The sequence below is a fragment of the Malus sylvestris genome, chromosome 16 (genome assembly GCF_916048215.2).
Source record: "Malus sylvestris chromosome 16, drMalSylv7.2, whole genome shotgun sequence".
In the NCBI taxonomy this organism is placed as follows: domain Eukaryota; kingdom Viridiplantae; phylum Streptophyta; class Magnoliopsida; order Rosales; family Rosaceae; genus Malus; species Malus sylvestris.
This window is the reverse complement of record NC_062275.1, coordinates 29411217-29555395: the sequence shown is the minus strand read 5'-3', so window position 1 is coordinate 29555395 and position 144179 is coordinate 29411217. Positions and strand designations below refer to the sequence as shown.

The window sequence follows — 144179 nt, the reverse complement described above, 5'->3', positions numbered from 1 at the left end:
CACCCAAGCTTCGCAGCTTATCCAAGTGTCTGATTTGCCTAGTGTGCCATCTCCTTGATGTAGACATGATTGTACATATGACAGGTCTGGGTAGATTACGAGAAGCAGCTTGGTATTTTAGTTCCCTTTAGTGGTCCAAAATCTGAGATTCTTGGATTCCGTTGAGTGGTCCGGAATCCTTGCTCTTGCTCATGTCCATAAGGTTAGTCTAGAACCCTAGATTCGAGTGGATGAGAATTACCCCTAATAGGCCTTGTGAATATAAATTAGAATTACCATGTTTACTACTCATAATCCAAGTAGGGAGTTATATAAAGTTCCTTAGTTAAATTCGTGAAATGATAAGTTATCGCATTGATTGATTAACGTAAATAAATGCTAAGATCGTGCATTTTTTTTTATTCATGAATTGATTAATTGACGGGATTGCGGAATGACTTTGGGTATGGATGTTATTATTATGATTATTTTAGTTAATCAATGTGGCTTGAGAAGAATATTGAACTTCGTCATTGGTTCTTTGACATATTGCATGGTATGCATTGTGATATATTGTTGCGACATAGCAATTTATGTGATGGTTATTTGAGTGTAGTGAAATGATGAACTACGAATGGCTTGATCCCTATTGAGGGTACGTAGGCAGTCTAACGAGGAGGTTAGATGCAGTCATAAAGTATACAAAAATTTACTATGTGAATCGATTCTCGAGTTATGATTTGTCATATTCCGGAGGCAGGGTATGTTTGAGATACGGGTATTTGGTGACGTCACGTGTCGATCCTAGACGTATGTTGGGATTGGGGCGTGACAACTCCACTATCTCTAACCACTACAATGAAAAGAGGGTTTTATTTTATTAAATTTTTTTATGAAATATTTATTTGGGTTGTTTGGGGGTAAGGCTTATAATTTTGGGGGCTTAGTTCTTAATATTTTTCAAGGAAAATATATTTTCTTTCGAGGAGAGAAACCCCTAGTAAGCATATGCGGCAGTAGTGGAATTAAGTATTGTATATATTAGTAATGCCAAAGATGAGACGGGCTGGTTTGGTATTGCTGTGCTTTGAAAAAAAGCTGCTGTGAGAATAAGCGGCTGTGCTGTGAGAATAAGCGGCTGTGAAATAAAGCCAGTAGAGTGTTTGGTAAACTTTTTTGTGAAAGTGCTTTTGGAAAAAAAAAAGCAGGATGATAGTGTGTCTTTTCATTAAAGGAGCACTGTAGCTCCATGTGCTTTGAAAAAACTGGCTTTTTTTCAAAGCAGCAAATAGCAGCTTCAGCTTTTCCTTTGATTTTCAGCTTATTCTCACAGCAGCTTCCAAAATAAGCCCTTTTTTTTCAGTTTACCAAACACAAAAATGACCCTCAGCTTTTTTTCACAGTGGCTTTTTTTAAAATCACCTCAATCCCAAACGGGGCCTAAGACATAAAAGGGAAAGATTGCTCAAGTAGTTTGATGTCCAAGAGACAGGAAAGATGCACTTCCTCAAATTCCATAGACGTTCTTAAATCTTTTGACATCGAAACTAGTTAGGAAAGGGCGCCACTATCCCAGCCCGGATCCAGCCAGTTTCGCTTCGTGCTATAACATAAAGACTTGTCGGAAATCTGATTGCTCCAACCAAGAAAGGCATGGGAGTCTTTGGGCATTGCTTGTACAACTTGAGTCGAGGTAAGGGGGTCGGTAGTGGGAAGTAGATAACTAAATTAAGTCTCATGTCCCACATAACGGACTACAATCTTTCTTTTTTCTTTCGAATCGAACTTAAAGAAAATATGGTTTTCCTGATTGTAGTGTGTTCGCAAACTTGAGCGCATCACAGGTAGGAACATTTGATCAGCAACAGATAAACAAGAAGAAAATAGTGGGAGTGGCCTAGTGGGACGCCGCACCCCCCGAAACGAAAACTCTTCGTCGGACTGAGCGTTTTATTCTCTCACATTACGATTGCATTACAGTCTTTACAGCCTTTGTTTTGAGAATATTGGACCAAAAATTACATATATAAAGCAAAAGGTGACGCACGCACCCATGCTTTCCCCTTGTTCAGCTTTTGGTGGCTCACCCAATACATTTGTGTGCATGGAAAGCTAATGAATAATTTAAGACATGTAGCATCCCTATTCTTAAAGGCAAAGGGTTTGCCTTTTATATGCTTGCACGCGACTGATGCCAATCCCTTTGTGTTTTCTAAATTTTTCATGACGCTTGAATTATGATTCTACGTTTGATGGTTATTTTATTTATTTTTTAGATTTTAAGTTTAATTTTTTATTTATTTGTTTCGTAATTATTTTTAATTTTTCAATTTAAAAAAAATTAAAACTGAAAATTCAAATTAAAACCATTCAAAGTGTTGATGCACAAAATCGAGTGGATTTTGAGTCAACATAAAGATTGATGTGAGGACCTTCGTGATGGTGCTCCGGTCAAAGTGATGACCTGTGAGGAAGGTAAAGTAAATACCAAAGGGCACCGGTGTGGTATTGGCCTAAGCCTCCTATGCTTAAGTTAGCAAAGTATGTTAATGGTGCCATGTAGGGAAGTTTTAGTGGTAATATAGTATTGAATAGTAAATGTGATTAACCTTTTGAATGGAGTAGAAGTTACCATTTTATGAAGGCAAAGTTGGAAAAGGTTCTTTGACTTGGCCAATGCGGGATTGAGTACATTTAAGGGAATATTTGTACTCACTGCTCTCAAGTGATAGTGATGCTCACAACCCTATTTATCATCGTTAGATGAGTTTAAGTTTCGAGATCTCTGTTGGTGGATAGACACAAGTCTCAAATTTTAAACTCATGCAATGGTGGCAGATAGGGTGATGAGCAAAAATGCACCTTGTATGTAATGTGGCATTGCCACTTGTCGTGTTGTGATTAGCTGGAAAGAATTCTCCCATAAATTATGAGAAGTAGCCATGAGTTACGGTTCTCACTTGTTGTGAGGTTGATTCATGTGCTTCAGCATCCTTGCTGAAGCAGGGACCTTTTGGAGAGTTATCAAGGCTTCCTAGTTGATTGGCACTTGGTAGTTTCAAGTTCGATATTATACTATACAAACACAAAGAAAGTAAGTTTTAACTTCTAAAGAAAAAGATAAGTAGATCTCATATTTTTATTTTCAATTTAAAAAAGAAAAAGAAAACAAAAATTAAAAACGAAATGATTATCAAATATCCAACAAACAAATATAAGGGAAATTTTATTTGAACCCTAAAAACTTCTTTTCACACCCAACTTAAATATTTTTGCAAATAAACTCTCCACTTTACCCTTAAATTAATGTGAGAGAAGAAGAATATATTAAAGGGAGATGAACCCATATCAGCCCCACCAATGCCCGTTGCTTTCCGGCGTCTTCTTCATTGATGCGGGTAAAATTTTTTTTTTGTCAGTGTCTTCTCTTTTTAGGCTCTTTTTTCGTTCTCTCTGTTTCCATCCTATATTTTCCTCCTCCTCCTCCTCTTTATTGCTCACTTCCTTCAACTGACAAATGCCGAAAGCAAATCGGGGCCTACACAGTTTTTGAGTGTTACAGAGTCTGCAACGTGGAGAATCACAACCAAGGGTACCTCTGTGTTGTATGGAAGGCGTTAGATGTCAAAGCTTGTGAAAGGTAAATGGGCTGCCATGGAAGACAGAAGTTGCCATGAAAAATCACCAGCAAATCTCTGGTGGGGTTTGAGGTGGAAGTGCCAGTGGGTGTAAAAAAAACATTTTGATTTTATTTTTTGTTTTTCAGTTTTATAGAAGGGTGAATTAGGAATTTGAATAAAATATTTTTAGAATTAGGTGTAAAAAGAGGTTGAATGGGTTTTAATAAAATTTCCCCAAATATAATTGCCATTTGATTCTGATGTGAAGCCCGATAACTCAAGTGTATGATGATTGGTATGATTGCACAATGTAGTCAATGTGAGGGGACATGGATTAATTTAAATGATATAACATTCTAAGCCCAACCCAGCCCGGCCCTACCAAATTAATTTGAGTTGCAATCTTTTAGTTTGGACCTATGTACACGGCGGGTGTGAAACAACATCCTAAGAGGTTGTCCTAAAGCATAGGCGTGCTTATATACTAGTGTTAATTAGAGCTCACATTTTCTAAGGTGCAGACTAAACTTTACGGACCTTGCATGCAGACGAAATATGGGCCTTTGGATGAAGTCTGAACGGCTGAAAAAAAATCCATCAAAATGAGTTTAGGGTGAAATGGCCTGTCACTAATTGAAAATGGTACCCGGCAGCAATTCAAAATTGTTAAAATTTAAACTCCCCCTCGAAATCAACAGTTACCATCTTAAATTTATCTTCTTCCAAAACTTTCCATCTCCCGCCAGCCCTTAAATATCATTCCCGTAAAAAACTTGCTTACTGTTCGAAAATTTCTTTGCCATTAGAAACCTAGTCGCAGTTGTGTTGGGTTTGTCTTCGGCCTCACTACAATTCCACATAGAAGACATGGTGCTTGCTTGATTCGAGTTGGGTTCAGAGTTGTTTCCCCCAATAGTTGACGTCATACTTCATTCCCCAAAGTAAATTTGAAATTTGGTGATTTTGCAAATTTCGAACTTAGAAATAAATTCTTCTATTTATGTAAATTTGATTAATTTATTTAGTGTTTATGATTAATTATGGAAGTTGGTTGATGAAAGTAGTTGAAATTGGTGGATATTTGTGAAATTTTTGGGAAATTTGGGTAGGATGTGAGTTTATGAAACGTTGTTGATAGGTTGTGTATAAGGAATAGATCTTTAAGTTTTGTTTTGTTGAAGTTATATTGTTGAGTTGGGAATGATTTGTGTTGATGAAATCCTTGTTAATTTTATGAATTAACATGATATTGCTCAAGTCATGAAGCGTTGTTCATTGTAGATATATTGTTATGAAAACTTGTTGACGGGTTGTATTAATGTTAGACATTGTTGAATTTGGTTGTTATCCGAGTATATATTGTTGAATTTGGTTGTGTTGAATGCTTGTATTATTATGTGTATAGGAGATGGCAACCTAGGGGATTAACAAACTTTCTCAAGCAAGTCATGTACTAGGAGTCATGCGTCAAAAGTTTAATAACGCACAACTTGCTGGTTTTAGGGCATCATGCTTTGAACACTTAAAGAGTGTAAGTTGCCAATTAGTGCATGAATTGTCATTCCGTAGAGTGGCTAGACAAGGGGTGAAATATTTTGAAGAACTCATGTATTTAATAGGCGATGAAGTGACCCGGTTCACGAAGAAAGACTTTTGCCTCATTAGAAGGCTTCATTGTGACGAACCTTATGATATAGAGGTTGAGCCTTCCAACATTAGACTTTTGACTAAGTATTTTCTTAAGAAATTTGGTTTTGTTGGAGAGAGTAGCAAGGGGTAAGGGTAGGAAAGGCAAAGGTAAAACGACCCTCAAGAAAGGTAGTAAAAAAGTTTTGGTGACTTGTGTTGAGCTTGAAAGGGCTTTTAAAGAATGTAAAAATGAGGATGATCTGTGGAAGATAGTGTTGGTATACTTCACCGATGGTGTCTTGATAGTGGTGAAAAGTAATGTGGCTGTAAACTTATACTACTTTGATCTCACAGACGACATGGATAAGTTCAACAATTATTCATGGGGTGCAATATCCTTTGAACAACTATAGGACAACCTTTCTTTTGCTACTTCTAGGAGAGGGAAAAGAAGAGTGGATGGTGATGTGGAAGGAGATGAGGAGGAAGAGGAAGAAGGCAAACAAAGTAAGAAGAGGCAGAGATCCAGATGGGGTTGCATAGGGTTTAGTTATGCTTTTCAAGTACTATTTGTTACTTTGATTGAGTAGTAATAATGGTTAAATTATTGTGATTGAATACTAAATCAGTATACGTGCAGGTGTGGGCATACAAAATAATTCTCCAATTGGATAAGCCAGTATGCTATTGCAAGATGACTGATCTGGCAACTATCCTAAGAATTCTCCAATGGTCGACAATGAAGAAATAGCGATTCATGAGAAGTTGCAAATGTACATAGCTGAGAGCCGAGAAGTATGATTTCATTTGCAAATTTGTGAACATAATGAATGAATGTAAACATCTATTAATGTTGATGAATGTTTGTGAAAACTACATGTGTGAGAAATGTAATTCTCATATGTGTCGTTAAATGGCAAGTGGTGGGGATTTGGAAGATTGTACCGACTGAATTATAAAGGAACACAGGCTACTAGAAATGGGGCAATGATGCCGATGGAGTGATTAATTCTTGATACCTTCACTCCTGATACAAATAACGTCGGTGAATTGAAAATAAAAATAAAGGAGTTGAAGGTGGCTTTGGCATGCTTGGCACATGGGAATGATCTTTCAGAAATGAAGTTATTGAAGAAGGTGGAAGAGTTGAACTAGAAGGTAAATGAATTGAGGAGGGAAGTTAAGGAAAAACATGTGCTTGAGAAGAATGAGGAAGAAAATGATGGAAAAGAAGAAAAAGATGACGAGGGAATAAAAGAAGAAAAATAAAAAGAGATGATGGATGATGAAGAGGGAAAAGAAGAAGAATGAGGTAAAGAAGAAGAAGAGGGTGGTGAAAGTGGTGGTCATGTAGAACATGTTGTCCAAGAAGAAGAAGAAGAAGAGGGTGGCCAAAATAGGGTTGATGAAGGCAAAGTGGGGAAGCTGAGGGATCAAGAAGGGAGAAGGTTATCGGAGGTGTGGACGAAGAAGGTTTGAATGAGCTTCTAGGGACTGTTGAGTGGGATAGCTCGACAAATGTATCGAGAAGATGCTTGGATTGCTTAGAGAACGTGTACTAAAAGAGTACGAGGAAGTCCAAAGTTCTGATGATGAGGTTGTTACTTACATACCTGAGGGTGAGCTTGTGAGAATGAAGAGGAAATGCCAGTACACTAGGGGGATGTCAAAGACTGTGGGAACCAAACGGGGGCGAAGAAGAAGACGGAAGTGGTTCGCCATACGATGTTGATCTTTGACATCACAAAGTGTGAAAAACTCCAAGCCAGTGAGCTGAAGGAAATATTATGCAAAGGGAAGTGCTATTTAAATCAATGGACATAAACTTTGTGGTTGATACAATCGAGTATTTCTATTAATTCAAGAAGGTGAAGGAGAATCATAACAAGTAAGCAATAATTGACATTTGAATTTTATGCCTAGGAAACTATAGTGATTAAACGACTAGAATGATGAGCCTTAACATTTTTTTGTTACACTATTAGTACAGTTGCCCGGTTGGAGAATATGACAATTGGAAAGGTGGCTCCTTGCGTTGGTGACAAAGTTTAATTAAAATTTGTGTATTGCAGTACATTCATTTGTAGCTTTATCTCCAGCAAAAGCATGTCGATGAAGCTCGGAGGGTAGGGAAAATGTTGATCACTAGCACAACCGACTCGTTTCTAGTAAAATATCCAACAAAATTTTGTCTAATATTGTTAAGTTTTGAAATTGTGATGTTAAGTGTGTTTTCGAATGCTTGAAGCATTGTACATGTTTTTTGGTTTATTTTACACTTGTGGACAATCTTACTGTGAGCGCTGCCATAATGCGAAGACAACTCAAAGAGCAACCAGAGCCCGCAAAGTTGATGCGTCCAAAGAATCTTTACTGCTGCTATTAAAGATGGTGAAGGGGCAGGGGAGCCATTTTGTACATCATGATTGATCGATGCAGAGAGGATCTACATGCCCCTTAACCTTGCTCACCATTGGGTTGTCGTTGAGATCAATCTTACAAGTGGGAGAATAATTGTGTACGACTCAATGACACCTAAAACCCACATACATCATGTTGAAAAAATTAGTTCTAATTGCTATAATAAATTACATAGAAAATCGAGAAATAATTCATGCAATTATATGTCAAAGTAATGCATGCACATGAGTAACCAGTGTTAAATGAGCATGACATAATGGATTAGAAAAACCTGGAAATAAGGTTGAGGCAAGTGTTAGACACTTTGTTAGTCAGACAAGTTTACGCCCCACTACGGTGCTTATGGTTGATCGGCGCTTGTCTCCTAAGATACAACTACGATGTCCTTGTAATAGTAGTCCTCCAAATCAAAAGGCTCGATGAAGCACTATTGTGTTGAAAACTCTCTCATATGAACTCAATGAGAGTCTCTAATATTTAGTGCACTATATGTATGATTAAAAGTTGTTTAATGACTATAAGGGGCTTCCATATTTATAAAATTTGAGATACCTCTTTGGAAAGTATGTGACTATTCATGAAGAGTCAAAAGTTGTAACTTGTCATTTGAATAGATACATCTTTCTACCAAAAGGCATCACTTCTAATTTCCATTCAATTAATAAATTTAATATAATAGCAAATGGCCCTTTGCCACAGTGGTGAGGTGTTTAGCCCTTGTATGATGGCGTGGGTTAGAATCCTGTCGGTGGCTAATCTAACATATAATTTAACAAAATCTATTATTTGACAAGTTTTTTTTTAATATAATAATAATAATAAATTTTCCAACAATTCCCTACATGAATGAAAATTGACTCAACACTATGCAAATGACAATGCAGACACTAGAGAGAGAATTTAGTAGGAAAAGTACCGCATCGGGATATGTAGCTTTTGGCTTTGAACCTTCCGTAGTGAATTACTATCAGATTTACTTGGCTAATTAGTGAACGTGATGTCTTAAACTGCCCAGCCATTTGTGTAAACCAAGACAATAGTAATCACACAATACCCTTCCAAACACCCGGTTGCTCGGTTGTGTTCATTTTGGCCTAGAACAATTCTTGGCTTCGCATGAGTACTTTTAGAGAATAGAGCCCTTCAGAAAATTCTCATAGGAATGGCCCCATTCCTCACTCAAGATAGGCGACTTCCCATTAAGAGTATCCTGCAATACCCCACTTGTTATTTCCAAGTATAAGAATCATTAAAAGCAAAACTTATCCTAAACACGTTGTAGATAACACTGTTTCATCATAGGACATGGGTAGAAGATTATCTTCGCAGTTCTCCCATTGAATCATCCACAATTTGGTTGTCCCTTTGAACCTAGATCTTGGGATCTCCAGTCAGCTAGGTTAGGTTGCCATTATGGCGATTCTTAAGATGTAGGCTATTAACCCATTCCCCTCGATGATACAACTTACTCTCTAGTCAAACCTTTAATTAATTGGATCCACTAGGTTGATGACTATCTCTTATGATGCACAATTCCATTTATGAAATTATATTTCATTCAAGAGTTGTTTTCCAACGTAATTCCTCCAAATATGCATTCGAACTTGATAAGTAATTTGTTAACACTTGAGTAACTCCCCCACATTTAAGGTATTAGTAAGGTCTCCAACCTTGCCATACCTTAATTACTCATTACAAGAGATGCCATTTTAATTGTCTCATTCAATTAGCAAATTATATTTCCATTCTTCTTAAGTAAATCTCATATCTCACAAATAGATAAGCTACCCCCACAATTCTTTTTCTAATTGTGGTTAATTTAACGTCATTGTTAAATCGATCATGTTTTTTACTTTAAGAAGTAAGAAACAATTAAGGTAGACCTTATACATCTATCTTCTTAGGCCTTCGTGTCATTATAGGAAAAACACTTCTGGAAATTGTTGCCTTTAACCTCTAAACTTAGCGAGATTTAATAGTTAAGACTTCACTCTTTAACTAAAGACAACCACAACTTTCTTTGCAACATATGTGCACTATCAGTATGATTAGTTTGTAGTGCAATAGCAATGGTGATAGTGCAAATACCTTAATTGATAGTGCAACAGCAATGACGGCATGGTATAATAATCATGTCTCGTCCCAAATATATATACATATATGTATATGTGTGTGTGTGTGTATATATATATATATATATGTGTGTGTGTGTTTCATGTTACATACTATTGTAATGCATGATATCTCAAGACATTTAATATTAGTATATACCATATATACGATACCTCGAGCCTTCAGTCTTTCTGTATCAACGCACATCGGCACATAACCATGCGTAAACTTTCCAAGTGAAACGAAACATCCTTTCATGAAGAGGTATGTCACTTTTTCTCAGATTTTCTTATCACCTCTACATCATATGCCAAGAGGCAAGAGATATCCTTTTAATATATCAAATGCAACCAACTCATGTTCCTTCATAATACTCGCATACATATCCATACTAGTTAAAAGTCACGGCTTCATTCAAATCTAGCACTAACACTCACAAGGCATTTCATTATAATCCACCAATATTTCCTAAATTGGGCACAACTGAACATCGAATTGCTCTGCATTTGTCCATGAATATATATGGAAAAAATCGCGCTCAAGCTATCGTCAGTCTCAACTAATTGGTCAGAACAGAGACCATGTAATAGATTTCCAATTGAAACTTATCATGATTTACACCCCAACCTTATTTCTCTTCAAATAGAGTTGTAACTTCAGATAGCGGAATTTGAAAGAAACCTATATCAAAACTGCCATATGCCATTCTTTTATTACAGTGGTGGAAGTCATGATGTATTTCTAACGCTTAGCAAAGAGGGCAGCACTTTCCCTTCATTCATTTGGGGATTTGATTAAAGGATGACATTTCCAGAGATGAGGCAGACGGGAAAACACACCAAGCACATAAAAGACTCATGCATGTGTTTATGCAGTAAAGAGATTCTCTCATTCTCAGGTATTCATGTACCAGTTCCGTACAATACTCATGACCCCAATTGTGTCATTTGGTCAAACGATATAACCCTTACTGATGTGAAAATTATGTTGACACTCAAATTAACCCTCTTTTTATCAATTGTAGCAAAGTATGTAAGTAGGGATCGTTCTAAACCGGGGATTAGGAGGGATTGCAAAATCACTTGAAAACTGACTCAAATATGTAAAAACAAGTTTAAAACACTAAACTAGACTCAAAGAATGCAAAACTAAACTTTAAAACACCAAAACAAACCAAAAGACTCAAAACAGCACCAAAACACTCAAAACTGCCTTAAAAACACAATCTGGGCAGTTTTGGACACTAAGCACCAAATTGGACGAATTTGGGTTTTAACTTGAATCAAAACACTTAAAAACACAAAGTAAAACACTTACTAACTAATTTGACACTTTAAAACAAAGGGGGATTGGTTTTGGACGAATTTAAAAACAAAACAAACTTTGTAAATTAGAACAGATTATAAAAACGAATTTGATTTAAATGGGTGAATGGAAGGCTAGCTAAGGGGTTCATCTCCACACATGTTATACTTGCGTACAAAACGATTTCCAATTGCTTTTCAATAAACCATGAATTCTCAATGCCCCAAGTTAATTAGTTCCGCTTAAATTAACCCTCAGATTTTCCTAACGTTATTGAATTGGATGATTGCATACGACAACCCAAAACATTCCCCACGAGTCCCCTACATGATTGCATAATAGAGATACAAGCAAGAATCATTAAGTTCTATGAAAACCATAAGCATTGACGAAGCACTTGTTACTATGATTGCATGAAACTTATGCCAAGAATTTACTTAACGCGATTGAGATCATCAACCTTTACTACTTGTGAATATAATTCCATAACTATTAGGTGAAATTTCCTTATATCCTAGCATTCAATTTATGCATGATAATTAAGCGTGCACTCTCAACCAACACACACAAATCAATGTAATCCACATAGATAAGTAAATTGAATTCACAACTTATGAAACGCAATTAGAAGTAATCAAATCATAACGCAAGCATAAACATGTATTTCGAATCCCCCCCTAGCCAAGGGGGGTTTAGTTCCTCATATGCACAAAACAAAGAGAATTGAATTTAAACATTGAAATCAAAGGAAAAGAAACACCTAGAAATTCCAGCGACGCGAACTTGAATTGCATGAACTTCCGAGCTTCCTTCTCCTCCTCCTTGGTGCGGCAAAGGGTCTAGGGACTAGTTTAGGACCTTAGGTGTATGGATGCATGGTTATGGATGTATGTAGTAGTGTTTAGGGGAAGGGAATGGTGCGGCAAAGATGTGGAGAGAGTTTGGACGAATTTCTGGAGTGAATTCTGAATTGTGGTGAGTGGTAATCTGATTTAGGGGTTAATAGGAGTATATATAGGCACTTAAAACCCTAGGGTAATCAGATATGGACTTGGATAACCCAAATCCACAAGGAAATAGGTCTAACAATCAGATTTTGCAAGGAAAAAGGGCTCCTAGGTGCGGCAGGGATAGGATAAGGTGATAAGGTTTCTAGAATGCCTTGCAAGGCAAGGAACTAGGCATCTAGAAGCTAGGGTGCGGCACCAATGTAGGGATTTAAGGATAGGGCTTCTAGAAAGCCCCAAAACTGATAGGAATTGTATGAAACTCACGGCATTGATGTAAACTTTCTAGAAACTTCTCATTTGTGTCCTACAACACTTAGGAGTCCTTCTAGCATTAGGAAAACATGTCTCAATCCTCCCTTGACTTGGAATTCTTCTCCTTCTTCATCTTGGATTCCTTTTCCTTCTTGGACTTGGAAAACTTCTTTGTTGCTGAAACTTGATGCCATTTGGATTTAACTTTCCTACTTCAAGTAGGAAACCTTGTTTGAGTAGGAATCCTAATTCAACTAGGAAACCCATTTTGACTAGGAATCCTAATTCAACTAGGATTCCATCTTCACTTAGGCGCTTTCCTACTTCGACTAGGAAACCTTGTTCAAGTAGGAAACATTATCTTCAAATCTTCAATTTCGTCCATCCTCTTGGCTCCAAGCATATGACATCCATTCCAAGCTCAACTTTGCTCCAAAAGGCTCCAAAATGCATTCTTTTGCATACTTTGCCCTTAAAACCTGAAAACACATAAAACTAGCTTAAAAGACTACTTTACTAAGCAAAAACACTATAAATGCACAAGAACAAGCTAAACTAAGGCGCATAAATATGCTCCTATCAAATTCCCCCACACTTAGCTTTTGCTAGTCCTCGAGCAAAACGAAACGAAACAAAAGAACAAAACGAAATAAAACAAGTAAAACAACCTAAATCTTCCAACAATCGCCTCAGAGATTTCCAATGCACATGACATGTTAAAAATTATCATTCCCACAGATTTTAGCCATCTTTACACTCAAGCCCATACTTAATCTTAGTCACTACTTACTAGTTCACATTTAACCAATTAAAACAATGTTTTGAATGTAGTAACATGCCTTAGAGAATCCCTCAATTCCTTACTAGATATGCACTCTATTTTCACACAGATTTTCTGACTACACACCCTATACTAGTTATATGTGAGAAGATTGATGTAAATATGAAAACGAACGCTCACATATATGTATAACAAAGAAAGCAATTTCCGGAGTTAATAACATGTTTATAAATATGATCTCATGAATGGAATGCTACTACTTAGATGCGAGAATCAGTGACACCATATGCTCATACCAATTTTAAACTCCACAAATTGAAATACACAACACTCAAGATTAAAGTTAAGGGTTGTAACGGGGCTTAAGGTATTGGCTAACAAAAACGGATATGGAAAACAAACGTTCTTTAAAACAATAGTAAGCAAAGTATGGAAATCGAAACTTAGAATTCACTTTAGCATGCCGAAATCAAATTCAAAACAGAAGGGAAGACTCAAACAATCAATTAGGGCCGAATGCAACTCTTTGGACCCTTTCTTCAACAAACAACACTTTGAAACTCTTTTTCACATGCATTTCAACTATTTTGCATGTTTTTCACAACTTTTCTTTTTTCTTTCTATTTTTCACGAATTTGTTTTCTTTCTTTTCTCATTTTTTTCTCTTCTTTGCCGTGCCTCATTCAAGACTTTGGCACATCCCTATATCATTAATCCTTCCCCCACACTTGTTTCCCGCACACATTGATCAAAATGAATTCATCTTGCGTTATGCTTTACTACGTTTTAAGAACAAGGGTGTGGATGGTCCTAATCTAGGCTAGGTGAGGATAATGTGGTTAACAAAGAACATAGGCTAAACAAGGCTCAACGGGGTTAAAACCTACAAAACATAATGGAATAGGGATATACGGCTTTTGGGCTATGGTGGACACTACACAACTTAATCTTGAATATGTGTTATGCAAATCAATGACATGTTTTGAATGAAATGGGCATGAGTCCTAGTGTTTGGTTCTAAGTGATGAAACGCCTTCTAAGTAGCAACCAAGCAAAGAATAATGAGATCATGCAACGACTTTAGAAAACAAAGAATGCACAGATTTTAACTCTCCAAATAAACGTTTAGGCTCAAGTCTCACAAGGTTGTAGCGTTAGTTTGAGTTACTTCCTTCAAGCATGTTACAAAAATGGATTTTTACTTTATGATTACATGTGAATTCATAAGTTATAACCACAACCAAGCATAAACCAAAGAGTAAATCAAACTTTTATCCATGTTTATAACTCTCTTTAACCGTCATGCAATTACAAACCGAATCCTCATCATTGTGTTGGAAGATACCCTAAGACACAAACAAACACACAAAAACGACTCTTTTTGGGTTTTTTAAAACAAATTTTTCAAATTTTTATGGGATTTTCGGATTTTTGACTCAAAACACATTAAAACACACCAAAACAGCTTAAAAAGGCTTAAAAACAGCAAGAAACAACATTTGAAATTATGAGTGATAAACCCTACGAATTTGCATCAAAACACTTTGGTTACCCCCCCACACTTAAATCAAACATTGTCCTCAATGTTTCAAGCATAGACTCACACAAATAACAAACAAACAAACAAAACAACATCTAAACAACCTAACATAGCAGAAACGAATGTAACAACAAAGAGAAGAGTTTAGGAACGCAAATCTGGAATTGGAGTGCTCTCTATGTCCTCCTTTGTTGAATGCATGGGTTGCCTCCCAAGTAGCGCTTGCTTTAACGTCGTACAGCCGGACGTAGACCTCATTCACTCCTTACTAGGGCCCACGGCATCCAAGGGTATGTCATCCACGGCATGCTCCACAAAGGTGTCATAATAGGGCTTCAAACGATGCCCGTTCACCTTGAATTCGTGTCCCGTTTTCAAGCTTTGGATTTGGACTGCACCATGAACAAAAACATTAGTAATAACAAACGGTCCAATCCACTTAGAACGTAACTTACCGGGAAACAAACGTAAACGGGAATTGAACAATAGCACTTTCTGCCCAATTGAGAATGATTTCCCACGGATCATGTTGTCATGGAAAGCTTTGGTCGTTTGCTTGTAAATGCTTGCATTATCGTATGCCTCGTGCCGTATCTCATCAAGCTCATTCAATTGTAATCTCCTTTGACGTCCCGCTTCATCGAGGTTCATGTTAAACTTCTTGATGGCCCAAAGTGCTTTGTGCTCCAATTCAACGGGAAGATGGCACGCCTTGCCATAGACAAGTCGGAAGGGGGACATCCCAATGGGGGTTTTGTACGCCGTACGATACGCCCAAAGTGCATCATCTAACCGTAAGCTCCAATCCTTCCGTGTTGGCCCAACGGTCTTCTCAAGTATTTGCTTGATCTCTCGGTTGGAAACCTCGGCTTGGCCATTCGTTTGAGGATGGTAAGGTGTAGAAACCTTATGGGTGACACTGTATTTCCTCAATAACGCTTCAATGGTCCGATTGCAAAAATGTGACCCTCCATCACTAATGATCACCCGTGGCATTCCAAACCTTGCAAAAATGTTAGTTCTAATAAAATCTGCAACCACTTTAGAATCATTAGTCCGGGTGGCCTTGGCTTCCACCCATTTCGACACATAATCAACCGCAAGCAAAATATACATGAAACCATACGATGAAGGGAAGGGACCCATAAAATCAATACCCCAAACATCAAAAATTTCAACATTTAGGATAGAAACCTGTGGCATTTGGTCCCGAGCACTTATACCACCCATTCGTTGGCATTTATCACATGTTAAGCAAAAAGTTTTAGCATCTTTAAAAATACTCGGCCAATAGAATCCACATTGTAACACCTTGAGGGCTGTGCGTTGTGTGCCAAAGTGCCCTCCACATGCATAAGTGTGACAAAAACTCAAAATTGAATGACATTCAGAATCATGCACACAACGACGTATAATCTGATCGGGGCAAAATTTCCATAAGTACGGATCATCCCACACAAAAAACCGTGCATCATGCCTAAGTTTATCATGTTGGTGCCTAGTGAACTCAATTGGAAAACGTTTTGACACTAAAAAGTTTACTAAATCGGCATACCAAGGCTCACTAACCTGTAGGGACATCAATTGCTCATCCAGGAATGTCTCTGGAATAGGTATGACATCCTCTTCATGCACCAGACGGCTCAAGTGATCAGCCACAACATTCTCACTTCCTTTCTTGTCTCGGATTTCGATATCGAACTCTTGGAGAAGAAGCATCCATCGAATAAGCCTTGGTTTAGCCTCCTTCTTCGTGAGCAAGTACTTCAACGCTGCATGATCAGTGTAAATTATTACTTTAGTACCAAGTAAATAAGAACGAAACTTATCTAAAGCAAAAACAACGGCAAGGAGTTCTTTTTCCGTTGTGGAGTAGTTCAATTGAGCATCGTTCAAGGTCCGAGAGGCATAATATATGACGTGTGGCTGTTTGTCCTTCCTTTGTCCCAAAACAGCGCCTAGAGCATAATCGGATGCATCGCACATAAGCTCGAAGGGAATGCTCCAATCTGGTGGCCGAATGATGGGGGCCGAAGTTAGCATCTCTTTGAGGTGTTTGAACGCCTTTTCACATTCCTCGTTGAAGTCGAAGGTCACATCCTTTTGGAGAAGTCGGCATAGGGGTGTGGAAATTTTTGAAAAGTCCTTGATGAATCGCCTATAAAATCCTGCATGTCCCAAAAACGAACGAACCTCTCTAACCGAAGTCGGAGAGGGTAAGTAGCGTACAAGATCTATTTTCGATTTATCAACCTCAATTCCCCTTGCAGAAATAATATGCCCTAAAACTATGCCTTGTTTTACCATAAAGTGACACTTTTCCCAATTTAAAACAAGGTTAGTTTCCATGCATCGTTTTAAGATTAATGTGAGATTTTCCAAGCAACCATCAAACGAATCGCCAAAGACACTAAAATCATCCATGAATACCTCAATAATCTTCTCAATAAAATCTGAAAAAAATACTTACCATGCATCGTTGGAACGTGGCCGGTGCATTGCATAAACCGAATGGCATGCGGCGGTAAGCAAAAGTACCAAATGGGCACGTGAAGGTCGTCTTTTCTTGGTCTTCCGGAGCTATGACAATTTGATTATATCCCGAATAACCGTCAAGAAAACAATAAAAAGAATGACCGGCTAACCTTTCTAGCATTTGATCGATGAATGGTTGTGGAAAGTGGTCCTTCCTTGTGGTGTTGTTGAGCTTCCTATAGTCAATGCATACTCTCCAACCTGTTTGAATACGGGTTGGCACAAGCTCATCCTCGGCATTCTTCACCACAGTAACTCCGGACTTCTTTGGGACAACTTGAACCGGTGAGACCCAACGGCTATCCGAGATTGGATAGATCACTCCACAGTCGAGAAGCTTTATAATCTCATTTTTCATGACTTCCATCATCGGAGGGTTGAGCCGGCGTTGAGCCTCTCGAGTTGGTTTAGCCCCCTTCTCGAGAAATATGCGATGCATGCATGTTGTAGGGCTAATTCCCTTAATATCGGCCAATGTCCATCCAATGGCTGTTTTGTGCTCTTTCAACACCCGAATCAACTTTTCTTCCTCTAATGCCGTGAGTGATGAAGATACAATGATGGGCAACGTCTCTCCCTCTCCCAATAATGCATACTTTAAATGATCCGGCAACGGTTTAAGCTCAAGAACGGGGGCCTGAATCACAGAAGGTAACAACGTATTAGTGGAAACGGGAATTGGAATTGGGTTAGACGGCTTACCATGATGTTTTGGCAATGACTCCAAGGCAGCCACAAGCTCGGCATGTTCATCATTTGGTACGGCCATGTTGGGTTTTGTGCCAAATCCTTGTGCAATTGTCGTTTCGAGTGGATCGTCTTCCAACATATCAAGATAATCTTGCGCCAATTCATCCAATATATCAATAGAAAAACAAGAATGATCATCTTTAGGAAATTTCATAGCTTCAGAAATGTTAAAGTTAATAATCTCCCCATCAAATTCCATTGTCAACGTCCCTTTGAACACATCGATCTTGGTGCGTGCTGTTTTCATGAAAGGCCTCCCAAGTAGAATCGGCAATGGGGTGACATTTGGTGAGTCCTCCATCTCTAAAACGTAGAAATCCGCTGGAAATATCAAGTTATCCACCTGCACCAACACATCTTCCAAAACTCCTTTCGGATATGCATTAGAACGATCGGCTAATTGAATTATAACACCATCGTTTTTAAGCTCTCCTAAGTTCATGGATGCATATATTGAGTATGGCATGACATTAATTGAAGCTCCTAGATCTAACATAGCATGTTCAAATTTAGTATTGCCTATAACACATGGAATTGTAAAACTTCCCGGATCTTTGCATTTAGGAGGTAATTTTCTTTGCAAAACAGCGGAAACATTCTCACTTACCTGGACAACCTCTTTGTTTGAAATTCTCTTTCTTGTTGTACATAGTTCCTTCAAAAACTTGGCGTACCTAGGTACTTGCTTAATTGCGTCAAGGAGAGGTATATTGACTTGCACTTTCCGGAACGTCTCTAGAATGTCCTTTTCAGCTTCTTCTTTCTTTGTTTGCTTGAACCTACTAGGAAAGGGGACATTCAAAGGAAAATCATTAGTAGGAATGGAATTGGACACAATTGTACCTTTATTTGGCAGATTGGATGGCTTAGGAGCCATTGGGACTTGCGGCAAAGGAACATCTTTCCTTGCCGTGGCCAACCCTTGTTCCTCCTCTTCAATTATCACTTCCTCCACCTTGTTTGGGGCTGATTTGGATGGTGGTGGGGCTGTTCCTACTTGTTTCCCACTTCTTAACATGATTGCCTTGGCAGATTCAAAGCCTCCTTTCGGATTTGCAATGGTTGAGCTAGGCAATCTTCCTTGCTCTCAAAACTGCCCCATGAACTCGGCAATTTGTCCTACTTGTTTCTCCAACTCGTCCACCTTTTTGTCCCTATTTTGCATTCCCTGCGCCATAGAAGTTAGTAAATTAAAAATTTGATCATTATCAATAGACGAACCTGATTTTTGGGTGGGTTGTGCTTGGGGTTGAGTTGGTGCAAATGGCTTTTGATAGAAACCCGGGGGTTGTTGCCTAAATGTGCTTTGTTGTTGGCCTTGTTGGGATTCTCGCCATTTGAAATTTGGATGATCACGCCAACCGGGATTGTAGGTGTTAGAAAAGGGATCATTCCTTTGTTGGTATTGCTGCCCAAAACCCACGGCATTTAGGGTCTCCCACCCTCCGTTCTCAATCAGTTGTGGGCACTTGTCCGTAGGGTGTCCTTGCATGGAACATACGCCACACGCACTTACATTTTGAACTTTTGGCCCTTCCACAACCTGAGAAAGCAAAGTAGTAAGGTTAGCCATTTGATTTTGAAGTTCGGTTATGACACTTACCTCATTCACTTGGTGTTGCCGTGTGGTGCCTCTTTGTCCAACACCTTCGTATTGTTGAGCGTTCAACGCTCGATTGGCAATCAAAGTCTTTGCTGCCGTGGGGGTCTTATCTACCAATGCTCCTCCCGCCGAGGCATCTAGCATTTGTCGTTCGATTGGTAGAAGTCCCTCGTAGAAGTATTGCAGAAGAAGCTCCTCTTTCATTTGATGCTGTGGACAAGAAGCAACAAGAGATTTAAAACGTTCATAGTATGTAGGAAAAGACTCACCTTCTTCTTGTTGAATTCCACTTATCCTTTTTCGTAGGAGAATGACTCGAGAGGTTGGAAAAAACTTTTCTAAGAAAGCCCGTTTCATGCTCTCCCAAGATGTGACCGTTCCGGGAGCTAATTCATATAACCAATCCTTCGCCTTTTCCATAAGAGAAAAGGGGAAAGCCTTCATCTTCAATATACTCCCGTCCACGTTTACCGGAGTCATGCTTGAGCAAACGACTTCAAACTCCTTCAAGTGCTTGTTTGGATCTTCCATGGACAGCCCATGGTACTTCGGAATGTGATGTAACAAGCTTGACTTCAATTCAAACTCGGCAGTTTTGTCCTGGGCCGCCCTAGGGTATTGGATACATAGAGGTGCGGCATTATCCAATCCCGAAGCGGAAAGCTCCTTGATCGTTCGGTTGTCCACTGCCATGTCTTCCACTTCCTCTTCAAATTCAGAAACGGACTCGGAACTTGCACTTGATTCACTAGGTTCCGGGTTCTTCCTCTTTCGTCTCAACTCACGCTCAAAATCGTCGTCAAAGTCTAAAATATGTTCTTGAACCGGATTAGAACTCCGAGTCATAAACAAGTACCTAAAACAAGAAACAAAATAACATAAGAATCTGATCTAATAAGAAAAACGAAAATAACAATCCAAGGGATTAGCAAAGTTGCTAATCCCCGGCAACGGCGCCAAAATTTGATGTGAAAATTATGTTGACACTCAAATTAACCCTCTTTTTATCAATTGTAGCAAAGTATGTAAGTAGGGATCGTTCTAAACCGGGGATTAGGAGGGATTGCAAAATCACTTGAAAACTGACTCAAATATGTAAAAACAAGTTTAAAACACTAAACTAGACTCAAAGAATGCAAAACTAAACTTTAAAACACCAAAACAAACCAAAAGACTCAAAACAGCACCAAAACACTCAAAACTGCCTTAAAAACACAATCTGGGCAGTTTTGGACACTAAGCACCAAATTGGACGAATTTGGGTTTTAACTTGAATCAAAACACTTAAAAACACAAAGTAAAACACTTACTAACTAATTTGACACTTTAAAACAAAGGGGGATTGGTTTTGGACGAATTTAAAAACAAAACAAACTTTGTAAATTAGAACAGATTATAAAAACGAATTTGATTTAAATGGGTGAATGGAAGGCTAGCTAAGGGGTTCATCTCCACACATGTTATACTTGCGTACAAAACGATTTCCAATTGCTTTTCAATAAACCATGAATTCTCAATGCCCCAAGTTAATTAGTTCCGCTTAAATTAACCCTCAGATTTTCCTAACGTTATTGAATTGGATGATTGCATACGACAACCCAAAACATTCCCCACGAGTCCCCTACATGATTGCATAATAGAGATACAAGCAAGAATCATTAAGTTCTATGAAAACCATAAGCATTGACGAAGCACTTGTTACTATGATTGCATGAAACTTATGCCAAGAATTTACTTAACGCGATTGAGATCATCAACCTTTACTACTTGTGAATATAATTCCATAACTATTAGGTGAAATTTCCTTATATCCTAGCATTCAATTTATGCATGATAATTAAGCGTGCACTCTCAACCAACACACACAAATCAATGTAATCCACATAGATAAGTAAATTGAATTCACAACTTATGAAACGCAATTAGAAGTAATCAAATCATAACGCAAGCATAAACATGTATTTCGAATCCCCCCCTAGCCAAGGGGGGTTTAGTTCCTCATATGCACAAAACAAAGAGAATTGAATTTAAACATTGAAATCAAAGGAAAAGAAACACCTAGAAATTCCAGCGACGCGAACTTGAATTGCATGAACTTCCGAGCTTCCTTCTCCTCCTCCTTGGTGCGGCAAAGGGTCTAGGGACTAGTTTAGGACCTTAGGTGTATGGATGCATGGTTATGGATGTATGTAGTAGTGTTTAGGGGAAGGGAATGGTGCGGCAAAGATGTGGAGAGAGTTTGGACGAATTTCTGGAGTGAATTCTGAATTGTGGTGAGTGGTAATCTGATTTAGGGGTTAATAGGAGTATATATAGGCACTTAAAACCCTAGGGTAATCAGATATGGACTTGGATAACCCAAATCCACAAGGAAATAGGTCTAACAATCAGATTTTGCAAGGAAAAAGGGCTCCTAGGTGCGGCAGGGATAGGATAAGGTGATAAGGTTTCTAGAATGCCTTGCAAGGCAAGGAACTAGGCATCTAGAAGCTAGGGTGCGGCACCAATGTAGGGATTTAAGGATAGGGCTTCTAGAAAGCCCCAAAACTGATAGGAATTGTATGAAACTCACGGCATTGATGTAAACTTTCTAGAAACTTCTCATTTGTGTCCTACAACACTTAGGAGTCCTTCTAGCATTAGGAAAACATGTCTCAATCCTCCCTTGACTTGGAATTCTTCTCCTTCTTCATCTTGGATTCCTTTTCCTTCTTGGACTTGGAAAACTTCTTTGTTGCTGAAACTTGATGCCATTTGGATTTAACTTTCCTACTTCAAGTAGGAAACCTTGTTTGAGTAGGAATCCTAATTCAACTAGGAAACCCATTTTGACTAGGAATCCTAATTCAACTAGGATTCCATCTTCACTTAGGCGCTTTCCTACTTCGACTAGGAAACCTTGTTCAAGTAGGAAACATTATCTTCAAATCTTCAATTTCGTCCATCCTCTTGGCTCCAAGCATATGACATCCATTCCAAGCTCAACTTTGCTCCAAAAGGCTCCAAAATGCATTCTTTTGCATACTTTGCCCTTAACATCTGAAAACACATAAAACTAGCTTAAAAGTCTACTTTACTAAGCAAAAACACTATAAATGCACAAGAACAAGCTAAACTAAGGCGCATAAATATGCTCCTATCACTTACTAGGGTTGCATTAGTTTCAAATGACACTTTCAGACTTCAGTTAGTCAACTCTAACCAACTAATCTACTTCTCCAGGTAACCAACCAATGTAATTAGACAGAACTTAAATGCAAAGCATATATTTAAAAGGGTTCAAGCAGTCGAAGGGTCAAAGTGTCAAATATGATAAAGCATGATATATCCAAAGCATCCAACCGTAAACCAGAATTTGATATACATTGAGTCATGCTTTGTAATAAACATGCAAACCACAACCATATACTAATCATGCATTTGCTCTCATATAATCATATTATTCATATTTTCAATGACACACGAATATACTTACTAAAAAGACAAAAACATGTAATCGAACACCATATTTCATGTCCGTGATTTTCTCTCAAGCAAACTTTATTTGATCCACCTTCAATAGCAACTAAACCTAAACTTGTCTTAAGATTGATGGAAAATATAGGTCTAATTGCTATATTAAATTACATAGAAAATCAAGAAATAATTCATGTAATAATATATCAAAGTAGTGCATGCAAATGAGTAACCAATGTTAAATGAGTATGACATAATGGATTAGAAAAACCTGGAAATAGGGTCAAGGCAAGTGTTAGACACTTTATCCTTAAGACAAGTTTACGCTCCCCCTACAGTGCTTATGGTTGATCGGCGCTTGTCTCTCAAGATACAACAACCACGTCCTTGTAATAGTAGCACTGCAAATCAAAAGGCTCCATGAACTACGATCTCTCATATGGACTCAATGAGAGTCTTTAATATTTAGTGCACTATATGTATGAATATGTATGATTAAAAGTTGTTTAATGACTATAGGGGGCTTCTCCATTTATAGAATTTGAGATACCTCATTGGAAAACATATGACTATTCATGAAGAGTCGAAAGTTGCAACTCTTCATTTGAATAGATACATCTTTCAACCAAAAGGCATCACTTCTAATTTCCATTAAATTAATAAATTTAATATAATAGAAAGTGGCCCCCTTTACCATAGTGGTGAGGTGTTTAGCCCTTGTATGACAGCGTTGGTTCGAATCCCGTCTGTGACTAATCTAACAAGATCTATTGTTTGACAAAAAAAAAAAAATATTCACATAATAATATTAAATTTTCCAACACATCAAGCAACTGCGAAATTGGCTCCCGTCGCTTATGTGATGCCTGATATCCTTCGAAGCTTGTTCGAGGAGGTGAAAAAGGGACTTTGGCTCATCATGGTAAGTCCATGGTCCCCACAGCAAAACAACGGGTGAGTTCAAATTTTATTGAATTGTTAGTAAGTTTAGATAAATGATTGAATTGTCTTAGAATTGGTTTTGAAACTTGTTGAATTGTTGTATGGCATATGGAGATTGTGATATTTTCACTTCAAAAGTGAATGAGTTCTTGTCTGCTAGCCTTCCCTTGGATATAATTACATTCGGCAATGTCCCTACATTCCGACTTAGTATGGCAATCGACACAATGTATAGTGAATGGTGGATGAATGAGAATTTTGGTTTGGCAAGTGTTTAGTGTAGAATGACTGCTGAAGAACAATGGTAGTCAATAAACAAATATTATATTGTTGATAGGTGGTGTTGGATAAATTTGTCATTTGTTGAGACAGTTTCTAGTTTGTCGGTATGAATTTAATTTGTTGGCCAATTGGTTCATTGTGGATGTTTTTAAACTTATTTCTCCATATTTTTACTTGTTGTGGATGAATTTAATGTGTTTGGCTACTCTTTAAGAACATTTATCAAATACAGCCAAATATTAGCCCCTAATTTCAAAAAATGTCAATTTTTATTAAAAAAACTTTCAAATATATCCAAAATATCACTTATATTGACACAAATGCCCTTAAGGTTTAAACCTAATAAATTAAGAAATCAAAACCCTATTAGATGAAGAGTTATCACGGCTAAACCTAAAAATGGTGCTTTCTCTTATGCCAGTCTTTCGGCTACTAGTAACCGAATAAGTTTCCCTTTGGAAATCCAGTAGTTGACAGGGAATATGGAACAATACATCAAGCAGTGGTAAAGATAATTAGGAATAGATGAAGAATGGCAATATACTATTTTCATATAGCAGCAAGAGAACTACCAGAGTGAACAAATAAAAATGAATTAACTTTTACTTGTCTCAAATTTAAAGGATTGTACAACCAATATAAACAATAAAAAGATAGAAAGAAAATTGTACTCATTAAACTGTAAATTTAAAAAGGATCTACAAAAGAAGATGAAGTTGAACAGGATTCCTACAAGTTTGATTATAATGGCCATTTGAACCACATTTTGAACACTTTCGAGTCGATTTTTCTACTTCACGTGATGGGATCCTCTTTTCTTTGTGCTTGCCATATCATCTTCGTGTAATTAGTGGTAGGACAATTCTTTCACGCACATCATCAGTTACTATCCACTCGGTCTGATTACTAGCCAGCCATACATCTTTTGCATACGCAATGACCAAGGAGTTTGTAGTATAATAATGAGAACACATAGGATAGCCTGAAATTTGACGGTGTCTACATGTAGCACAAGCATGTGAGCAAGGTAGTTGGTCAAGATCAAATTGTCATCATGTGCAACTCTTTTCCTCTTAATTCACAACTTCAATACGAGATCCATTGTATATATGAAATGAGTAAGAATGTGCCAAAATTAAATAGACAAATTAAAATAAATTCTAGTTAAGTGAATGAAGTAAAATACCTGCAATGAAATCCTTGCTTGTTATTTTCTTGCACCAACTTGTATGCCCAATCTGGCAAATGTGTATTCATTTTGGCTACCTTGGTTCAATGCTCATAAAGCCACTTCTAAAGAATATTCATTCTTAAATACTAAAGAAATCGTGATATAGGTAGTTTTAGCATCTTTGGTGATTGCATTACGACATTCAACAATATTTGTTGTCATGAGGTTGTACCGCTTTCCATCAAAGTATGCACGAGTCCACATTTCATATCCAGCTGAATTAAGATAATCACCCACTTTAGAGTCGACTTTATATATTTCTGTCCTGAGACGATGAAATTCAAGAACTCTGTATGCCTTAGTAGTTGTAAAATACAGTTTGTGTGCTCTCATGCTTAAAATTGTGCCTAATGTTTTGACTTATATGAAATATGCATGCACCATGATGGGCATTGGGCAAAACAATTGAGAGAGCCTTCCGAATGCTTTCATGTCTATCAGAAACAAACACCAAGTCATTAATTTCCCCAATTGCTCCCCGTAATTTTGTCAAAAACCAATTCCATGATTCGTCATTTTATGAATCTCCAACTCCAAATACTAGAGGGTGTATTTGTTTATTATTGTCCATGCATGTAGCAACAAATAGAGTGCCAAGATATTTATCCTTTAAAAATGTCCTGTCGACCACTATTACCAGCCTAATAGCACTTCAAAAACCTCTTATGCAAGGTCAACGTGACATGAAACAGTACAAAAAAAATGATTATTCTCATATGTTTCAATATGTGTTATCGTACCATTTTGGCTTGTAACATAGCAAAATAAGATGGAAGTAACGCATGACATTCCTTTGGTGATCCCCTAACCAACTCCATTGCTTGTTCTTTAGCTTTCCAAGCATACTCACACCCATGTCATTTCGCATATCTTCTATGATGTCATGTTGTCTATGTACTCGTGATACATAAAGTCTAAGTAGGAGGGTGTATTACGAGTACATAGACCAATAAGGGTATTTGTGTCTATTTAAATGATATTTTGGATATATTTGAAAGTTTTTATTGAAACCGACATTTTTTATATTAGGGGCTAATATTTGGCTATGTTTGATAAATACTCATTCTTTCATTATCTCCTTCAAGATTGTTACTTGTTTTGGATGACTTAAGTGGCATCCCTCGCAATTTTATATATTGAATGAATGTTTGTGACAATATTTGAAACCATCCCTTATGTTTAATTAATGTGTGTGACATTTTCTGAAACCAACCCTTATGTCTTGTGAAATATGTGACAATTTATTAAACCAACCGTTAAATGTAAAGTAAATACCATCGAACCATTACTTCAAACAATACAAATATAAAGTAAACTATCTAAACCTTAAACTTAAACCATCTAAAACATTAATTAAAACATAATCTACCATGTCTCTTTTCTTTCTTTTTTCTTTTTCCTTCATTTTTTTTCTTGGGAGGAGATGCAACCAAATCAGTGGTTGTCATTTTGTCATCCTCCGGACTCACTCTTAACTCATCCATACACCTTCTCCCTTTCTACTTGTTGGTTGACGCAAGCAAATGATTAGATCATCCTTAATATCTGTCAAAGCCAGGCAATCATCCTTAACATCTTTTGGTAGCACGTTTGGCTCATCCCTAAACATCTTATTGACTATAAACAAATTGACATCCACTTCTTGCAGATCACATCCACATTTCTTTACTGTCATTCTCCCACAACAAAAGCAAACCTCAAACAGTTGTTCGTAACTTACGAAATTTGTCAACTGTTTATCCCCGTTCACCATTAGCACCCACTTGAGCAGTAACATAACATCCACTTCTCTTAACATCCTAATGGCCATTGCATTAAAGGAATTAATATACGCATCATCAAGCCTTAGATGTCGGCCAATGGGTTGAGTGATGTTATTCATGATTTCCACCTTCTTGAGCTGCATTGTTATTTGGGGGCTTTTAATCCACACCCTTAAGAAAGTTATTGGGTTTGATTCCCTAAAGTTTTCCATCCACCTTTCCAAGTGAAAAATTTGGCCCCTTACGTACTAAGGGCGTCCCTCAACCACGTAATCCAGTTCATCTTCGCTGGTGAACTCTAACGTAAACCAATTGTGGCCAAAATGGTCTACAAAGAAGATGTTTTAACACCTTCATTCCAATATAAAGCGAGTTCCCTGTAGATGACCTCAGTATTCTTGGGTTTCCCAAACAGTTTCCCCAACAACACCCTTCTCTTCATATCCTCGACGTTTGGACAATTGTGTCAACCCTTGTGAAGATTGATCTTCTAGGGCGGCAATGCATGCATGAGGAAGTTTGGGCATGGGGATTGATCTTCTAGGGCAGGAGAAAGTTACAGCAACTGGGAAGTTGTGAGGCATTGCAACCATGAAAAAGTAAGTTGTAGTTTGCAGTTTGCAGTTTAGGGTCTAAATGAAGAGAGACCAAAGGTGGTTATGTGATACACTAACGACACCACCAATGAATAGAGGATTAAGGTGACGTGTAGAAGAACACTAACAAGCAATTAATAAGTGCAAATGTTGCAGTTATCTGTGCATATTGCTGATATATGTGCATGAAAACTAAGAGGAAAAACCATAAGCATAAAAGAAATGAAAGGGCTCCCAAATATGTACTACATGCCCATTCGTGGCACATAGACGGTATAACCTCTTCATGAAAGGTTTCCATGCGAAGTGGGGGTAAGTGGTAGTTATTCCTAAGGGTGGTTTGGTATGGGATCCCATACCAAAACCCTTGTCCCGATTCCCAAACCGAAATTTTCTGGAATCCCAATTTCAATACAGATCCCAAACCAAAATTTCGGGAATCCCAATTTTCAGGAATCCTGAAATATTTTCGGGATTTTGGGACAAATCGGGAATCCCGAAATGGTGCCAATCTGACAATCTTTCCTGCAAGAAATTTCTGAAGGAAATTTTGTGAAAAACATGTTCATTTGAGCAACATCTTTGGCATGCAATTAACAATTAAAGGCGAAATCATGCTTGTATGCACTAAAAAACAGAACATTACCCATGAAATTCAAAGCCTAGTAGAAGGGTGAACCAAGACTCAACTCAAAACAAAGTGAGTTGAGAAACTTTATACCTTTGTTGATTCCTCTTTGCATAAGCAAAGGCTAATCACCCAAGGAGAGGGCCTTCATTCTTGCTTCTTAGCTCCATGGATTTCATGGATGAGGATGGTTGAAAGGATTCTCCAAGTTCCCAAAGTTGAGAACCTCTAAGTCTCCACACCAAGGTAGGACTTGAAGAAGAGATGAGTGACCTAGAGGAAGTAAGATATCTAGCTAAAATCCTCTAGGGTGGCCGGCCTCTTAGAGAGAAAAATGAAGCTTGTGTTCTCATCTTTTTCTCTAAAAGAAACCCTAAGGATGAAATGGCTATAAAGTTACCTTTATACCACCTCACAATGGAGTGGCAAACTTGCAATTAAGCCAAGTTCACTACCCCTGTCTATATGGCCTGTTTTCCCAAGCCTTTAGGCTATTTTGGACTTCTTGAATTTTGTTTGTTAAGTTGTCATACAACTTAAGCTAATGGGCTTGATGATTCGAAGCCCAATTTGGGCTTTAAGGCCCAAAACTAACTCAAGGTTTAAAACGAACTTATTCGTTTGATTAATTAACATATTAATTAATTCTTCCCATAAACAATTAAACCATTTAATTGTCCTTACTCATCTCCGTTGTTTCTTCAATCTCTACCTTACACGGTGTATGATCCATTAGGTTCCTTTTAGCAAGGCAGTGGGCGATTAGAACTCTTTCAAATCGATTGTGAATTGAAACTTACTTTCAATTCTCCCTTTAGTGATTATACACGTGTAGGGCTCCATAAACCATGAGTGACACCTAGCAGTATGTCATGGTTACTCAAGCTAATCAGAAGAGGTGGAGAACCTATTCAATTTAGGATTACAATGCAATACGGTCTTTCTCTAATACAATACTCTTGACCATATTGTTTGGTTTGATAGTTTATTCATGTCTACTATCCAATATGGTTCTCTTACTTATATGATTACCTTGAATGTGATTTGGAACAACTTCCTAAATCTTATTCATACTCTGGCCAGAGATTCTTAATCATATCATAGAGTACTCTCCCTCAAACAATTTGAAGGTTAGAGATCCCTTGTTCCGCATTCACTTGCCTTCATGGCTAAGTGGCTTAACCCTAACTATGTCGTGGACACCCTCTGACGGAGTGACTTTGACATAGTCAAAGATCAAGGACCTAACCACATGACAACTATGATGCCTCAGGTCAAAGGACTACTTTGCATTATCCCAACCATGAGTTCTCATGTGACATGAGTATGAGAACTCCTTGTTGATCGTGTTCAGTGGACTCATTCTCTATTGAGCACCTACATGCTTGTCTTGCTGTCAATCACATCAATGACTCGAGACCAATCACTCTCCCTAAGAGAAGACATAACACGTACTGATCTTAACGGACTGTCAATGCTCAATTTGCAATCCTATGATCAGGAACGTTTAGGATATGTACACGGAAGATAATGGTTTCATGAATCTAACTTCTTTAGATCGCATTCTCCCAATTACATATTCCTTGGACATATCGTTTAAGCGTATAACATTTATATGAGATGGCTTCAAACAATAATCTTTGCCCTTGACATTAGACTATATTAGTTTAACATGTGAAATGTTTGTAATGTATCATCATATGATTGGTTTTAAGGCACATTTCCAACAATCTCTCACTTACACTAGAGCCAATCAGCTTGGTCATCAATGATGATACCTCTTCTGTAGTCATTTCAAAAATGGCTGAGTAGTAGGCCTAGACAATGGATATCTATATGTTATCCATAGAAGCAACCTTGAGAATAACGACGTCACCATTATACATGATTCTTAATCATGTGGTTTAGTCTCTCATTTGAGTTCGGATCTTGATGAGACATTGATTCCCTGGCTTGAGCTATCGCCCCATTAGTGTCATAGTGTCGGTACACTGGAGACACTTTTTGGTTGGAACCGAATAGAGAGTTCATAAATGAACTTTCCCATCCAAACAACATTGTTGTAAGCTTCTATATGGCAATATATTTTGCATTCACAATGGAACACACTAAAGTCATTACTTTTAATGTTTCCATCCAAATATCTCTTTTGTCATAATAAAAAGATATATGATTATCTCTTCATTCATAATGAAGAAACATCCAATGATGGATTAGATTCATAATCTAATACATTTACGCTTCCATTACGTTACTCTAATTCTTCCTCATTCTTTGAGGACTATATCCTTTAGTATTTCTTAAATACTTAAGGACTCACTTGACAGTTGCCATGGTTCTGATCCTGGGCTTGCATTGATATCGTCTTGTACCGATCTTGGTATAACTCATATCAATGTTTTTCATACAATATGAAATACGTAAATCACCTTTCTGCGTATGCATAAAGGATTCTATTTATGCATTATGTTTCTTTAGGAGTCAAAAGGGTACGTTCCTTTTGAGAAGAGCAACTTCCTAGTCTCACTAGAGTTGTCCTTCTGATTGAAGTTTATCATCATATGAGAAACTTCCTAGCATCTTTTGTCTATCATTAGGGCTTGATATAATCCAATTATATCCTGAAATCTATCATTATAGATTTCCATCCCATGTTTATAGACTATGTCTCCCATATACATTCTATCGTTATAGAATGTTTAAAGTCATAACTTTAATGAAGGAGTATTCTTTTCATTTCCAAAATTAATATATCATATATGTACATATATATATATATATATATATATATATATTCAAATTTAGGAACATGATTAACTCCCACTAATCTTTTGTAAACCTAGTAAACAAAAGATTCATTTACATCTTTATGAGAAATCAAACGATTTGATCTTTCTCTCATAAGACGCTTATAGCTCCCACTAGCTTGCTAAGATTCATGATGGATGGATCTCTACAACTTACATGTCTTGTGATTCATAGTTTTAGACATATATTATCAAGACTATCTTAATAATGGTTTCAGAAACCCATATTATGTCCAAACATTGAATCACCATTTAGTTGTAGCTAGCAATCTTTGAATTAATTGAAACCAAGACTATGTCAAAGATGGTTTCTTCCAAGTCAACCATTCTCTTTGATTGTAGTCACCTTAAGCTACCAATTAGCTATGAATGTTTCATTATTTCGGGTCAAATGGTACTTTACCATTTCCTTGAGTATATGTCGTATTTACACTCAATGTAGTCATAAGGATTTTCATTCTTATTTCTTTCGAATTAAGAGGTGTAACTCTATGACATAGTCATAAATTTCAAACCATTCAACTGAGACAGTTTATAAATCCTTCTCGACTACCTTGGAGCTTGTGGTGTAGGAACTAGGTTGTCATATTTGTTTATTATCATCTTGTCTCTCAAAGAACCCATTCTTTGAGTTCTACCTCTCATTCATTTGCGCTTATGCAAATCATATTGTAGGATTACAATGAACTACCCAACAAAACAACATTTGTTAGTTGGTTTATAGAAGTGATATCCAAAGGTTAATTTAAGGATATCCACAAGATAATTCTCAAACAAATATTGCTTATTAGCACACAACCCCAAATCTTAACACGATTAAGACTTATCTTTCTTTCCAACTACATCCTATGGAGTCATGAAAATTTTAGAAGATCTTCTAATTGACAATCATATTGTCTTAGAAGTATATATCCTATATATGGGTAATTGATAACATCCAACAAACTAAATCTTATTCAAGTTCGTTCTTCTCCTAATGGAGAAATCCATTATCTTATGATGCTTCTTTCCTTGATATCTTTCAAGGAAACCGTTCCAAAGTGTTACCTTTCCTTGGATCAAATCTAAGGAGGCAAATACTTTAGACATCTTACTCATCAACTTACATTCTTGAATTCTTTGAAACCTTTTGCTAAGTATTCGGACTTGTGTGTATTCAAAATAAACGATAGTCCAACCGAGAGCGATCTTCGGTGAATGTCATACAACATGAGTAGTATTTTGTTGTGGACAAGTGTCACTAACATCTAAGTGATTTAACCTCAACAACTTTGTGATTCTTTCTTCCTTTCCAAAAGAATAAAGATTCAAACATTTTGCCTCTATACAATTTTAACAAGAAGGCATTGGATCTGGATCTAACGATCCAAAGCATCCATCTATGACCAACTCGTAATTTATGTTTTAGAGGTATCACAACTCAGTTGGGATTAGTCACTACCTTGCAACCTTTTGGGTTTTAAGCATCGTTATATTCTAAACAGTTAACACTACCATATGATCTCTACTATAGAGATAATTAATTAGATTACAATAATCTAATCATTCATTAATAAAGAACAATGTTTTGTCAAGCAAAACATTCATCCATTTCTCATACGGAATTAAGTTCCTTTATTCAAATTGGAATGTAAAGACAATCTTTTTTTTTCCATTTTCTTTGGTAGTTCATATGAGGAAGTAAGTACTACCTGCTTTCACAGAGATCTATATTTGATTCATGTTTCAAATGTGAAGTACTTTCTCTTCTCTCATTAAACTTCTACTTTTTATTAGCCACACTTTTACAACGATTGTAAAACATAGTTACTAATACGGAATCAAGCATTCAAGTAGAAGAACCAACTGTTTTGAACTTTTCAAGAACAATTTACAACACCTTCGAAAGGTGTGTTCTTGACACTTGCAAGACATTTCTTGAAACTTATTTGACTTCTCCTTTAACTACAATAGTCATGGTCCCTAAACTCCCATTATCTCTCTTGAAACTTATTTCAATTGTGTTATATACATCAAACAATTTGGAGAGCGTGTGGTTATTTGTTCACTATATAGTTTACAATAAACTTAGTGAACCATTTGGATAGGGACACAAAGGTGAAGTCCTTGCCTAGTTTCCGTCTCTAGAAGTGGTTTAGCACTTCAACACTCAATGATTCAAAATCATCATAAGTCCATGCTGATGGACTATTTTTGTCAACCAACCATTATGTTCTAAACACAATTACAAACTTTCAAGAGTTGTTCAAGGCAACTCTCATTTCTTCATACAACAATTTGTAAGTGAAGAATCATGGCACATAAAGTGTCCATGCCTTTGTGCTTACTTCTCAAGTTCCTTGTTCATGTAACAAAGAAACGAGCACTAATGTTTGCGTTAACTAAGGGTTGTTCAAAGCAACTCTTACTTCTTCATACAACAATTTGTAATTGAAGAATTATGACATTAAAAGTGTTGTCCTCTTTATGATAGACTTATCTAACATGTTCTTCCAATGATACATTATCAATAGGAAGATTGCGAGGATGAGACTACTTAGGTACATATACAAGCCATTATAGACAGTCTATGGGATTGTAATACCAAGTCCTGATACTAAAGCTTTCGGCTTTTTCTTTGTCAAGTTTTGGATAGCGTTTGCAAATATATTGGTAAATAAATACATAACAAATATAAATTGATTGATTTTAAGCCATTTGATTCGGGTCTTTAAATCAAATAGCACCACCCACTATTTTTGGCAAATTCCATATCCCTCATCGGAATTCGAGAGTTTTGGAGGAAACTCTTAGTAGGGTATGGGAGACTCATCATTACCAAGCCCACCTCACAATGATATGATGTTGGCTAGCATCAATAATAATGAGAGAGTACACTTACTCATTTGCATCTCTTGCAAGTACCCATCTTATTTGGCCTCTAGAGAATGAAGCCTCACAATGATATGATGTTGGCTCCATTGCACTTAGTTAAGTCATTCCCACCATGCAAGTTCGAGTAGGGGTTCAAGAACAACCTCACAATGATATGATGTTGATCATTCTCGTTGCCTACCTTCACAACATCATGTATGCATATAGAACTCCTCCTGAGTGTAAGCATGCACTTTGTACTCCCCCATGATAAGGTGAAGTCGGTGTACGAGTCACAAACGATCGGAGCCTACCACGGTGGAAGGCCACGAAAGAGTGTTCAAAGCACTCTCATGCTTATCAACTTAATAATGGTTTGGTTGAGGGTTTTAGGTCTCATCACATATAAGCATGCATTTTAATCTAATTAAAACAATTTGGTCCTATAACAACTATTGGTCCATGTGATTGATTTAGTAGTATATAATACTCCCACTAAGCTTGTAAAACGGTTTTAAAGTAAGAGTATAGGGTACTACTAACATAAGGTTTGCATTCATTGATGGACTATATAGTTGCCTTAGGGCCTTAGGATGACTATGAACCTTTAATTAGATCCAACACGAGCCTAGTGTTGGATCTCGGTCTAGGGATGGTGATTGATTTTAGTTACCCATTTAATCATATTAAGGCGTGTTTTTCCTATTGGGCGTTGGACCCAACTACTCCAATTTCATGCATATCAAATAAAACAAGAAAGCAGTACTTCAAAGTAAAGAAGAGCTTATGTTCTTTTACAACATTTGATCAAAACAAATTACTTTAAAGTAAAGAAGAGCTTATGCTCTTTTACAACATTTGATCATATCAAATTACAACCAAAATCTAATCTACTCATTGCCATGGTTCAAACAAATTTGAGACGGCTTTTCACATAGCTCAATTATCGTAGGCTTAGGTTCATAATCACCCTTTCTTTAATTAATTAACGCTTTAACTAATTAAACTTGAATGCAACATTTTCATTTGGTTTTGGTTTCCATAGAATTGATTTAAATGGAGCTAAATGAAATGAAAATCCAATTCTCATTTAAAGATACAAAACTGTTTTGTTCTTAACTAATTTGGGCCAAATGCAATAACCTCAACTTTTTGGGCTATGTTGCAAAACACAAACTTTTGAGGTCACTTTGTAAGAACACAAAAGTCCACTACTTCATGTAATTACAACTAGAACCCAAAAATTTCATCAAATACAAAAACTTCATTAAAGGAGCAAAACAATTTGTCCTTTAGTGATTGTGGGCCCTTACGTAAAAACATAAACTTTCGGGTCAAAGTACAAATACAAAAAAGTATCAAAACTTTATGTAATTGCATAAAGGCCCCAAAAGTACCCTAGATGTAGGGTGGGCGGTCATGGTGAGAGTTTTGTCATAAAACTTTTGAAATTTTTCAACAAAGTGAAAGGTGATGGGTTGGTTTGAAAAAGTGATTTCCAGAAAACATGGATCCTTGAAACAAGGAAAAGGTGTAAGTGATTGGTATGGTGTGAATGATAGAAAAGGATTGAAAATTCAAACCATCCATCACTAACAAAAATTTTATGTAATCAACCAAAACTTTAAATCAAAATACCCAACCTTTTTGTTCTTGCCAAAAACATAACAAGAACAATGAAGAACATCCATGAAAACCCATAAAAGCTCCATGAACATTTTTCACCCAAAGACACCCCAAAAAACTCTCAAACTTAAGGGAAAAAACATATTACCATACTAGGGTACTTAGGGGTTCATAATGTCACTCTAAAACACTTTTAATAAGACAAACATGAACCCAAAAATCCACCCTTTGGATTTGGCTGAATTTCCCCAAAAACATGGCACCAAATTTTAGCTTCAAAATTCATGCTCATATGAACTACATCTACAACATTTGAGATGGCAAATTTTCTAACAAAATTTACATTCAAAGAAGCAAGAATAAAGCTTGTAACAATTACAACATTCAAATCATAAACTATGAAAATACAAAACCCAAAAGGATTCACCAACTACTAGACCTAGGCTCTTGATACCACTTGAAGGAAATTTTGTGAAAAACATGTTAATTTGAGCAACATCTATGGCATGCAATTAACAATTAAAGGCGGAATCATGCTTGTATGCACTAAAAAACAAAACATTACCCATAAAATTCAAAGCCTAGTAGAAGGGTGAACCAAGACTCAACTCAAAACAAAGTGAGTTGAGAAACTTTATACCTTTGTTGATTCCTCTTTGCATAAGCAAAGGCTAATCACCCAAGGAGAGGACCTTCATTCTTGCTTCTTAGCTCCATGGATTTCTTGGATGAGGATGGTTGAAAGGATTCTCCAAGTTCCCAAAGTTGAGAACCTCTAAGTCTCCGCACCAAGGTAGGACTTGAAGAAGAGATGAGTGACCTAGAGGAAGTAAGATTGCTAGCTAAAATCCTCTAGGGTGGCTGGCCTCTTAGAGAGAAAAATGGAGCTTGTGTTCTCATCTTTTCTCTAAAAGAAACCCTAAGGATGAAATGGCTATAAAGTTGCCTTTATACCACCTCACAATGGAGTGGCAAACTTGCAATTAAGCCAAGTTCACTACCCCTCTCTATATGGCCGGTTTTCCCAAGCCTTTGGGCTGTTTAGGGCTTCTTGAATTTTGTTTGTTAAGTTGTCATACAACTTAAGCTAATGGGCTTGACGATTCGAAGCCCAATTTGGGCTTTAAGGCCCAAAACTAACTCAAGGTTTAAAACGAACTTATTCGTTTGATTAATTAACAAATTAATTAATTCTTGCCATAAACAATTAAACCATTTAATTGTCCTTACTCATCTCCGTTGTTTCTTCAATCTCTACCTTACATGGTGTACGATCCATTAGGTTTCTTTTAGTGAGGCAGTGGGCGATTAGAACTCTTTCAAATCGATTGTGAATTGAAACTTACTTTCAATTCTCCCTTTAGTGATTGTAGACGTTTAGGGCTCCATAAACCATGAGTGACACCTAGCAGTATGTCATGGTTACCCAAGCTAATCAGAAAAGGTGGAGAACCTATTCAATTTAGGATTACAATGCAATACGGTCTTTCTCTAATACAATACTCTTGACCACATTGTTTGGTTTGATAGTTTATTTATGTCTACTATCCAATGTGATTCTCTTACTTATATGATTACCTTGAATGTGATTTGGAACAACTTCCTAAATCTTATTCATACTCTGGCCAGATATTCTTAATCATATCATAGAGTATTCTCCCTCAAATAGTGTGAAGGTTAGAGATCCCTTGTTGTGCATTCACTTGCCTCCATGGCTAAGTGGCTTAACCCCAACTATGCCGTGGACACCCTCTGACGGAGTGACTTTGACATAGTCAAAGATCAAGGACCTAACCACAAGACAACTATGATGTCTCAGGTCAAAGGACTACTTTGCATTATCCTAACCATGAGTTCTCATGAGACATGAGTATGAGAACTCCTTGTTGATCGTGTTCAGTGGACTCATTCTCTATTGAGCACCTACATGCTTGTCTTGGTGTCAGTCACACCAATGACTCGAGACCAGTCACTCTCCCTTAGAGAAGACATAACACGTATTGATCTTAACGGACTATCAATGCCCAATTTGCAATCCTATGATTAGGAACGTTTAGGATATGTATACGGAAGAGAATGGTCTCATGAATCTAACTTCTTTAGATCGCATTCTCCCAATTACATATTCCTTGGACTTATCGTTTAAGCGTATAACATTTATATGAGATGGCTTCAAACAATAATCTTTGCCCTTTAAATTAAACTATATTAGTTGAACATGTGAAATGTCTGTAAAGTATCATCATATGATTAGTTTTAGGGCACATTTCCAACAATTTCCATGTGGCGCTGAGTACGAGTAGGATTAAAGTCTCAAGAACCAACTGGATATACTTTGTTTCTTATATGTGTGTGTATAGAAAACAAAAACATATTAAAATACCTAACACCTGCTCTTTAAACAGAACAAATAACATAAAACGATAACTCTCTAGACTTGATGCAGTAGATAGATGCCCACGAAGAAGACTAAAATCAAATTCTATTCTATAAACAACCCAGCTCCTCAATGGAAACAACCTCGAAACACTCATATTCTCTATAATTGTCGTTGAAGCACAACTTCAGATGTCAATAATTAAGAAAGTACCATTTATTGAACAATTTCTATAAACTACCATATGTTAAAGAATAAAATCAAACGAAACAACCAAATATGCAAAACACACAATCTCAACATAACCAAATATGCCTGAGGATGCCTGAGGTGGGTTGTGGAAGGCCGAGGAAGAAGTGAACTCTGCAAACAAAGTTAATTCCAAACCGTAAATTAAATTTCAAAAGGAAGACATAAATTAGATTTCAAAACACTAAATTAAATTATTTACCAAATTAGATTTCATAACAAATTGTTCAAATCAAGGTTTCTTTTCTTGTTCTAAATAGTAAAAGAAATCATGATTTCACACCAGGAAGGATAAATCATACACAATTCGTATTGGAGATGCATTCACATAGCCTATAAGAATATATACATAACCATAATCGGATTACAAGGAACAAAGAAACAAAAGTAAAAAAGCTCTGATTCTAGAAGGTATTATAGAAAACATTTAACTCAGGCTCCCTCCCCCATTTAACCTCTCATTCCCTCTATAACCTCTCCGTCGATTCAAAATCCCAAATTTTAAAAGCCCTAATTCAGAAACCCTAATTTCAGAAATTCCTAATTCAGAAACCCAAATTCAAAATCCCTAATCGAATTTGGAATCAAACAATTTGTATAAACTTTGGTTGAGTTTATTGCAGGAATTTCTTACCTTTTGCAGTGAAGAGGAGTGCGGACTGAGGCCGAGAGCTCAATTCAGAAGCCGGATTTGGGTGGGTAGATTCAGGTGAAGGCGTGATTCAGGTGAGGAGTGAGGACTGAGAAGAATGAGGACTGGTGGTGTGGGTAGATTCGGGATTCAAGCGACGGATGTGGGAGGAGGAGAGACAAATCGCAAATCGGCGAGGAGAGTGGTGAGGTTTGAGTCTGAGGTGAGGACCTGAGGTGAGCGTCGAGAGACCAAGAGTGAGAGTCAGAGACTGGGTTTGATAACTTTGATCTATATTCAACGGTTGAGATTAAATCTCAACAGAATCCAACGACTATTAAAATTCTAAATATATATTTATAAATTAAATAATATATATATTTCGGTTCGGTTTGGGATTACCGAAATCCCAAAAACTTGAGACTGATTCTCGTACCAAAATTTCGGGATCGGTTTGGTATTGGGTATCGAAATTTACGGGAATTTTGGTTTGGGATTTTTTCGGTTTGGTTTGGGATTTTTAGAACTCCGCCTGTGTAAGTTTATCTTACATTGCCGGTCCCAAGCCCGAGTAAAGGAGGAGGGGGAGGGCGTCAGGTAGTCGACAGCCGGCACTCCACAGTTACGTCGAATCCTTATGAAAATGAATCCAGAACGAAATTGCGCTAAAGCTAGGGCGTCACCCGTAAGTGGCGCGCTGTGTGGCCCGAGCACAGTGATAAGTGAGCAAGGGTCGCTGTATCTCCATCGGCACCCGGATGCAGTGTTAAATGAGCAAGGGGGCCATAGAAACTTCTTTTCGAATGACTCCACTCAAAGTTGTTTGGGAGCATATGCTCCTATCAACTTTACACAGGACACACAAAAGAAGTACTTTGATCCTATTGGACGGGGGAGGGTGAAGAAGCTAGGACAGAAGGGTAGAGTTCAAGAGAGTAGAATGCGTTTAGGAACGTGGAATATAGGAACCTTAACGGGAAAATCTATGGAAGTAGTGGAAGTTATGGTGAGGAGAAGGATAAATGTTATGTGCCTACAAGAAACTAAGTGGGTTGGTCTTAAGGCGAAGGATCTAGAAAACTCAGGGTTTAAACTTTGGTATTCGGGCACAAATAGAACGAGAAATGGTGTTGGCATCATCGTGGACAAGACCTTGACACAAGATGTTGTAGATGTCAAGAGGGTAGGAGATAGAATCATGGCAATCAAGATTGTAATAGGACAAGAACTCATCAATGTCATTAGTGCGTACGCACCTTAAGTAGGGTTGGATACGAGTTCGAAGGAGAAATTTTGGGAAGACCTTGGAGACTTAGTGCAAGGAATTGCCCAGACGGAGAAGTTATTTATAGGAGGAGATTTAAATGGACACGTGGGTAGGGAGACAGGCAACTATAGAGGTTTTCATGGTGGCCATGGTTTTGGGGAGAGAAACGAGGATGGGGAAGCTATCTTGGATTTTCCAATGGCATATGATCTCTTCTTAGCCAACACATTCTTTAAGAACAGAGAAGAACATGTGATCATCTACAAGAATGGGTCGTCAAAAACACAAATAAATTTTCTTCTAATGAGGAAAGGGGATCGTATAACTTATAAGGATTGCAAAGTTATACCGGGAGAGAGCTTGGCTAATCAACATCGCTTGTTGGTGATGGATGTACATATCAAAAGAGTGAGAAAAAAGAACAAGACTTGGAAGTGCCCAAGGACTAGATGGTGGAATCTAAAAGGAGAAAAACAAGCCATTTTCAAAGAGAAAGTAATCACCCAGTGTGAGTGGGATAGAGAGGGGGAAGCTAGCCAAATGTGGGATTCCATGGCTAGTTGTATCCGAAAAGTAGCAAAAGAGGTATTAGGAGAGTCCAAGGGCTTTGCCCCACACCAAAAGGAATCTTGGTGGTGGAATGAGGAGGTACAAATAAAGGTGAAGGCTAAGAAGGAATGTTGTAAAGCCTTATACAAGGATAGGACCGATGAAAATGGTGAAAAGTATAGAAGAGCGAAGCAAGAGGCGAAGAAAGCTGTGAGATAAGCTAAGTTAGCGGCTTATGACGACATGTATAAGCGACTAGATACCAAAGAAGGAGAGTTGGATATCTATAAACTAGCTAGAGCAAGGGAAAAGAAGACAAGGGACCTAAACCAAGTGAGGTGCATCAAGGATGAGGATGGAAAGGTTCTTGCTACAGAGAATGCGGTCAAAGACAGATGGAGAGGTTATTTTCATAATCTTTTCAATGAAGGACATGAAAGGAGTACTTCTTTAGGGGAGTTGAGTAACTCAGAAGAGTGTAGAAACTACTCCTTTTATCGTCGAATCAGGAAGGAAGAAGTGGTTGTAGCTTTGAAGAAGATGAAGCATAGAAAAGTAGTAGGCCCAAACGATATACCGATCGAAATGTGGAAAGTCTTGGGAGAGACAGGTATAGCATGGCTCACTGACCTTTTCAATAGGATTTTGAAAACGAAGAATATGCCAACTGAGTGGCGAAAGAGCATTTTGGTGCCTATCTACAAGAATAAGGGCGACATACAAAATTGCATGAACTATAGGGATATTAAGCTAATGAGCCATACAATGAAGCTCTGGGAGAGAGTCATTGAGCATAGATTGAGGCAAGAGACACGGGTTTCGGACAACCAATTCGGGTTTATGCCAGGGCGCTCAACCATGGAGGCAATCTATCTCCTACGAAGATTGATGGAAAGATATAGAGATGGGAAAAAAGATTTACACATGGTCTTTATAGATTTGGAAAAAGCGTATGATAGGGTCCCAAGAGACATTCTTTGGAGGATTTTAGAGAAGAAAGGAGTACGAGTAGCATATATCCAAGCTATAAAGGATATGTATGAAGGAGCAAAGACTGCAGTAAGAACTCATGAAGGACAAACCGAAAGCTTCCCCATAACTGTAGGATTACATCAAGGCTCATCCTTAAGTCCTTACCTTTTTGCGTTGGTAATGGATGAGTTAACAGGACATATTCAAGATGATATTCCTTGGTGTATGCTTTTCGCAGACGATATAGTGTTGATAGATGAAACTCAGGAAGGGGTAATGAGAAGCTTAACCTTTGGAGAGAAGTGTTGGAATCTAAAGGTCTTCGCCTAAGCCAATCAAAGACAGAATATATGGAGTGCAAGTTCAGTGCAAATGGAGGCCAAAATGAGTTAAGGGTGAGGATCGGAGATCAGGAAATACCAAAGAGCGATCGTTTTCACTACTTAGGATCTATCTTGCAAAAGAACGGAGAATTAGATGGAGATCTCAACCATAGAATACAAGCTGGATGGATGAAGTGGAAGAGTGCATCTGGCGTGTTGTGTGACCGCCGTATGCCACTGAAGCTCAAGGGAAAATTTTATAGGACGACAATAAGGCCGGCGATGCTGTATGGCACAGAATGTTGGGAGGTGAAGCATCAACACGTACACAAAATGGGTGTAACGGAGATGAGGATGCTTCGTTGGATGTGTGGGCACACGAGAAAGGATAAGATTAGGAATGAGGATATCCGAGGTAAAGTAGGAGTAGCCGAAATTGTAGGAAAATTGAGAGAAAATCGGTTGCGGTGGTTTGGACATGTGCAAAGAAGGCCTACTGACGCTCCGGTTAAAAGATGCGACTACGGGACAGAGGTTCATGGCCGGAGGGGTAGAGGAAGACCTAGGAAAACTTTGGAAGAGACTCTAAGAAAAGACTTAGAGTATTTGGATCTAACGGAGGACATGACACAGGACCGAGCACAATGGCGTTCTAAGATTCATATAGCCGACCCCACTCAGTGAAGAAGGCTTTGGTGTATTTAATACAATACGTTGAAATGAAGCAAAGCTTATTTATTGATATCTCCGATAAGTTACAAATATGTACATATACATGAGTCAAAATAAACAAACAAGAGGGAGCCTTCACAAAGGTTGCTTAGGAGAAGTCTGAGCAGTCGGTAGAGCCCCAGAAAGAGAAGGCACCGAAGGGGGATCATTCGGAGCCTCAGTACTGGACAGAACCCTAGAAGGAGGAGGCATCGAAGGTTGATCATTTAGAGCTTCATTACGCGGTACAGCCCCAGAAGACGAAGGCAATAAATGCCTTTGGAACAAACCCACAAACCGCTGATGATCAAGTAAAACCTGACCATCAGATTCCTTCATCTGGTCAAGCTTCCTCTTCATGTTTGTAGCATAGTCATGTGAGAGCCGGTGCAACTGTTTATTCTTATGCTTGAGCCCTCTAATCTCCTGTTTGAGATTCATCACTTCAGCCGCCAATGATTCAACTTGGCGGGTTCGAGCAAATAGGCGCTGGGCCATATTAGACACAGAACCTGCACACTGAACACTTAGAGCCAGAGAATCCTTAACAGCCAACTCATCAGACTGTTTGGAAAGTAGCCTGTTATCTTTGGGAGTGAGAAGGTTCCTGGCCACCACCGCAGCAGTCATATCATTCTTTATCACGGAATCCCCAACGGTAAGCAGACCAGTAGGGGATAAGAAGGATGGGCGCCATATGTTGTCTGGAGAAGGCGTGGTTGCCTCTTTAACGAGGTTTAAGTCAAAACGACGGTCGGAGGGGCCAGACATTTTCAAAGGTGTTGAAGAAAGAAGAGGTCGGACAAATCAAGATCTTAGAAGTGCAAGAAGGGAGCTTCTATTGGTGAAGATTCAAGTGTGCTTTGGAACTTAATGCCAGCCTCTATAAAAATCTACACTCGACGGAGCTTCAAAAATCGAAGAGGCGTCTGCCCACAAATCGAAGAGGCGTTTGCTTTCTCAAAAGCTGGGCTGCTCAGAGACCACGAGGGCCGATCTCAAAAATTGAAGAGGCATTTGCTTTCTCAAAAGCTGGGCTGCTCAAAGACCACGAAGGCCGATCTCAGAAATCGAAGAGGCGCTTGCTTTCTCAAAAGCTGGGTTGCTCAGAGACCACGAGGGCCGATCTCAGAAATCGAAGAGGCACCTGCTTTTTTCATCCTTATCAGCACCTGTCACATGCACACTCAGCTTTGCTGAAATTACGGGCATTCTGTTGAAGATTTCTGGTGAAGTAGAAGCACGTGAATCTTACTGTTCAATCATCCACTTTCCACACGCACCATCAGCTCAGGGGTACCACAGATAGCTTTGCCAAAGATCTCTGACAAAGTTTAGACACGTGAAGCTTGCAGCTCCCACTACATCGCTATGACCAAGAAGGGTAAAAGAATAGCAAAGAAACAGCACTAACAAAGTTTAGACACATAAATTTTGAAGGTCTAGCTACCATATTATTACCTACAAGGGTAAAGGAACAGCACCGCTGCTGGATAATTGGAAAGTCCTTGTGTGTCAACCTCTGTGCTCTGTGGTAAGGTAGACTAGCAAACATGCCCAACCTTTACTTACATTCGAGAAAACACTCCCAACAAGATTGTTTGCTCCAAAATCGAAGAGGCACCGTCCTCCGAATCTCGAAAGCCAAACTCCCAACATGATTACTTTCTCAAAAATTGAAGAGACACCGCTCTCCGAATCTCGAGAGCTAGACTCCCAGCAGGATTGCTCTCTCAAAAATTGAAGAGGCACCGTTTTCTGAATCTCGAGAGCCAGATCCCCGACAGGATTGCTTGTACGAAAACCGAAGAGGCACCGCTTTCTCAACTTCGAGAACCAGATCTCCTTGGATAAAGCTTGTCTGTAATCTTCACACGTAACATCAGCTTTCCAGATACCACAGACCACATGAAGCTGGCAGCTCCCACTACCGTGATATGACCAAGCAGGGTAAAGGAATATCATTACTACTTGTTGTTAGGGAAACTCCTATATATGTCGACCTCCATCCTCAACGGACAGGCAGACCTGCAAAAATGCTCAACCCTCCCTCATATCTGAGAGGGCACTCCCAACAAAGCCTCTCGAAATACACAGCTTTCTTTCCCCCTGATAATACCTCTGCAAACAAGCTACACCAGAGCAAGAATATCTCATATCATCAGGGTTAAAAGCAAGAGTATCCCATATCATGTTTTTTCCCTATCTTTTCCTTTGGCCTTGTTCTTACCTGCAAGACAAGGAGAAAGAGAGCAATCAGTCAGCACTTGGAATCAAGCTTCCAGTCAGGAACTGACTGCCTGGAACCCTTTACCTGATTACTTACCTGGCATTGCTCTCGAGTACCCATCTTCAACATCTTATGCTTCCAGAGAAGATACCACATTTGCTTGAGGAACAAATAGGGAAAGTGAGAAGGATACAAGGAAGCATGTGGAGACAAGCGTAACAGAACACGTGCCGATACATCCACTACTTTGTCAACAGCAAAAGTATCCCATATCAGCAGGGTCGAACGTACTCTAGATTTGATGGACGTGTTTTGACCCTCAAATTCTTCAGTCGCCCTGCCCAGTTCAAGAATAAGCCTGTGGAAAGTTACTTCTTCAAAAGCAAAAGTATCTCATATCATCTATTCTCCTTTTCTTCTCTTTATCCTTCATGCTGCCTGCAAGATAGGGAGAATGAGAACAATCAGCCGGAACTCAAAATCAAACTTCTAGATCTGGGACTGATTGCTTGGAGCTCTGATTACTTACCTTGTCTGTCACCTCTTTCAGCAGATCCCCTAGCTCGGCGACTTGGGGGACTCTTACTACATGGTTTGTATCGCGCTTGACCAAGCCTGAAACTACAAGTAAGCTTCAAGTGAAATTGATACATTACCTTGTGCATCTCCACCAGTTAAAGATACCACCCCTGGATGGAGGAAGCGTACTTCCAGAGAAGATGCCACATCTACCTATGAAACGGTTAAGGCAAGTGAAGACGAGAGCTTGCACCTATGTCATTTGTACTAAATCATTCACTTGTACTCACTAAAGGAGAGCTTGAACCTATGTACTTGCGTAAACCCTTCACAATTAATGAGAACTCCTTTACTCCGTTGACGTAGCCAATCTGGGTGAACCACGTACATCTTGTGTTTGCTTTCCTGTCTCTATCCATTTACATACTTATCCACATTAATGACCAGAGCAATCTAGCGAATATCACAAACTTAATACTTTCTGTTGTACCAAAGTCCTCACTGATTTTGTGCATCAACAATCCTTAAGTCCTTACCTTTTTGCGTTGGTAATGGATGAGTTAACAGGACATATTCAAGATGATACTCCTTGGTGTATGCTTTTCGCACACGATACAGTGTTGATAGATGAAACTCAGGAGGGGTAAATGCGAAGCTTAACTTTTGGAGAGAAGTGTTGGAATCTAAAGGTTTGCGCCTAAGCCGATCAAAGACAGAATATATGGAGTGCAAGTTCATTGCAAATGGAGGCCAAAATGTGTTAGGGGTGAGGATCGGAGATCAGGAAATACCAAAGAGCGACCGTTTTCGCTACCTAGGATCTATCTTACAAAAGAACGGAGAATTAGATGGAGATCTCAACCATAGAATACAAGCTGGATGGATGAAGTGGAAGAGTGCTTCCGGCGTGTTGTGTGACCGTCGTAGGCCACTAAAGCTCAAGGGAAAATTTTATAGGACGGCAATAAGGCCGGCGATGCTGTATGGCACAGAATGTTGGGCAGTGAAGCATCAACACGTACACCTAATGGGTTTGGACATGTACAAAGAAGGCCTACTGACGCTCCGGTTCGAAGATGTGACTACGGGATAGAGGTTCAGGGCCGAAGGGGTAGAGGTAGACCTAGGAAAACTTTGGAAGAGACCCTAAGAAAAGACTTAGAGTACTTGGATCTAACGGAGGATATGACACAAAACTGCGCGCAATGGCGTTCTAGGATTCATATAGCCGACCCCACTTAGTGGGAAAAGGCTTTGTTGTTGTTGTTGTTGTTGTGGTTTGGGATTTTTAGGATTTTTTTCCAACCCTAGTTATTCCCACCACTTGTTTACAAACTTGGGTGTTTAGAGCAAATCCACCGTTACTTATTGCCTTGGGTATAGGCAACCCAATCCACTCTCATCTCCAAAGCAGTGCAGCCCAGTTGGGCAATTGGACACAAGGCAAGCCCGATGGAGAAATCAGGCAATAATCGCCTAGCCCAGTGCTCTGCCTATGTGACGTAAACCTGACGTCAGTCACAATTTAAAGTATTAAAAATTAATTAAAAATATAAAAATTATAATTTTTTTTCTTCTATAAATGTGTAATCATGTTCTTCCAATTTACACTACATTTCAATATTTTCATCTTTTATTATTATATGAAATTGAAAATAATGTTATCTTTAATTTAGGGATGGAGATGCACTTGGTGTTGAAGCAATATTATAAAATATAAAAATAATAAAAGAAATCCAATGATAATAATAATAAAGAAAATCTCAACATCTATTATATATGAGATTAATATGAACTAGAGAGAAAGTTAGAAACACTGACAAACTTGGAGACTGAGGCTTCCATAACTGCAATGTCATAAAGACAAAATTTCGCCCCTACTCTTGTGCTTTTAATTCGGTATGCGTCCATCTCTCAGGATTCAACAATTTATAATCCGAAGTTGAAGTACTTCAATCTTCTTGAGGCTCTAGCGAACTTTATATATTTCATACTCTAAAGAACGATTCAGAATTTGACTAACAAAGAATGAAGGACATTGGAGAAAGCTCTTCTATTAATTTATTAGACATGTGGATGCTTGAGTTTATGTATAACTCAAGCCAGCCCTCTTGAACATTGTGACAGTTGCCTAAAGTTCCAATGAACAAATGCAACTCATGAATTTAAATTCAACTATAACACTTGACTATATTTTTTATTCACATAAAAATTAAATATGATAAATTAATATTATAATAGATAATTCCAACACTTGGGCAGTTACTATTCATTATTGTTCACTTAAGGGGATTATGTTGTCGATTCCCCGGGGAGCCTTCCTATTCTAGAAGTACTCTTATGATGAAGTCATTTATGTAATGGATAGACACAAATATCCAAATTTAAACTCATCAAATGGTGAGCAAAAATGGATCCTAAGTTAGTCTCGCTACCAATGCCATTTTTCTAGATGACAACAAACAACTAATTAATAAAAAAAATATGAAGTGCATTTTTGTTGTCCAGATTCTGCAAATAGAATGTCTGCCTATTGATTCTCTCTAGATACTATACATAGCATTTTAAGGTAAGTTGAAAATAAAGTCTAAATCAAGAATTCATCATGAATGATGTGAACACTTTATAATTCGTATATATCCTGGTAGTGATAAACATGGACAGTACTCTTGCCTGAAGATGGATGCTACCTATGATCCCACTTGGCGGCCGCCCTTTTGAGATGCCCCAAGTTTCTTTTCTTCTTTATTTATTCATTTTTTTACGTACACATTTTAGGCCCATCAGCACTCTTAATAGAATATTCATTTTTTCATGCAAACCATTTTACAGGTTATATTCATTCATTTTTTAATGTGTCCATTTTAGTTACTATTGGAGCAAATTGTTTGAGGAATCAGAATTATAAATACACAATTAAAAAAAAAATACTGTTGTATAGTATAGTAACGAATCAGAATCAAATGCTTCGATTATTTTAGGATATATACAAGGCATCCTCAAAACCCTAATGTGACCGGCGCCCAAATTAAGATAATAATATTTAAGCCTCTGTTTAGATGAACATGTCCCACATTCCAGTTGCATCTTGGAATGATATCTCGATAAAATAGATTTTAGAGAAAGCAGGATAAAGATTCGATCTTCTTCGGTGATCATTATTTCTCCAACTTTGTTAAATCAAACCAAGAAAACGGACTGTGGCACAACAGCCAAATGTTTCCAAAATTAGATTAACCGAAATCAACCTAATTAAGTTTCGAATTTTTATGCTTACAAGTAAATGAATCAAAGGACGGTATAGCATGCAAGTACGGATAACGTCCCACAGAGATCAAATTGATTATAAAGTCTTACTAACTAAATTGAAACGAATTATAATTGTGAAGCTTTAATGGAAAATAAAGGAAATTTGAATTAAATTAGAATTGGTGATCGATATTGATGATCGATTTCTCTAAATTATTCAACAGCCATGACATCTGGTTGTATCAAAAGTATCCTTACATGTTAACCCTCTATGACATCTAGATGAATTTAAACAAGTAAGACCAATTAAACTCTATGAAGAACCAATTAAGCCCTATGGAAATCGTTGGAAAATCACACAAACCATAATTGCATGGCATCTACAAATAGGTGTTTATGGTATCAATTGCGAGAAGCTAAACCCAAGTTAAGTATGATATCTACTCTCACTTGCATCAAATCAACTTAACTAAAACTTAGATGGTGATCAAGCATCTAAATAAAAATCAAGCGCATTACAAATAAAAAATACTCAATATGGAATAAAAACTTGATAATAACAATGCCACAAGGTAATTAAGTATTTATCATCAGGCTACATCGTAGCCCTAGTAAAAAAAGAAAAAGAAAAAGAAAACTCTTCCCTTTTGACCTTCTTGCCGCAACCCCTTTTGAAATATTGTGTGTTTTGTTTGGCTCACTAATGATCACATGGAGAAGGATTCTCCTTATAAAACCCACGGCAAGAATCGAAAGGCCAAGTAGAAAAGCTAAGTAAATTACCACTGATCCTAGCTCTAATGAATGAAAAATAAATAGAAATAATAAAAACTAGTAATTAAATCTCTCCTTAAATTCATTGAATAGCATTCTCATGTCATTTTGATATCCAAAACCATTGTAGCCTCATCTTCTTAATCTAATGCATATGTCTTGGCATAATTAATTAGCCCCGTGTTCCACTGGATTTTCTCTAGACACCCAAAAAAGCTTATTTTTCACTTTTTTTCATTAACTCCGGTATTGAATGCCTATAAAGTAAAACAATAGAATTTAGTTCATTAACCCATTCATATATACAAAATCCAAAGGAGATATATGATAATAATATGTGAAAATATGACCACATAACCAAATAAACAAATAAAAATAGAAGAAGATGTAGAAGAAGAAACCTAGAATGAAACAAACAAAGTTGTTGCCGGAATGTTACATATTGAAAAGGTGGCTTGAAACCGTCAAATCCGGCATTATTTTGGACACAAAAGGGAAATATGTGGGCAAAGATGTTGACAATTCTGTCGTGTCCAAAAGAATTCAGTTTTCATGAAAAGCTTCAGATCTAATTGACAAGGTGGTGATCTCGGAGGAAGGTCTAGAACTTCTGTCCTGGATTTTGAAATCCTTAGATACGAAGCTTGACTCATTAGGAGGTGGTAACCGTGGTTGGAAAAGAAAATAGATTGAAGAGGGAAGCAAGAGTTTTCAAACTGATATGCTTAAAGATCTCATTCAAGTTAAAAAAAAAAAAAGGCACCGAAAACAAGTACGAAAGAGAAGCAAAGTCAAAATCGGAGATGCAACGATGGGAAGGAGAATTGTCCACGTCTAGACACAAGGTACCAACATACTTAATTATCGCTTACAGTTTGTCTAACAATATATTTGTGGTTGTAATATTTAAAACAACGTTGGATTATTTTGTGGTTGTCTAATTCTTGGCAGACCAATTCCGAGGAACGCACACAGACGACACAGAGCCTTGCTCCTGGTGATGTTACCAAGCCAAATGAAGCTGCTAATCTTGAGCCTATTCAAAGCCAACCCAAAGCAGTAACACTAAACTTGCGAGTGAAAATTTTAGAGTGATAGATGATTTTTACGAATATATAATGAATGACTAATTAAACAGGTCTAAAAAATTAAATTGTGTCTAGTAATTTTGTATGCAAGATCTGTTCAGTTTATAGGGGGATGAACTATTCTTTAGTTGTGGCCACATTTGATTGTTTTTGAAAGTTTATGTGTGTCACATTAATGATGAAATGTGTGATCATCTGTGTGACATGTTATGAATTTGTATGACTATTTGTGACACCTTATGAACGTTTATGAAACTAATACTTGACAGACTTACTTAAGCTTGACATTATGATATAATTACAAAAGTCCCTACAAAATGTACATAATAATGATAGGAGCAAATATATAGGAAGGGAGATTTCATGCTAAGCATTCTTGGCTGTGCTATGAGCCACTTTGACGTACTTGTGCTCCGAGTACTCACCACTATCTCTAACAAAGTCATCCACGTGGAAGGCCATAACACAGTCCCAAGCATATCCTAATTGAACTCAATAGAGATACGAACGAAATTTCTCAAACCCATCAGAGAAAGTGAAGTCACACTCTTCTTGGAGTTGCTTTGTCGCCCATGAAGTTATTGACCTCTGATGTAGAAACAAAAGTCACACTTTTTCCTTTTTCAGAACTAGTTCATCATCCTTACACGTTTTGGCAATGTATTTGACATTTGTACTTGGCCGATTTGTACATCACCTCGTTTAGCTGCTCTTGTAATGTAACCAATGCAGACTCCTGTTTAAGGCACTTTTGATGCCACTCATTGATGAAACGTGATTTTGCAGAAAATTTGCTCTTTGCTTCTTCAATTTGATCGGTCAGACCATGGGAATCACCATCACTCCTCAATAGAGCCATGACATTTGTGGTTGACATGGTTGTTGCTGAAGAAAGTGTTGCTTACTAAATTGTTTTTGCCTTCTTTGTATAGATGATTAATTTAGGTGGCATTAAATGCCAAACCAACAAAAAATGGATGGAAACGATGGATATATAAGGGTTTGTGTAGGTATATGATGGTGTCTGAATAGTTGTGTAAAGTTATCAGGTAGTCTATTTACAACTAGTTTGTCATCAATATTTCTTCCAATTTGTTACCCTGTTTGTGTAATTAAGAATGTATTGTGCACGATGTAAGTGTTGCCTAATGAATTATCCTTGGTTTACATTTATAAATGATCAATTTAGATGTCATTAAATGCGAAACCAACAAAAACTGGATGGAAATGACAGTTTTGCATATATGTGTGTTTTTTAGCACTTATGAAGACGTGTGTCTGCACTCAGGTAGTCTTGTCACTTTGGTCTTTTCAGTAGGAAAAAATAAATTTACAAAGACAGAAGTGAGACAAAAACTCAGAAGTATATATAAACATATCACCACTTCCACATCCAATGTTGAAGAAAGTGTACAAACATTTGTGTTTCAAAAAACATACTCATCCCACTCCTATGTCTAATCATAAGGAAATTCTACAAAACATTTGTGTTTCAGAAAGCAGGTACTAATCCACTCACACAAAGTTAATTAGGTGAAGCATTACCATAACCAAGGACCTCGTCTATGGTTACATCATGAATTGCGTGATCATTGGGCAGCACAAGTTGGGCATAAAACCTATGAATTAACCCATTTGTTCACAACATGTTTCTTCCTGAATTCCTCTTCCTCATTAGTGTAAGTGCAACCCTTAAATTTGTATTTTGGTTTAGTTGCATTCAAGTATGTGCTGGATGTCGGCAAGCAACCTCGTTGGCTCGGCTTTTAATTCTTGGTTTTCCTTTTGAACAATACTTAACTCACCACGAATACGTTGAATTTCCCCAATGAACTCAAGGTGTATACTCTTCCCAAACAAAAGACACTGTTTTGAGCTATGTCTACCTAAAAACAGATACTTGGAATGATGCGTAGCAGCACTTCTCTGAAGATGTGGCCACTTCTTGGCACAGTTTGATTCTTTGGCAGGGGGTATATTCATAGTGATTGGATGATGAGTTGGAGTTGGGTGTAGGACAAACATAATTGGGATTAGGAGTATTAAAGATGACTGGATTTGTTTTGGGAGGTGGGGTATTAATTAGAGGAGTTATGGATGTTGGTACGTTTCAGAGGATTTGGGATGAAGTTTTGGGTGCTATTGGTGTATTTAATAGGATTGGAGGCTAATTGGGTGTTGTGGCCATGATTGAGAGCGGTTAATGCAAAACTAAAGATGTAAGGAAAAGCAAAGGAATTTAAGAGAGGGGATTGTAGTTGGTTGAAATTTGTGGAAAGTGATCATGGGGGGTTTGGGTGATAAGATGAGATTAAAATCTCCTTTTTAATGTCTTCTGTAGAGGTTGAGGAGTTAGGAGGGAAACTAGTCCCCCTATATTTTCATTTGGTGGCTGAATTTGCCGCTTGAAACAATCCATGTGGTAGCATTAGGGTATGTCACGTGGAATTAAATGTGTAAATCATTAATTTGTAATTAAAAATTATGAAAATGATGGGGATGCTCAAGATGACATCCTTAAAATTTTCCCCTGTCTTAGTAGAAACACTATTCACAACAGTTTCAATTGTCCCGACAACCAATTTCACCATATGAACCGATCATATCGTAGATGATGTCATCCCTAGTGTCCCATAATTTTTCATTTTTTTTTACATTACTACCTTTTTATTATTAATTTTTAATTACAAATCAATGTTTTACACATTTAATTCGAAATTGCATACCCCGATGATGCCACATGGATTATTTCAAGCGGCAAATCGGTGGAGGGAAATGCAATGTGATGATGTTTTGAAAAAGAAAGTCAATCTTAAGCCTCCACTTGTTCAATCTGGTAGTTTGCAAGGGGGACTTTTAGTTGACGGTTTGGTTTTGTAGTAGAGACCCAATCATAGCCTCCCACATTAACTAATTTTTCTTATGTAGGTTTTAGTGTAATAATTTTTCACAACCCGTCATCCCAAGGGTAATAAACTAACGGCTTCATCATAAACACCCATGTTGAAAAAACAAGTGGTAGGAATAACTAGTACTTACCCCCACTTCACATGGAAACTTTTCGTGAGGAAGTTATATTGTCTATGTACCACGAATGGGCGTGAAGTACATATTTTGGAGCTCTTTCATTTCCCTTATTCACATGGTTTCCCCTCTTAGTTTCCATGTACAGATAACTACAATATTGTCAAACATTAATTGCTTGTTCGTGTTCTTCTACACATGACCTTAATCCTTTATCTATCGGTGATGTTATTTGTGCATCATATAACCACTCTTGGTCTCTTCATTCAAACCCCAAATTGCAAACTACAACTTACTCTTTCACGGTTGCAATGGCTCACAACTTCACAATTGCTACAACTTCATCCCACCCTAGAATATTAATCTCCATGCCCAAACTTCCTTTGTGGGAAAACCCATTCCCACTTCCTAACCGCAGGGAGCGTGCAATTGTCGTCTAAAGAGACAGTTGTAAGTTCACAATGGAAAAAGGTGTCACAAGGGTTGACACCAACATCATATGAAGAGGAGGGTGTTGACGAGGAAACTATTTAGGAGAACCAAGAATGCCGAGGTCATCCATAGGGAACTCGCTCTATGTTGGAATGAAGGTGTTAAAAGCTTATTCTTTATGGATCATTTCAGCAACAATTGGTTTACGTTAGAGTTTCACCGACAAAGATGAACTGAATTACATATTGGACAAATGTTATTGTTATGTCAGGGGACATATCTTTCACTTAGAAAGGTGGATGGAAGACTTTGGGGAATCAAACCCTGTAACTTTCTCGAGAGTGTGGGTTAAAATCCCTCGGATACCAATGCAGTTTAGGGAGGTGGAAATCAAGAAAAACATCATTTAACACATCATTCGTCTTGTAAGGCTTGATGATGCGTCTATTAGTTCCCTTAATGTAATAACCATTAGAGTGTTAATCGAAGCGGATGTTTGTCTGCCTCTGAAGCAGGTGTAAGTGGTGAACGAGGATGAGGAGTTGCTAACTTTGCTCAGTTACGAAAAGCTGTTTGAGGTTTATTTATATTTTGGTGGATAAAAAATATAGAAATGTGGATGGATATGCAAGAGCTAGATGTAAGTTGGCTCATGGTCAATAAGATATTCAGGGATGAGCCAAACGTGCTACCAGAGGGTGTTAAGGATGATTTCCTGACTTTGGCAGACACTGAGGATGATTGAATCATTTGCTTGCCTTAACCAGCAAGTAGTAAGGAAGAAGATGCAGAGGATGAGTCAAGAGTGGGTTCGGAGGACGACGATAGGACAACAACTATTTGGTTGTGGCTCATCCCAGAAAAGAAAAAGAAGCGATGTGTTAGGTGAAATTGTAGGTAGTCAGGGCATGGGTGAAAACAAGTGATGAAGGCATTCATTTGGTTAAGTGTGAAGGTTTATATTGTTTAGTTAAGGTTATCATGTTCTAATTAATGTTTTAGATGGTTAAGTTTGAAGCTTAAGATGGTTTACTTTATGTTTGTATTATTTGCAGCAATATTTTGATGGTTGTTCACTTTACAATTAATTTTGTCAAATTTTTCTTTCATTATCAAGAATGTAATTGTTTGTAGTCCAACTTGCAATCATTACTTAATATATTGTCTTTTCTGATATATATATCTTGTCCTTGTATTATTTGTGAATGGATGTTTCATAGTACTCGAACTTCCAATCGTTACTTATATATTTGCCTTTCTAACAACAATTGGAAATGTAATATGATAAACCTAAGGTTAGTTTCATAACAAAATCATTCATTCCACACTAGCGGTTGTTTTAAAAACGTTCATAAACCCTCATAACACCAAAGTTCTAGCTTCATAAACAATCACAAACTTTCATAAAATATAGGGGTTGGTTTCATAAAAGCTCGCAAACGGTCATAACACATAAGGGTTTAGTTTCATAAACAATCAAAAAGCTTCATAACACATAAATTTTAGTTTCATAAATTGTCACACACATTAATTAAACATAAGGATGGTTTCAGATATTGTCACAAACATTCATTCAATATAGAAAATTGTGAGGGATGCCACTTAAGTCATCCAAAACAAGTAACAATCTAGAATGAGATGATGACAGAATCCCCAAACTCATTAAATTCATCCAAAACAAGTAAAAATATGGAGAAGTAAGTTAAAAACATCCACAATGAACTAGTTGGCCAACAAATTAAATTCATCCTGACAAACTAGAAACTACCTCAACAGATGACAAATTTCTTCAACACAATGTATTGACAGTATAATACTTGTTTATGGACTACCATTGTTCTTCAGGGGTCATTCTACACTAAACAGTTGCTAAACTAAAATTATCAATCATCCACCACTCACTATGCATTGTGAAGCTCATGCAACATGTCAATTGCCATCCTGAGTTGGAATTCATGGACGTTGCTAGGCGTAATTTCTTCCAAAGGAAGGCAAATGGACAAGAACTCTATCACTTGTAAAGTGAAAATACTGCAATCCCCCTGTGCCATACAACAATTCAACAAGTCTCGGAACCAATTCTCAGACAATTCAATCATTTAACTAAACTCACTAACAATTAAATAAAATTTCAACTCACCTGTTGTCTTGTTGTGGGGACCATCGATTTACCATGATGGGCCAAGGTCCATTCTTCTCCTTCCTGGACAGGCTTCACAGGACATTAGGCAACACATAAGTGATGAGAGCCAATTTCACAGTCGCTTGATGTGTGTGATTTTTAGATGTCATTGAATTGTAGAAAATTATTCTCCCACCTATCATATTCATCTCAACGGGGAACCCAATGGTGATCAAGGTTGAGGGGCATATAGACCCTTTCCTCGTCGACCAACTATGATATACAAAATGACTCCCCTTGCCCCTTTACAGTGTTCAATAGCACTAGTAAGAATTCTTTAGGACGCATTGCCTTTGCGGCCTCTAGTTGCTCTTTGAGCTATCATCGCATTATGGCAGCGCTCACAATAGGAATGTCCACAAGTGTAGAATAAATATAAAAAAAAAACATGTACAACACTTCAAACATTCAAAAACACACTCAATATCAAAATTTCTAAACTTTGCAATATTAGCAGAAATTTGGTTAGATACTTTACCAAAAACCAGTCGGTTGTGTTGGTGGTCTACACTTTCCCTACCTTCTGAGTCTTGTTAACATGCTTTCGTAAGAGATACAGCTACAAATGATGTGCTGCAACATACAATTTAATTAAACTTTGACACCAATGCAATCCGAACATATTTATATAACTCCAAACCAAATAGGGTTTAGTCACTTACATTGGTTAACAACCACCCTTCCTTGTCAATGAGCCACCTTAAAAAATCAGTGTCTCCAACAGGGCAGCCGAACTACCGGACTAACAATGTAACAAAAAAACATTAAGGCTCATCTTTCTAGTTGTTTAATCAATATAGTTTCCATTGCATAAAATCCAAAAGTCAATTATCGCTTACTTGTTCTGATTCTCCTCCACCTTCTTAAATTGATAGAAGTACTTGATTGCCTCAACCACATAGTTTCTATCCATTGCTTTAAATATCGCTTCCCTTTTCATAACATTCTCATTCGGCTCACCATCTTGGAGTTTTTCGCACTTTGTGACATCAAAGATGAACATCGTATGGTGAACAACTTTCGTCTTATTCTTTGCCCCCCCATTTGGTTCCCACAATCTTTCACATCCCCCTTGTGTACCGGCACATCCTCTTTGTTCCCATATGCTCACCTCAAGTGTGTCAATAACAACCTCATCATCGGAACTTTGGACTTTTTTGTACTCATCTAGTACATGTTCTCCAATGATCCAAGCATATTCTCACATATAGCTATAGGACTATATCATTCAACAATCCTTAGAAGCTTGTTTAAACCCTCTTTGTCCACACCTCTCATAACCTCTTTCCATCTTGATCATTCGGTTTCCCCTTTCTTTGCCATCATCAACCCTATTTTGACCACCCTCTTCTTTTTCTTCTTCTTCTTCTTCTTCTTGGACAACACGTTGTACACCACCCTATTCTTTACCCCTTTCTTCTTTTCCCTTTTCATCATCATCTTCTTCTTCTTCTTTACCTCATTCTTCTTCTCTTCTATCATCTTTTTCTTCTTCTTCTCCATCTTCTTCCTCTTGTTTTTCCACATCTTTTTCTTCCTCATTCTTTTCCTCCATATGTTTTTCCTTAAATGCTCTCCTCAATTCCTTGACCTTTGCGGTCAACTCTTCCACCTTCTTAAATACCTCCCTTTCTAAAATATCTTTCTCATGAGCCAAACACGCCAAAGCCACCTTCAACTCCTTTATTTGTACTTTCAACTCGCCAACATCATTTGTATCGGAAGTGAAGGTGCCAGGCATCACTACACTAGCATTATCACCCCCATATCCAATAGCCTGCATTCCTCTCTAATTTCGTCGGCACAATCTCCCAAATCCTCACCATCTGCCATTTCATGCAACTCATCAGAATTACATTTCTCACACATACAATTTTCACAAACATTCATTAACATCACAGATGTTCACGTTCATTCGTAAAGTTCATAAATTTTCAAATAAAGTCATACCCCTTTGGCTCTCAATTAGTACATTTGCAGCTGCTAATGGATCAGTTGCTTCTTCGTTGTTGACCATCAGAGCATTCTTGGGATAACTACCAGATCAGTCATCTTGCATTAGCAAAATGGCTTCTCCAGTTGGGGAATTTTTTTGTATGCCCACACATGCACGTTCACTGAATTAGTACTCAATCATAATAAGTTAACCATTGTTACTACTCAATCAAAGCAAAAAGTAGTACCTTAAAAGCATAACTAAACCTTTTGTAACACCATTCAGATCTCTACCTTCTTCCTCTTCCTTATTCTCATCTCCTTCTGCATCATCATCCACTCTTACTCCCCCTCTCCTTAAAGCAGCAAAAGAAAGGTTACCTTGTAGTTGTTTAAAAGATATCGCACCTCATGAATAACTATTGAACTTATCCATGTTGTCTACGAGCTCGAATTAGTCTAGGTTCACAACCACATTACTCTTCGCCCCTTTTAAGACACCCTAAGCGAAGTATAACAACCTTATCTTCAACGTATCATCCCCATTTTTGCATTCTTTAAAAGCTCTTTCAAGCTCGGTACAAGTCACTGAAACCTTTTTGCTACCTTTCTTGGGACGGTCTTCACTTTACCTTTGCCCTTCCTACCCTTACCATTGCTACTATCTCCAACAAAACTAAATTTCTTAGTAAAATACTTAGTCGAAAGCCTAATATTGGAAGGTTCAACTTCTTTATCACAGGTTTCGTCACAAGGAAGCCCTGTAATAAGGCAAAAGTCCCTCTTCGTGAATTGGGTCACTTTGCAACCTATTAAATACATGAGCTCCTCTAAATCTTTCAGCCCTTGATTAGCACTCTACGGAGCGACAATTCAGGCACCAATTCTTCAATAAAGACTAGTCTATTGACACTTTCTAAATGTCCAAAGTATGATGCCTTAAAACCAGCAAGATGTGCCTCATTAAACTTTTGATGCATGACTTTTAGCACATGACTTGCTTGAGAATGATTAACACTTCCCCGATATGATTCTTCCTCTTTTGTTGGTAGTTGAACCCCCTTAGTTGCATCTCCTGTACACATAACATTACAACTATTCAACACAACCAAATTGAACAATATATACCCTGATAACAACCAAATTCAACAATGTATAACATTAACACAACCTATCAACAAGTTTTCATAATAGTACATCTACAATGAACAAACCTTCATGAGTTAACTAATATCAACTTAATTCAAAACATTAACAAAGATTTCATCAACATAAATCATTGCCAACTCAACAATATAACTTCAACAAAACAAAACTGAACAACCTATCCCTTATACACAACCTGTCAACAACATTTCATAAACCCACATCCCACCGAAATTTCCCAAAATTCCACACATATCCACCAATTTCAACTAATTTCATCAACCAACTTGCATAATTAATCAAATTAATCAAATTTACACAAATAACAAAATTTATTTCTAGGGTTCCATATTTTTAAACTCACCAATTTTAAATTTACTTTGGAAAATGGAGTATGTCGTCGACTATTGGGGAAGGAACAACTCTAAACCCAACTTGAATCAAGCAAGCACCATGTACTTGCTGTGGAATCAACTGCTCACCCTTGAACCAAACTCACCTGAATTTCTAAAATTCTGTGTGGAAGTGTACTAAGGCCGGAAACAAGCACAACACAACTCCAACTGGGTTTCGAACGGCAACAAAATTTCGAACGGTAAGTAACTTTTCGATGGGAAGGATGTTTGAGGGCTGGCAGGAGATGGAGAGTTTTGGGAGAGAAGACAAATTTAAGATGGTAACCGTCGGGAGGGAGGGGGAACAGTTTAAATCTCAAAAGGTGGTCAGAGGTGTTGAGGTAAGTGTTCTAAACAAAAGTTAGAAGCCCTCAATTAAGGTCTATCCTTTTAAATCTCAAAAGGTGGTCACTACTTACTAGTAATTAATTACGCACGCCCATACCAAAAGAAATGAAATGAATTTTATATTTAGTGACTAAAGAAAGTTCAAGAAAAATACATGGTGACTGTAATTTCCATGACCATGGGAATTGGGATGGATAATCCCAGTAGACTTACTACCTTGCTGACAGCTCTGATTTGTGCTTAATTTTGTGCGTGTAAATAACATAATTGTATTATATTTGAAGCCCAAAAATGTTTTAAAACATCACTTACATGAATTACCATCAAAATAATATCAGTACAAACTTTTTCTTTCAATTAAGTGCAATATTAGACGGAGCTGGAGAATTGAACTTAGCTGTGAAGTCGAAGGATAAATATACAAAGGAAAACGGTTTACACTATCTTTGTAAAGTACAAGTTGTCAAATTTAAGTTGAAAAAAGAAAACGATTTACACTATCTTTTTAACACTTCTGTTTAATTATGTCTGTTATTTCCGTTTGATTATTTAATGTAGACCCGGCAGTTTCTGACACGACACGAAAATGACACGAAAATAACGGGTTTCGGGTCAACACGATAACTTATCGGGTCATTATAGGGTGTTCCGTTAAGAACCCGTTATTAACGGGTATACACGCGGGTAACACGTGGGTAACCCGTTTCAACCCGTTAAGAAAAAAATTATTTTGATAATTTTAAAGTTTAATTACTAAAAGATTTATTGTAAAATACAATAGCCATATTAATATATACAATATATTCTATATTAAATATATAGTTTTGTATTATTATTCTATATAAGTTTTAAAAAAAAGTTTTAGTAATTATTTATTTTTATTATGAGAGTTCCTTATTATCATTACTAGGATAAATTTTACTTAACATGTTGTTGTCCAAAATTAAAATAAACTAATATAATATTTGTATCGGTAAGAACTAAAAAGACATACATACAAGTATGAAAAATGTGAAAGAATATATAAACACTCACGATTCATCATTATTCCTCCACGAGTAGATAATGGTTACACTTATATTATCGTTTAGATTTTTAAAATCCTCCAAACCTTCACGAATAATATTTTTTATTTGAGAGAAAAATTAATAAAATTAATAATAATTATTGTAGAAGTGTAAAAAATGTAAAAAAATAATATAACAATCACTCATAGTGACAAACTTTACAACTTTCATGAAGGGGTCAGCTTCGAAATCCAACACTATAATTCATAAACCTTAAATTTATATTTAATCACCGATTGCCATTTACGCTTTATTCTTCTTACTGAATTTCATTTTTAAAATTTTCTTTTTTGAAAACATGATCATCTAGCGGATATAAGAAGATGAAGGGTTCAGATCTTTGATATCATGTTTTGATATTTACGGTTAACTGAAATATGAGTCGATATCATATAGTTTGTAGAAACTTTATAAACATCAAGCAATATTTTCACTAACCGTAAAACTCTGAATATAATATCAACGATCCAAACCGTTCATCTTCTTGCATCCTCTAATAGATCAAGTTTTCATAAAACAAAATCTAAAAAAACAAAATTTGATGAGAACAATGAAGCGTAAATATAAACAACAATCAACGGTTAAATTTTGATCTATGATTTATATGATTATAGTGGCGAATTTCGAAGTTAAGCTCTTCATGAAAGTTGTAAAGCTTATCATTACGAGCGTTTATATATTTTTTCTATATTTTTTTACACTTCTACATTAATTAAAAAACTATTAAAGACTTTAGGTAAGTTGTGACATCCCAAATCGCCAAGGGGAGTGATCCTTAAATGTATATTCTCATCCCTACCTAGCACGAGGCCTTTTTGGGAACTCACGAGCAACTTCCCAGTGGGTCAACCATCCTGGGAGTGCTCTGGCCTCCTTCTCGCTTAACTTCGGAGTTCTTACGGAACCCGAAGCCAGTGAGCTCCCAAATGGCCTTGTGCTAGGTAGGGATGGGAATATACATTTAAGGATCACTCCACATCATCCAGGGGAGTGATCCTTAAATGTATATACCCATCCCTACCTAGCACGAGGCCTTTTGGGAGCTCACTTGCATTGGGTTCCGTAGAACTCTGAAGTTAAGCGAGAAGGAGGCCAGAGCACTCCCAGGATGGGTGATCCACTGGGAAGTTGCTCGTGAGTTCCCAAAAACAAAACCGTGTGGGAATGGTAAGCTCAAAGCGGACAATATCGTGCTACGGTGGTAGAGCGAGCCCGGGATGTAACATAAGTGAAATATACTTAAAAGAAAAATGCGTTTTTATGTTTTGGATGTGACAATATGATCTGTATATACTTATTTAGTTTTATGTTTTTCATTTGATTATTTATTGGTTTAAAATATATTTTCCTTAACGGGTAACGGGTCGGGTCATATTACTTGTTAATATTATCGGGTCGATTTCGGGTCGGGTCATTTTACCCGTTTATTTTAACGGGTATTACACAACACGACCCGTTAAGATATCGGGTATGACATGAAAACGACACAAACACAGAAAACACGACATGAATGCCAGGTCTAATTTGATGACCAATATACAAAAATATGGGTGAGAAGCTACAAAAAGTGTATGAATATTACTTCCACTGAAAATTTTGGAAATATATTAAATGTATTTACTGTTTCGCAAAAGTGTGGTCTGAATGTTCTTCGTGGAATAAAATCACCTCATATTTAACTCACAAGAGTATACTATATTTTCAACGTTTTTTATTTTAATTATTATTTTTGTTTAGGAACATGATCAATATAGAAAGAATTAAACTTGAGTGACTTCCCATGTGCACTCAATTTTCTTGCAACATTCTACTTGTCTTCCAATAATTGGTATTGATATTCCGGGATTTTTTTGCTAATTTTGTTTTTTATTTTGTGGGTGTTTATTTTGGTCGCTTTTAGTTCCTTTGGTAATTAAATTTAGAGATATATCATGATATCATGTCACTTGATCCTCATGCAAAGATTCTGAAAAAATTAAAATAAGGAAAAACAAAAGCAACTCCTGATCCTATATATAGGAGCAATTGCTTTGCTTATTTCAAACAGGAAGCTCCATACATTAGGCACACATATATATTTAGCTGGCTACTTACCAGAATTTCAAGTTGAGATATATATTACCAGAATTTCAAGTTGAGATATATATATATATATATATATAATTCTTGGCTGCCTTGTTTGCTTGTTTGCTCACAGTCAAAGATGAAGGTTGAGAAGGAGAGTAGATCTGGATCATATGCACTTCTGCTAGCAGCAAGGGACTCAGAGTATGTGAAGAAAGTGTACGGTGGGTATTTCAATGTTTTTGTTGCAGCGTTTGGGGAAGAAGGAGAGAGGTGGGACTTGTACAGGGTTGTAGATGGAGAGTTTCCTGACATGGATGACCTTCAAAGCTATGATGGCTTCATCATCAGTGGCAGCCCTTATGATGCTTATGGCAATGACTACTGGATCATCAAACTATGCTTTCTCTTGCAAAGTTTGGATGCCATGGAGAAGAAAGTCCTCGGAATTTGCTTTGGTCATCAGGTACAGACATATATATGTACATACGTACCTAGGTTATGTGTGTGTGTGTGTGTGTGTGTGTGTGTGTGTGTGTGTGTGTGTTGTGTGTGTGTGTGTGTGTGTGTGTGTGTGTGTGTGTGTGTCTATATATATATAACATATCAAATGTGTGGTAAGAAAATAGTACTACGTACTCACGTTTATTAATTTGCGCCATATACTTTAATTTAATGTCACATTACGCACCCAAATTTGAGATTAGTTGCTTTTCCTTGTATAGGTGTTGTGCAGAGCACTAGGAGGAAAGGTTGGGAAAGCTTATACTGGGTGGGATATTGGGTTGAGGAAAGTGAAGCTAGTGAAGGAATTGGCTCCATTCAGCTTCGTTAATGACTTGGATGACGTTCCGCCTGCCCTTTCCATTATTGAGTGCCATCAAGATGAGGTTTGGGAAGTTCCTTTGGGTGCAGAGGTGATCGGGTACTCGGACAAAACAGGTGTGGAGATGTTCACCATTGGAGGCCACGTTCTGGGCATTCAAGGTCATCCTGAATACAGTAAGGACATTCTTTCAAATCTCATCGATCGCCTTTTCAACAGCGACTGCATAGAGAAAGGTTTTGCAGAAAACGCAAGGTCTGCACTGCAATTAGCTGAACCAGATAGGAAGTGCTGGGAGAAGTTCTGCAAGACATTTCTCAAGGGAAAATAGACTTAATGAACATGCCATACAAATTGCATGCTTTAATTTAAATCAAAGTGTAGTACTATTTTCAAGGGCATGAAATGTTTACTATATATTTAACCAAACAATGGAAAATAATCTTATTTTCTGTTTTTTCCTGTCCGTAATGTTTGAGAACCTTGTAGGCCATGAAAGGAACACATATATTCCGAGCACAGTTACAATACGATTGGAATAATTTTTCCAGCGAACGTTTTGGAATAATATTTTAAGGTCATGGAAGTTCGACAGTAGTGCTTAGTGGGACTGTTGAACTGGAATCCCAAGTCTTTTATTCCTCTTGTGAATGTCGTCTTGTTCTGGAAACAATATATTGTAGTGCATCTCTTATAAGTATATATCAGCATTTTTATTTTTATTTTTATTTTTGGTTTTTATTCTATATCAGCATTTTAAGAAAAATGAGGCCTACATTACTACATTATTAAGGATTGTACCCATAAAAAATCAGCAAAATAAAAATTATCCTAGGGAAATAGCAGAGATGATGCCATCACATGTGGCCTATCGACGTCGTAGTTACGCAATTCGTTCAACCCCTACGAATTCTTAATTAGTACGAGCTACCAATCGTGGTACAATAACGATCAGGAAGCACAATTTCAGCAAATTTCACCCATAGGAGCATTTGTTAGTTTTCTTTAGGTGGTTATGTGAAGCATGTAAGGTTTAATTTGTGAGTAAGATCAAACACCAAGCCATGCAATAACACAAGTAATATGAGCTATATATAAAGTAAGACTTAATTAGGGTTGTAACCAGATAACAACCATTTGGAGGGAAATATAAGCAACAAATTTGAATTTAAATGTTGCAGTTAGAGTTCCTTTGATAACTGATTGCAACTGCTCACTTAATGGGAGGAAGCAGTTGCAAGGCATATATAGAAATGCTTGGTCCCTCTTCTCGGTGGTCTGTCCTTGTTCCATATAGTTTTGGTTTGTCCCATTGAAAACATGAGAACTCTAACGTGATTACAAGAGAAGAGAAGATGATGTGGTAGAAACTAACACACAAATTAAACCCTATAATTTATACGATTGTAGTATGAGTGAGTAGGGATTGTTCTAGGTTGGGGATTAGGATGGATGCTAATCAACACAAATTAAACTTAATAACTAAAAACTAAGCTAGATTAACACAAAATAAGAACTGAGGGGGATTTTTTTGACGAATTTTGAGAAACAAAAGTAAATAGCAGCAATCAAATTGAGTTGTAAAGGGAATGTGTGTGAAAAGCTAGCTAGAAGATTCTTCTCCACACATGAAACATATGCACATAAATCGATTTCCAGTTATTCTTTCTATAAACCATGAATGACAATGCCCCAAATTAATTGTGAATGCACTAATTAATTCTCAGACTTTCCTAAGTTCTTTGAATTGGACTTAGCGATGTAACCAAATTATCCTTCTCAAGTTCCCTAACTATAAAAAGCATGATAGAGACACATATCAAAGGTCATTAAGTTCTGTGAAAATCATAAGCATTAACAAGGGATTTGTAACTATGAAAAGCATGATACTCCTACCATGGATTTACTTAACTAAATCATGACTAGAGACTTTTACTATTTAGAAATATAAGTTCATAACGATTAGGTGAAATTCTCTTATATTCTAGCATCAAATCCCTGCATGCAAACTAAGTATGCATCCTTAATAAACATATAAGAATAAGTTCTCTATAAAACAGATAAGTAAATCGCATTCATGTTTTATGAAACAATAACTGGATGTAATCAATTTATATAAACATATGATCATGGCTTTGAATTCACCTCTAGCTAAAAAGAAACTTAGTTACACATGTTCATCATAATTGAAAAGAAATCTAAAATAAACATTGAAACTAAATAAGGATAGAAAGAACTCTGAAATCTCCAATGGTTGAATGACAAGATGCAACACAATCCTTCTCCTTTAGCTCTTGAGGTTGTAGCACCAAGTTTTCTTCCCCAATTGCTGCGGTAGAAATACATACATAAATATATATAGGGTAGGGTTAGGCAAAAACCAAGGAGAAAAAGGATTAGGGTGTTTGAATGGATTATGACTCCTAGAATCAAATGGGAAGTATTTAGGATAGGATAAGGGCTCCTTTTGTAGCTGGAGATAATATGAAATAATGTTGGATAAAGTAGGATAATGTTTGGATAAGGTAAGATAAGATAAGGTAAACTGGATAAGATAAGATAAGTTTGGATAAGGTAAGATAAGATTATGTCTTTCCTTGTCTTCCAAGCTTCCAAATTTGATTCCTCCATATTTTAGCACATATTTAGCACATGTAAAACACCAAAAACATCCAGCCCCACTGCTCCACACGCACGCTATCCAATCCAAGTCCAAAACTGCTCCAAATTGCTCCATTTAGCAGTTTATTGTCATCTTTACCAATTGGAGCTACAATAATACGAAAATAACTTAACTTACGATAATAAATGGGAATTAACTAACTAAATGCAAAGAAATTAGATAACAAAGTTGCATAAATATGCTTCTATCAAATTCCCCCACACATAGCTTTTGCTAGTCCTTGATCAAAACAAAGAAAACAAAACAAAACCTAAACGTTCCAACAATAGCCTCACGGATTTCCAATGAAACACGACATATTAAAAATCACTACTCACATAGATTTTAGCCATCCTTACTCTTGAGCTTATACTTAACCATAGTAACACTCACTAGCCCACATTTAATCAATTAAAACAACATTTGAAAGCAGTAACATGCCTTAGAGATTTCACTCAATTCCTCACCAAATATACTCTCTATTTCCACACAGATTTTCTAATCACACTCCCTATACTAAGTACATGTGAGAAGATTGATATAAATATGTAGACTAGCACTCACATATGTAATTTCTATTTATTATAGTGATTTAAGCTATTTTCGTGTGTTTGTAGGTCCAATTGGCAAAGATGACAATAGATGGCTAAATGGAGCAATTTGGAGCAGTTTTGGACTTGGATTGGATAGCATGTGTGGGGAGCACTTTGGATGGACGTTTTTGGTGTTTAAATAATGCTAGAAATGTGCTACAATCTGGAGGAATTAAGAGTGAGGATTGGGAGACAAGGAATCAGAAATTAAAGGGAAACCTTATCCTTAAAAAACCTTATCTACTCGTATCCTATCCTTATCCAAACTTACCTTATCTTATCCAGTCCTGTTTTATCTCAACCTTATCTTATCTTATCTTATCATATTCTAATCCTACCTTACCTTATTTTTAGTTGCAAGAGGGGTTCCTTATCACATTCAACCACTTCTAATCTGATTTAAGGAGTCCTAAAACACTGCAAACAACTCAATCCTTTTCCAACAAAAAGTAGGTTGTGCCCCTAGCCTTATAAATGCAAGTTATTGCCGCAGCTTTTAGGGAGTTTAGAGAGAAAATTGGTGACAGTGCCGCAGGTTTCTGGAAGAGAGAAGGAGATTTTGAGCCGTGCTTGCTTTGAGAGGAGGAGCCGAATCTACCATTGCTAGAGTGTCTCAGAGTTCTTTCTATCCTTATTTGATTTCAATGTTTAGTTTAGATTGTTTTTATTTAGTTATGAAGAACATGCGTAACTAAGTTTCCTTTTAGCTAGAGGTGAATTCGAAGCCATGATCATATGTTTCATATGAATTGATTACATCTAGTTATTGTTTCATAAACCGTGACTGTAATTTAATTATCTGTTTTATTAAGAACTTGTTCTTGAGTGTTGATTAAGGATGCACACTTAGTTTGCATGTAGAGATTTGATGCTAGAATATAAGGGAATTTCACCTAATCGTTATGAACTTATATTTACAAGTAGTAAAAGTCACTAGTCATAATTGTGTTAAGTAAATTCCTGGCAGGAGTATCATGCAGTTCATAGTTATGAATGCCTTGTCAATGCTTATGATTTTCACAGAACTTAATGATCTTTGATATGTATCTCTATCATGTTGTTCATATAGAGAACTTGATAAGAATAATTTGATTGCGTCGCTGAGTCCAATTCAATGAAATTATGAAAATCTGAGAGTTAATTAGTGTAGTTCACGATTAATTTGGGGTATTGTCATTCATGGTTTATAGGAAGAATAACTGAAAATCGATTTGTATGCATATGTTTCATGTGTGGAGAAGAATCCTCTACCTAGCCTTGCACCCAATTTTCGTACCAAACTTAATTTGTGTCTTCAATTTACTTATTTTAAGTTAGAATTTGTCCAAAAACCTCCCCCCTTATATTTAGTGTCTGTTTAGTTTAGTTTTCAGTTTTTAAGTCTAAGTAGTGTTGATTAGCATCCCTCCTAATCCTCGGCCTAGAACAATCCCTACTTGCTCATACTACAACTGTCTTAATAGGGTTTAATTCGTGTGTTAGTTTTTACCACATCAAATTTTGGTGCCATTGCCGGGGATTAGTAAAATTGCTAATCCCTCTGTTTTTTGTTTATTTTTCTTTTGATGTTTGATTTAGGTTTATTTGTTTGATTTCAAGTACTAGAGAAGTAAGACATGGCAATTGCAAATCTTCAAGCTCAAATGGCGAATCTTACTTCTCTTTTGTTGTAGTATATCGAAAGGACTGCAATGCAAAGTGTGGCTACATTTGGTGTGTCCTCTAGGCAAGGATATCAAACTAATCAACATCCTTAATTAATTGAGAATGGAGGTTGGGATAGTGTCAATGCTTGGGGTTATCAAGGCCATAATCAATCAAGGAATGAACTTACAACCCAGGTGGGAGAGATCATTCAAAATTTATGTGGAGGGAACCTCAACAAGTTCAACAAGAAGGATATTGGCAGCAACTTGAGGAGTTCTATTCAAGGCTAGTTGCACCACCACAATCTTCCCAACCAAATTCAGGTTCGTTAATGGATAATGATAAAATTCTTCAAGTACTAAATTCTTTGACGCAGGGCTTACAAAATCAAGCCAAGGAGGTGGGCGAATTGAAGAATCAAATAGGTCAGATGGCAGAATTCATGGGACAATTCAAAGAACAAGGCAAACTGCCTAGTTCAACCATTGTCAATCCAAAGGGAGGCTTTTAAACCGTTAAGGCTATCATGTTAAGAAGTGGCAAGGAGATTGGAACCAATCCCAAAATGTCCAAACAAAGCCAAAAAGAGTATGAAAAGCTACTGCTTGAAGAATAAGAAGTGGACAAGGCCACGACAAGGGAAGAATAACCCTTGCCGCAGCCATGGTATAAAAAATCGATAATATCGGCGATATTTCGCCGATATTATCATTTTTTTGGAAGTCCGATATTTCTACACATATCCAATAGGTTTTCGTCAAAATATCGAAATAATATCGATAATATCGCGATATTAGCGATATTATCGCGACATTGCTTGAAGGCGACGTCGATGGAGTAGATGGCGACGGCTCGACGAGGAGGAAGGCAAGGGAGGAGCAGAGGGAGACGCGGACGAGGAGGATCGTGCCGATGGGGACGACGGAGGAGAGGTAGAGGTCGCAGGACATATTGACGGGCTCGACGAGGAGGAAGGCGAGGGAGGAGTAGAGGGAGATGCAAGGTGAGGGAGGAGCAGAGGGAGATGCGGACGAGGAGGATCACGCAGATGGGGACGACGGAGGAGAGGTAGAGGTCGCGGGACATGGTGACGGGCTCGACGAGGAGGAAGGCGAGGGAGGAGCAGAGGGAGACGCAGACGAGGAGGATCTGAGAGATGGATCGAGAGATGAGGGAGTGGGGTGTGTCTGTGTGTGGAGGAAAGGAAAGGAAAGAAATAAATAATAGAAAATAAGGGAGTGTGGTGTGTCTGTGCGTGTGTATGTGTGTGGAAAGGAAAGAAATAATAGAAAATGAGGGAGTGGGGTGTGTCTGTGCGTGTGAATGTGTGTGGAAAGGAAAGAAATAATAGAAAATATGTGTGTGGAAAGGAAAGAAATAATAGAAAATGAGGGAGTGGGGTGTGTCTGTGCGTGTGTGTGTGTGTGTGGAAAGGAAAGAAATGTACATCCCACGTGAAGAAGGAAGAAAGGTAGTAGAGAAATGATGGGTGCGGCAGTATGTCAGAATTAGGGTAGATTTAAAAACTAAAATATGAGTTTTACTCAAAAATTGTAGTAAATCATTATATATAAATGATTATGGTGTGTTTATTTTTTTTTCATTAATTACTACATATTTTCTTCACTCACAGTCTTTGTCAGCTCGCTGTATAATCAACTTAAATCAGTTAAATCCATCATGTAATGCATTTCCTTCCAATTTTTTGTGATAAACTAATAGATAATTGACTAAATAAACATTATGCAAAGTTTCAATAAAAATTTCCAAGTTTTTCTTACAATTTCCGTGGTTTCCATGTAATTTTTATCGATATTGATATTATCCCGATATTTCCATCGATATTTCCGTGTTTTCGAACTACCGATATTTCCGATATTACCGATATTTTCTTCCTTGGCCACAGCTTCCCAGAGCTCCTACACCACCAAACTCAGGTAAGGTTGTTTCAAATTCGACTCATTCTAACCCTATTCCACCAAATGTGCCTTTCCCTCGCAAGTTTATGCAATCAAAGAAAGAAGAGAGTGAAAAAGACATCTTAGAAACCTTCAGAAAGGTACAAGTTAATATCCTGCTTCTTGATGCAATAAAGCAAGTTCCGAAGTATGCTGAGTTTTTGAAGAAGCTTTGTACAACAACAAAATGGATTCCCGAGAAGGAGGTGGTACATGTAAGTGAAAATGTCTCTGCAGTTTTGCAAAAGAAAGCTGCCACTTAAATGCAAAGATCCAAGTAGTTTCACTTGTGCTATCGGTAATACAAGGTTTGAACATGCTATGCTAGATTTAGGTGCTTCCATTAATGTCATGCCATATTCTGTTTATACATTTATGAATCTAGGAGAGCTTAAAAATGATAGTGTCATTATTCAATTGGCTGATCGATCTAGTGCATATCTGAAATGAGTTTTGGAAGATGTTTTGGTGCAAGTAGACCATTTGATTTTTTCGGTAGATTTTTATGTGCTTGAGATGGAAGATTCAGCCCACTCTTCACCATTTCCAATCTTACTTGGATGACCGTTCATGAAAACAGCCCAAACCAAGATTGATGTGGCCAAGGGAGTGTTAACTATGGAGTTTGATGGCGATGTGATTAAATTTAATGTATCTGAATCTGTTAAGAATTCTAATGATGTTTGTTCTTATTGTGCCATTGATGTGAATACAAATATAGGGCAGGAACGTTCAACACCTATCAAGAAGGATGTATTTCGAACCACCATCGAAGAGGGAATTGAAGTGGATCACAAGGGACATGCCATTGCCCTTAAAATATCCAATCTGGCTGAGAGCACTTATGAAATTGTTGACAGCGGTGCTACTTTTGAGTCTTCATCGCAGTACATCGGTGAGCCACCTATTCCAATTCCCATGTCAACTAATAGGTTGTTACCTTCTTTGGTTCAAGTGCCCAATCGAATCCAAGCTGGTGGGAGAATTTACATTGACTTTAGAAAGCTCAACCCCACAATCAGGAAGGATCACTATTCCCTTCCGTTCATAGATCCAATGCATGGAAGTTTTTAGGAACATGTCATGGAGGATGTACCCCTCCATGCCTTTGGCCCTAGTGAAGCTTAAATGGAGGTATCGTCTGGCTAGAAGACGTTAAAGCAAACACTTCTTGGGAGGTAACCCATGTGTTCGAATAAATAGACATTGGACTCCCCGGCTCCTACAACCATATTTGCATTCTCTAACCCTTCTCTTTATTGTTTTTACTTTGCCATGCTTGTCTTGTTTGCTAGTCCTCTTTTGTTGCTTTCTTGTTTAAGTTTTATTTTGAAACATTGAGGACAATGTTTGGTTTAAGTGGGGGCCGGGGGGGGGGGGGTAAACATATTGCTTTTCATGACTTATCTTTGAATTACATTACCTATCACTTCTAATGTTGTTATGCAATGTTTTTAAGTGTCTGATTGTGTTTTAAAGTTAAAATTCGAAAATTTTGAAAAAGATTAAAAAAAAATAAAATTTTTTGAGGAAAATACCAAAAAGAGTCATTTTTGTTGTTTGTTTGCGTCTTAGGATACCTTCCAACACAATGATGAGGATCTAATTTTTAATTGCATGACTGTTAAAGAAATTTACAAACATGGGTGGAAGTTTGATATGCTCTTTGGTTAATACTTAGTTGTAGTTGTCATTTACGAATTCACATGTAATCACAAAGAGAAAAAATCAGTTTTTGTAACATGCTTGAAGGAAGGAACTCAAACTAACGCTACAACCCTGAGAGACTTGAGCCTATACTTTGTTTGGAGAGTTATTAATTTGTGATATTCTTGTTTTCTAAAGTCGTCGCATAATCTCATTATTTCTTTGCTTGGTTGCTACTTGGAATGCTTTTTCATCATTTTAGTTCCAAATACTAGAACTCATGCCCGTTTCATTCAAAGCTTAAAATTGATTGCATAACAAAGAAAAGAAAAAAGTTGTTTATATACCATCAGAGCCAAAAAGCCTTATCCCTTGCATATGTATTGTAGGTTTAACCCTGTTGAGTCTTATTTAACCTATTTTCTTTGTTAGCCTACATTATCCCTACCTAGCCTAGCATAGGAATATCCATACCCTTGTTCTTAAAGCACAGTGGAGCATGACTTGTTGGGAATTCCTTTTGATCTACGATTTGCAGAAAAATAAGTGTGGGGGAAGAATTTGTCTTTGTGAATTGGTGAAGTAGTACGTTTTATGTTTCAAAAGAAAGAAGGAAAAAAAATGTAGAAGAAAAAAAAAAAGGTTGAAAAGAAGCGAGAATGAGCTCACAAGTGTTGGTTGTTGAAGAAGGGTCCAAAAATGTGAATTTGACCCTAAAGTTGTAAAAATCTCCCCTTTGTGTTTATAGCTGGGTGCTGCAATCAAAAGTTGAATTCTAAGTGTTGATTTCATTACTTTGCGTACGATCGCTTAAAGAACCCTTGTTTATCCTTAACCTTTCTTTGTTAGCCAATACCTTAGCCCCATTACAACCCTTAGACTTTTATCTTGATTGTTATGTTATTCAATATGTGGAGTTTGAAATTGGTATGAGCATATGGAATCCCTGGTTCTCCCTTCTAAGTAGTGGCATTCCGTTCATGAAATCATACACATGTTTATATTAATAGTTCCAGAAAGTGCCTTCTTTGATATAACGTATGTGAGTGCTAGTCTACATGTTTACATCAATCTTCTCACATATACTTAGTATAGGGAGTGTAGTAAAAAAATCTATGTGAAAATAGAGAGTATATCCGATGAGGAATTGAGTGAATTCTCTAAGACATATCTGATGAGGAATTGAGTGAATTCTCTAAGGCATGTTACTACATTCAACATATTGTTTTAATTGATTAAATGCGAGCTAGTGAGTGGTTACTGCGATTATAAGCTCGAGGGTAAGGATAGCTAAAATCTATGTGAGTAGTGATTTTTAACATGTCATGTTTCATTGGAAATCCCTGAGGCAATTGTTGGAAGGTTTAAGTGTGTTTTGTTTGGTTTGTTTTGCTCAGGGACTAGCAAAAACTAAGTGTGGGGGAAAATTTGATGTGGTGTAAACTAACACACAAAACCCTATAATTTAGACAATTGTAGTATGAGCAATTAGGGATCGTTCTAGGCCGGGGATTAGGAGGGATACTAATCAACACTAATTAGACTTAAAAACTAAACTAAACTGACACTAAATATAAGGGGGGAGATTTTGGACGAATTCTAACCTAAAATAAGTAAATTGAAGAAACAAATTAAGTTTGGTACGAAAATTGGGTGAAAGGCTAGGTAGAGGATTCTTCTCCACACATGAAACATATGCATACAAATCGATTTCCAGTTATTCTTCCTATAAACCATGAATGACAATGCCCCAAATTAATCGTGAACTACACTAATTAACTCTCATATTTTCCTAATTTCATTGAATTGGACTCTGCGACGCAATCAAATTATTCTTATCAAGCTCCCTATATGAACAACATGATAGAGATACATATCAAAGATCATTAAGTTCTGTGAAAATCATAAGCATTGACAAGGCATTCGTAACTATGAACTGCATGATACTCCTGCCAGTAATTTACTTGACACAATTATGACTAGTGACTTTTACTACTTGCAAATATAAGTTCATAACGATTAGGTGAATTTCCATTATATTCTAGCATCAAATCCCTGCATGCAAACTAAGTGTGCACCCTTAATCAACACACAAGAACAAGTTCTTAATAAAACAGATAAGTAAATTGCATTCACGGTTTATGAAACAATAACTAGATGTAATCAATTCATACGAAATATATGATCATGGCTTTGAATTCACCTCTTGCTAAAAAGAAACTTAGTTACGAAATGTTTGTCATAACTAAATAAAAACAATCTAAATTAAACATTGAAATCAAATAAGGATAGAAAGAACTCTGAGACACTTCAGCAATGGCTGATTCTGCTCTTCCTCTCAAAGTAAGCACGGCTCAAAATCTCTTTCTTTCCTCCAGAAACCTGCGATGCTCTCACCAATTTTCTCTTTAAACTCCCTAAAAGATGCGGTAATAACTTGCATTTATAGGGCTAGGGCACGGCCTACTTTGTGGTGGAAAAGGATTGAGTTGTTTGCAGTATTTTAGGACTCCTTAAATCAGATTAGAAGTGATTAAATGTGATAAGGAATCCCCCTTGCAGCTGGAGATAAGGTAAGGTAGGATTAGAATATGATAAGATAAGATAAGGTTGAGATAAAACAGTACTGGATAAGATAAGGTAAGTTTGGATAAGGATAGGATACGAGTAGATAAGGTTTGTGTTTCCCTTTAATTTCTGATTCCTTGTCTCCCAAACCTCACTCTTAATTACTCCAGATTGTAGCACATTTCTAGCATTATTTAAACACCAAAAATGTCCATCCAAAGTGCTCCCCACACATGCTATCCAATCCAAGTCCAAAATTGCTCCAAATTGCTCCATTTAACCATTTATTGTCATCTTTGCCAATTGAACCTACAAACATTTGAAAATAGCTTAAATCAAAATAATAAAAAGAAAGGCTTCAAACGGTGTCCATTCACTTTAAATTCATGTCCTGTTTTTAAGCTTTGAATTTGGAATGCACCATAGGGAAAGGCATGAGTAACAACAAAAGGACCAATCCATTTAGAACACAACTTACATGGAAACAATCGAAGGTGGGAGTTGAAAGGTAACACTTTCTGCCCTACAGAAAATTTCCTACTACGAATCACCTTGTCATGGACAACCTTTGTTTTCTCCTTGTAAATATAAGCGTTCTCATAAGCCTCATTCCGAATTTCCTCAAGCTCATTCAATTGTAACTTCCTATAAAGACCAATAACATCAATGTCCATGTTGAAAGTCTTGACTGCCCAATGTGCTCGATGCTTTAACTCAACTAGAAGATAACATGGTTTCCCATAAATGAGCCGAAAATGAGACATTCCAATTGGTGTTTTGTAAGCAGTACGATACACCTACAATGCATCATTCAAACGCAAGCTTCAGTCCTTCCAAGTTGGTCCCACTGTCTTCTTGCTTCCTTTTTTGTCTCAAATTTCTACGTCAAACTCTTGGAGAAGAAGCATCCAGCGAATAAGCCTTGGCTTGGCTTCTTTCTTTGTAAGTAAGTACTTCAAAGTTGCGTGGTTAGTGAAGGGAAATAATGAGATTTATATGGGATTTCTAGTGACTAGCATGCATATACAATTCAAAATTTATATACATTTGCAACGGAAGCATGTTATCACATAATATCAAAGCTATAGTCATGCAAATCCCCTTCAAGAAGCATAGGTTCATATATGATGCATCTAAAAAAATATTGAAGAACAAAGTGAAGGTATAGTTTAATACCTCTTGATCTAGACTTGAGACCAAGGATGGACCACCTCCAAGCTCTTTGTTCTTAGAACTCCTTGAGTTTAGCCTCCCTCCTTGTTTCCTCCACCTTGATAGATTTATAGCTCCTTTGATTCTCCTCTAGTCTCCAAAGTAGAAGACCTCTAAAGATCCACACCCACTAGTGTAGTGAGATGGATGTTGGAATAACCAAAAAGGAGAAAAGATGATTAGCTATTTCTCCCTTATGGTAGCCGGCTATATGGTGTGTAGAGAGAGATAGAGTTTTGTTTTCTCTTGTTGAAAAGAACACACAAAAACCCTAATGAAACCTTTTCACTAAACTTCCTTTATAAAGGTCAAAGAAGTGAGTCAACCACTTGACTCCCTTATCTCTCCTTTCACTTGTATTGGCCGGCCCCCTTAGTGTGGGTTTGGACTTTGGGCTTTCATCATCTCAAGTCATAATATGCTTGAATAAAAGGACCCAATTCGTTTGGGCCCAATGGGCCCGAATGAACCCGAACTTTTCTTGAAGTCCTTAACGATCTTTTATCGTTTATATGATTTCTTTAGACTTTCTAATTAATCATAACACTTAATTAATCCAATTAATTAATTCCATCATCCTTACTTGTCTCACCACAAGAGTGTTTCGGTGTACAATCATTTTAGGTTCTAATTAGCAAGGCAGTGAGGTGATTAGTATCAATCCAATTGATTATTATTTATCCAATCACTTAGTGAATTAAAACTTACTTTAATTCTCCTTCTTCTTTGATGAATACTTATTTAATCATCTAGAAGAACTCACAAGCCATGAGTGACATCTAACCATATATCATGGCTACCCAAGCTAATGTAGAATTTGTTCGGAGAACCTATTCAGTTGGAATTACAATGTAATTCGATCCTTCTCTAATACAATACTCACAGTCACATTACTAGGGTATGGATATTTTATGTCAAACCCCTAATGTGATTATATCAAGTTATATGATTCTATTGAGTCGTATAGGAACGCTTTCCATCATTACGCTCGATACTTTGGCCGAAGATTCCTGAATCATATCTTAGAGTATTCATCCTCTCATAACGAGGATTAGAAATTCCTTGTTGATCATTCACATGCCTCTGAGAATAAATCATTGACCCCAACAATGCATAGAACACATCCAAGATGAGATGTGGTCACGTCTCATTATCAAATGATCAGCAACGTATCCCCAAGACAACTATGATGTCTCAGGTCAAAGGATTACTTACATTATTCCAACCAGTAGAGTACTTGCTTGACATGTGAGTAGACCTCTATGCAAGTACTCTCGTTTGATTGTGTTCGGTGAACTCATTCCCATAATGAGCACCTACATACTTTTCTTAGTATCACTACATGAATGGCATGAGACTTTCCATCCTTCCCATTGGAAGAGGACATAGTATGTACTGGTCTATGTATTGTCAGTGTCCCTCCAACAATCCTATGACCAAGAACCTTTTTGGACATCATGGTTATATGAAGAAGGTCTCTGCAGTCTAACATCATTAGATTACTTCTTCCATCGATCCATTGTCCATGGATTCACTCTTTAGGACGTATATCGTTTATTGAGATAGTCCTAATGAATGACTTGCCTTTTGATGTATTAGAGCTTTCCATACATATAGACATTGTCCTGAAAGGTTTCTTCCAAAGATTGACTTTCAGGGCATATCTCCAACAGTTAGAGTAAATTATAACTTTAGTTCCAAGTAAATAAGAACAAAACTTATCTAAACCAAACATAATAGCAATGAGTTCTTTGTCAGTGGTGGAGTAATTCAATTGAGCATCATTCAAGGTCCGAGAAGCGTAATAGATGACATGCGGCTGCTTGTCCTTTCTTTATCTCAAAACAGCCCCTAAGGCATAATCTGAAGCATCGCACATAAGCTCAAAAGGAAGACTCCAATTTGGTGGAACAATGATAGGTGCCGAAGTTAGCATCTTTTTGAGGTGATTGAATGCCTTCTCACATTCTTCATCAAACATAAATCGCACATCTTTTTGTAGAAGTCGGCACAAGGGTGTTGAAATCTTTAAGAAATCTATGATAAAACGTCTACAGAATCCTGTATGTCGAAGGAAATAACGAACCTCTCTCACCGAAGAGGGAGAGGGTAAGTAGCGTACAAGATCTATTTTAGATTTATCCACTTCAATTCCCTTTTATGAAACTATATGACCTAAAACTATGCCTTGTTTTACCATTAAGTGACACTTTTCCCAATTTAAAACAAGGTTAGTTTCGATGCAGCATTCCAATATCAGAGTGAGATTAGTTAAACAATCATCAAAAGAGTCACCGAAGACATTAAAATCATCCATGAAAACTTCAATAATCTTCTCGACAAAATCTGAAAAGATATTTACCATGCATCTATGAAAAGTGGCTGGTGCATTACATAAACCAAATGGTATTCGACGATAAGCAAAAATACCAAATGGACAAGTAAAAGTAGTCTTTTCTTGATCATCTGGAGCCATAACAATCTGATTATATCCCGAATAACCATCAAGAAAGCAATAAAAAGAGTGACCAGCTAACCTTTCAAGGATTTGATCAATGAACGGTAGAGGAAAGTGGTCTTTCCTTGTGGTGGCGTTGAGTTTCCTATAGTCAATGCAAACTCTCCAACCTGTTTGGATTCGAGTGGGCACAAGTTCATTCTCTTCATTTTTTACCACAGTGACTCCAGATTTCTTTGGTACTTCTTGAACCGGTGAAACCCAAAGTCTATCCGAAATTGGATAAATCATTCCACAATCAAGAAGCTTGATAATCTCTATTTTCACAACTTCCATCATCGAAGGGTTAAGTCGGCGTTGAGCCTCTCGAGTTGGTTTAGCCCCCTCCTCTAGAGGTATGTGATGCATGCATGTTGGTGATGCGATATAAACTAACACACAAATTAAACCCAATTAAGATAGTTGTAGTACGCGTAAGTAGGGAACATTCTAGGCTGGGGAATAGTTAGGGATGCTAATCAACGCAAAAGAAACTCAAAAACACAAAACTAGACTCTAAAACAGAAAACTAGACTTAAACTACTCAAAATAGACTAAACTGACTCAAAACACACAAACTAAGCTAAAGTGACTCAAAACAAGAACTAGAATGTAATTTGGACGAAAATTGAACTTACCTTGACTCAAGACAATGTTTATGGACTAATTCTAACTAATATTGACTCAAAACACTCAAAAGAACCTAGTTTGGAAAGATTCTAACCTAAAAACACTAAACAAAAAAGGGGTTTGTTTTTGACGAATTTAAGACTAAAAGCAAATAGATTTAAGACTCTTAAGTAATTTTAAATGAAATTGGTGATTTAAAGGGTGAATGGCTAGTTAGAGGGTCCTTCTCCACACATGACACATATGCATACAAATCGATTTCCAGTTATTCTTCCTATAAACCATGAATGACAATGCCCAAAATTAATCGTGAGAAGCACAAATTAACTTTCAGATTTTCCTAATTTCATTGAATTGGACTCAGCGATGCAACCAAATTATTCTTATCAAGTTCCCTACATGAACTGCATAATAGAGATACATATCAAAGATCATTAAGTTCTATGAAAATCATAAGCATTGACAAGACATTCCTTTGCATGATACTCTTGCCAAGAATTTACTTAACACAATCATGACTGGTGACTTTTACTACTTGTGAATATAAGTTCATAACAATTAGGTGAATTTCCCTTATATTCTAGCATCAAATCCCTTCATGCAAACTAAGTGTGCACCCACAATCAACACACAAGAAATAGTTATCAATCAAACAGATAAGTAAATTGCATTCACGATTCATGGAATCATGACTGGATGTAATCAATTCATATCATATATATGTTCATGGCTTTAACACCTCTAACTAAAACGAATTTAGTATTTGCAATTAAATGAAACCAATCTAATTTAGACATTGAACTAAAACTATGGATAGAATACGCCTAGGAACGTCCAGCAATCCAAGCTTGAATGGCAGGGCATGGCAAAAGGTCTCCTCTCATTCCTTCCTTGCAAATATGCAGCACAATTGTATTTTTCTGATGTTTTTGCTCTTGTGTGTGTGGTCCAAAAAATTGTGGTGATAAATATGTATTTATAGGCCTAGGGTTTGCACAATTTCTGAAGGAAAAAGGATTGCACAATCATATGATGAAAGGGAGTAGGATACACGGCAGGTTTCTAGAAAAGAAAGGATTAAATTCATCAAATTTCTAGGGGAAAAAGAGATCAGGTTATTTGCATTGTTTCAGGGCTTCTAGAATCAGATATTAGGTATTCTAATGTGATAAGGAGTCCCCCTTGCAGCTGGAATTAAGGTAGGATAAGATTAGGATAAGATAGGATAAGATAAGGTTAGTTTGGATAAGATAAGGTTTTGGATAGTGTTCCTTCCTTTTAGCTGGTTCTTTATCTTCTTTGTCTTGAATTCATTTATTCCAGATCGTTAACACATTCCTAGTTCTTGAACTTCAAAATTGTCCATCCAAAGTACTCCCCACGCATGCTATCCATTCTTGGCCCAAAACTGCTCTGAAATGCTCCAAATTGCACTTTCATGCCAACTTTGTCATTTGGACCTACAAACACAAGAAAATAGCTTAAATCACTATAATAAGTAGAAACTAGCTATGAAAATGGAAGAAAACAAGCTAATTAAGTCGCATAAATATGCTCCTATCAGTTATAGGGCTAATTCCCTTAATGTCGGCCAAAGTCCATCCAATGGCTGTTTTGTGCTCTTTCAACACCCGAACCAGTTTCTCCTCCTCTACTGCTGATAGGAGCATATTTATACGACTTAGTTAGCTTGTTTCTTGGCATTTATGTTGTTAGTTCGTAGTTATTTTAGTATTTTAAGCTAATTTCGTGTGTTTGTAGGTCCAAAGGGTTAATGTGGCAAAGAAGTGCATTTTGGAGCATTTTTGGGCATGGAATGGATAGCATATGCTTAAAGTTAAACACACAACCACATAAGATCATCTGATTTAAGTTACATGATTTTGATTCCAATTTAGGCAATACTAATGGTTTTTGTGTACAAAAAGGACAAAAAATTTAGTTAAATTAAACCGAAGAGGATTTTGAACTTTTATGCCTAGAGGAAGAGACAAAACCATGCAATAATGTAGCTACCAAATCTTTCAATAACATATGCATAATGCATGCACACACACACCCGTAACCATGTAAAAGCACTGAACAAAAACCTACCATACCCATCTTATTTGAATAATTAATTGTATGATTCTCTTATTTTAGATGGATATTGTTGGTGAATCAACTCCGCCTCAAAACACCGTGGTGGCACCCCGACAAACTCCTACTTCTCTTGGTGGATCCGGAAATCCCTCCGATGCAACTCCAAAAGAAGGTGACTCAAGTGACCAAGTAAGTAAAGAAGAAGCTCTTTTGGAATCATTAAAAAGTCATGAAAGGTCTTCAGTTTGGGAGCACTTCGATAGAAAAATTGAGGGTGGTAGAGTTAAGGGGTTGTGCAAGTATTGTGCCCAATCATATATGGCCGACCCGGATAAAAATGGTACAACTAATTTAAGAAACCATTTAGCAAGATGTAGAAGCTATGGTCCTAATAAGGAAATATTTGCCGCAAATAGGCAAAAGATCTTAACCTTTGCCGGCACGAAAGATAAGTTGGAAGCTATAGGTTTTTCTCAAGAGGAAGTAACTCAGGCTTGTGTTGAGATGATAATTATAGATGAGTTGCCTTTTACTTTTGTTGAGGGTGAAGGTTTTCGCCGTTTTTTCATGCAAGCATGTCCTATGTGGAGAGTGCCTAGTCGTAAGACAATTGCTAAGGATGTACTTAGCTTGTTTTATTCCGAAAGGGATAAATTGAAGAGTCAATTTGACACACCCCGTCCCGAAGGAGGGCATGCTGGCCGTCACATGAGAGTGACGTAACCATTTACACAGTTCGGAAGCTTTTAAAATACAATTATTAAAATGGAAACCCTCGAGGGTGAGTCCTACTTTTGTGAATTCTGTCAGAATACCGTTGGATTCCTCGTGGCCACCAAAACTCTGCTATCAAGAACCTGGAGGGGCGAAAAACAAAATTGAGTGGGTCAGTAAAACCAAGCTTTTCAAAAACATTTCGCCAAAAATAATTCTAACCCCTCACTGTAAAACCTGTATACTTTTCCCAGAAAATAGTATAATAACATAATACTTTTCATAAATCTCGAATCATCAATTTTTCTTTAAAACCCGAAAGTATGCCATGTTTTAATTTCGAAAACAAAATAAATGATGCATCAATGTAACAGGTGAAAAGTTGAATTAACCGGAGACCCTGCAGTTGGTCCTGTACGGTTAATTCCATAGCTCAACATCCAATCCAACCGGAGTCACCTCGATGACCTGTACGGCACTACACTGCAGATAAGTCGGAACTACCTGAAGTAGTCTGTACGACATGGATGGTGTAATAATACGCTCTAGTGCTTCTCTCATCAATCATCTGTGCACATAATCTAAGGTCACCCACTAGTCGGAATCACATCTAGTAATCTATACGACTAGCATGTCGGAACCCTCACTTGGTCTGTACGACATCCACCTACTTGGATCCAAGACGAGCGTGCGGTGTGGTGAATAATATAAGCACTAACACCATGATTGCAGGTTATGAGCTATCCACAATATACACATCAACAATGCACATGAATAATATAAAACTCACCTGATACTTACTTGTGCGTCCACAGCACCAATTCACATATAAATATGCATCATATATCAATTCATGCTTTTCATATACTTCTATGCATGGCATTTCAAATCATACTTTTCATATAAATTCAATTTCTGGGAAAACTCAATAGTATATAGGTAATACGAAAACAAAACTGCCCACTCACCTGGAGTTCGCCCTACAACTCCCTAGCACAACACATCAAGGCGTCATGACGATCGCCGCCTAGAACAATAATCAAATCCAACCTCAGAAATCATATCGATAGGATATAACTTATATAAAACACATCACTACGCAGTTCGATCCGAAAGATCTGCAACTCAGATTTTAAATCTATAACTTCTAGAGATCCACAATATATCTCTAGGACAACATCCTGAAATTTCATTACCATCCAACGGTCGGATCTCCGTCAATTTCCAAAACTAAGTGACGGTTAACATTTTATTTTATGAACTTACAACTCCAATTCCGGAAGATCCATAACTCGGATTCCCAATCCGTAAGTTCCAATAATCCTCAAATATTACGTATTACAACGTATCAAAGTTTGGTGACGATCCAACGGTCGGATCGTCAATTCACATTTTCACCTAAATGCGAAAACTATAAAACGTTATTTAAAGCACCTAACCAATAATCGTAATAACTTTTTCATACGGTGCTCAATTTGGGTATATGAATATACCACAGTGATCTACTCGACGTCACGAACGTCGACATATTTTTAGATTATTTGTTTGATGTGCCACGCGCCCCCACGCGCCAGGACAAGCACGGGGACACGCGCCCCCACGCGCATCATCCCCAACCCTGGGTTCGCTGGACTGGTTTTTCCGGCGGCCGGTTTCCGGCCAAACTTCAAACGCCTTGTTCTCCTTCGTTTCTCAACCATTTTATTCGTATAATATATCAAATTGAAGCCCCAAACATGTAGAATCACAATACACTACTTTAAGGCTCTAAAAACAACTAAATCTCACCGGAAAAATCCAAGCAAAACCGGCCAAAGTCGAACTCGACGATCCCGACGTCCAAACCTTCCAAACGAACGTCCCCGAGCTTCCTTAGGACTTCACTAAGCTCACTATAAGCTTAGAATTCCCTGAAAATCAACATTTCACGTGTGCATGAACAGTACTAAAAAACTGGGGTTCGGGTTTCAGGGGTTTTTCGAAGGTTTCACTTCCTAAAACTAGCATCAATGAACTCAGGACGTCGAAACGATGAAGATACATACCTTATTTGCCTCGATCCGTCGAGTTTTTGAAGGGTTTGGGTGTATGCCGTACGATGGGTGTGTGTGGGTGCGAAGTCGAGAGAGACAGAGACAGGAAAAGCACGGGGGAAGGAGAGGGAGAGAGAGAGGTCTTGTGTGGTCCAAACTAATCCACACCCTCCATTTCATCCTAATCATACGTACCAAAAATCAATTTCCAACACAAATCCCATCCAACCATATGACATTCTCTCAATTAACCAATGCCTAATTCAAAATAACGTTACATACTTACGTACCTTAGTAACGACAAGGGCATTCCCGCCATTTCATATTCCCGTCAACAGTACCCCCGGGACGGGCTGTGACAATCTTCCCCCCTTATAGAATTTCGTCCCCGAAATTCCCATAACCAAAAAAAATCATTTAATACTCGTAGAATAATCTTGGGTACATCTCTCTCATCCGGTCTTCCGTCTCCCAAGTAGCTTCTTCTACAGAATGGTTTCTCCATAACACCTTCACCAAACTCACCGTCTTGTTCCTTAGAACCTTATCCTTCCAATCCAAGATAGTCACTGGTTTCTCATCATACGTCAAATCTGGATTAATCTCTAACGGTTGAGGAGGAATCACATGAGAAGGATCGGAAATATAATGCCGAAGCATAGAGACGTGAAACACATTATGGACCTTAGATAACTTCGGAGGCAACTCCAACCGGTAGGCAACTTCACCAATTCTTTCAGTGATCTCATAAGGTCCAATATATCTCAGACTTAGCGTTCCTCTTTTCCCAAATCGTACCACACCTCTCCAAGGTGACAATTTCAAAAACACCAAATTACCCACATCATAAACTCGATCAATAGCATGTCTATCTGCTATGCTCTTATGTCGTTCTTGGGCCGCTTTCAGGTTAGCCTTAATCACCTGAACATTTTGAGTAGTCTCAGCCACAATTTCTGGGCCTTCCAATACTCTTTCACCAACCTCTGACCAACATAATGGCGTACGACACGCCCTACCATAAAGTGCTTCAAATGGTGACATACCAATGCTCAAATGAAAACTAATGTTGTAGACAAATTTCATTAAATCTAGGCGATCAAAAACAATATTCACTGGAACGCCATGATACCTCACAATATTTGTGATGAACAACTTAGCCAATTTATTCAAAGGATACTTTTCTCCCACTGAAATGGAGTGTGCTGGCTTGGTAAGCCGATCTACAACCACCCAAACGCTATCAAATCCATTCTGTGTACGTGGAAGCTTATACACAGAATCCATAGTGATATTTTCCCATTTTCACTGAGGAACGGGAAGTGGCCGCATCCGACCAAAAGGTTTCTTTCTTTCTGCCTTCACTTGCTGGCAAATAATACATCCACTCACATACTCAGCAATTTCTCTTTTCATACCAGGCCAATAATAAAATGGTCGAATGGTATGATACATTTTAGTTCCTCCCGGGTGCATCGCATAAGCTGAACAATGCGCTTCATCCAAAATTTCCTTCCTCACTTTTCTAGGCGTCAAGTAGACAATCAACTAAAATCAGCCTAACTTGAAAATTAGCCAATAAAACTTCTTCTTAACTTTTACCTTAAGTTTCACTCCAGGGTCCCAAATCTGCAAGAAGGGAAAACACAACAAGCATACAAAGCATTAATTCTTACTGGAGCCTTCCTACCAAGTGCATCGGTCGCAACAATTTCATGATCACCCTGGTCTTGTAATCATAATTATTTAGTAACTCAATCCACCTTCGTTGCCTAAGATTAGATTCATCTGAGTAAACAGATATTGGAGACTCTTATGATTCGTAGAAATCTTACACTTTTCTTCATAAAGATGATGTCTCCCAATCTTCCCAGCAAAGATGATAGTTGTTAATTCCAAATCACGAGTAGAGTAATTTATCTCATGAGGTTTCCATTTGTCGCGGTGCATAGACCATTACCTTAACACTTCCACTTTAACACATCCAACACCATACAAAGAAGCATCATTAAAACCTCATAATTACCGTTATCGTCTTGAAGTGTTAAAACATACGCATGAGTGAGGAAATACCGTAACTGTTGAAAACTTTACTCACAATTTCCTTCTCACTCAAACTTAACCTCTTTCCTTATCAATCGTGTCAATGGCAAGGTAATAACTAAAAAAAAACCTTCAACAAACCATTTATAACACCCTGCTAAGCCAAGAAATTTCCAAACTTCAGCCACGGTTCGCGGTTGTTCCAAATTCTCAATCGCTGCTACCTTTTAAAATTTCGCTTGAATACCTTAACCATATATAACGCATTTTATAATTGTTGTTTGATTCATACAACATTGACATTTGCTAAACTTAGCATACAATCAACGTTCCTTCAATCTTTGCAACACCAACTCGAAATATCTAACATGCTCTGCTCTAGGCTTAGAGTATCCCAGAGTATCGTCAATGAAAACAATAACGAACCTGACAAGATATTCTTGGAAAACTTCATCCATCAACTTATAAAACAGCAGGAGAATCCGTCAATTCGAATAGCATCACTAAAATTCATAATGACCATAATGAGTCCTAAAAACAATCTTAGGAGCATTATCACTAACTCTTCAATTGGTAATAACCCGACCTTAAGTCAACCTTAGAAAATCCGCAGACACCTTTAAATTGATCAGCAATTCATTAATATGCAACAATGGATAACGGTTCTCAATCTTTACCTGATTCAATTGCCTATATTCAATGTATAGCCTTAATGTCCATTTTCTTCCTCAACAATAAGCTGGTGCTCCCTTTACGTGATGTACTTTGAATGAACCTTTATCAACTAATTCATGTAATCGAATTTCCAATTCCCTTAACTCATCATGAACCAATCTCTAACATAAAATTTGTACCTGGAGACAATTCAACATTGAACTCTACATCTCCGCCCGACAACAATCCAGGTAATTCCTCAGGGAAAACATCAAAAAAAATGTCTAACCACCTTTACATTTTCCAAAATACTAGAAGCAACTCATTTAGCACCACACGAGCTAAGTATCCTTGGCAGCTTTTCAATAACAATCTCTTTGCTCTCACAGCATAAATGATGGCCTAACTCAATCCACTTTGCTCAATCACAAAGGTAACCTTTGATAATCCATATTGGCAAGATTATAACCTAACCAATCTGTGCTTAAAATCACATCGAAATCCACAATGTCTAACAGGATAAGATTCACTGGCATAACTACTTCTTCCACCATCACTGGACACCCTGAAGGTGTATTATTATCATCTTGTTCTTCATTAGAAATACATAAATACGCCTCGATCGTGCTCCAACATTACTCTCTTTGGCAACATCGTCCATAATAAGAAATATATCAGCCGGAGTCAGCTAGAATGACCTGTACGGCTTACTCCTCAATTTTCCAAATAATATGTTCGCCGGATCCACCTCTTGTGGCCTGTACGGCTGGACTTATAACTCATCAAATATCCCTGTACTCACGGCCCATCTGACCAAACTATTAAGTCCATAAACCTGCTGGATCGATATTGTGGTGTTAGGGAAGACTGCTGGGTAATAACTGATTCTAGGGACCATTCATAACTCTATGTCCCATCCGTCCACATGAACACATTCACTGATCCCCACACTTTCCAAAGTGTCTAATATTGTACCTATGGCACAAAGGTACATTTCTCTTATTCAAATCACCTTATCTCTGAGATCTGGGCTCACCAATAAATCTATCCCTTCGCCTCTGACCAGTGGCATCAAAATCTCAGCTGGAAGAATTAGTTCTAACTTCACTTCTTTTGAAGCTCTGAGTCTTTCGATGTCCTTGATATGACGGATCTTTAAACTTATCGTCTGTCTTCTAATCACCATTCTTTTCTTATTCTTCTTTACTCTCGCTGATCATGTTCTCAGAGTCCTCAATTCTCAACAACATCTCGTAAATTCTTGGTAAATAGTACATTGGATAGTGATCGCCAAAGAACGCCACTTCCTCTTATTATCCAGCCTAAAACAACATAACACCTCAACCAACTTAGCAACAATATCCGAATGGAAACGAGGCAAGTCTAAAAACTTTCTATAATACTCATTTGTCGTCATCTTCCTTGTTTTCCATATGCAAACTCTTGTTTACTACCATCATAATATGCCGGAGGAATAAATCTTTTCTTTAACAATTCTTTAAACAATTCTCAATCGGCTGTTTCCTCCGGTGACGACGAATAATACTCCTGTTTCCACCATAATATAAATTCATAACCCACAACCAGGTAGTCGTCTCGACCCGACTGTCAGAAGGAAGATTCCTTTGATTGGCATAACCCAACGTCTTTTCCAAGTGAGTAAGCCAACACTCTGCTCCCTCGGGTTCATAATTTCCATAAAGTGATTCAAATTCAACTTATAACCAGTCTCGAAGAGTTTCTTAGATAATAGACTGAATCACAATAGTAATAGTTTCCCCCTAAACTGCTAAATTAGAGAAACTAATCTTATCTGAACGGCGTGGCTCCCTACGAGGTGGTATAGTTCTGACAGAAGACACTAGGGAATTCTCAAGATGTTCAGGATTGCAACCTATGCTCTGATACCAACTGACACACCCCGTCCCGAAGGAGGGCATGCTGGCCGTCACATGAGAGTGACGTAACCATTTACACAGTTCGGAAGCTTTTAAAATACAATTATTAAAATGGAAACCCTCGAGGGTGAGTCCTACTTTTGTGAATTCTGTCAGAATACCGTTGGATTCCTCGTGGCCACCAAAACTCTGCTATCAAGAACCTGGAGGGGCGAAAAACAAAATTGAGTGGGTCAGTAAAACCAAGCTTTTCAAAAACATTTCGCCAAAAATAATTCTAACCCCTCACTGTAAAACCTGTATACTTTTCCCAGAAAATAGTATAATAACATAATACTTTTCATAAATCTCGAATCATCAATTTTTCTTTAAAACCCGAAAGTATGCCATGTTTTAATTTCGAAAACAAAATAAATGATGCATCAATGTAACAGGTGAAAAGTTGAATTAACCGGAGACCCTGCAGTTGGTCCTGTACGGTTAATTCCATAGCTCAACATCCAATCCAACCGGAGTCACCTCGATGACCTGTACGGCACTACACTGCAGATAAGTCGGAACTACCTGAAGTAGTCTGTACGACATGGATGGTGTAATAATACGCTCTAGTGCTTCTCTCATCAATCATCTGTGCACATAATCTAAGGTCACCCACTAGTCGGAATCACATCTAGTAATCTATACGACTAGCATGTCGGAACCCTCACTTGGTCTGTACGACATCCACCTACTTGGATCCAAGACGAGCGTGCGGTGTGGTGAATAATATAAGCACTAACACCATGATTGCAGGTTATGAGCTATCCACAATATACACATCAACAATGCACATGAATAATATAAAACTCACCTGATACTTACTTGTGCGTCCACAGCACCAATTCACATATAAATATGCATCATATATCAATTCATGCTTTTCATATACTTCTATGCATGGCATTTCAAATCATACTTTTCATATAAATTCAATTTCTGGGAAAACTCAATAGTATATAGGTAATACGAAAACAAAACTGCCCACTCACCTGGAGTTCGCCCTACAACTCCCTAGCACAACACATCAAGGCGTCATGACGATCGCCGCCTAGAACAATAATCAAATCCAACCTCAGAAATCATATCGATAGGATATAACTTATATAAAACACATCACTACGCAGTTCGATCCGAAAGATCTGCAACTCAGATTTTAAATCTATAACTTCTAGAGATCCACAATATATCTCTAGGACAACATCCTGAAATTTCATTACCATCCAACGGTCGGATCTCCGTCAATTTCCAAAACTAAGTGACGGTTAACATTTTATTTTATGAACTTACAACTCCAATTCCGGAAGATCCATAACTCGGATTCCCAATCCGTAAGTTCCAATAATCCTCAAATATTACGTATTACAACGTATCAAAGTTTGGTGACGATCCAACGGTCGGATCGTCAATTCACATTTTCACCTAAATGCGAAAACTATAAAACGTTATTTAAAGCACCTAACCAATAATCGTAATAACTTTTTCATACGGTGCTCAATTTGGGTATATGAATATACCACAGTGATCTACTCGACGTCACGAACGTCGATATATTTTTAGATTATTTGTTTGATGTGCCACGCGCCCCCACGCGCCAGGACAAGCACGGGGACACGCGCCCCCACGCGCATCATCCCCAACCCTGGGTTCGCCGGACTGGTTTTTCCGGCGGCCGGTTTCCGGCCAAACTTCAAACGCCTTGTTCTCCTTCGTTTCTCAACCATTTTATTCGTATAATATATCAAATTGAAGCCCCAAACATGTAGAATCACAATACACTACTTTAAGGCTCTAAAAACAACTAAATCTCACCGGAAAAATCCAAGCAAAACCGGCCAAAGTCGAACTCGACGATCCCGACGTCCAAACCTTCCAAACGAACGTCCCCGAGCTTCCTTAGGACTTCACTAAGCTCACTATAAGCTTAGAATTCCCTGAAAATCAACATTTCACGTGTGCATGAACAGTACTAAAAAACTGGGGTTCGGGTTTCAGGGGTTTTTCGAAGGTTTCACTTCCTAAAACTAGCATCAATGAACTCAGGACGTCGAAACGATGAAGATACATACCTTATTTGCCTCGATCCGTCGAGTTTTTGAAGGGTTTGGGTGTATGCCGTACGATGGGTGTGTGTGGGTGCGAAGTCGAGAGAGACAGAGACAGGAAAAGCACGGGGGAAGGAGAGGGAGAGAGAGAGGTCTTGTGTGGTCCAAACTAATCCACACCCTCCATTTCATCCTAATCATACGTACCAAAAATCAATTTCCAACACAAATCCCATCCAACCATATGACATTCTCTCAATTAACCAATGCCTAATTCAAAATAACGTTACATACTTACGTACCTTAGTAACGACAAGGGCATTCCCGCCATTTCATATTCCCGTCAACAGTACCCCCGGGACGGGCTGTGACACAATTGAAGACATTTAGGGTGTGTCTAACAACGGATACATGGACTTCTATTCAACAAACCAATTGAAAGAAAAAAGTGAAATGAGAAAAGCAAATGATGTCGACAAGTATCTTTCCGATCCTAATGAAGGAGAAGAAGAGGAGAACTTTGATATATTGAATTGGTGGAGGTGAATGGGGTTTCTAAGTACCCTATTTTGGCACGTGTTGCAACAGAGATCTTAGCTATTCCCGTATCAACTATTGCTTCAGAATCCTCCTTTAGCACAAGTGGATGGATAATTGATCCATATCGTAGTTCTTTAAGTCCAAAAATGGTGGAGGCTTTGATATGTACTCAAAATTGGCTTAGGTCTATTCATGTTGCATTACACCATGAGCCAACCATTGAGGAGATGGAGTTTTGTGAAGAAGTTGAGAAAGGTAATTTTATTTATTGCATTTGATTTTGTTAGATTATTTTAAATAACATTTTAATTGGTATCATTTCTTTTATTATTTGTATGTAGAAATGGCAAGTGGAAGTTCAAAAAAAGGTGATATGTTGCCCCCTAGGCCGCCCAAGCGTTAGCAAGCAAATTGTCATTCAAACTTGAAATGGTGCTATGTTAGTATATTGATTTTGAGAACTTGAAGAAGTATGTGCAAGGATGGAACTTTAGATGTTTATTGAATTTATATTCTTAGTTGTAATGTTTATTTTAAGTCGAATATTTATTTTAGGTGTGGAAGACTTGAACTTTGGAATGTTTATTTTAGGTGTGGAAGACTTGAACTTTGATGTTTATTTTAAGTTTGGACTTTGATTTGAACTTTGATGATTATTTAACTTGGACTTTGGAAGACTTGATTAGTTGATTATAATTGAACTTTGAATTAAATGTTTATTTTCATTGTCTTTGTTTGATGATTCTATTTGAAATTTGGAAGATGTATTACAAAATGGCTGCAAGTTCTTTTCTTATAAACTTTTTTTGCTGCTGAAAAAAAAAATAAAAAAAATAAAAAAACTGAACTGAGCCGAAACCGAACCGAGAAAAACCGAACCGAACACAAACTGACAGAAAACTGAACCCCAACCGAACCGAACAGTAATTTCGGTTCGGTTTCTGGTTTTGGCAAAAAACTGAACTAAACGAAACCGAACCCACCCCTATGCGTTTTCCCATCCAATTCAATAACTTAAGGAGAACTTGAAGGTTAATTTAAGCGGACTTAATTAACCTGGGGTGTTGAGTTTCATGATTTATCGAAAGAACAACTGAAAATCGGTTTATGTGCAAGTGTGTCATGTGTGGAGAAGAACCCTCTAGCTAGCCCATCATCCATAGTTTACCCAAATTCGTCCAAAATCTGTTTTAGTTTACAATCTGTTTGTTTTGTTTTCAAATTCATCAAAATCAAATCCTCATTTACTTTAAAGTGTTTTATTAGTCAAAATCTGTTTTGATTTGTATTTTTAAGTGTCTTAAGCCAAGGTAGAACCTAATTTAGTCCAAAACCATCCCTAGAGTCAGTTTAGAGTCTAATTCATTGTTTTAAGCTGTTTTGAGTCTTTTAAACTAGTTTTGAGTCTTTTAAACTAGTTTTGAGTCTTTTTAGTTTGTATTGCATCTTTTGAGTCTAGTTTGGTGTTTTAAACTTAATTTTACGTTTTTAAGTCAGTTTAGAGGTTATTAGCAAGCCCTCCTAATCCCCAGTCCAGAATGATCCCTACTTACATTCTTTACTACAATTGATACAAGAGGGTTTAATTTGTGTGTTAAGTAATTTTCGCATCAAATTTTTGGCGCCGTTGCCGGGGATTAGCAACTTTGCTAATCCTTTGTTATTTCTTTTTGTATATTTTCGTGTCTTTTGTTTTTAGTTACTGACTTTGTTTCTTTTTGTGTTTTTTTTTTTTGTTTGTTTTACTTTTAATATTTGATTTAGTTTTGTTTCCTTGATTTCAGGTACTAGAGAAGTAAGACATGGATTTTTCTACCATTCAAGCTCAATTGGCGAAACTTACTTCTCAATTGTCACAATATCCCGAAAGGACCACAATGCAAAGTGTCCCTACATATGGTGTGTCCTATGGGCAAGGATATCCAACTCATCAATGTTCTCAATTCGCTGCGAATGAAGATGCTTGGGGTTATCAAGGCCATAGCCAATCATGGGACAACATGTTTTCCAACGCTTACAATTCGGATTGGAGAGATTATTCAAATTACATGTGGGGAGAACCTCAACAATTCCAACAAGATGGATATTAGCAGCAAGAAGAGGAGTTCTATTCAAGACCTATGCAGCCACCACAACCTCCTCCAGAACAATTCCAATCAAATTTAAGTATGCCTATGAGTTATGATGAAATTCTTGATGTACTAACCTCGTTGACGCAAGGCTCACAACAAGAAGAATATTTGCCGCCATCGGATGAGTTCTATCACTGGCCATATGAACCATCACAGCCACCACAACAATATACCCAATTCAATTCAGGTACGTCTTTGGATAATGATATGTTTAATAAGTTACTCACCTCTTTGAACCAGGAAGTAGAAAATCGAAACAAAGAGATGCAAAATCAAGCCAAGAAGATGGGTGAATTGGAGAAGCAAATTGGGCAGATTATGAAGTTCATGGCACAAATTCAAGAGCAAAGTGAACTCTCTAACTCAACTATTGAAAATTTGAAGGAAGATTTTGAAATCCATGATGCTATCACTTTGGGAAGTGCTATGGAGGTTGGGGGTGAACCCAAGAAATCCAAACCAAGCCAAAACATGGATGAACAGCTGCTACTCGAAGAAGAGGAGAATAACAAGACCACGGCAAGGGAAGAACCACCCTTGCCGCAGCCCCATATGCCCTCTATGCCATCCACTACAACCAAGGTAAGCCTAAATTCAATTTGTCCTGACCCCGTTTCACCAAATGTCCTTATTCCTTGCAGGATCATGCAATCAAAGGAAGAAGAGGGTGAGAAAGTGATGCGAAAATTAACTTAACACACAAATTTAACCCTCTTTTGACAATTGTAGTATAAGTATAAGTAGGGATCGTTCTGGACTGGGGATTAGAAAGGTTTGCTAATAACCTCTAAACTGACTCAAAAACATAAAACTAAACTTAAAAATACTTAACAAGACTCACAAGACTCAAAGCAAACTTAAAATACTCAAAACAGCTTAAAACAACTAAATGAACTTAAACTAGACACTAGGAATGACCTTGGACGAAAATTGACTTTTACTTGAATCAAAACATTTAAAAACACAAATTAAAACAGATTCTAGCTAATTAGACACTCTAAAGTAAAGGGGGATTGAGTTTTGGACGAAGTTGAAACAAACAAACAAATATGAAAAACTGGACAGATTGTAATACAAATTTATAAGATGATGGATGGGATAGCTAGAGGCTTTTTCTCCACACATGACATGTATGCAAATAACTTAATTTCTAGTTACTACTTCATTGAATTATGAATGACAATGCTCCAAATTAACCGTGACATCACTAATTAACTCTCAGATTTTCCTTGTTTTATTGGATTGGATGACATCATTCGACAACCCAAAACATTCTTCAAAAGTTCCCTACATGACATCATAATAGAGATACAATAAAAGATCATTACGTTTAATGAAAATCATAAGCATTGACAAAGCACTTGCAACTATGACATCATGTCACTCATGCTAGGAATTGAACTTAACGCGATCGTTTATAAGCGACCTTCACTATATGTGAATATAAGTTTGTAATGATTATGTGAAACTTCCTTATATTCTAGCAACGGATTTATGCATGCCAATTAAGTGTCGACCCTTAATTAACAAATACAAATAAGTTATCAATCAAATAGTTAAGCTAATTGCATTCACGATTCAAGAGTTCATAACTGGAATTTATCAAATTATATTGTACACATAATCATGGCTTTGAAATCACCCCTAGCCAAGAGAGGTTTAGCCACTCATATTTACAATAAAACGAAAGGAAATGAATTTAAACATTAGAAGCAAAAGAAAGAAAACACCTAAACGCTCCAACGATCCAAGTTGGACAGCAAGCACGTCCAAGCACTTTCCTTCCCTTCCTTTGCTATGGCACAAAGTGTTGGTGAGTGTTTGATGGTTTGTTTGTATGGAGGAATGGATGTGAAGATGAATGGATGTGTTTGGATGAAGGTTGTGTTGAAATGGGAGTGAATGATCTAACCAAGTATGAACTAAATTTATGTTGCACACACTTCCTTTTATAGACGAAGTGTATGGCAATGGAGGGGAACATGGAGTGGTGTAGCAATTGAGTGCAATGATGCAATGTAATAATGCATGAAATTTGAAATGATGGAGGGAACAAAGAATGGTGTAGCAATTGAGTGCAATGATTCAATGTAATGATGCATGAAATCTGAAATGATGGAGGGAACAAGGAATGGTGTAGCAATTGAGTGCAATGATTCAATGTAATGATGCTTGAAATCTGAAATGATGGAGGGGACAAGGGTGATTATGCATGGCATGGGTGGAAAGGTGAGTAAGTGGTGAAACAATGAGTGCAAGGAGGTGAAAGGACATTGTGCACATGGTAGACAAAGGAAAGGAAGTGAAATGATGCAACAAATGAGTCAATGGAGGGAACATGGATGATGATGCACGACATAGGAATCCAAAGGGAGTGCAATCGTGGTGCACGACAATGATGGAAAGGTGAATGATGGAGTGACACCCCTTTGTGGCTGAGCTCTTTGTCCTTTTTACATTAATTCTTCTTTCTCTTTAACACATTCCTAGCCTCTTTAGTCTTCAATTTCGTCCATCCACCTTGCTCCATGCATGTGATATTCATTCCAAGCCCAAAACTGCTCCAAAATGCACCAAAATGCATCTTATTGCTTTATAAGGCCTATGGACCTACAAACACACGAAAATAGCTTAAAATACATAATTAACTAAGAAATAACAACATAAATGCATGAGAACAAGCTAACTCAGTTTCATAAATATGCTCTTATCAGAAAGGCATCTTCGAAACCTTTCTAAATAATCAAGAGCAAGAAGTGGATGGGGAATGTCTAGAATTCATCAAAGAAGATACACTTGAGATTAAAATTCCCAAAGAAGTTGGATTTTATGACACGGGAAAAGTCATAACTCTCAAAACACCAAATCTGGCCAAGTCCCGTATCCCTGATGTGGTGTTCATAATTGAGTTTGTGTTGGAGCAAGCAAGTAAGCCATCTTCTCCAACTTCGATTTTATTATATACTAACTTGCTGATTTTGATGATTCAAGCACCTACACTAGAATTTAAACCATTGTCGGATCACGTCAATTATCACCTTCCATTCAAGGATCAATTCCATGCTATGGGCCCTATCCAAGTTTAGAAGGAAGTTTCGTCCGGCTGGAAGACGTTCAAGCAAGCACTTATTGGGAGGCAACCCATGTATTCAAATAAGGAAGATTTTTGAATTGCTCCATGATTGGTTTTGCGTTCCTAAAAACCTTCCCTTTTCTGCAGTTTTAGTTTGCCATGTTTGTCATTTTTATTTGTTGCTTGTTTAATTGTTTTTGGTGTGGGTTTATTTTTGAAACATTGACAGATATGCAAGCTATTTTACATTCATTTTCATAAAAAAAAAAAGGAACATTAAGCAGAAAAATACAAGAGAGAGCCTTCACAAAGGCTGCTTAGGAGAAGTCTCAATAGTCGGCGGAGCCCCAGAAGGAGGAGGCATCGACGGTTGATCATTTGGAGCTTCATTACGCGGTACAGCCCCAGAAGACGAAGGCAAATGTTGTTGGAACAAACCCACAAACCTCTGATGATCAAGTAGAATTTGACCATCAGATTCCTGCATTTGGTTAATCTTCCTCTTCTTGTTTGTAGCATAGTTATGTGCGAGCCTGTGCAACTGTTTATTCTCATGCTTGAGTCCTCTAATCTCCTGTTTGAGACTCATCACTTCAGCCGCCAATGATTCAACTTGACGGGTTCGAGCAAATAGGCGTTGGGCCATATTGGACACAGAACCTGCACACTGCACACTGAGAGCTAGAGAATCCTTAACAGCCAACTCATCTGATCATTTGGAAAGTAGTCTGTTATCTTTGGGAATGACAAGGTTCTAGGCCACCACCGCAGAGGTCATATCATTCTTCATTACCGAATCCCCAACGGTAAGAGGACCAGTAGGGGATATGAAGGATGGGCGCCATATGTTGTCTGGAGAAGGCATAGATTCCTCTTCACCAAGGTTCAAGTCAAAACGATGGTCGGAAGGGCCAGACATTTTCAAAGGTGTTGAAGAAAGAAGAGGTCGGACAAGTCAAGATCGTAGAAGTGCAAGAAGGGAGTTTCTACAAGTAGAAATTCAAGTGTGCTTTGAAATGTATTGCATACCTCTATAAAAATCAGCACTCGACGGGATTTCAGAGATCGAAGAGGTGAGCTCATAAATCGAAGAGGCCAATTCAAAAATCGAAAAGGAGCTAGCTTTCTTAAAAGCTGGGCTTGCTAAAAAACCACGGGCCAATCTTCTGTTCCAAATTTGTCCGCACTTGTCACATGCAACCTCTGCACTCGACGGAGCTCAGAACTCGAAGAGGCGAGCTCAGAACTCGAAGAGGCGAGCTCAGAACTCGAAGAGGCAAGCTCAGAAATCGGAGAGGCATCTGCTTTTCCAGATGTGTCAGCGCCTGTCACATACACACTCAGCTTTGCGAAAATCACAGGCAGTTTGTCGAAGCGTCGATTCCAGATATCGAAGAGGCATCAACTTTATCTAGACGTGTCAGCATCTGTCACATACACACTCAGCCTTGCGAAAATTACGGGCAATCTGTCAAAGATTTCTGGTGAAGTAGAAAGCACGTGAAGTTTACTGTTCAATCATCCAACGGTTGCCAACAAGAGTGAAAGAATAGTACCGGTTATTATTTCCTATAAATGTCGACCTTCACCCTCCATAGTAAGGCAGACATACATAACCTTCCGTCATCTCCGAGAATGCCTTCCCAACGAAGCCTCTCGAGTCACTGAGTGTTCCTTATTCCTTGGGGTACCTCTACAAACAACTCATCCAAAGAAAAAGTATTTCATTTCATGAAGGTTGAAAGAAAGAGTATCTCATATCATGCTTTCTCCCTGTCCTTCCGTTTGTCGTTGTTTTCATCTACAGGACAAGGAGAAAGAGAGCAATCAGCCAGCACTTAGTATCAATCTTCCAATCTGGAACCGATTGCCTGGAACCCCATCCTGATTGCTTACCCAGCCCTGCTCTCGAGTACTCATCTTCAACATCTTATGCTTCCTCTTCGTTTACCATATCTGCTTGGGGAACATATAAGGGAAGTGAAAATGATACCTCGAAGTATGTGGAGACAATGTGCTAATTTATCTTCAACTAGGGACAAGGAGAAAGAAAGCAAGAGGTGGGCACTTGGAAAGATTGAAGAAAGAAACAGACCATCACCTTTACCTCGTGCCTGCCTGCCATGTAGAAGAAACAAGCAGAGAAGAATGCAGACTGCATAATCAAATCAACCCAGCAGAAGGAGTCTGATTTGAAACCAAGGAACTCTTACTCAGAATTCTGAACCAGTTCGAGATCAAAGCTGTGGAAAGTTAACAAGATCATCTATCTCCAAAACCAGATTTGCGTTCTTAAACTCTACTCTGTCTGGTTTTTACTTTGCCATACTTGTCATGTTTATTCGTTGTTTGTTTGATTGTTTGCTTGTGTTTGCGTGAGTTTATACTTGAAACATTGAGGACAATGTTCGATTTAAGTGTGGGGGGGTAACCAAGTTGTTTTGCATGAAATTCGTGGGAGTTTGTCACCCATTACTTCTAGTGTTGTTCTTTGCTGTTTTTAAGTGTTTTTATGCTGGTTTGGAGTGTTTTAGTGTGTTTTGACATAAAAATCCGAAAATCTCATAAAATTTTGAAAAATTGTTTTGAAAAACCCAAAAAGAGTTGTTTTTGTGTGTTTGTTTGTGTCTTAGGGTACCTTCCAACACAATGATGAGGATTTGGTTTTTAATTACATGACTGTTAAAGAGAGTTATAAACATGGATGAAAATTTGATTTACTCTTTGGTGTATGCTTGGTTGTGGTTATAATTTATGAATTCACATGCAATCATAAAGGAAAAATCAGTTTTTGTAACATGCTTGAAAGAAGGAACTCAAATGAACGCTACAACCTCGTGAGACTTGAGCCTAAACGTTTATTTGGAGAGTTAATATTTTGTGCATCATTGTTTTCTAAAGTCTTGCATGATCTCATTATTCCTTGCTTGGTTGCTACTTAGAAGGCGTTTCATCATTTAGTTCCAAATGCTAGAACTCATGCCTATTTCATTCAAAGCATGCTATTGATTTGCATAATACATATTCAAGATGAAGTTGTGTAGTGACCACCAAAGCCAAATTGCCGTGCCCCTATTTCATTATGTGTTTAAGTTTAACCCCGTTGAGCCTTGTTAAGCCTATGTTCTTTGTTAACCCACACTATCCTTACCTAGCCTAGTGTTAGGAACATCCATACCATTGTTCTTGAAGCATAGTAAAGCATGACTTAAATGAACTCCTTTTTGATCAATGTATTGCAGAAAGCAAGTGTGGGGGAAGTGATTCTTGTGTGTGTGTGTGTGCCAAAGTCCTTAATAAGGCATAGGTAGAAGAAAAAAAGAATTGAAAAAAAAAAGTATGAAAAAGAGCTCTAAAGTGTTGTTTGTTAAAGAAAGGGTTCAAAACATTGAATTCGGCCCTAAGTGTTGCATAAATCTTCCCTTTGTAATTACAAGTTGATTCTGCATTCTAAAAGTGATTTCCAAGTGTCTATTTCATTGCTTTGCTTGCTATTGCTTTAAGAACGTTTGTTATCCCTATCCTTTCTTTGTTAGCCATTACCCCCAAGCCCTGTTACAACCCTTGACTTCAATCTTGAGTGTTGTGTGTTTCAATTTGTGGAGTTTGAAATTGGTATGAGCATATGGTGTCACTGGTTCTCGCATCTAAGTAGTAGTATTCCATTCATGAGATCATATCTAAACATGCTTAATAACTCCAGAAAATTGCTTTCTTTGTTATAACATATGTGAGTCCTAATCTTTCATGTTTACATCAATCTTCTCACATATACCAGTGTAGGGTGTGTAGTCAGAAAATGTGTGTGAAAATAGAGAGTATCTTGTAAGGAATTGAGCAAATCCTCTAAGGCATGTTACTACATTCAAAACATAGTTTTAATTGGTTAATTGTGAACTAGTAAGTGGTGACTATGATTAAGTATGTGCTCAAGTGTAAGGTTGACCAAAATCTGTGGGAATGATGATTTTTAACACGTCATGTTTCAATAAAAATTGCTGAGGCAATTGTTGGAAGGTCTAGGTTGTGTTTTATTTTGTTTTGTTTTGTTTTTCTCGAGGACTAGCAAAAGCTAAGTGTGGGGGAATTTGATAGGAGCATATTTATGCGACTTTGTTAGCTTGTTTCTTGGCATTTATGTTGTTAGTTCGTAGTTATTTTAGTATTTTAAGCTATTTTCGTGTGTTTGTAGGTCCAAAGGGTTAATGTGGCAAAGAAGTGCATTTTGGAGCATTTTTGGGCATGGAATGGATAGTATATGCTTGGAGCAAAAGGAATGGACGAAATTTGAAGTTTGTGCATCATCCTCTCCCTATAAATAACCATTTTAGCACACTCATTTCACCCAACACATCCACTCATTACAACCACCCAACACATTCACCTACCACTACATCCACTCATTTCACCCAACACATCCATTCATCTACCACTACATCCACTCATTTCACCCAACACATCCACTCATTACAACCACCCAACACATTCACCTACCACTATATCCACTCATTTCACCCAACACATTCACCTACCACTACATCCACTCATTTCACCCAACACATCCATTCACCTACCACTACACCCACTCATTACCACCACCCACTACATCCTCTCCCTAGCCTATAAATATATCCATCCAAAGACACATCCAGGGGGGACAGTTTAGGGAGAAGGGAGGAAGACACATTCTGCCGCAAAGCAGAGTCTTTTCTTCTTAACCATTCTACACATTCCCATAACAAAAACACAATTCCATGCACCTTCATTTCCCTTTCCCTGTCTTGACCTCCATCCAACCTAAATACATTCAGCCATCTCCTTCCATATATGCATATGCATCCATCAAACCACACCTTGTGCCGCAACAAAGAGAAGAAGGAAGACCCTTGGACGTGCTTGCAATTCAAGTTGGATTGTTGGAGCATTTTTAGGTGTTTTCATTCTTTTGTTTTCAATGTCTAAATTTGTTTATCTTTGCTTTGTGAGTATGAGAAACTAAACCCCCCTTAGCTAGGGGGGAATTCAAAGCCATGAACATACTTGCAATATGAATTGATTACCTCCAGTTGTGATTTCATAAGTTGTGAATTCAATTTGTTTAACTGCTTGATTGATAACTTATTCGTGTATGTTTATTAAGAGTGCACACTTAGTTTGCATGCATGAATATGATGCTAGAGTATAAGGGAGTTTCACCTAATAGTTACAAACTCATATTCACAAGTAGTGGAGGTCGCTTATAAACGATCGCGTTAAATGAATTCTTGGCAGGAGTTTCATGCTCATCATAGTAACGAATGCCTCGTCAATACTTATAGTTTTCATAATGCTTAATGATCTTTGATTAAATGAATTCTTGGCAGGAGTTTCATGCTCATCATAGTAACGAATGCCTCGTCAATACTTATAGTTTTCATAATGCTTAATGATCTTTGATTGTATCTTTTTTGTGCTATTCACGAAAAGGACTTTTAAAGAATGCTTGAATTGTTGTATGCACTTTCCCATCCAATTCAATAACTTAAGGAGAACTTGAAGGTTAATTTAAGCGGACTTAATTAACCTGAGGTGTTGAGTTTCATCATTTATCGAAAGAACAACTAAAAATCGGTTTATGTGCAAGTGTGTCATGTGCGGAGAAGAACCCTCTAGCTAGCCCATCATCCATAGTTTACCCAAATTCGTCCAAAATTTGTTTGTTTTGGTTTCAAATTCGTTAAAATCAAATCCCCCTTTACTTTAAAGTGTTTTATTAGTCAAAATCTGTTTTGATTTGTGTTTTTAAGTGTCTTGAGTCAAGTTAGAACCTAATTTAGTCCAAAACCATCCCTAGAGTCAGTTTAGAGTCTAATTCATTGTTTTAAGCTGTTTCGAGTCTTTTAAACTAGTTTTAAGTCTTTTTAGTTTGTATTGCATCTTTTGAGTCTAGTTTGGTGTTTTAAACTTAATTTTATGTTTTTAAGTCAGTTTAGAGGTTATTAGCAAGCCCTCCTAATCCCCGGTCCAGAACGATCCCTACTTACATTCTTTACTACAATTGATACAAGAGGGTTTAATTTGTGTGTTAAATAATTTTCGCATCAACTGCCGTGAGTGATGAACAGACTATGATGGGCAACGTCTCTTTATCTCCCAAAAAGACATACTTTAAATGATTCGGTAATGGTTTAAGCTCCAGAATGGGTGTCTGAATCACTGAAGGTAACAACTTATTAGTGGAAATGGGAATTGAAATTGGGATTGGAGGCTTACCAAAGTGTAGTGGCAAAGACTCAAGGGCAGCCACCATATCGACGATTGTTGCATGATTAGGCTCGGCCATATTGGTTTTGAGTCCAATTCCTTTAGCAATGGTTATTTCAAGGGTATCCTTCTCAAAGGAGTCAAGATATTCCTGCCCCAAAGAATCAAATACGTCAATGGAGAAACAAGAATGATCATCGATAGGATACCTTATAACTTCATAAATGTTAAAATCACTGATATCGCCATCAAATTCCATTGTTAACGTCCCCTTGAGCACACCTATCTTGGTTCGGGCTGTTTTCATGAAAGGTCTTCCAAGTAAGATTGTCAATGATGTAGAATAGATTGAATCTTCCATGTCAAGCACATAAAATTTTGCTGGAAAAGAATCAAATACGTCAATGGAGAAACAAGAATGATCATCGATAGGATACCTTATAGCTTCATAAATGTTAAAATCACTGATATCGCCATCAAATTCCATTGTTAACGTCCCCTTGAGCACACCTATCTTGGTTCGGGCTGTTTTCATGAAAGGTCTTCCAAGTAAGATTGTCAATGGTGTAGAATAGATTGAATCTTCCATGTCAAGCACATAAAATTTTGCTGGAAATATCAACAAGCTAACCTGCACCAAAACATCTTCTAAAACTCCTTTCGGATATGCATTAAAATGATCAGCTAATTGAATAATAACACCATCATTTTTAAGCTCTCCTAGATTCATAGATGCATAGATAGAGTATGGCAAGATGTTAATGGAAGCACCTAAATCTAACATAGCATGTTCAAACTTGGTATTACCAATAACACAAGGGACTGTGAAACTACCTAGATCTTCGCATTTAGGTGGCAGTTTTCTTTGCAAAACTGTAGAGACATTCTCACTTACCTGTACCACTTCCTTGTTTTAAATCCATCTCCTTGTTGTACAAAGCTCTTTCAAAAATTTAGCATACTTTGGAACTTGCTTTATTGCATCAAGAAGTGGGATATTGACTTGTACCTTCTACAAGGTTTCTAAGATGTCTTTTTCATTCTCTTGTTTCTTAGATTGCATAAACCTGCGAGGGAAAGGCACATTTTATGGAATAGGGTTAGAAGGACTTGAATTCGAACCCACCTTTTGGGTGGCATAGGAGCCTTGGGAGGCTGTGACAAGGGTTGCTCTTCCCTTGCCGTGGCCTTGCTAATAACCTCTAAAGGGATCGTTCTGAACCGGGGATTAGAAGGGCTTGCTAATAACCTCTAAAGGACCGGGGATTAGGAGGGCTTGCTAATAATCTCTAAACTGACTCAAAAACATAAAACTAAACTTAAAAATACATAACAAGACTCACAAGACTCAAAGCAAACTTTAAAATACTCAAAACAGCTTAAAACAACTAAATAAACTTAAACTAGACACTAAGAATGACTTTGGACGAAAATTGACTTTTACTTGAATAAAAACATTTAAAAACACAAATTAAAACAGATTCTAACTAATTAAACACACTAAAGTAAAGGGGGATTGAGTTTTGGATGAAGTTGAAACAAACAAACAAGTATGAAAAACTGGGCAGATTGTAAAACAAATTTGAGAAATAAGATGATGGATGGGATAGCTAGAGGTTTTTTCTCCACACATGATATGTATGCGAACAACTCGATTTCCAGTTACTACTTCATTGAATTATGAACGACAATGCTCCAAATTAACCGCGACATCACTAGTTAACTCTCAAATTTTCCTTGTTTTATTGGATTAGATGACATCATTCGACAACCCAAAACATTCTTCTAAAGTTCCCTACATGACATCATAATAGAGATACAATCAAAGATCATTATGTGTAATGAAAATCATAAGCATTGACAAAGCACTTGCAACTATGACATCATGTCACTCATGCTAGGAATTGAACTTAACGCGATCGTTTATAAGCAACCTTCAATACATGTGAATATAAGTTTGTAACGATTATGTGAAACTTCCTTATATTCTAGCAACAGATTTATGCATGCCGATTAAGTGTCAACCCTTAATTAACAAATACAAATAAGTTATCAATCAAATAGTTAAGCCAATTGCATTCACGATTCAAGAGTTCATAACTAGAATTTATCAAATTATATTGCACACATAATCATGGCTTTGAAATCACCCCTAGCCAAGAGGGGTTTAGCCACTCATATTTACAACAAAGTGAAAGGAAATGAATTTAAACATTAGAAACAAAAGAAAGAAAACAGCTAAACGCTCAAACGATCCAAGTTGGACAGCAAGCACGTCCAAGCACTTTCCTTCCCTTCCTTAGCTACGACACAAGGTGTTGGTGAGTGTTTGAAGGTTTGTTTGTATGGAGGAATGGATGTGAAGATGAATGGATGTGTTTGGATGAAGGTTTTGTTGAAATGGGAGTGAATGATCTAACAAAGTATGAACTCAATTTATGTTGCACACACTTCCTTTTATAGACGAAGTGTATGGCAAAGGAGGGGAACATGGAGTGGTGTAGCAATTGAGTGCAATGATGCATGAAATTTGAAATGATGGAGGGAACAAGGAATGGTGTAGCAATTGAGTGCAATGATTCAATGTAATGATCCATGAAATCTGAAATGATGGAGGGAACAAGGAATGGTGTAGCAAATGAGTGCAATGATTCAAGGAATGCTGTAGCAATTGAGTGCAATGATTCAATGTAATGATGCATGAAATCTGAAATGATGGAGGGAACAAGGAATGGTGTAGCAAATGAGTGCAATGATTCAAGGAATGGTGTAGCAATTGAGTGCAATGATTCAATGTAATGATGCATGAATTTGAAATGATGGAGGGAACAAGGAATGGTGTAGCAATTGAGTGCCATGATTCAATGTAATGATGGAACAAGGAATGATGTAGCAATTGAGTGTAATGATTCAATGTAATGATGCATGAAATCTGAAATGATGGAGGGAACATGGAATGGTGTAGAAATTGAGTGTAATGATTCAATGTAATGATGCAAGACATCTGAAATAATGAAGGGGACAAGGGTGGTGCACGGCAATGAAGTGTAATGAGTGTAATGGTGCATGAAGGGGACAAGGGTGATTATGCATGGTATGGGTGGAAAGGTGAGTAAGTGGTGAATCAATGAGTGCAAGGAGGTGAAAGGATATTGTGCACATGGTAGACAAAGGAAATGAAGTGGAATGATGCAACAATTGAGTCAATGGAGGGAACATAGATGATGATGCACGGCATAGGAATCCAAAGGGAGTGCAATGGTGATGCACGACAATGATGGAAAGGAGAATGGTGGAGTGACACCCCTTTGTGGCTGATCTCTTTGTCCTTTTTACATTAATTTTTCTTTCTCTTTAACACATTCCTAGCCTCTTTAGTCTTCAATTTCATCCATCCACCTTGCTCTATGCATGTGCTATTCATTCCATGCCCAAAACTGCTCCAAAATGCACCAAAATGCATCTTATTGCTTCATAAGGCCTATGGACCTACAAACACACAAAAATAGTGTAAAATACATAATTAATTAAGAAATAACAACATAAATGCATGAGAAAAAGCTAACTCAGCATAAATATGCTCTTATCAAATTCCCCCACACTTAGCTTTTGCTAGTCCTCAAGCAAAACAAAACAAACGAAACACAAACTAGACCTTCCAACATTTGCGTCAGGGATTTTTAATGAAACATGACATGTTAAAAATCATCATTCCCACAGATTTTGGCCATCTTTACACTTGAGCACATACTTAATCACAGTCACCACTTACTAGTTCACAATTAACCAATTAAAACGATGTTTTGAATGTAGTAAAATACCATAGAGAATTTGCTCAATTTCTTACAAGATACTCTCTATTTTCACGCACATTTTCTAACTACACACCCTACATTAGTATATGTGAGAAGATTAATGTAAACACGAAAGACTAAGACTCACATATGTTATAACAAAGAAAGCAATTTTTTGGAGTTATTAAGCATGTTTAGATATGATCTCATCAATGGCATGCTACTACTTAGATGCGAGAACCAGTGACACCATATGCTCATACCAATTTCGAACTCCACAAATTAAAACACACAACACTCAAGATTGAAGTCAAGGGTTGTAACAGGGCTTGGAGGTAATGGCTAATAAAGAAAGGATAGGAATAACAAACGTTCTTAAAGCGATAGCAAGCAAAGCAATGAAATAGACACTTGGAATTCACTTTAGAATGTAGAATCAACTTTTAAATAAAAAGGGAAGATTCATGCAACACTTAGGGCCGAATTCAATGTTTTGGACCCTTTTTTAACAAACGTTTTTCTTTTCACTCTTTTTTTTTTCTTTTCTACCTGTGCCTTATTAAGGACTTTGGCACACACACACACACAAGAATCACTTCCCCCACACTTGCTTTCTGCAATACATTGATAAAAAAGGAGTTCATTTTAAGTCTAAGAACAAGGGTATGGATGGTCCTAAAACTAGGCTAGGTAAGAACAGTGTGGATTAACAAAGAACATAGGCTTAACAAGGCTCAACGGGGTTAAACTTAAACACATAATGAAATAGGGGCACGGCAATGTGGCTTTGTGGTCATTACACAACTTCATCTTGAATATGTGTTATGCAAATCAATAGCATGCTTTGATGAAATACACATGAGTTCTATCATTTGGAACTAAATGATGAAACGCCTTCTAAGTAGCAACCAAGCAAAGAATAATGAGATCATGCAACGACTTTAGAGAACAATGATGCACAGATTATTAACTCTCCAAATAAATGTTTAGGCTTAAGTCTCACAAGGTTGTAGCGTTCATTTGAGTTCCTTCCTTCAAGCATGTTACAAAAACTGATTTTTCCTTCATGATTGCATGTGAATTCATAAATTATAACCACAACCAAGCATACACCAAAGAGTAAATCAAATTTTCATCCATGTTTATAACTCTTCTTTAACAGTCATGTAATTAAAAACCAAATCCTCATCATTGTGTTGGAAGGTACCCTAAGACACAAATAAACACACAAAAACAACTATTTTTGGGTTTTTCAAAACAATTTTTCAAATTTTTATGAGATTTTCGGATTTTTATGTCAAAACACACTAAAACACTCCAAAACAGCTTAAAAATACTTACAAACATCAAGGAACAACACTAGAAGTAATGGGTGATAAACTCTTATGAATTTTATGCAAAACAACTTGGTTACCCCCCACACTTAAATCAAACATTGTCCTCAATGTTTCAAGCATAAACTCACACAAAAACAAGCAAACAAACAAACAACGAATAAACATGACAAGTATGGCAAAGTAAAAACCAGACAGAGTAGAGTTTAAGATCGCAAATCTGGTTTTAGAGATAGATGATCTTGTTGACTTTCCACAGCTTTGATCTCGAACTGGTTTGGAATTCTTAGTGAGGAATGTTAGAGTTCCTTGGTTGTGCTGTCTGCATTCTTCTCTGCTTGTTTCTTCTGCACGGCAGGTAGGCACGAGGTAGAGGTGATGGTCTGTTTCTTTCTTCAATCTTTCCAAGTGCCAACCATTTGCTTTCTTTCTCCTTGTCCCTAGCTGAGGATGAATTAGCAAATTGTCTCCACATGCTTCGAGGTATCATTTTCACTTCCCTTATTTGTTCCCCAAGCAAATATGGTAGCTTGAGGAAGCATAAGATGTTGAAAATGAGTACTCGAGTGCAAGGCTAGGTAAGCAATCAGGAAGGGGTTCCAGGCAGTCGGTTCCAGATCGGAAGATTGATACCAAGTGCTGGTTGATTGCTCTCTTTCTCCTTGTCCCGCAGGTGAAAAACAACGACAAGGAGAAGGACAGGGAGAAAGCATGATATGAGATACTTTTGCTTTCAACCTTCATGATATGAAATGCTTTTTCTTTTGATGGGTTGTTTGCAGAGGTATCCCAGGGAATAAGGAACACTGAGTGACTCAAGAGGCATTCTTGGAGATGAAGAAGGGTTATGTATGTCTACCTTGCAATGGAGGGTGAAGGTCGACATTTATATGAATTAATAACCGGTACTATTCTTTCACTCTTGTCGGCAACCGTTGGATGATTGAATAATAATCTTCACGTGTTTTCTACGTCACCAGAAATCTTCGATAGATTGCCCGTCATTTTCGCAAGGCTGAGTGTGCATGTGACAGATGCTGACACGTCTGGAAAAGCAAATGCCTCTTCGATATCTGAAATCGACGCTTCGACAAATCGCCCGTGATTTCCGCAAGCTGAGTATACATGTGACAGATGCTGACACGTTTGGAAAAGCAAATGCCTCTCCGATTTCTGAGCTTGCCTCTTCGATTTCTTAGCTCTGTTGAGTGCAGAGGTTGAATGTGACAAGTGCAGACAAATCTGGAATAGAGGATGGCCCGTGGTTTCTGAGCAAGCCCAGCTTTTGAGAAAGCTAGCGCCTATTCGATTTTTGAATTGGCCTCTTCGATTTCTGAGCTCGCCTCTTCAATCTCTGAAATCCCATCAAGTGCTGATTTTATAGAGGATAAGCAGTTCGTTTCTAAGCACACTTGAATTTCTGCCCTTAGAAACTCCCTTCATTGCATTTCTAAGATCTTGATTTGTCTGACCTCTTCTTTCTTCAACACCTTTGATTTTGTATGGCCCCTCCGACCATCGTTTTGACTTGAACCTTGGTGAAAAGGCATCCATGCCTTCTTCAGACAACATATGGCGCCCATCCTTCATATCCCTTACTGGTCCTCTTATCGTTGGTGATTCGGTGATGAAGAATGATATGACTGCTGCGGTGATGGCCCGGAACCTTGTCACTCCCAAAGATAACAGACTACTTTCCAAACGGTCTGATGAGTTGGTTGTTAAGGATTCTCTGGCTCTTAGTGTGCAGTGTGCGGGTTCTGTGTCTAATATGGCCCAACGTCTATTTGCTCAAACCTGTCAAGTTGAATCATTGGTGGCCGAAGTGATGAGTCTCAAACAGGAGATTAGAGGGCTCAAGCATGAGAATAAACAGTTGCACAAGCTTGCACATAACTATGCTACAAACATGAAGAGGAAGATTGACCAGATGCAGGAATCTGATGGTCAGATTTTACTTGATCATCAGAGGTTTGTGGGTTTATTCCAACAGCATTTGCCTTCATCTTCTGGGGCTGTACTGCGTAGTGAAGCTCCAAATGATCAACCTTCGATACCTCCTCCTTCTGTGGCTCTGCCGACTGCTAATGCTCCGTCGACCATTGAAACTTCTCCTAAGCAGCCTTTGTGAATGCTCCCTCTTATATTTTTCTGCCTCCTGTTCATTTTCAACGAATTTTAATGTAAAATACCTTGCATATCTGTCAATGTTTCAAAAATAAACCCATACAAAAAACAATTAAACAAGCAACAAATAAAAATGACAATCATGGCAAAATAAAATTGCAGAAAATGGAAGGTTTTTAGGAACGTAAAACATGGGTTGCCTCCCAAGAAGCGCTTGCTTTAACGTCTTGCAGCCGTACGAAACTTCCTTCTAAGCTTGGAGAGGGCCCACGGCACTGAGTGGGATTTCTTCCATAATCTGCCCCACATCACCCTCATAGTATAGCTTCAGGCGATGCCCGTTCACTTTGAATTCGTCACCGTTCCTTAAGCTTTTAACTTGGACTGCACCATGGGGAAAAACATTAGTGACAACAAATGGCCCAATCCACTTAGACCTTAACTTACCAGGGAACAATCGTAGACATGAATTATTCAATAGTAGCACTTTCTGTCCAATTGAGAATGTTTTTCCCTGAATCATTTTGTCATGAAACACCTTTGTTTTCTCCTTGTAAATTCGTGCAATCTCATAGGCTTCGTTCTGTATCTCCTCAAGTTCATTCAATTAGAGCTTCCTATTCATTCCAGCAACATCTAAGTCCAAATTGAATGTTTTCACAGCCCAGTGCGCTTTGTGCTCCAGTTCCACAGGTAAGTGACACGGCTTGCCGTAGATTAGTTGAAATGGAGACATCCCTAGAGGTCTTTTGTAGGCAGTGTGATATGCCCACAGTGCATCATCTAAACGCAAGCTCCAATCCTTCCGGTTTGGCCCAACAGTCTTCTCCAAGATTTGCTTGATTTCTCTATTCGAGACTTCGGCTTGGCCACTTGTTTGAGGGTGGTATGGTGTGGAAATCCGATGCTTCACATTGTACTTTTTAAACAGCGCCTCAATGGTGCAATTGCAAAAGTGGGAGCCTCCATCACTTATGAACACCCTCGGCATGCCAAATCTGGAAAAGATGTTAGCCTTGATAAAATCTGCCACCACTCTAGAATTGTTAGTATGGGTGGCTTTGGCTTCCACCCATTTCGACACATAATCAATGGCTAGCAAAATATAAGTAAAACCATATGAGGCGGAAAGGGTCCCATGAAATCCATACCCCATACATCAAAGATCTCCACATTAAAGATGGGGGTTTGCGGCATTTGGTCTTTGGCACCGATTGTACATGTTCTTTGGCATCTATCACAAGTTATACAAAATTTTCTAGCATCCTTAAACAATGTAGGCCAATAAAAACCACTCTCTAAAACCTTAAGGGCTGTCATTTGGGTGCCAAAATGACCCCCACATGCATAACTATGGCAAAATGCAAGAATTGAATTAAACTCGGAACTGTGCACACATCTACGATTAATCTGGTCAGGACAATACTTCCACAAATATGGATCATCCCACACATAAATCGTACATCATTTTTTAGTTTATCACGCTTGTATTTATCTAGAGTACTAGGAACTGGTTTTGTGACCAAATAATTGACCAAATCAGCATACCAGGGCTCACTTACGTTTAGGGACATCAATTACTCATCAGGGAAGGTCTCTAGAATGGGTAAGGAGTCATCCTCGTGCACCAAACGACTGAGGTGGTCAGCCACCGCGTTTTCACTCCCCTTTTTGTCTCTTATTTCAATGTTGAACTCTTAAAGTAGGAGCATCCAACGAATCAACCTTGGTTTGGCCTCCTTCTCGGTGAGAAGGTACTTCAACGCTGCATGTTCAAAATATACAATCACTTTAGTACCAAGTAAGTATGAACGAAATTTATCTAAAGCAAATACAACTGCAAGAAGTTTTTTCTCAGTGGTAGAATAATTCAATTGAGCATCATTTAGTGTATGGGAAGCGTAGTGGATGACGTGGGGCTGTTTGTTCCTCCTTTGGCCTAAAACAGCACCAATGGCATAATCGGATGCATCACACATTAGCTCAAATGGAAGGCTCCAATCTGGTGGCATGATGATGGGGGCCGAAGTCAACATGTCCTTGAAGGTTTTGAAAGCGGTCTCACACTCCTTGTTGAACTCGAAGGCTACTTCATTTTGGAGTAAACGACAAAAGGGTTGGGCGATTTTTGAGAAATCCTTGATAAATCTCCTATAAAATCCTGCATGGCCAAGAAAAGAATGAACCTTCCTCACCGAAGTGGGAGAGGATAAGTGACATACAAGATCTATTTTAGATTTATCAACCTCAATCCCTTTTTCTGATATGATATGCCCCAAAACTATACCTTGTTTTACCATAAAATGGTACTTTTCCCAATTCAAGACAAGATTAGTTTCGATGCATCGTTGTAAGATCAGAGTAAGATTATTCAAGCATACATCAAATGAGTCACTAAAAACACTAAAGTCATCCATAAACACTTCAATGATCTTTTCCACAAATTCTAAGAAAATACTTACCATACACCTTTAGAATGTGGCTAGTGTGTTGCATAGCCCAAATGGCATGCGTCGATAAGCAAAGGTACCAAAGGGAAATGTGAAGGTAGGCTTTTCTTGGTCATCGGGAGTTATCACAATCTGATTATAACCTGAATAGCCATCAAGAAAACAATAAAATGAATGACCGGCTAACCTTTCCAGCATTTGATCAATAAAGGGCAGCGGGAAGTGATCTTTTCTTGTCATAGCATTGAGCTTCCGATAGTCAATACAAACTCTCCATCCAGTTTGGATTCGGGTGGGCACAAGCTCATTATCTTCATTTTTTACCACAGTGACTCCGAACTTCTTAGGAACAACTTGGACCGGTGAAACCTAATAGTTATCAGAAATTGGGTAAATCACTCAACAATCTAGTAGTTGATGATTTCCTAATTCACAATGTCCATCATAGGTGGATTGAGCTGGCGTTGTGCTTCTTTAGATGGTTTGGCTCATTCTTCCAAGAGTATTCGATGCATGCAAGTGGTAGGGCTAATTCCCTTAATATCGGCCAATGTCCACCCAATGGCAGTTTTGTATTCCCGAAGCACCCTCACCAACTTGTCCTCCTCTTATGCAATGAGGGAAAAAGAGATGATGACGGGCAGCGTCTCTTGTTCTCCCAAAAACACATATTTCAAATGGCTCGGCAATGGTTTAAGCTCTAGGGAAGGGGGCTGGATTACAGAAGGAAACAACTTGTTAGTCGAATTGCAAATTGAAATTAGGTTAGGAGACTTACCAAAATGCCTTGGATTTGACTCTAGGGCAGCAACCATCTCCACCAATTCTTCTTGAATAGGCACGGCAAGATGTTCCTTGTTGTTGCCGTGTGCATGCCTAATTGCTAACCCTTCGTTTTTAAGTCCAATGCTTTGCGTGAGAGTCTTTTCAAGTGCATCATCACTCAAATCATCAAGGAATTCTTGCGCCCAAGAGTCAATCACATCAATAGAGAAACAAGAGTGACCATCATGAGGATATCTCATAGCATCAGAAATATTGAAATCAATAACTTCCCCATTAAATTCCATGGTCAATGTTCCCTTGAATACATCTATCTTTGTACGGGGCAGTCTTCATAAATGGTCGGCCAAGTAATATTGGAAATTGAGGGGAATGGTTCAAGTCTTCCATTTCAAGCATGTAGAAGTCCGCCGGAAAGACTAGGTGATTCACCTGCACTAAAACATCTTCCAAAACACCTTTTGGATACACATTAGATCTATCGGCCAGTTGAATGATCACTCCATCATTTTTTAATTCTCCCAAGTTCATAGATACATATATTGAATAAGGCATGACATTTATTGATGCACCTAAATCTAACATGGCAGATTCAAAACGAGTATTTCCTATAACACATGTAATTGTAAAACTGCCTGGATCTTTGCACTTAGGAGGTAATTTTCATTGCAACACAGCTGAGACATTCTCACTTACCATTACCACCTCTTTGTTTGAAGCCCTCTTCCTTGTAGTGAATAGCTGATTCAGGAACTTAGCATACTTGGGGACTTGTTTAATTGCATCTAGAAGTGGAATGTTGACTTGCACCTTTCTGAATGTGTCAAGGATGTCTTTGTCACTCTTATCCTTCTTTGATTGCATAAACCTGCGAGGAAAGGGTGCATTGGTTGGAATGGAATTAGAAGTCATGGAATTTGAACCCAACTTCCCTTTGGTGGTCGAATTAGGGTGTGTAGGTGGCTGCGGCAAAGATTGGTCAATCCTTGCCGAGGGCAGACCTTATTCCTTCTCCTCAGATTGCATTTTTTCATCTTCCTTTTGATTGGATTTAGATGGGCTGGGATCAGATCCAGCTTCTTTTCCACTTCGCAAGGTGATGGCTTTGGCAGATTCGAAGTCTCCCTTTGGATTCACATCTGTCGAACTAGGTAACTTACCTGGTTCTCTACTAAATTACCCCATGAACTCAACCATTTATCCCATTTGTCTTTTCAATTCAGTCACCTTTCGAGCTTGATTTTGCACTTCCTTGGCGTAATTGTGCATATCTTTGGCTTGATTTTCCTGACTCTTTGCCAACGTAGTTAGTAACTGAATAACTTGAGCATTATCAAAAGACGAACCTAAGTTATTTTGGGCAGGTTGTGTTTGGGGTTATGCGGGTGCATACGACCTTTGATAGAATCCCGGAGGTTGCTGTCTGAATGCACTTTGTTGTTGGGTTTGTTGGGGCTCCCTCCATTTGAAATTTGGATGATCTCTCCAACCTGGATTGTATGTATTCGAGAACGGATCATTCCTTGGTTGGTTTTGACTCCCAAAACCCACGGCGTTGGCAGATTCCCACCCTCCGTTCTCGATCAAGTGAGGGCACTTATCTGTGAGATGTCCATTCATTAAACAAACAAGTATGAAAAACTGGACAGATTGTAAAACAAATTTGAGAAATAAGATGATGGATGGGATAGCTAGAGGCTTTTTCTCCACACATGATATGTATGCAAACAACTTGATTTCTAGTTACTACTTCATTGAATTATGAACAACAATGCTCCGAATTAACCGTGACATCACTAGCAACGGATTTTTGCATGCCAATTAAGTGTTGACCCTTAATTAACAAATACAAATAAGTTATCAATCAAATAGTTAAGCCAATTGCATTCACGATTCAAGAGTTCATAACTGGAATTTATCAAATTATATTGCACACATAATCATGGCTTTGAAATCACCCCTAGCCAAGAGGGGTTTAGCCACTCATATTTACAACAAAACGAAAGGAAATGAATTTAAACATTAGAAACAAAAGAAAGAAAACACCTAAACCCTCCAACGATCCAAGTTGGACAGCAAGCACGTCCAAGCACTTTCCTTCCCTTCCTTTGCTACAGAACAAGGTGTTGGTGAGTGTTTGAAGGTTTGTTTGTCTAGAGGAATGGATGTGAAGATGAATGGATGTGTTTGGATGAAGGTTTCGTTGAAATGGGAGTGAATGATCTAACAAAGTATGAACTCAATTTATGTTACACACACTTCCTTTTATAGAGGAAGTGCATGGCAATGGAGGGGAACATGGAGTGGTTTAGCAATTGAGTGCAATGATGCATGAAATCCGAAATGATGGAAGGAACAAAGAATGGTGTAGCAATTAAGTGCAATGATTCAATGTAACGATGCATGAAATCTGAAATGATGGAGGGAACAAGGAATGGTGTGGCAATTGAGTGCAATGATTCAATGTAATGATGGAACAAGGAATGGTGTAGCAATTGAGTGCAATGATTCAATGTAATGATGCATGAAATCTGAAATGATGAAGGGAACAAGGAATGGTGTAACAATTGAGTGTAATGATTCAATGTAATAATGCATGAAATCTAAAATAATGAAGGGGCCAAGGGTGGTGCACGGCAATGAAGTGTAATGAGTGTAATGGTGCATGAAGGGGACAATGGTGATTATGCATGGCATGGGTGGAAAGCTGAGTAAGTGGTGAATCAATGAGTGCAAGGAGGTGAAAGGATATTGTGCACATGGTAGACAAAGGAAATGAAGTGGAATGATGCAACAATTGAGTCAATGGAGGGAACATGGATGATGATGCACGGCATATGAATCCAAAAGGAGTGCAATGGTGGTACACGACAATGATGGAAGGGTGAATGGTGGCGTGACACCCCTTTGTGGTAGAGCTCTTTGTCCTTTTTACATTAATTCTTCTTTCTCTTTAACACATTCCTAGCCTCTTTAGTCTTCAGTTTCATCCATCCACCTTGCTCCATGCATGTGCTATTCATTCCAAGCCCAAAGCTGCTTCAAAATGCATCTTATTGCTTCATAAGGCCTATAGACCTACAAACACACGAAAATAACTTAAAATACATAATTAATTAAGAAATAACAACATAAATGCATGAGAACAAGCTAACTCAGTCGCATAAATATGCTCCTATCAGGTGGCAGTCTATATCTGCCTTGTTATTGAGTTTGTTGAGGTTCCCTCTACTTCATATTTAGATGATCTCTCCAGCCTTGATTGTAGGTGTTGGAAAACGGGTCATACCTTGGTTGATTTTGGCCTTGATAACCTATGGCATTGGCACTTTCTCATCCCCCATTCTCTATTAATTGAGGACATTAATCAGCAGGGTGTCCTTGCATCGAGCACACGTCACAAGCAGTCACACCTTGCACTTTGGATCCTTCAACAACTTGTGATATAAGAGTAGAGAGATTAGCCATTTGAGATTAAAGTTCTAAAATTGCACTTACCTCATTAACTTGACTTTGCCGTGTATGATCTCTTCCTCCAACTCCTTCGTATTGTTATGCATTCAAGGCTCAATTTCCTATTAAGATCTTTGCAGCAACTGGTGTTTTGTCAACCAAAGCACCTCCCGTTGAAGCATCAAGCATTTGTCTCTCAAGTGGAACTAGTCCTTCATAGAAATATTGAATTAAAAGCTCTTCCTTCATTTGATGTTGTGGACAAGATGCAATTAAAGTCTTGAAACGCTCATAATACGCTAGAAAGGATTCTCATGGGCCTTGTTGAACTCCACTCATTTTCTTCCTCAAAAGAATGACTCTTGAAGTTGGGAAGAATTTCTCTAAGAATGCTTTCTTCATGCTTTCCCAATAAGTGACAGTTCAAGGTGCTAATTCAAAGAGCCAATCTTTAGCCTTTTCCAAAAGAGAGAATGGAAAGGTTTTCATCTTCAGAATATTCCCATCCATATTAATTGGCGTCATACTTGAGCACACCACTTCAAATTCCTTAAGATGCTTGTTTGGATCTTCCATGGACAACCCATGGTATTTGGGAATGTGATGTAGCAAACTAGACTCCAATTCAAACTCATCAGTTTTGCCTTGAACTGCCTCAAGGTATTGAATGCAAAGGGGAACGACATTGTCCAATCGGAACACTGAAAGTTCCTTGATTGTTCAATTGTCAATAGCCATGTCTTGTTCCTCTTCCGATTATGTTTCAGTTTCAACTTCAAATTTAGATTCGGAACTAAAACTATGTGGATTGAATTATGGCTGCTTCCTCTTCCTTCTCAAAGTTCGCTCAAAATCGTCATCAAATTCCAATATATGCTCAAGAACTGGTTGAGAACTGCAAGTCATAAACTAGTACCTAAAACAAAGAAAACAAAACAAAACAAATCAGAAACACAAGAAAAACACGAACAAAAACAATGGGGAAGATTATCAATTTTACTAATCCCTGGCAACGGCGCCAAAATTTGATGTGGTAGAAATTAACACGTAAATTAAACCCTATAATTTATACGATTACAGTATGAGTGAGTAGGGATTGTTGTAGGCCGAGGATTAGGAGGGATGCTAATCAACATAAATTAAACCTAAAAACTAAGCTAGACTAACACAAAATAAGAACTTAGGGGGATTTTTTTGACGAATTTTAAGAAACAAAAGTAAATAACAGCAATCAAGTTGAGCTGTAAAGGGAATGTGGGTGAAAAGCTAGCTAGAGGATTCTTCTCCACACATGAAACATATGCACATAAATCGATTTCCAGTTATTCTTTCTATGAACCATGAATGACAATGCCCCAAATTATTTGTGAATGCACTAATTAATTCTCAGACTTTCCTAAGTTCATTGAATTAGACTCAACGATGCAACCAAATTATCCTTCTCAAGTTCCCTAACTATGAAAGCATGATAGAGACACATATCAAAGGTCATTAAGTTTTGTGAAAATCATAAACTATGAAAAGCATGATACTCCTGAAGGAAATTTTTGTGCAAAACATGTTCATTTAAGCAACATCTATGGCATGCAATTAACAATTAAAGGCGGGATCATGCTTGTATGCACTCAAAACAAAACATTACCCATGAAATTCAAAGCCTAGTAGTTATGTGAATGAAGACTCAACTCAAAACAATGTGAGTTGAGAAACTTTATACCTTTAAAACACCTTTTTGCTTAGCAAAGGTTAATCACCCATGTGAGGGCCTTCTTTCCTTTGTCACCTTACTCCTTGGCTCCATGGATGTGGATGGAGGAACTTTGCTTCTTGGCTCCATGCCTTCTTGGATATGGATGGAAGAATTGGTTTCTCCAAAAGTTCCCAAAGTTGGAGACCTCTAAGTTCCAACACCAAGGATGGTTGAGGAAGAAGATGAGTGGCCATGGAAGAGTTAGATGCTAGTAAACTCTCCCATGGTGGCTGGCCATTCTAGAGAGAAAAGAGAGAGTTTTTTCTCACTTTTCATCCTTAGAAAACCCTAATCAGGATAGAGCAAAAATACCCCTTCTATGCTTTCAACTTTTGTATGCATTTTGGACCAAAAGGCCCTTCCTCTCTCTATGGCCAGTTTTCCCAAGCCTTTGGGCTGTTTTGGGCTTCTTGAATTTTGTTTGTTAAGTTGTCATACAACTTAAGCTAATGGGCTTGACGATTCGAAGCCCAATTTGGGCTTTAAGGCCCAAAACTAACTCAAGGTTTAAAACGAACTTATTCGTTTGATTAATTAACATATTAATTAATTCTTGCCATAAACAATTAAACCATTTAATTTTCCTTACTCATCTCCATCAAATCCTTCCAGCATTACCTTACACAGTGTGCGATCCATTAGGTTCTTTTTAGCGAGGCGGTGGGCGATTAGAACTCTTTCAAATTGATTGTGAATTGAAACTTACTATCAATTCTCCCTTTAGTGATTATACATGTTTAGGGCTTCCACAAACCATGAGTGACACCTAGCAGTATGTCATGGTTACCCAAGCTAATCAGAAGAGGTAGAAAACCTATTTAGTTTAGGATTACAATGCAATACCGTCTTTCTCTAATATAATACTCTTGACCGCATTGTTTGGTTTGATAGTTTATTCATGTCTACTATCCAATGTGATTCATTTATTTATATGATTACCTTGAATGTAATTTGGAACGACTTCTTAAATCTCATTCATACTCTGGCCAGAGATTCTTAATCATATCATAGAGTATTCTCCCTCAAACAGTTTGAAGGTTAGAGATCCCTTGTTGCGCATTCACTTGCCTCCATGGCTAAGTGGCTTAACCCCAACTATGTCGTGGACACCCTCGGATGGAGTGACTTTGACATAGTCAAAGATTAAGGACCTAACCACAAGACAACTATGATGCCTCAGGTCAAAGGACTACTTTGCATTATCCCAACCATGAGTTCTCATGTGACATGAGTATGAGAAATCCTTGTTGATCTCGTTTAGTAAACTCATTCTCTATTGAGCACCTACGTCCTTGTCTTGGTGTCAGTCACACCAATGACTCGAGACCAGTCACTCTCCCTAAGAGAAGACATAGCACGTACTGATCTTAACGGACTATCAATGCCCAATTGGCAATCCTATGATCAGGAACGTTTAGGATATGTATACGAAAGAGAATGGTCTCATGAATCTAACTTCTTTAGATAGATTGCCCTTTAAATTAAACTATATTAGTTTAACATGTGATTTACTTAACTCAATCATGACTAGTGACTTTTACTACTTATAAATATAAGTTCATAACGATTAGGTGAAATTCCCTTATATTCTAGCATCAAATCCCTGCATGGAAACTAAGTATGCATCCTTAATAAACATACAAGAATAAGTTCTCTATAAAGCAGATACGTATATCACATTCATGTTTTATGAAACAATAACTAGATGTAATCAATTTATATAAAACATATGATCATGGCTTTGAACTTGTTACACTTGTTCATCATAATTGAAAAGCAATCTAAAATAAACATTGAAACTAAATAAGGACATAAAGAACTCTGAAATCTCCAATGGTTGAATGACAAGATGTGGCAAAATCCTTCTCCTTTGGCTCTTGCAGGTTGCGGCACCAATTTGGAATAGAACATGCGCACCAAGTTTTCTCCCCCAATTTCTGCGACAAAAATACATATATATAAGGTAGGGTTCGGCAGAAACCAAGGAGAAAAGGGATTAGGGTGTTTGAATGGATTATTACTCCTAGGATTAAATGGGAAGTATTTAGAATAGGATAAGGACTCCTTTTGCTGTTGGAGATAATATGAGATAAGATAATGTTGGATAAAGTAGGATAATGTTTGGATAAGGTCAGATAAGATAAGGTAAACTGGATAAGATAAGATAAGTTTGGATAAGGTAAGATAAGATTATGTCTTTCCTTGTCTTCCAAGCTTCCAAATTTGATTCCTCCATATTTTAGCACATATTTAGCACATGTATAACACCAAAAACATTCAGCCCCACTTCTCCACACGCACGTTATCGAATCCAAGTCCAAAACTGCTCCAAATTGCTCCATTTAGCCATTTATTGTCATCTTTACCAATTGGACCTACAATAATACAAAAATAACTTAAATTACGATAATAAATGGAACTTAACTAACTAAATGCAAAGAAATAAGATAACAAAGTCGCATAAATATGCTCTTATCAGAAGACTAACCATTGCCCTAAGAACCGATTCATCCACTCCCGAACATGGCTGCAAATTCAAGTTAGTGCTTATGCTGCTCAAGCAATGATATAACTGAGTTCTGCCACTCAAGCGGAGGATTCTATAAATGTGCTATGCCGCTCAAGCGGTAATATAACTATGTTCTGCCGCTCAAGCGGAATGCGAACCTTTTCAGTAAATTAGGGTTTGTGCATGTTCATTTAATGCCCATGCATAGCATAAATTTGTCGTTAATGTTTGATGGTTTCGATCTCTAAAATGACCTTCATGTGGTATCAGAGCCGATCAATTCAAACCTAAATTTGTTATATATATATATATATATATATGTTTCTTTAAATATATGATGACGATGAATTTTCTGCTGCTATTCAAGTCTGCACTAATATGCATTGTAGAGATTGATACACCAGTATTACAAATGTATGTGTTGAATTTTGAGTATAGATATCACGTAATACACTTAATTCTTACACCAAAGTGTTCGAACAAGTATCAAGGTTACATGCATTCATAAAGGGTACTTCAAATAGCAATTCATAATATTAACAAGTTAAGAAATTTCCAAAGAAATTTGTTTGTTGGGATTGTTATGAATTGATGTATAGTGAGTGATGAATTCAAGTACTTATGTGATCCTTCTTGCCTAAAGGTGTAGTATTACATAAGATTATGTCCTTTGTACTTGGCTATGTAATGAAGTTGAAATTCATATACTTTATGGACAGTTTATTGCCCAAAGGTGTAACTGGTTTCATAGTTTAAGTGTGAGAAGACGATTAAGACTAGTTCTTGTTTACAACACTTATGAATTTTCAAACCAAATGTCTCATGATGCAGGGTTTAATATGTTTAACCTTGTTAACATTGGAAAGTTGAACGATAACAACTTCAACACTTGGAAGTAACAGATTGAAATGAATTTAGGAATGCTCGAGTTCAACGCTGCTTTCAAGACTCCTCAACCAACAGCATTAGTTACTGGAAGCACTGCTCAAGAAAAGGAACACTTTGCCAAAGGGGAAAGAGCCAATCAGATGTCTCTTCTCATTATGCAGAATGCAATGGAAGAACACATCAGAGGTGGCATATCCAGTTGTGACTTAGCTAAGGATTATATGGCTAGATTAGGTTGAAGTGGGTGCATCACTTTCTGCACTCATTAACAGCAAGCATAATGGATCAAGTAGTGTACATGAGCATTTGTTAAAGATGGTGAATATTTCTAACAAACTGAATGCAATGAAGATTGGTATCACTGATCAATTTCTAGTGCATATGGCTTTGTATTCTTTGTCTGGAGAGTATGACCAGATCAAGGTCAACTATAACACTTAGAATGAGATATGGAGCATCAACGAACTCATTGCCATATGTTGTCAAGAGGAAGAGAGGTTAAAGAAGTCAAAAGCATGCATATTGGAACTGGCTAATCTGGTCAATACTGGCAAAGGCAAAGGGAAAATGATTATGGGGAACAAAAATGATAATTATAAGGGAAACAAACCCTCTGGATCTTGAACCACTACAAATGTGATAGGAGCATATTTATGCGACTTTGTTATCTTATTTCTTTGCATTTACTTAGTTAATTTCCATTTATTATCGTAATTTAAGTTATTTTCGTATTATTGTAGGTCTAATTGGTAAAGATGACAATAAATGGCTAAATGGAGCAATTTGGAGCAATTTTGGACTTGGATTGGATAGCATGCATGTGGAGCAGTGGGGCTAGACGTTTTTGGTGTTTTACATGTGCTAAATATGTGCTAAAATTTGGAGGAATCAAATTTGGAAGCTTGGAAGACAAGGAAAGACATAATCTTATGTTACCTTATCCAAAGTTATCTTATCTTATCTTACCTTACCCAAACATTATCCCACTTTATCCAACATTATCTCATATTATTTCCAGCTGCAAAAGGAGCCCTTATCCTATTCTAAATACTTCCCATCTGATTCTAGGAGTCATAATCCATTCAAACACCCTAATCCTTTTTTCGTTGTTAGCCTATTGTCGCTGTTAGTCATATTACCCCGACCTAGCCTAGAATAGGACTATCCATACCCTTGTTCTTAAAGTATAGTGGAGCATGACTTAGAGAGAATTCCTTTTGATCAAACATATTGCAGAAATCAAGTGTGGTGGAAGGTTATGTAAATGAGTAGAAAGAAAAGAAAAGAAAAAAAAAAGAAAAAAAAACGTGAAAAAGAAAGAAAAACGTTGTGAAATAAGTGAGAAAGAACTCACAAGTATTGGTTGTTGAAGAAAGGGTCCAAAAAGTTTCAATATGACCCTAAGTATGTACGAAATCCCTTTAGTGTTTCAAGTTATTTGCTGCATTCAAGAGTGAATTCTAAGTTGATTTCATTGCTTTGCTTACTATTGCTTTAAGAACGTTTGTCTATCCTTACCCTTCTTTGTTAGCCAGTACCCTTAGCCCCGTTATAACCCTTAGACTTTAATCTTGGTTGTTGTGTGTTTCAATATGTGGAGTTTGGGATTGGTATGAGCATATGGTATCCCTGGTTCTCGCGTCTAAGTAGTGGCATTCCATTCATGAGATCATATATATATATACATGCATTAATAATTCCAGAAAATGCCTTCTTTGATTATGACATATGTGAGTGCTAGTTTACATGTTTACATTAATCTTCTCACATATACCTTGTATAGGGAGTATAGTCAGAAAATCTGTGCAAAAATAGAGGGTATATCTGGTGAAGAATTGAGGGAATTCTCTAAGGCATGTTACTATATTCAAAACATTGTTTGAATTGATTAAATGCGAGCTAGTGAGTGGTGATTGCGATTAAGTATGCACTCGAGAGTAAGGACAACTAAAATCTATGTCAGTAGTGATTTTTAGTATGTCATGTTTCATTGGAAATCCCTGAGGCGAATGTTAGAAGGTCTACGTTACGTTTTGTTTATTTTGTTTTGCTCGAGGACTAGCAAAAGCTAAGTGTGGGGGAATTTGATAGGAGCATATTTATGTGACTTAGTTAGCTTGTTTTCTTGCATTTTCATATCTAGTTTCCTACTTATTATAGTGTTTTAAGCTATTTTCGTGTGTTTTTAGGTTCAAATGACAAAGTTGGCAAGAAAGTGCATTTTGGAACATTTTAGAGCAGTTTTGGGCCAAGAATGGATAGCACATGCATGGAGTAAGGTGGATGGATGTTTTTGAAGTTCAAGAGGCTAGGAATGTGCTGAAAAGATGAAGAAAATAAATTCAAGGTAAAGAAGATAAGGAATCAACTCAAAAATCCAAAACCTTATCCAACTTTATCTTATCCAAACTAACCTTATCTTATTTTATCCTATCCTAATCTTATCATACCTTAATTACAGCTACAAGGGGGGATGAATTACACTTTAAATCACCTAAATACCCCTTTCTAGAAGCCTTATCACCTGCCCTAGATTGGTGTTGCATCTTCTATTGCTTTTCTTCTAGAAATCTGCCAGATATTCCATTCCAGAAGCATTGGACGAATTTCCTAGTCCTTTTTCTCTAGGATTGTTTAATCATTTTCCTCCACTACTTTGTACCAAACTCTAGTCATTTTCCTTCAAGAATTGTGTCAAACTTATCCCTCTCATCTCAGGGATTTGTGTTGAGTTTCCTAGGCCTATAAATACATATTTTCTGCCACAAATCAGAACCCCAACCCCCATATTCATTCTACACCACAATTCACGCCAATTGTCCAAAGATTCATCAAGTAACGCAGCAAGGAAGGAAGAATGAGCTTTGTGTCGTGGCTTGCAATCCAAGGAGGGTTCGAATCTGCCATTAAGGTTGCTGGACGCTCCTGGTTCTTTCTATCTTTAAATTTATTTCAATGTTGGTTTTAATGTTTATTTCAATTTCTAAAGACATGTGGAACTAATTTTTTTTAGTTAGAGGTGAATTTGAAGCCATGGTTATATGCTTTATATGAATTGATTACATCTAGTTATTGTTTTTTGAGTCTTCAATGTGATTTGCTTATCTGAGTTATTAAAACTTGTTTATGTATGCTGATTGAGGATGCATACTTAGTTTGCATGCATAAACTTGATGCTAGAGTATAAGGGAGTTTCACCTCGTTAATGCTTATGGTTTTCAAAGAACCTAATGACCTTTGATATGTCTTTCTATCATGCTTTTCATAGTTAGGGAACTTGATAAGGATAATTTGGTTGTGATGCGTATCCCGTCTAATTCAATGAGTTAAGGAAAATCTGATGGTTAATTTGTGCTGTCATGGTTAACTTGGGGTGTTGTCATTCATAGTCTAAGGGAACAATACTGGAAATTGGTTTATATGTATATGTCATGTGTGGAGAATGATCCTCTGGCTAAGTTTTCACCATTTAAATCACCTAATTTACTTTGTTTTGCAATCTGTTTAGTTTAGTTAAATTTCATCCAAATCAATCCTCCGTTTAATTAAGTGTCTTAAATTAGTTAGAAAGGTGTTTAAATCTGTCCAATTTAGTGTTTTGAGTCTTATTAGTCTTAAATTCATCCAAATAGCTCCCTAGAGTCTGTTTTAAGTCTTTTTGATTGTTTGTTGCTGTTTTGAGTCATTTAAGTTAGTTTTAAGTTTATAGAGTCTAGTTTAGTGTTTTTAAGTCTTATTTGTGTTGATTAGCATCCCTAGTTAATCCCCGGCCTAGAACGATCCCTACTTACATATTTACTACAATTGTCAACAATAGGGTTTAATTTGTGTGTCAAGTTAATTTCACATCATGTATTGAATGAGAAGTAGTGGTAAGTCATTTTGTTTAATAGCTCAGTGATCACATATTGCTTGTTTAATGCAGTAATGTTAGGGTGTTTAATCTTGCTCATGTGGGAGAATGTAAGATTTAATTTGTGAGTAAGATCAAACACCTAGTCATGGAATAACACAAGCAATATGAGCTATATATAAAGTAAGACTTAATTAGGGTTGTAACCGGATAACAACCATTTGGAGGGAAATATAAGGAACAAATTTGAATTTAAATGTTGGAGTTAGAGTTCCTTTGATAACTGATTGCAACTGCTCACTTAATGGGAGGATGCAGTTGCAAGGCATGTATAGAAATGCTTGGTCCCTCTTCTCGATGGTCTGTCCTTGTTCCATATAGTTTTGGTTTACCATTGAAAACCTGGGAACTCTAACGTGATTACAAGAGAAGATAAGACTAACCATTGCCCTAAGAATCGATTCATCCACTGCAGAACATGGCTGCAAATTCAGGTTAGTGCTTCTACCGCTCAAGCAATGATATAACTGAGTTCTGCCGCTCAAGCGGAGGATTCTATAACTATGCTATGCCGCTCAAGCAGTAATATAACTGTGTTCTGCCGCTCAAGCGGTATGCGAACCTTTTCAGTAAATTATTAGAGTTTGTGCATGTTCATTTAATGCCCATGCATAGCATAAATTTATTGGTAAGGTTTGGTGGTTTCAATCTCTATAAGGACCTTCAAAGCATTGTTGTGAGTGGTAAGATTTAGATTTATTGCTTGTTATGTTCATTCAAACCTATCTTACTTAATTAGTTCACAGTTGAGAGTTTTAACTGGTGCACTACACAATGTCACTATTGCTCTTACCCACGTCGGTCGCCAAGTCAACAAAATGGCACACAGGCTGGCCCGATATACGGCTGGTTTGGTATTGTTGTGCTTTAAAAAAAAAAAACTGCTTCTGCTGTGCTGTGAGAATAAGCAGCTGTGAAATAAAGTAGCAGAGTGTTTGGTAAACTTTTTTGCAAAAGTGCTTTTGGGAAAAAAAGAAAAAGCAATATTATAGTGTTTGGTAAACTTTTATGTAAAACAGCTGTGACAGTGTGTAATGACCAAAAAATGTATAATACTAGATGTGCCATTAATTTAATTTTCTTAACAAATAAAGTGAATTACTAAATATAGTTTATTTTTAAAAGAAAAATATTTATAAACTTTATCTTAAACATATAATCCAACGTTTAACAACAAATCATAATCCAACATTCAACATATAATCCAACATTTATAATATCTATTTACTATACAACTATTACTCTTTATCATAAGCATCTCCAACACTAATGGTTATTTTATTAAAAAAAAAAAATTAAACTAGTTTATTATTTAAAATCCCTATCTTTTTATGTCTTATTATCATAATTAAGATCAATCAACATTTTCCTAGAAGCATCTCTCAAACCCTCTTTCTCTCACATGGCTCTTTTTCTTTCCCGTTCTCATCCTTTCTGCCGCTCCAATCTTTTTCACAATTTCTTTCTTAATCTTCCTCTCTCCATGCAATATCTTTCTTTCTCAATTGAAATCCTAAAAAAAAAATTCTTTGTGCTGGATGGTTCGTTGGCAGGTTAAATCGCAGGTTCAAAAACCAGGTCAATAATGGAGGAGGGGCCCGGGATAGCTTTGCTTGGTCCAAAAACTCAAGGTCCGCCGCTCCAAGGTCTTAAAGTATGGCTTCGCGATCTTGAACGACCTCAAAAAAATATCTAGTCTTGGCATGGAAGGTGAGTGTTCGAGCTTCGGATTGTTGGTAATTTCATCTGGGATTTTATTAGTTCAATTGGATTGTTGGTAATTCCATCTGGGATTTTGGTAATTCCATCTTGTGTGATTGTAAATTATTTAATTGCTTAATGTCATTTTGGGTACATGAAAGTTTCATTAAGGGCTCAGCGCCTCTTAGAAAAGAGGTTTGCATAGAAGCTGAAAAGCTGATTTTCCAAAGCTGCCTTTTGCTGCTTCTATTTTTTGGCTTTTTTCACCCAAAACTGTGAAAAAAAAGCTGAAGTTGAAAGTTTACCAAACACAAAAAAGCTCCCAACATTTTTTGATACCCACTTTTTTTTTAAAATCACCTCAATACCAAACCAAGGCACAATCTATCAATTGGTAGCGATTTTGAATGGTTATCTGCTCCCCCTTCCTTGATTATGGACCTAAATGTGGAGGATTGTATGTAAGTGAAGTGGGATTTTTTATTTTTTTTGGTCTCTCTTTCTACCAGATTGTATGACTTTTGTAACTGAGGTTTTGGCTGTTTTGGCCTCTGCCTATTTTCAATACATCACACTTTCCCACCAAAAAAAAAAAAAACCTATTTCCTGTCTTCTTGTTGCAATATTTTGTCTAACTCATTACCCTCTGTATTTTGTAACTATTGAAGCGATATATAATCCGGGAGAAGATATTTGGTAACCCTGAGTGAATAAATTTATTATTTTTTTTGTTAGAGTTTGTAAATTTTGATTGAATTCTAGAATCAGATTTTGATGGAATTCTAGAATAAGATTTTGTGGTAACTACTACATAGTTTTGGCGACGAACCAAACTTCGTTGGGCAAAGACATATCCCGTCGGTTAAATATTTACACGAAAAAACCTTCATCAAAAGACATCATCACTCAAAGCTCGTAAAAAAAACATTTCTCGACGAACCAAACGTATTTCGTCACGCAAGATTTCTTGTGCGACGAATAGTTTCTTCATCACCGAAAATAAAGGGGAATGAAGCCTATCGTCCTGTAGAGCTCAAGGGAACGATGCCATGTCGTCGCGTTTAGTTTATGATGAAGACAAGCCGTCATTCGAAGACAATGTGCGATGAATGGTTTCATTGAGTAAACCTTTATGCAACAAATTTTTTCTCATTGTACTTGGTTTTCCAGTAAATTACATAATTTAATTAAATTTTTTGTAATTATTGTTTAATTATTTTAATTAAATTATGAACAATAATTAATTAAAACATATTTATTTATACTATATGTTGATGCACAAAATCAGTGATGAGTTTGGTACAACAGAAAGTGTTAAGTTTATGACCTTCGCTAGATTGCTCCGGTCACTAGTGTGGATAAGTAAGTAAATGGATAGGGACAGCGAAGTAAACACAAGATGTACGTGGTTCACCCAGATTGGCTACGTCCACGGAGTAGAAGAGTTCTCATTAATTGTGAAGAGTTACACAAGTACATAGGTTCAAGCTCTCCTTTAGTGAGTACTAGTGAATGATGTAGTACAAATGACATTAGGAAATATTGTGAAAGAATGATCTCTATTTATAGAAGAGAGTTTCTAGTTTCATTCTGACATTGACACATGTCGTGTTGTGATTGGCTTCTGATGTTGACACGTGTTGCTCTATGATTGGCTTCTGATGTTAACACGTGTCGCGCTGTAATTGGCCTCCTGGTTGGAGGGAAACTCTTCTAGGTCCTTGACGGTATAACGTTGACCGGTGCTCAGTAGTTTCGGGATTGGTCAAGTATGGTACAAACAGTGCTCCCCTAAGTTCCCGAGTGAAGGAAGCTCCTCGGTTGGGGACTTGCAAGATCCAAGCCATTGAGTAATCACGAAACTTCTAAGCACCGAAGTGTGGTATCATTTTAACTTGCCTTATCTGTCTCATACGTAGCTGTGGCATCTTCTCTGGAAGTATTTTCCTCCATCCAGGGGTGGTATCTTTAACCGATGAAGATGCACAAGGTAATGTATCAATTTCACTTGAAGCTTACTTGTAGTTTCAGGCTTGGTCAAGTGCGATACAAAACCCTATAGTAGGAGTCCCCCAAGTCGCCGAGCTAGGAGATTTGCCGAAAGAGGTAACAGACAAGGTAAGCAATCAAACTTCCAAGCAAGCAACTTGGATCGGAGGTTCGACTTCGGCTTCCGTTTGATTGTTCTCATTCTCCTTGTGTCGTAAACAGCAACAAGGATAAGGAGAAGCAAATGGAGAAGAGATGATATGAGATATTTTTTCTTTTGAAGAAGTAACTTTCCACAGGCTTATTCTTGAACTGGCTGGAGGGTTTTCTGGTTTCCTCTAGAGTATAAGGTCGACTCAAGAATTTGAGGGTCAAAACAAGTCCATCAAATCAAGAGTGCGTTCAACCTTGATGATATGGGATACTTTTGTTGTTGCCGAAGTAATAAATGAATCGATATGTGTTCTGTTGCGCTTGTCTCCACATGCTTCCTTGTATCCTTCTCACTTGCCCTATTTGTTCCTCAGGCAGATGTGGTATCTTTTCTGGAAGCATAAGATGTTGAAGACGAGTACTCGAGAGCAATGCCAGGTAAGTAATTAGGCAAGGGGTTCCAAGCAGTCAGTTCCTGACTGGAAGCTTGATTCCAAATGCTGACTGATTGCTCTCTTTCTCCTTGTCTTGCAGGTAAAAACAAGGGCAAAGTAAAAGACAGGGAAAAAGAATGATATGGGATACTCTTGCTTTTGACCTTGATGATATGAGATACTCTTGCTCTGGTGTGGCTGGTTTGCATAGTTGGGAGTACCCTCTCATATATAAGGAAGGGTTGAGCATTTTTGCAGGTCTGCCTGTCCGTGGAGGATGGAGGTCGACATATATAAGAGTCTCCCTAAAAACAAGTAGTAATGCTATTCCTTTACCCTTCTTGGTCGTAGCAATGTAATGGGAGCTGCAAGCTTCACGTGTTTTAACTTTGTCAGAGCACTTTGAAAAAGTGGTATATGGTATCTGGAAAGCTGATGTTGCGTGTGAAGATTGCAGACAAGCTTTATCAAGGAAATCTGGCTCTCGAAGTTCGGAAAGCGATGCCTCTTTGGTTTTCAAACAAGCAATTATGTTGGGGATTTGGCTCTCGAGATTTGAAGAACGGTGCTTCTTCGATTTTTGAGAAAGCAATCATGTTGGGAGTCTAGCTCTCGAGATTCGGAAGGCGGTGCCTCTTCGATTTTTGAGCAAGTAATAATGTTATTCCTTTACCCTTCTTGGTATAGCAATATAGTGGGAGCTGCAAGCTTCACATGTTTTAACTTTGTCAGAGTGCTTTGAAAAAGTGGTATGTGGTATCTGGAAAGCTGATGTTGTGTGTGAAGATTGCAGACAAGCTTTATCCAAGGAAATCTGGCTCTCGAAGTTCGGAGAGCGGTGCCTCTTCAGTTTTCGAACAAGCAATCGTGTTGGGGATCTAGCTCTCGAGATTCAGAGAACAGTGCCTCTTCGATTTTTGAGAAAGCAATCCTGTTGGGAGTGTTTTCTCGAATATGAGTAAAGGTTGGGCATTTTTGCCAGTCTGCCTTGCCACGGAGCACGGAGGTTGACACACATTGGGACTTTCTAGTTATCAAGCAGTGGTGTTGTTCCTTTACCCTTGTGGGTAATAGTAGGGTAGTTGGACTTTCAAAATTTATGTGTCTAAACTTTGTCAGAGATCTTTGGCAAAGTTATCAGTGGTACCCGAGGAGCTGATGTTGCGTGTGGAAAGTGGTGCCTCTTCGAAATCCGGAGAGTGATGCCTCTTCGATTTTTGAACCAAAGGCCATGTTGCCCTTTCTTTTATAAAGGCACCAATTGTGTGCAAGGAGTTCATTCAGAGAGTTATTGCTTGTAGGAATTTTCCCATTACTTCAGAGATTTATTGCACCTCATTTCTCCTTCATCATTTCTGAGAATGTCTGGCCCATCCGACCGTCGTTTTGACTTGAACTTTGGTGAAGAGGCAGCCATGCCTTCTCAACACAACATATGGCGCCCATCCTTCTTATCCCCTACTGGTCCTCTCACCGTTGGGGATTATGTGATAAAGAATGATATGACCGCTGCAATGGTGGCCAGGAACCTTCTCACTCCCAAAGATAACAGACTACTTTCCAAACGGTCTGATGAGTTGGCTGTTAAGGATTCTCTGGCTCTCAATGTTCAGTGTGCAGGTTCTGTGTCTAATATGGCCCAACACCTATTATTGGCGGCTGAAGTGATAAGTCTCAAACAGGAGATCAAATGGCTCAAGCATGAGAATAAACAGTTGCACAAGCTCGCACATGACTATGCTACAAACATGAAGAGGAAGCTCGACCATCTGCAGGAATCTGATGGTCAGATTTTACTTGATCATCAGAGGTTTGTGGGTTTGTTCCAAAGGCATTTATTGCCTTCGTCTTCTGGGGCTGTACCGCGTAATGAAGCTCCAAATGATCAACCTTCAATGCCTCCTCCTTCTGGGGTTCTGCCTAGTATTGAGGCTCCGAATAATCACCCTATGGTGCCTCCTCCTTCTGGGGCTCTGCCGGTTGCTGAGACTTCTCCTGAGCAACCTTTGTGAAGGCTCCCTCTTGTTTGTTTATTTTGATTCATGTATATGTACATATTTGTAACTTATAGGAGATATCAATAAACAAGCTTTGCTTCATTTCAACGTATTGTGTTAAATACACCAAGGCCTTCTTCACTATGTTCTTTGAATTTTTCCTTTTGTTGAAGCTTGTATGTTGAAGCTTTGTGAGTGAAGCATGTAGGTTAAGATAGTGCTCCCTTAATTTCCCGAGTGAGGAAAACTTCTCGTTTGGAGACTTGAAAAATCCAAGTCACTGAGTGGTCGTGAGACTTCCGAGTATCAAGGTGCAGTAGCATATGGTAGGAGTCCCCCAAGTCTCCGGTCGAGGGAGTTGACAAATGAGGCATTTCTTTCTAAGTGGTAGCCTAAAACTCCTTCTTCATATATATTTGTTATGAAAGTTGTTAGGCCCAAAGAAGAGGAGGCCTAGGCAATTTTTTATTTTTTTTTCAAAATTTTTTTTTCGAGTTTTTTTTTTTTTTTTTTTTCGAATTTTTAAATTTCCGAATTTTTGAATTGTCGAATTTTCAAAATTTTTAATTTTCGAATTTCCGAAAAAAAAAATTTTATATATATATATATATATATTTTAAAGCTTTGTAGGTGAAGCTTTGGTGTTGAAGCTTTGTAGGTGAAGCTTTGTTGGGCACCATGAATTGATTTTGCTTCACACTATCTTGATCAAGATAGTGTGAAGCTTTGTAGGTGAAGCTTTTGTGTTGAAGTTTTGTAGGTGAAGCTTTTGTGGGTCAAGCTTTTGTAGGTGAAGCTTTTGTGGGTCAAGCTTTTATGGGTGAAGCTTTTGTGGGTCAAGCTTTGTTGGACACCATGAATTGATTTTGCTTCACACTATCTTGACCAAGATAGTGTGAAGCTTTTGTAGGTGAAGCTTTTGTGTTGAAGTTTTGTAGGTGAAGCTTTTGTGGGTCAAGCTTTGTTGGGCACTATGAATTGATTTTGCTTCACACTATCTTGATCAAGATAGTGTGAAGCTTTTGTGGGTCAAGCTTTGTTGGGCACTATGAATTGATTTTGCTTCACACTATCTTGATCAAGATAGTGTGAAGCTTTTGTAGGTGAAGCTTTTGTGTTGAAGTTTTGTAGGTGAAGCTTTTGTGGGTCAAGCTTTGTTGGGCACTATGAATTGATTTTGCTTCACACTATCTTGATCAAGATAGTGTGAAGCTTTTGTAGGTGAATCTTTTGTGTTGAAGTTTTGTAGGTGAAGCTTTTCTGGGTGAAGTTTTGTGGGTCAAGCTTTTATGGGTCAAGCTTTTGTAGGTGAAGCTTTTGTGGGTCAACCTTTTGTAGGTGAAGCTTTTATGGGTCACGCTTTTGTGGATGAAGCTTTTGTGTTGAAGCTTTGTAGGTGAAGCTTTAGAGTTGAAGCTTTGTACATGAAGCTTTGGAGTTCAAGCTTTGGAGTTGAAGCTTTCGTTGGGTACCCTGAATTGATTTTGCTTCACACTATTTTGATCAAGATAGTGTGAAGCTTTTGAGAATTTGTAGTTGTCTTCCATTGATGAAGCTTTGTTGAATTTTCCTTTTTTTTTTTTTTTTTTTTAGGGAAACTAGAAATTTGAAAATGTGGGAGAGACAACATATACAAATTTTGCTTCCACACTGTTGAGCAAGAGATTGTGATGTAAGCCACGCCTTGTAGTAGTCAAAGTTTTGGATGAACCATATAAATTGAATTTGCTTCGAACAGTCTTGAATTTGCTTTGAAGGTTTGAGAATTGTAGTTGCCCTCCATTGATGAAGCTTTTGTTGACACCATAAATTGGTTTTGCTTCACACTGTCTTGATCAAGAGTGGGTGAAGCTTTTGAGAATTGTGGTTGAACTCATTTGATGAAGCTTTTGTTGGCACCATAAATTGGTTTTCCTTCACACTGTCTTGATCAAGAGTGTGTGAAGCTTTTGAGAATTGTGGTTGAACTCATTTGATGAAGCTTTTGTTGGCACCATAAATTGGTTTTGCTTCACACTGTCTTGATCAAGAGTGTGTGAAGCTTTTGAGAATTGTGGTTGCCCTCCATTGATGAACCTCTTGTTGGCACCATAAATATGTTTTGCTTCACACTGTCTTGATCAAGAGTGTGTGAAGCTTTTGAGAATTGTGGTTAAACTCCTTTGATGAAGCTCTTGTTGGCACCATAAATTGGTTTTGCTTCACACTGTCTTAATCAAGAGTGTGTGAAGCTTTTGAGAATTGTGGTTGCCCTCCATTGATGAAGCTCTTGTTGTTGGCACCATAAATTGGTTTTGCTTCACACTGTCTTGATCAAGATTGTGTGAAGCTTTTGAGAATTGTGGTTGCCCTCTATTGATGAAGCTCTTGTTGGCACCATAAATTGGTTTTGCTTCACATTGTCTTGATCAAGAGTGTGTGAAGCTTTTGAGAATTGTGGGGGTTGAACTCCTTTGATGAAGCTCTTGTTAGCACCATAAATTGGTTTTGCTTCACACTGTCTTGATCAAGAGTGTGTGAAGCTTTTGAGAATTGTGGTTGAACTCCTTTGATGAAGCTCTTGTTGGCACCATAGCTTGGTTTTGCTTCACACTGTTTTGATTAAGAGTGTGTGAAGTTTTCTACGAGTTATAGTGCTTGCATTGTTACAGAGGGGAAATGTTTAAAGCAGATGCAAGAGGGCTGAATAACTTGATCTTCGTATGCCATGCACTGAAGTTGTTGTTGGCTTGCAATAAGACTTTGTTGGTGACTATCACTCTTGTTGGGCATAAGTGCTCCTCTAGTTGAGTTGTCAAGCTTGAGGGTTTATGATTATTTGTGAATGCTAGGAGTTCACATGTACAAGTTGTACCACTCGTCTTCTGGTAGGTGGAATGAATGGTGAGTTGCTTTCATCACTTGGTTGGTGGTACGAAGGTGAGTTATTTCTTCCCCTGGTTGGTGGCATGAATGGCAAGTTACCAAATGATATTAGAGTACGAGTTGTACATTTCATCACGTGGTTGGTGGCATGAATGAGAGTACAGGTTGTACATTTCATCACCTGGTTGGTGGCATGAAGATGAGTTCCTTCTTCACCTGGTTGGTGGCATAAGTGGCAAGTTGCCAAATGATATTAGAGTACGGGTTGTACATTTCATCACCTGGTTGGTGGCATGAAGGAGAGTACGGGTTGTACATTTCATCACCTGGTTGGTGGCATGAATGGCAAGTTGCCAAATGATATTAGAGAACGGGTTGTACATTTCATCACCTGGTTGGTGGCATGAAGATGAGTTCCTTCTTCACCTTGTTGGTGGCATGAAGATGAGTTCCTTCTTCACCTAGTTGGTGGCATAAGTGGCAAGTTGCCAAATGATATTAGAGTACGGGTTGTACATTTCATCACCTGATAGGTGGCATGAAAGAGAGTATGGGTTGTACATTTCATCACCTGGTTGGTGGCATGAAGATGAGTTCTTTCTTCACCTGGTTGGTGGCATGAGTGGCAAGTTGCCAAATGATATTAGAGTACGGGTTGTACATGTCTGAAATGATCGCCATACTCTCGTAGTGACTCGTCTGGCTTCTGGAGAATAGTGTACAAGTCATCTGCAGAATGCAAGCGATCGGTCTGGAAGATGTGTTGAGAGACAAACAGTTTCCTCAGTTCCTCAAATGAGTCTACTGTCTCAGGTGGAAGATGGCAATACCAGTTTAGAGCTCCGCCAGAGAGGGTGGAGGGGAAGAGAAGACATCGCTCTTTGTCGGTGTGCATCCGATATGCCCTGGTGGACTCAAAGAGGTTAAGGTGTTCAATTGGGTCTTTCCTTCCAGTATAGAGTTGTAAGGCAAGCTTTTGTTTTGTGTTTGCTTGAAGGGGGGTGTCGAGGATCCTCCTTGTGAGAGGGCCAGGCCTGGGTTGGTTCCAGTCAGGTATCTCGGCTTGACGTTCGGCCTTCAACTTGTTTACTTCCTCAATGAGCTGTAGGACAAGGGGGTCCTGAATGGAGTCATGTACCACTGGGATTTTCTTTCGTAAGTCTCCATCGCCTCTTGGAAATAGGAAAGTTTGAGCAAGGGCATGTGATTTTTCCTTGGACTCGCCATACTGACTTCTAGGGCAAGTCTGTCGGAATACCTCAATGTACCTTCATGTTCCTCTAGAACCTGTCGTTCCTTCCCTAAATTAGCAGCTGGCCTGAGTCGTGGAAGGGGACCGAGTCTTTCAGAAACCTTTGGGTCATTGATCTTCAAGCATATTTGGAGGGGATTCTCTCGACGTTGGTTTAAGAAGTCTCGGTAATCACGATAAACAGCTTTCGATCCTTCCAAGCCTTCTGCAAGGAGGTGTTTTCCTCCACTTCTCCTACTTCGGGTCGAATCAGCTGGGTTGATAGAAGTCTCATGTTGATCAATGTTTTGATGATTAGCTCGCTCCTCATCAAGGATACCTATGTCAAAGGAATGTGACCCTCCGTGTTGGGGGGCACCCAGATGATGGTTGATGTCCACAAAGGCAACAAAGTCGCGTATTGAGTACGCATAGTTTCATGGAGTGTCTCAAAGAGCTTCTTATACTGCTCCTGGAGGACCTCATTCTTCGTTGCTATCTTGTTGTTTTGAGCTTCTAGCTCATCGACTTTAGCTTGAAGAGTAACCCTCTTTCCTTCCTTCTTTTGTTGCTTCGCACTAGGTGCAAGAGGGGTGTCATTCTGTGTGTTGTGGCTTTCTTTGCTCCCATGTTGGAGAGGGATGCCTGGTCAAAAGAGAGTGTACGAATGGTGGAAACCAGCTTAACAAAGCTGAAGAGAGTGAGAATAAGTGTCGTTCCCACAGACGGCGCCAAATGTTGATGCACAAAATCAGTGAGGACTTTGGTACAACAGAAAGTGTTAAGTTTGTGACCTTCGCCAGATTGCTCTGGTCACTAGTGTGGATAAGTAAGTAAATGGATAGGGACAGGGAAGCAAACACAAGATGTACGTGGTTCACCCAGATTGGCTACGTCCACAGAGTAGAGGAGTTCTCATTAATTGTGAAGGGTTACACAAGTACATAGGTTCAAGCTCCCCTTTTATAAGTACTAGTGAATGATGTAGTACAAATGACATTAGGAAATATTGTGAGAGAATGATCTCTATTTATAAAAGAGAGTTTCTAGTTTCATTCTGACATTGACACATGCTGTGTTGTGATTAGCTTCTGATGTTGACATGTGTTGCGCTATGATTGGCTTCTGATGTCGACATGTGTCGCACTATAATTGGCCTCCTGGTTGGAGGGAAACTCTTCTGGGTCCTTGACGGTATAACGTTGATCGGTGCTCAGTAGTTTCGGGATTGGTCAAGTATGGTACAAACACTATATATGCAAATGTACATACAAGCTGAAATTTTTTATAATATCCAAGTATAAAATAAATACATAAAAAGGTCGATGAGGTCAACTGCATCGGGTACTAGGTATCTTCTGGGTAGAGGGGCTGGGAGCTCAAAGGTGGATGAGGAGAAGTTGGTGGGAGATAGATGTTAGACAATTGAAAGGCCTTAAGGTCTGGACCATTTGGACATCCTGGGCCACAAGCTTCTGCTTCACGTGGCCAACATCCCACGTCAATGCAGTGACTAGTCATGTGCTCTGTCTAGAGGATGAGGTCGCAGTGTCACAATGTTGTCCATTTCCCATCCCCGAACAACCTTACCAGGTCTCCGACTGAGAGTCTGATCTAGGGTCTCAGTCAGGATCTAAAGTCTCAGATTCTCGGTCGGAGTCACATTGTCGATCGGGGTCTCAGGGGGAAGCTGCAATTCCACCTCCTCGAGACAGCCTTGATCTTCTCCACCATAGTAGCCTGTAATAATAAGAAAATTAATATTTAATTAATTTGTATACTACTTAGAAGTGTAAGAATAATAAGAATAAAATAGACTTACGTGGAGCTACTCAGTGGTCTCATCGCTAGGTCAAACATCTATTTCCTTGAACATGTCAATCTCTAAGAACTTAAAGACCTCCTGAAAGAAAACAAAAGTTATGAAAAATTTTAGTAAACTAAATAGAAATTACTATTTATTAGAATTTAAAATTAATATATACGCTTAATTACCTTCCGTCATGCCTCCACCATATACGAGAAGGGCCTCAAACCCAACAGGTGGACAAGTTTCTTCATCAACTGGTTGATCTTGTTGGCCTTGGCTCTCTTTGATTGCTAAAAAAATTAATAAAATTATTCTTAAATATTATTCAAATACGTACCAAATACTTCATCTGACAACCCGTCCCTAACATTTCGTTTTTATTTATTTTAATCGAGGGAATTGATGAAAATGCCTATAAACAAGGATTTTGACTTAGGTTGACCATTGTCTAGAGGAACGTATGACTTGTTCTTTTGGCGTATTTGTGTAGTACTCGCTTGTACGAACATATAAGCGAAAGTCGGTTGCGAGTCCAGATTATAATGGTATAGTTACGGACATTTGAAATTTGTTATTTTAAGTCTAGGGTTAATTAAATTGAACTCCCATCTTGTGGGAAGAGGGAGGGAATCATTTTTTATTTTTTATTTTTTAAAAACAGACAAAAAATGAGAGGAAGTGCAGGAGGGTGAGGGAAGGTAGAACTGCCCAACCGGCGAGAGAGAGAGATTAGCTGAATCAGGAGAGGAGAGAGAAATGGCTGGCCAATCAGAAAACAAGGAAGGAGGGAATGGAGAGAAGAAGAAGAAGGAGATGGGTTGGCCTGTGTAACCTTCAGACCCGACCCGTGCGCCACATTTCCGGGGCCTTACCGTCATTTTTCCGGCGATCCAAACCTTGTCACCATCTGTAAACTGACCCTCATCCTTCCATCTTCCATTTTCACCTAAACTTCATTGGGTTTAACCTTGATTTCGTGAAGAATATAAACCATGAGAACTGTGGGTGCCACGAGGATCCCTGGCCAAAATTCACCAAACTTGAAATTATTTCATTAAATTACCAACACCATTAGACTCCCCCTTAAAGCCAGGAACAAAGCCCAATCAATGTTTTGGGCGGCGGAGCGACGGAATTGACGAATCGATGAACACCCTTTATAGGGTTTCTGGTGGATTTTCATGAAATTGGGGCTTTTCCCAGAAAAATTGGCCTTGGCCACAGGTATAAAACTTGTTCTACTCATTAAGATCTTCATTCTTGTAAAATTTGGTAATTTTTAGATATAATTGAATTTTCCGGCGAGCCAGGGCGGCGCGTGAGGCGGCACGTGGGCCGAGGTGTCCCCTGACCTTCCTAGGATAAATTTGAATACCTTGGTTCCATTTATGAAGTCTGATGGATGAAATTCTATCATTCGAACTTAGTTCCATTAAGGTCCGCCACTTGATTATTATAGCAACCGACGATCCAATCGTTGGATCGTCACCAAACTTTAATACATTGTAGTATGACTTATGAATAAGTCGTATAGGTCACTATAGGTGACTCTGACTTATGAGCTAGTATTGATTGATGAGATAAGTGATGAGCTAGCATATGTGATGAGATATGAATAAGTCGTACAGGTTACTAAAGGTGACTCCGACTTATAAGCTAGCATTGATTGATGAGATATGTGATGAGCTAGCATATGTGATGAGATATAAATAAGTCATACAAGTCACTAGAGGTGACTCCAACTTATGAGCTAGCATTGATTGATGAGATATGTGATGAGCTAGCATATGTGATGAGATATGGATAAGTCGTACAGGTCACTATAGGTGACTCCGACTTATGAGCTAGCATTGATTAATGAGATATGGGTACAATCGTACAGGTCACCATAAGTGACTTCGACTTGCATACTAGTATGGATTATTAATCACTTGATTATTGATATTGCTGATGAGATGTGGTGTTGTGATCTATTTATGGATTTACTGTTGATATGCTTTTGATTTCACATTGGTACGTGGTATGATTTTCTGGAAACTATACAGGTGTTGCAGCGAGGGGTTATAATGTTTTAAATGGTTGCTATTAAAATGTTATTTCTAGGGCCACTCACCCTTGTTTTATTTTCACCCTTCAGGTTTTATTAGCTGAGCTTTCTTATCGTCGAAGGTTCATGGCGATTCTTAGTATTGGAAATTCTTTCGAGGGTACGATTCTTAATTCACTCTACTGTACTTACTTATGCTCTAACGTCACGTGTGAAGTGGGTTCAATCCCGCTCACTAGCGCACTCTGGTATTTAGGCACACTTAAGTTTAAATTTGTTCACATTTTTTTTCCACATCATCACACCTTATGGCTTCATCACCTTCTAGGTGTCGGCCAGCGCCGCTCACTTCGGAGTCGTAGTGGACATTTTGGATTGGGGTGTGTCACTTCTCCTCATGAAAATGCTTGCAGAACCACTCTTAATCCTTTAGGTGCTCTACCAACTCGTCTAGGCAACCCTCTAGGAGACCGGTCTTCGGATCATCATATAGATAAAAATAACTTGTGGAGGTCGCTCTTCCATTATTTGTACTAGGTTGAGGATAGCTCATCTATGTAGGTGGCCATCTTCTCATCCATGTTGTCAAAACTATAGTTTGTCTACAAATAGGAAAATAATAAATAATATTAAAAAACAAATAAAAGTTGAAAATTTGTATACTTAACCACAAATGATGACACACTGTCTTCCTCATCTCCTCCAACATCGCTCGTCAAGAATCCCACCGCATAGAGCAACTGGTACATATTGGCACAACTTATAATTCTACCAGAAATTTGGCAAAACCTGCCCTAAAAGTATAACATTTCACAAAACCTATAAAGAGTAATAAAATGATATTTCATATCCAACCAACATTTTCAACCGTTCAATTATACATTTTGGCACAAAACCGTTCGGAGCATGCAACCAATGATATTAAAAAAAAATAGTTTTAAAAGAAAACCAATAATGATATAATAAGTTTATTAAATTTTACCAATCTGGGATCCCTCTTCCTCAACCATGATGTTTGTGGAGTAGCTTCAGCTGCACTAACATATTGAGCCTCTGTTAAATGGACAATGTAACACTGGTTTGTATGACTGATGCCCATGAAAACACTGCTAAGCTAAAACTAAAAGCATAAGCACATGTGCTCTTCATGTCATCCTCACTCCCTATCTAGTCCCTATCACAATATCCTATCAGCGTAGTTGACTTGTGTTCTCACATTTAATTCCATAATCCAGTGAACCTTGAATAAATTTGATAGGAGCATATTTATGCGACTTAGTTAGCTTGTTTTCTTGCATTTTCATAGTGAGTTTGTGTTTATTATAGTGTTTTAAGATATTTTCGTGTGTTTATAGGTCCTAATGGCAAAGTTGGCCAGAAAGTGCATTTTGGTGCAGTTTTGGGCTGAATTGGATTGCATGCATGTGGAGCAAGTTGGATGGACGTTTTTGGTGCTTAAATGAGGCTAGGAATGTGCTACAAATCTGGAGAAATTATTTCAAGACTTGGAAGATAAGGAATCAGCAAGAAAGAAGGAATATTATCCAAACCTTATCCAAACTGCCTTATCTTATCCAAACTGTAACTAACCTTATCTCATCCTATCCTTTCCTAATCTTTTCCTAACTTAATTCATGTTGCAAGGGGGAGTTAATTTCTGATTTAAATCACCAAGAAACCTTTCTAGAATGCCTTATCTGTACCTACATTGGTGCTGCATGTTTTTAGGCCTTGTTCTTCTAGAAATCAGCCACATAACATTGTTTCTAGAATTCCCTACAAAAGTGGCGTGCCAAACCCTTCTAGAAACCCTAAAATCTGCACAAACCCTAGTTTTTTTCCCCTTGGATTGAGGCCCAAGCCTTTGCTGAAAATCCTAAGCCTTTTCCCATCAGAATTTGTCAAAACCCTAGGCTATAAATATGTGTGTTTAGCCATAATTTCGCATCTCCATGCCCCCCCCATATAATTGTACACCCCTTTCAGCCGCAAAAACACCACCCACCACACCATAATTTGTTCTACACCACCACCCATTCAGAAATCCATATTTTGCCACAGAAGAGAGAATACAAGACCTTGCCGTGGCTTCCATTGGAAAATGAGGAGTCTGCCGCAAGCCTACCTGCATCCTTTGGAGTTTCTAGAGTTCTTTCTTCCCTTTTTTTGTTTCCATGTTTATTTCAGATTGCTTTTCAATTGTTATGAACATGTGTAACTAATTTTCTTATTAGTTAGAGGTGAATTTGAAGCCATGGACATATGTTTGATATGAATTGATTACCTTCAGTTTTTGTTTCGTAAAACATGAATGTGGTTTACTTATCCAATTGATTGAGAACTTATTTGTGTATGTTGATTGAAGGTGCACACTTAATTTGCATGCATGAATCTGATGCTAAAGTATAAGGGAGTTTCACCTAGTCGATATGAACTTATATTTACAAGTAGTGGAGGTTGCTAGTCACAATCGTGTTAGGTAAATCCATGGCAGGAGTATCATGCAGTTCATAGTTAGAATGTCATGTCAACGCTTATGATTTTCATAGAATTTAATGATCTTTAATTGTATCTCTATCATGTTGTTCATATAGGGAACTTGAGAAGAATAATTTGGTTGCCGATGCGTATTCCATCCAATTCAATGAACTTAGGAAAATCTGAAAGCAATATGTGCTTTTCACGATTAATTTGGGGCATTGTCGTTCATGGTTTAAAGAAACAATACTAGAAATCAATTTATGTTGCATATGTTTCATGTGTGGAGAAGAATTCTCTAGCTAGCTTTTCACCATTCAATTCACCTAATTTCGTGCCTAGTTTGATTTAGTTTTGCAATCTGTTCAATTTAATTAATTTCATTCAATTCAATCCCCCATTTACTTAGGTGTGTTAGATTAGTTTAAAAAGTGTTTCAATCTGTCCAATTGAGTGTTTTGAGTCTTATTAGTCTTAAATTTGTTCAAATAACTCCTTAGAGTCTGTTTTGAGTCTAATTGTTAGTATTGTGCTGTTTTGAGTCTTTTTAGTGTGTTTTGAGTTAGTTGAGTCATAATCTGTTTTAATTTAGGCTTTTGAGTCAAGTTAAGTTTTATTTTCGTCCAAATCACTTGTTAGGTCTAGAATTGAATCTCTTTGATTGTTTGTTGTTGTTTTAAGTCATTTAAGTCAGTTTTGAGTTTATAGAGTCTAGTTTAGTGTTTTTGAGTCTTATTTGCATTGATTAGTAGCCCTAGTTAACCCCGGTTTAGAACGATCCCTACTTGCTTAATACTACAATTACATGTTTAATAGGGTTTAATTTGTGTGTCAAGTTAATTTTCACATCAAAATTAAGTACCTTTTTCACTATTTTCATGTGTTTCCTAGTTGGATTGTACATATATCTTGCTACCATGCTTGCATCAAACAAGATATCACGCCTAGTGGCAGTCAAATACAAAAGACTTCCCACCATTTTTTTTGTAGAAACTTTCATCTGCAACTTCACTGAAGGAAAATATTTAAGGAATTAAGTTCATTAAGCAACATAGTGCATGCATTTAACAATTAAATGATGGAGGTATGATGCACTTTAGAAAAAAAAACTTAAACCATGAACTTCAAAGCCTAGTAGTGATGGTGAACCAAGACTTGACTCTGATCACAAAGAGAGTTGAGAAATTTTATACCTTTGAAACACATCTTTGCTTAGCAAAGGTTAATCACGCATGAGAGGGCCTTTATTCATTTGTCTCCATGCCCCTGGGCTATATGGATGTGGATGGAGAAACTTTGCTTCTTGGCTCCATGTCTTCTTAGATTTGGATAGAGAAAAGGATTCTCCAAGAGCCCCCAAAGTGGAGGGACCCTAAGTTTCGACACCAAGGATCAATGAGGGATGAAGATGAGTGATATGGGAGGAAGATATTGCTAGCTAATACCTCCCATGTGGCTAACCTCCTGGAGAGAAAGTGAGAACAAAG

The 144179-nt window shown here is 37.8% G+C and overlaps 1 protein-coding gene and 3 long non-coding RNA genes across 6 annotated transcripts; 1 reads left to right on the top strand and 3 right to left on the bottom strand.

Annotated features, from left to right (window-relative positions):
• Positions 1 to 38010: 38010 nt before the first annotated feature.
• LOC126607361 (uncharacterized) lies at positions 38011 to 39230 on the bottom strand. Its single transcript, XR_007617565.1, has 2 exons — positions 38982 to 39230; positions 38011 to 38461 (listed from the first exon to the last, which is right to left on the bottom strand). It is a non-coding gene; the product is annotated as an uncharacterized LOC126607361 (long non-coding RNA).
• A 24015-nt stretch (positions 39231 to 63245) lies between these two features.
• Positions 63246 to 64535, top strand: LOC126607360 (gamma-glutamyl peptidase 5-like). 3 transcript variants are annotated; one of them, XM_050274916.1, is made up of 3 exons: positions 63290 to 63294; positions 63387 to 63719; positions 63979 to 64535. In XM_050274916.1, the coding sequence occupies exons 2-3, from the start codon at positions 63393 to 63395 to the stop codon at positions 64408 to 64410; spliced, it is 759 nt and encodes a 252-aa protein (XP_050130873.1). In that variant the 5' UTR covers positions 63290 to 63294; positions 63387 to 63392; the 3' UTR covers positions 64411 to 64535. The 3 variants fall into 3 exon arrangements, with proteins under 3 accessions (XP_050130871.1, XP_050130873.1, XP_050130872.1); XM_050274915.1 differs by lacking the exon at positions 63290 to 63294 and adding an exon at positions 63318 to 63322; XM_050274914.1 differs by having other exon boundaries at positions 63246 to 63719.
• Positions 64536 to 82230: 17695 nt separating this feature from the next.
• LOC126607362 (uncharacterized) lies at positions 82231 to 84234 on the bottom strand. Its single transcript, XR_007617566.1, has 3 exons — positions 84078 to 84234; positions 83258 to 83316; positions 82231 to 82432 (listed from the first exon to the last, which is right to left on the bottom strand). It is a non-coding gene; the product is annotated as an uncharacterized LOC126607362 (long non-coding RNA).
• A 4662-nt stretch (positions 84235 to 88896) lies between these two features.
• LOC126607363 (uncharacterized) lies at positions 88897 to 90958 on the bottom strand. Its single transcript, XR_007617567.1, has 3 exons — positions 90766 to 90958; positions 89946 to 90004; positions 88897 to 89120 (listed from the first exon to the last, which is right to left on the bottom strand). It is a non-coding gene; the product is annotated as an uncharacterized LOC126607363 (long non-coding RNA).
• Between the last annotated feature and the right edge of the window lie 53221 nt (positions 90959 to 144179).

Coding starts and splice junctions, on each gene's coding strand:
- LOC126607360 (XM_050274914.1), top strand. CDS start 63,393: ATGAAGGTTGAGAAGGAGAGTAGATCTGGATCATATGCACTTCTGCTA. Junction 63,720..63,978: donor GAATTTGCTTTGGTCATCAG/GTACAGACATAT, acceptor TTCCTTGTATAG/GTGTTGTGCAGAGCACTAGG.